Genomic DNA, 144,179 nt, shown 5'->3' on the forward strand with positions numbered 1-144,179 from the left:
CACCCCTCTGACCAGATGCTCTCGATAATAACTATCTATAATATAATATTAATATGCCATTTAGCAGACGCTTTTATCCAAAGCGACTTATAGTCATGTGTGCATACATTTTTACGTATGTGTGCATACATTCTGACATGTTTATCTGAATCTCAACATTCTTTCAAAAGGTTATTCTGCAACATAGACCACTTCCATTCTTTGAAAGTGCAGACAGAAAAACTAAAGTAATGTCATGAGTCTTTGACCACTGCATGTAGACCATCTAATTAGAAGTTGCAATTGAACATTAGGGGACCTGGGTGTGAGCTTGCGTGGGACATGCTCTGTATCTATGTTTCTAACTGTGTACAAACCGAGACCAAGGCTTCAGATTCTTGACATTTTACATTGTAGCTCAGGGCAAGTCTTTGATTATAAGAACTGCAGCAAATTCTATGATCAGAATATAAATATTTCATCACCAATCTGTCCATGAGCCAATTCCCTTTAATTAATTAACAAATTGCAGATCACAAGATATGGCATGGCCCATCCGTCAAGAAAATATACGGAAATCAATTCACCACAAGTACAGTTGATGTCAGAAGTTTACATACACTTAGGTTGGAGTCATTAAAACTCAGTTTTCAACCATTCCACAAATTTCTTGTTAACAAACTATGGTTTTGGCAAGTCGGTTAGGACATCTACTTTGTGCATGACAAGTAATTTTTCCAACAATTGTTTACAGACAGATTATTCCACTTTAATTCACTGTATCACAATTCCAGTGGGTCAGAAGTTTACAAACACTAAGTTGACTGTGCCTTTAAACAGCTTGGAAAATTCCAGAAAATGATGTCATGGCTTTAGAAGCTTCTGATAGGCTAATTGACATCATTTGAGTCAATTGGAGGTGTACCTGTGGATGTATTTCAAGGCCTACCTTCAAACTCAGTGCCTCTTTGCTTGACATCATGGGAAAATCAAAATAAATCAGCCAAGACCTCAGAAAATAAATTGTAGACCTCCACAAGTCTGGTTCATCCTTGGGAGCAATTTCCAAACGCCTGAAGGTACCACGTTCATCTGTACAAACAATAGTACGCAAGTATAAACACCATGGGACCACGCAGCTGTCATACCACTCTGGAAGGAGACGCGTTCTGTCTCCTAGAGATGAACATACTTTGGTGCGAAAAGTGCAAATCAATCCCAGAACAACAGCAAAGGACCTTGTGAAGATGCTGGAGGAAACAGGTACAAAAGTATCTATATCCACAGTAAAATGAGTCCTATATCGACATAACCTGAAAGGCCGCTCAGCAAGGAAGAAGCCACTGCTCCAAAACCGCCATAGAAAATCCAGACTACGGTTTGCATCTGCACATGGGGACAAAGATCTTACTTTTTGGAGAAATGTCCTCTGGTCTAATGAAACAAAAATAGAACTGTTTGGCCGTAATGACCATCGATATATTTGGAGGAAAGGGGGGGGGGGGGGGGGGGGGGGGCTTGCAAGCCAAAGAACACCATCCCAACTGTGAAGGACGGGGGTGGCAGCATCATGCTGTGGGGGTGCTTTGCTGCAGGAGGGACTGGTGCACTTCACAAAATAGATGGCATCATGAGGAATGAAAATTATGTGGATATATTGAAGCAACATCTCAAGACATCAGTCAGGAAGTTAAAGCTTGGTCGCAAATGGGTCTTCCAAATGGACAATGACCCCAAGCATACTTCCAAAGTTGTGGCAAAATGGCTTAAGGACAACAAAGTCAAGGTATTGGAGTAGCCATCACAAAGCCCTGACCAAATACCTATAGAAATTGTGTGGGCAGAACTGAAAAAGCGTGTGCGAGCAAGGAGGCCTGCATACCTGACTCAGTTATACCAGCTCTGTCAGGAGGAATGGGCCAAAATTCCCCCAACTTATTGTGGGAAGCTTGTGGAAGGCTACCCGAAACGTTTGACCCAAGTTAAACAATATATAGGCAATGCTACCAAATACTAATTCAAATCAAATCAAATGTTATTTGTCACATATACGTGTTTAGCAGATGTTATAGCGGGTGTAGCGAAATGTTTGTAACTTCTGACCCACTGGGAATGTGATGAATGAAATAAAAGCTGAAATAAATCATTCTCTCTACTATTATTCTGACATTTCACATTCTTGTGATAAAGTGATGACCTAAGACATGGAATATTTATTAGGATTAAATGTCAGGAATTGTGAAAAAAACAGAGTTTAAATGTATTTGGCTAAGGTGTATGTAAACTTCAGACTTCAACTGTACGTAATGGAAACATTTGCAAAGGGTAATTTCCGTTATGGTTCTCACTGGTGGTTCAAAACAAACGAGGAAGTAACGTCGTCCTAACATCTAACAAGTGGTGCGGAGGAGACACTTGCACACACAGAACATAGAGAGAGGCCATGGCTGAGGATAAACAGACCACTACTGTAGAAGACATGCATCAGTACGCCAGCGTGGGACAGGAAGTCCATCTGCCCGTGTGTCAATGTGGTCTATCCAAACAACTCCTCATCGGTGTGGTATGTACACCAGGTTTGTGTCTCATAGCCCTATCGAGGTGGTCACGGGAGATCCACAACAAAAACACAGAGAGCCGAGAGACTGTAAGTGGGATCCGACTGCTCTCTACACGTCCGTAACATCAGAGCTACTTCTGCACAGGAAGGACAGTTGGTAAGGGATACTTATGTATTTCCGTCTCTTCTAACCATCTCCTCATCCACTCTGGCGACAGGTCTAAAGCCTCGGAGGCCTGTGACATTAAGGTGCTCTCTGCTCTATTAGGATGGACTTAGAGATGACGTGTGTTCCCATAGCGTGGGCAGCTTCTGAGGTGGGATTTTTGAGCTTCAGGGAGATGGTCAGAATTCACACAGAATTCCCATTGTGACATCAATCTGACTGTGACACCCCAGAGGGTGGAGACCTTTCTTGACTTCACTCCTAAGCTCTCAGAAAAGGTCTGACTGGACAATTGTGCTTTCAGTCAAAGAAAAAACAATGACTGCCCTTCAGCAACATACCTATGATGGATTAGGTCCAGGTGCCAATGACATTAATGAGTTGTCGTAATCCCTCCGTGGTAATCACTGCAGTTGTTTACAGAGCATGGAAGAACCGTCCTCCTGCTGATGTTTCGTAAGGTGATGGGGAGGCGGTAAAACTAGACAGGTGGGCCAGTAACCAGAGAGTTGCCGGTTCAAAGCCCTTTCAGAGATGAGCTCTGTGGCGTTTCAGGGTGTTGGGTACTGTGTCATCAGAATAACACTTATGTTGTTATCTCAGTGTAACTGATACACACTGAGTGTACAAATCATTAAAGAACACCTGCTCTTTCATTGACAGAGACTGACCATGTGAATCCAGGTGAAAGCTATGATCCCTTATTGATGTCACTTGTTAAATCCACTTCAAATCAGTGTAGATGAAGGGGAGGAGACAGGTTAAAGAAGGATTGTTAAGTCTTGAGACAATTGAGACATGGATTGTGTATGTATGCCATTCAGAGGGTGAATGGGCAAGACAAAATATGTAAGTGCCTTTGAACAGGGTATGGTAGTAGGTGCCAGGTGCACCATTTTGTGTCAAGAACTGCAACACTGCAGGGTTTTCCACGCTTAACAGTTTCCGTGTGTGTCAAGAATGGTCCACCACCCAAAGGACATCCAGCCAACTTGACACAACTGTGGGAAGCATTGGAGTCAACATGGGGCCAGCATCCCTGTGGAACGCTTTCGACACCTTGTGGAGTCCATGCCCCGATGAATTGAGGCTGTTCTGAGCGCTGAAGGGAGTGGTGGTGGTGGTGGTGGGGGGGGGTTGGATGCCTGGTAATGTCTCCTCAATGGGTTTGGGTACGATGTCTGGTAGTGTCTCCTCAATGGGTTTGGGTAGGATGTCTGGTAGTGTCTCCTCAATGGGTTTGGGTAGGATGCCTGGTAATGTCTCCTCAATGGGTTTGGGTAGGATGCGTGGTAGTGTCTCCTCAATGGGTTTGGGTAGGATGCCTGGTAATGTCTCCTCAATGGGTTTGGGTAGGATGCCTGGTAATGTCTCCTCAATGGGTTTGGGTTGGATGCCTGGTAATGTCTCCTCAATGGGTTTGGGTAGGATGCCTGGTAATGTCTCCTCAATGGGTTTGGGTAGGATGCCTGGTAATGTCTCCTCAATGGGTTTGGGTAGGATGCCTGGTAATGTCTCCTCAATGGGTTTGGGTAGGATGCCTGGTAATGTCTCCTCAATGGGTTTGGGTAGGATGCCTGGTAATGTCTCCTCAATGGGTTTGGGTAGGATGCGTGGTAGTGTCTCCTCAATGGGTTTGGGTAGGATGCCTGGTAATGTCTCCTCAATGGGTTTGGGTAGGATGCCTGGTAATGTCTCCTCAATGGGTTTGGGTAGGATGCCTGGTAATGTCTCCTTCGGGAAAGAGGATGCAACGTTGTGATGGGCATCATCATTTAGCAGAAATAGCATATGGCAACGGTACTAAAGACATTGGTTGGTGATTAGTTTATTGTCCATTATAGAGAAAGGGGAAACCAATACCACTTACCTACAGTTGAAGTCGGAAGTTTACATACACCTTAGCTAAATACATTTAAACTCAGTTTTTCACAATTCCTGACATTTAATCCTAGTAAAAAAATCCCTGTCTTAGGTCAGTTAGGATCACCACTTTATTTTAAGAATGTCAAATGTCAGAATAACAGTAGAGAGAATGATTTATTTCAGCTTTTATTTCTTTCATCACATTCCCAGTGGGTCAGAAGTTTACATAAACTTAATTAGTATTTGGTAACATTGCCTTTAAATTGTTTAACTTGGGTCAAACGTTTCGGGTAGCCTTCCACAAGCTTCCCACAATAAGTTGGGGGAATTTTGGCCCATTCCTCCTGACAGAGCTGGTGTAGCTGAATCAGGTTTGTAGGCCTCCTTGCTCGCACACGCTTTTTCAGTTCTTCCCACACATTTTCTATAGGATTGAGGTCAGGGCTTTGTGATGGCTACTCCAATACCTTGACTTTGTTGTCCTTAAGCCATTTTGCCACAACTTTGGAAGTATGCTTGGGGTCATTGTCCATTTGCAAGACCCATTTACGACCAAGCTTAAACTTCCTGACTGATGTCTTGAGATGTTGCTTCAATATATCCACATAATTTTCCTTCCTCATGATGCCGTCTATTTTGTGAAGTGCACCAGTCCCTCCTGCAGCAATGCACCCCCACAGCATGATGCTGCCACCCCCGTGCTTCACGGTTGGGATGGTGTTATTCGGCTTGCAAGGCACCCCCTTTTTCCTCCAAACATAACGATGGTCATTATGGCCAAACAGTTCCATTTTTGTTTCATCAGACCAGAGGACATTTCTCCAAAAAGTAAGATCTTTGTCCCCATGTGCAGTTGCAAACCGTAGTCTGGCTTTTTATGGCGGTTTTGGAGCAGTGGCTTCTTCCTTGCTGAGCGGCCTTTCAGGTTATGTCGGTATAGGACTCATTTACTGTGGATATAGATACTTTTGTACCTGTTTCCTCCAGCATCTTCACAAGGTCCTTTGCTGTTGTTCTGGGATTGATTTGCACTTTTCACACCAAAGTACGTTCATCTCTAGGAGACAGAACGCGTCTCCTTCCTGAGCGGTATGACGGCTGCGTGGTCCAATGGTGTTTATAGTTGCGTACTATTGTTTGTACAGATGAACGTGGTACCTTCAGGCGTTTGGAAATTGCTCCCAAGGATGAACCAGACTTGTGGAGGTCTACAATATTTTTCTGAGGTCTTGGCTGATTTCTTTTGATTTTCCCATGATGTCAAGCAAAGAGGCACTGAGTTTAAAGGTAGGCCTTGAAATACATCCACAGGTACACCTCCAATTGACTCAAATTATGTCAATTAGCCTATCAGAAGCTTCTAAAGCCATGACAACATTTTCTGGAATTTTCCAAGCTGTTTAAAGGCACAGTCAATTTAGTGTATGTAAACTTCTGACCCACTGGAATTGTGATACAGTGAATTATAAGTGAAATAATCTGTCTGTAAACAATTGTTGGAAAGATTACTTGTGTCATGCACAAAGTAGATGTCCTAACCGACTTGCCAAAACTATAGTTTGTTAACAAGAAATGTGTGGAGTGGTTGAAAAACAAGTTTTAATGACTCCAACCTAAGTGAATGTAAACTTCCGACTTCAACTGTACATTTTATTGAACGTTTCCCAAGCCTCTCATATAGGGAGCATGAGCAGGAATACATTGTGTTTGCAGATGGCATGATATTGTTTGCAAGTCTATCATAATCAAAAACAACAGCAACCAAGTGGAAGTAGATAGCTCTTTACATCCCACTGCGGGAGGGTTGAGGGTGTGACACACCAGACAAGCTATAATTTACCTTCATTAATGAACATTACAATTCTACTCTAAGTACGGACCGACCGTCTCCAAAAAAAGTTATGACATTTTGAAAGCTGCTACACATGGTAATTTTCAACCCAGAGGCACCCAGGCACACTGTTGCATAGAGAGAAGGAGTAGGCGGGGACAGAACACGGATGACACGCACACGAGGGCTGTGACAAAATAATAAAGTGACAAAATGATTCCGTGTCGGACACACTTACCAGAGCAGAAAGCGTCTGGAGGGAAGGAAGACATCTTGAGTCATCTATCTTCCTTAAACACAGAAAGCCTCGAAAGGTGGAAAAATAAATGATGACAAATGGGCAGATACATTTAGTCAATACCTGACTTTCTGTTCTTCGCCCTAACTCAGTTTTTTTTTTTATTCCAACTTGCTCTGTTCGAGCTAATGCACTTTGGATTTAATCAAGGGTCTTGTCTTTGTCTTTGTGGGAGTCTTTATATATCGTTTTAGTCATTTATTTTAGTTAAAGCTCATTGGTGAATCCCACACTGTGACTAAAATGACAATGAGAACCTGATGGGCTCCACACTGCAGGCTCTGTCACCGAGACAAATCACCCAGGGCTCTTTTACATGTCTTGTGTCTCCATTACAGTCAAACGCATCTTCAAATGGCTGAGATAGGCCTCTCTACTGTCTGTTCAAGCAAACAATGCCGTCAATTATTTCACTGACTCATTTGAATACAAGAACACAAGGGCTTTTGTTTAATTTGGGTGTGTGTGTGTGAGAGAGAGAGAGAGAGAGAGAGAGAGAGAGAGAGAGAGATTGTTATAACAGGGTTAACTTAATGAGTAAACAAATATAAACAGGTTCTGTGGGTTTTCTGTCATCAGGATAATTCTGAAGATCGATTGAGCATCAGCTTCATTGTCTTTAACCCTTTATTGTCATGGTTCACCAGCATCAGAGCTGTTGAGAAAGTCAAGCAGGTTATCAAGACTATAATGTTAAGTCTTGGTTGTGTTCAGTAGGGCACCCTGTAGCAAAACGCTTTGCAACAGAAAACATCTGTGTTCTTATTGGACAAGGTCAGGTAGTACCTCCCGGCTTCACTTGGCTTCAAAAAGTTATTCCTAATGAACACTACTCTGGTGTGCCAAATAACCATATGTTCAGCCTATTGATAACCTAGTGGCATTCGAAGGCCATAGAACGTGAGAACCACAGAAGAAGACACAACCTAATGGAATAAACATAGATGAAGACAACCTAATGCAAGGAAGCCGATCACCATCTGATGATGACCCTGAGAAGATCCTTGTGGTCCTTCACTTCAAGAGATGCCACGTTTTCCCAGCATGCATGGGCTTCTCATAACACATTTGACAGGGGCTGGAGGTGTTGGTCACCGGGGGCGACATTCCGTAGCTTGTCAACATTTCTGCTCTTGCCAATACACTTGAACCCCATAGACTCAGGCCCGGAGTTAGCATTATTGATTTTTAACTACGTTTTTCCCCTCCACAATTATCTTCAACGCAAACTCAGACCATGAAAACAATTGAGAGAGAGAGAGAGCTCTGGAAGATGGAGAGACTGTGCTCATTAGAGAGAGGGGAAAGGGCCACATCGTTATACGACTGCTCCATCATAAAAAAGACAGCACCAGACACAGCTGTGCTGCTATTCATCTCAGGACAGCCAAGAGCTGGCACGCACATCTGGTGCCAGATACTTATAACAATTATTTATGATTCCCTGGCTGATTGAAAAAGCCCTCTGCCAGGCGGTAACTGATGGTGCCGCTAATGTCATTATGGGGAGATTATGATACCCGTGTGGAGCAGCAGATGGTGGCACTCACTGCCACGAGGAGGGGGGGGGGGGGGGGGGGGGGGGCTGGTAGAGGGCTCGGCTAGGGCACCATGGCAATGCCAGCCAGTCAAAAGATACTAGACTGGTGAGTGAGTGAGCGAGCGTCCGTGCATGTATATATATATATATACACTACATGACCAAAAGTATGTGGACACCTGCTCGTCGAACATCTCATTCCAAAATCATGGCCATTAATGTGGAGTTGGTCCCCCCCTTTGCCACTATAAACAGCCTCCACTCTTGTGGGAAGGCTTTCCACTAGATGTTGGAACATTGCTGCGGGGACTTGCTTCCATTCAGCCACAAGAGCATTAGTGAGGTTGGGCACTGGTGTTGGACGATTAGGCATTGCTCGCAGTCCTCGTTCCAATTCTTCCCAAAGGTGTTTGATGGCGTTGAGGTCAGGGCTCTGTGCAGGACAGTCAAGTTCTTCCACACCAATCTCGACAAACCATTTCTGTATGGACCTCGCTTTGTGCACGGGGGCATTGTCATGCTGAAACAGGAAAGAGTCTTCCCCAAACTGTTGCCACAAAGTTGGAAACACGGAATCGTCTATAATGTAATTGTATGCTGTAGCGTTAATATTTCCCTTCACTATAACTAAGGGGCCTAGCTCGAACCATGAAAAAACTGCCCCAGACCATTATTCCTCCTCCACCAAACTTTACAGTTGGCACTATGCATTCAGGCAGGTAGCGTTCTCCTGGCATCCGCCAAACCCATATTCGTCTGTCGGATTGCCAGATGGTGAAGTGTGATTCATCACTCCAGAGAACGCGTTTCCACTGCTCCAGAGTCCAATGGCGGCGGGCTTTATACCACTCCAGCCGACGCTTGGCATTGCACATGGTGATCTTAGGCTTGTGTGCGGCTGCTCGGCCATGGAAACCCATTTCATAAAGCTCCCGACGAACAGTTGTGCTGACGTTGCTTCCAGAGGCAGTTTGGAACTCGGTAGTGAGTGTTGCAACCAAGGACAGACGATTTTTACGTGCTACGTGCTTCAGCACTCGGCGGTCCCATTCTGTGAGCTTGTGTGGCCTACCACTTCGTGGCTGAGCCTGTGTTGCTCTCAGATGTTTCCACTTCACAATAACAGCACCTACAGTTGACTGGGGCAGCTCTAGCAGGGCAGAAATTTGTCGAACTGAAATGTTGGAAAGGTGGCATCCTATGACAGTGCCATGTTGAAAGTCACCGAGCTCTTCAGTAAGACCAGTACTGCCAGTGTTTGTCTATGGAGATTGCATGGCGTGTGCTCGATTTTATACACCTGTCAGCAACGGGTATGGATGAAATAGCCGAATCCACCAATTTGAAGGGGTTTCCACATACTTTTGTATATATAGTGTATGTGTATGTGTGTGTGTGTGTGTGTGTGTTTGCACCTTGGAGGTCAACGTGGACCAACAGATCTACCCGTCTCTTCCAGACAATGTTAGGGATGTTACGTCCATTCTGACACATGTTGTAAAGGTAGGGTGCTATCGTCATAATTTTATCCATCGTATACATTATTGTATACAGTATTGCCAATGATAAGGTCAAGGGTCCCCTCAATTCATTATTTTCATTTCTCCCAAGAGAAAATCAAAGTATGCTTACACATAGAGTAGTTAACAAAATGTGTCTTACATATCTAAAACGGCTAGCCACATTTAGCCCATGTTTAAAATCAAGAAATATGTAGTTAGTAAATGCAGCTAAATCATAGTTGTTGTTTAAATGAAAGTACAGTATTTTAACATGCTGATGAGTTTCTAGCTTCCCGTATCACAGGTCTGTATAAAAGCAGCACTGTTTTAGTTGGAGAGTGACTCTGAGATTGACCACAGCGTAGATTACACCAATCATGTTAGTGCCAAATGGGAGCCGAAGAATACACCTTCTGTTTATGAGATTATCAACAGCTAGTAAAGAGAGAGTAAAGGATGAGTGAAGGTTGCCTGGTATTCACACCTCTCTCCTACTCCCATGCACTCAAGCACACACACACACACACACACACACACACACACACACACACACCCATGCACTCAAGAACACACGTATGCACACAATCTCAATAAGGTAATAACATAATACAAGAATGTTCATAGTATAGGGAGAGAGGGGTGGAGTAAACACCATAGTATAGGGAGAGAGGGGTGGAGTAAACACCATAGTATAGGGAGAGAGGGGTGGAGTAAACACCATGGTATAGGGAGAGAGGGGTGGAGTAAACACCATGGTATAGGGAGAGAGGGGTGGAGTAAACACCATGGTATAGGGAGAGAGGGGTGGAGTAAACACCATAGTATAGGGAGAGAGGGGTGGAGTAAACACCATGGTATAGGGAGAGAGGGGTGGAGTAAACACCATAGTATAGAGAGAGGGGTGGAGTAAACACCATAGTATAGGGAGAGAGGGGTGGAGTAAACACCATAGTATAGGGAGAGAGGGGTGGAGTAAACACCATGGTATAGGGAAAGAGGGGTGGAGTAAACACCATGGTATAGGGAGAGAGGGGTGGAGTAAACACCATGGTATAGGGAGAGAGGGGTGGAGTAAACACCATAGTATAGGGAGAGAGGGGTGGAGTAAACACCATGGTATAGGGAGAGAGGGGTGGAGTAAACACCATAGTATAGGGAGAGAGGGGTGGAGTAAACACCATGGTATAGGGAGAGAGGGGTGGAGTAAACACCATAGTATAGGGAGAGAGGGGTGGAGTAAACACCATAGTATAGGGAGAGAGGGGTGGAGTAAACACCATGGTATAGGGAGAGAGGGGTGGAGTAAACACCATAGTATAGGGAGAGAGGGGTGGAGTAAACACCATGGTATAGGGAGAGAGGGGTGGAGTAAACACCATGGTATAGGGAGAGAGGGGTGGAGTAAACACCATAGTATAGGGAGAGAGGGGTGGAGTAAACACCATGGTATAGGGAGAGAGGGGTGGAGTAAACACCATGGTATAGGGAGAGAGGGGCGGAGTAAACACCATAGTATAGGGAGAGAGGGGTGGAGTAAACACCATGGTATAGGGAGAGAGGGGTGGAGTAAACACCATGGTATAGGGAGAGAGGGGTGGAGTAAACACCATAGTATAGGGAGAGAGGGGCGGAGTAAACACCATGGTATAGGGAGAGAGGGGTGGAGTAAACACCATAGTATAGGGAGAGAGGGGTGGAGTAAACACCATGGTATAGGGAGAGAGGGGTGGAGTAAACACCATGGTATAGGGAGAGAGGGGTGGAGTAAACACCATGGTATAGGGAGAGAGGGGTGGAGTAAACACCATAGTATAGGGAGAGAGGGGTGGAGTAAACACCATGGTATAGGGAGAGAGGGGTGGAGTAAACACCATAGTATAGGGAGAGAGGGGTGGAGTAAACACCATAGTATAGGGAGAGAGGGGTGGATTAAACACCATGGTATAGGGAGAGAGGGGTGGAGTAAACACCATAGTATAGGGAGAGAGGGGTGGAGTAAACACCATAGTATAGGGAGAGAGGGGTGGAGTAAACACCATAGTATAGGGAGAGAGGGGTGGAGTAAACACCATGGTATAGGGAGAGAGGGGTGGAGTAAACACCATAGTATAGGGAGAGAGGGGTGGAGTAAACACCATGGTATAGGGAGAGAGGGGTGGAGTAAACACCATGGTATAGGGAGAGAGGGGTGGAGTAAACACCATGGTATAGGGAGAGAGGGGTGGAGTAAACACCATGGTATAGGGAGAGAGGGGTGGAGTAAACACCATGGTATAGGGAGAGAGGGGTGGAGTAAACACCATAGTATAGGGAGAGAGGGGTGGAGTAAACACCATGGTATAGGGAGAGAGGGGTGGAGTAAACACCATGGTATAGGGAGAGAGGGGTGGAGTAAACACCATAGTATAGGGAGAGAGGGGTGGAGTAAACACCATGGTATAGGGAGAGAGGGGTGGAGTAAACACCATGGTATAGGGAGAGAGGGGTGGAGTAAACACCATGGTATAGGGAGAGAGGGGTGGAGTAAACACCATGGTATAGGGAGAGAGGGGTGGAGTAAACACCATGGTATAGGGAGAGAGGGGTGGAGTAAACACCATGGTATAGGGAGAGAGGGGTGGAGTAAACACCATAGTATAGGGAGAGAGGGGTGGAGTAAACACCATGGTATAGGGAGAGAGGGGTGGAGTAAACACCATGGTATAGGGAGAGAGGGGTGGAGTAAACACCATAGTATAGGGAGAGAGGGGTGGAGTAAACACCATGGTATAGGGAGAGAGGGGTGGAGTAAACACCATGGTATAGGGAGAGAGGGGTGGAGTAAACACCATGGTATAGGGAGAGAGGGGTGGAGTAACACCATGGTATAGGGAGAGAGGGGTGGAGTAAACACCATGGTATAGGGAGAGAGGGGTGGAGTAAACACCATGGTATAGGGAGAGAGGGGTGGAGTAAACACCATAGTATAGGGAGAGAGGGGTGGAGTAAACACCATGGTATAGGGAGAGAGGGGTGGAGTAAACACCATGGTATAGGGAGAGAGGGGTGGAGTAAACACCATGGTATAGGGAGAGTGGGGTGGAGTAAACACCATGGTATAGGGAGAGAGGGGTGGAGTAAACACCATAGTATAGGGAGAGAGGGGTGGAGTAAACACCATAGTATAGGGAGAGAGGGGTGGAGTAAACACCATAGTATAGGGAGAGAGGGGTGGAGTAAACACCATGGTATAGGGAGAGAGGGGTGGAGTAAACACCATAGTATAGGGAGAGAGGGGTGGAGTAAACACCATGGTATAGGGAGAGAGGGGTGGAGTAAACACCATAGTATAGGGAGAGAGGGGTGGAGTAAACACCATGGTATAGGGAGAGAGGGGTGGAGTAAACACCATGGTATAGGGAGAGAGGGGTGGAGTAAACACCATAGTATAGGGAGAGAGGGGTGGAGTAAACGCCATAGTATAGGGAGAGAGGGGTGGAGTAAACACCATGGTATAGGGAGAGAGGGGTGGAGTAAACACCATGGTATAGGGAGAGAGGGGTGGAGTAAACACCATAGTATAGGGAGAGAGGGGTGGAGTAAACACCATGGTATAGGGAGAGAGGGGTGGAGTAAACACCATAGTATAGGGAGAGAGGGGTGGAGTAAACACCATGGTATAGGGAGAGAGGGGTGGAGTAAACACCATGGTATAGGGAGAGAGGGGTGGAGTAAACACCATGGTATAGGGAGAGAGGGGTGGAGTAAACACCATAGTATAGGGAGAGAGGGGTGGAGTAAACACCATAGTATAGGGAGAGAGGGGTGGAGTAAACACCATAGTATAGGGAGAGAGGGGTGGAGTAAACACCATGGTATAGGGAGAGAGGGGTGGAGTAAACACCATAGTATAGGGAGAGAGGGGTGGAGTAAACACCATGGTATAGGGAGAGAGGGGTGGAGTAAACACCATGGTATAGGGAGAGAGGGGTGGAGTAAACACCATAGTATAGGGAGAGAGGGGTGGAGTAAACACCATGGTATAGGGAGAGAGGGGTGGAGTAAACACCATAGTATAGGGAGAGAGGGGTGGAGTAAACACCATGGTATAGGGAGAGAGGGGTGGAGTAAACACCATGGTATAGGGAGAGAGGGGTGGAGTAAACACCATGGTATAGGGAGAGAGGGGTGGAGTAAACACCATAGTATAGGGAGAGAGGGGTGGAGTAAACACCATGGTATAGGGAGAGAGGGGTGGAGTAAACACCATAGTATAGGGAGAGAGGGGTGGAGTAAACACCATGGTATAGGGAGAGAGGGGTGGAGTAAACACCATGGTATAGGGAGAGAGGGGTGGAGTAAACACCATAGTATAGGGAGAGAGGGGTGGAGTAAACACCATAGTATAGGGAGAGAGGGGTGGAGTAAACACCATAGTATAGGGAGAGAGGGGTGGAGTAAACACCATGGTATAGGGAGAGAGGGGTGGAGTAAACACCATGGTATAGGGAGAGAGGGGTGGAGTAAACACCATGGTATAGGGAGAGAGGGGTGGAGTAAACACCATGGTATAGGGAGAGAGGGGTGGAGTAAACACCATGGTATAGGGAGAGAGGGGTGGAGTAAACACCATGGTATAGGGAGAGAGGGGTGGAGTAAACACCATAGTATAGGGAGAGAGGGGTGGAGTAAACACCATGGTATAGGGAGAGAGGGGTGGAGTAAACACCATGGTATAGGGAGAGAGGGGTGGAGTAAACACCATAGTATAGGGAGAGAGGGGTGGAGTAAACACCATGGTATAGGGAGAGAGGGGTGGAGTAAACACCATGGTATAGGGAGAGAGGGGTGGAGTAACACCATGGTATAGGGAGAGAGGGGTGGAGTAAACACCATGGTATAGGGAGAGAGGGGTGGAGTAAACACCATGGTATAGGGAGAGAGGGGTGGAGTAAACACCATAGTATAGGGAGAGAGGGGTGGAGTAAACACCATGGTATAGGGAGAGAGGGGTGGAGTAAACACCATGGTATAGGGAGAGAGGGGTGGAGTAAACACCATGGTATAGGGAGAGAGGGGTGGAGTAAACACCATGGTATAGGGAGAGAGGGGTGGAGTAAACACCATAGTATAGGGAGAGAGGGGTGGAGTAAACACCATAGTATAGGGAGAGAGGGGTGGAGTAAACACCATAGTATAGGGAGAGAGGGGTGGAGTAAACACCATGGTATAGGGAGAGAGGGGTGGAGTAAACACCATGGTATAGGGAGAGAGGGGTGGAGTAAACACCATGGTATAGGGAGAGAGGGGTGGAGTAAACACCATAGTATAGGTAGAGAGGGGTGGAGTAAACACCATGGTATAGGGAGAGAGGGGTGGAGTAAACACCATGGTATAGGGAGAGAGGGGTGGAGTAAACACCATGGTATAGGGAGAGAGGGGTGGAGTAAACACCATAGTATAGGGAGAGAGGGGTGGAGTAAACGCCATAGTATAGGGAGAGAGGGGTGGAGTAAACACCATGGTATAGGGAGAGAGGGGTGGAGTAAACACCATGGTATAGGGAGAGAGGGGTGGAGTAAACACCATAGTATAGGGAGAGAGGGGTGGAGTAAACACAATAGTATAGGGAGAGAGGGGTGGAGTAAACACCATGGTATAGGGAGAGAGGGGTGGAGTAAACACCATAGTATAGGGAGAGATGGGTGGAGTAAACACCATGGTATAGGGAGAGAGGGGTGGAGTAAACACCATGGTATAGGGAGAGAGGGGTGGAGTAAACACCATAGTATAGGGAGAGAGGGGTGGAGTAAACACCATGGTATAGGGAGAGAGGGGTGGAGTAAACACCATAGTATAGGGAGAGAGGGGTGGAGTAAACACCATGGTATAGGGAGAGAGGGGTGGAGTAAACACCATGGTATAGGGAGAGAGGGGTGGAGTAAACACCATGGTATAGGGAGAGAGGGGTGGAGTAAACACCATATTATAGGGAGAGAGGGGTGGAGTAAACACCATGGTATAGGGAGAGAGGGGTGGAGTAAACACCATAGTATAGGGAGAGAGGTGTGGAGTAAACACCATGGTATAGGGAGAGAGGGGTGGAGTAAACACCATGGTATAGGGAGAGAGGGGTGGAGTAAACACCATAGTATAGGGAGAGAGGGGTGGAGTAAACACCATAGTATAGGGAGAGAGGGGTGGAGTAAACACCTTAGTATAGGGAGAGAGGGGTGGAGTAAACACCATAGTATAGGGAGAGAGGGGTGGAGTAAACACCATGGTATAGGGAGAGAGGGTGGAGTAAACACCATAGTATAGGGAGAGAGGGGTGGAGTAAACACCATGGTATAGGGAGAGAGGGGTGGAGTAAACACCATGGTATAGGGAGAGAGGGGTGGAGTAAACACCATGGTATAGGGAGAGAGGGGTGGAGTAAACACCATGGTATAGGGAGAGAGGGGTGGAGTAAACACCATGGTATAGGGAGAGAGGGGTGGAGTAAACACCATAGTATAGGGAGAGAGGGGTGGAGTAAACACCATAGTATAGGGAGAGAGGGGTGGAGTAAACACCATAGTATAGGGAGAGAGGGGTGGAGTAAACACCATGGTATAGGGAGAGAGGGGTGGAGTAAACACCATAGTATAGGGAGAGAGGGGTGGAGTAAACACCATGGTATAGGGAGAGAGGGGTGGAGTAAACACCATGGTATAGGGAGAGAGGGGTGGAGTAAACACCATAGTATAGGGAGAGAGGGGTGGAGTAAACACCATGGTATAGGGAGAGAGGGGTGGAGTAAACACCATAGTATAGGGAGAGAGGGGTGGAGTAAACACCATGGTATAGGGAGAGAGGGGTGGAGTAAACACCATGGTATAGGGAGAGAGGGGTGGAGTAAACACCATGGTATAGGGAGAGAGGGGTGGAGTAAACACCATAGTATAGGGAGAGAGGGGTGGAGTAAACACCATGGTATAGGGAGAGAGGGGTGGAGTAAACACCATAGTATAGGGAGAGAGGGGTGGAGTAAACACCATGGTATAGGGAGAGAGGGGTGGAGTAAACACCATGGTATAGGGAGAGAGGGGTGGAGTAAACACCATAGTATAGGGAGAGAGGGGTGGAGTAAACACCATGGTATAGGGAGAGAGGGGTGGAGTAAACACCATGGTATAGGGAGAGAGGGGTGGAGTAAACACCATAGTATAGGGAGAGAGGGGTGGAGTAAACACCATGGTATAGGGAGAGAGGGGTGGAGTAAACACCATGGTATAGGGAGAGAGGGGTGGAGTAACACCATGGTATAGGGAGAGAGGGGTGGAGTAAGCACCATGGTATAGGGAGAGAGGGGTGGAGTAAACACCATGGTATAGGGAGAGAGGGGTGGAGTAAACACCATAGTATAGGGAGAGAGGGGTGGAGTAAACACCATGGTATAGGGAGAGAGGGGTGGAGTAAACACCATGGTATAGGGAGAGAGGGGTGGAGTAAACACCATGGTATAGGGAGAGAGGGGTGGAGTAAACACCATGGTATAGGGAGAGAGGGGTGGAGTAAACACCATAGTATAGGGAGAGAGGGGTGGAGTAAACACCATAGTATAGGGAGAGAGGGGTGGAGTAAACACCATAGTATAGGGAGAGAGGGGTGGAGTAAACACCATGGTATAGGGAGAGAGGGGTGGAGTAAACACCATAGTATAGGGAGAGAGGGGTGGAGTAAACACCATGGTATAGGGAGAGAGGGGTGGAGTAAACACCATAGTATAGGTAGAGAGGGGTGGAGTAAACACCATGGTATAGGGAGAGAGGGGTGGAGTAAACACCATGGTATAGGGAGAGAGGGGTGGAGTAAACGCCATAGTATAGGGAGAGAGGGGTGGAGTAAACGCCATAGTATAGGGAGAGAGGGGTGGAGTAAACACCATGGTATAGGGAGAGAGGGGTGGAGTAAACACCATGGTATAGGGAGAGAGGGGTGGAGTAAACACCATAGTATAGGGAGAGAGGGGTGGAGTAAACACCATAGTATAGGGAGAGAGGGGTGGAGTAAACACCATGGTATAGGGAGAGAGGGGTGGAGTAAACACCATAGTATAGGGAGAGAGGGGTGGAGTAAACACCATGGTATAGGGAGAGAGGGGTGGAGTAAACACCATGGTATAGGGAGAGAGGGGTGGAGTAAACACCATAGTATAGGGAGAGAGGGGTGGAGTAAACACCATGGTATAGGGAGAGAGGGGTGGAGTAAACACCATAGTATAGGGAGAGAGGGGTGGAGTAAACACCATGGTATAGGGAGAGAGGGGTGGAGTAAACACCATGGTATAGGGAGAGAGGGGTGGAGTAAACACCATGGTATAGGGAGAGAGGGGTGGAGTAAACACCATATTATAGGGAGAGAGGGGTGGAGTAAACACCATGGTATAGGGAGAGAGGGGTGGAGTAAACACCATAGTATAGGGAGAGAGGGGTGGAGTAAACACCATGGTATAGGGAGAGAGGGGTGGAGTAAACACCATGGTATAGGGAGAGAGGGGTGGAGTAAACACCATAGTATAGGGAGAGAGGGGTGGAGTAAACACCATAGTATAGGGAGAGAGGGGTGGAGTAAACACCTTAGTATAGGGAGAGAGGGGTGGAGTAAACACCATAGTATAGGGAGAGAGGGGTGGAGTAAACACCATGGTATAGGGAGAGAGGGGTGGAGTAAACACCATAGTATAGGGAGAGAGGGGTGGAGTAAACACCATGGTATAGGGAGAGAGGGGTGGAGTAAACACCATGGTATAGGGAGAGAGGGGTGGAGTAAACACCATGGTATAGGGAGAGAGGGGTGGAGTAAACACCATGGTATAGGGAGAGAGGGGTGGAGTAAACGAATCAAATGCAATTTTGCAAAATAAGCCCCTATTGCTACTCCAAAAACATTCACCATCACCAAATCCACTCCTCATTTACATTCAAGCAATCACTTGAGTGACAGACATTGTAAATATCTTCCCCAATTCATTGCCCTCTAAGTAATGTCAGTGGTAGAAACACAGTTCAGGTTGAATATCAGAAGTGAAAAGTGTCAGTAGGGATATGGGGAAGTCGCACGACAGACGAAACCTCTCCGATGCATGAGGCAGGGAAATGGAAAGACATGGAGGATCGAGAGATAAATTGATTTAAGCCTGGGCTCAGTAAACGTGTCCTGTTGAGGGATTAGGTCTAAGTGACAAGATAATATGGGTACCCACATTCAGGGTTGTGACGGGTGTCATGATGTTTATTGTTTGGCCTACATTTCTGGATGGGGGATCATCCGTTGTGATTTGTGCATGTCAGTCTTACTCCATTTACTGGTGCATTGTTCTCATGACACTATCCTTCTCCCTCCATTAGTTTTATTTATCATTTTTCTATCAATCATCATAAAGGGTTTTACATTTATGAAGGGCAAGCAGTGTAGATGGATTGGGACATTTATGCATTGTATACTATAGTCTACCTATTCAACCATTTCCCCAGAGTATGAGGCATACTGTTAATAGTATCGTAACTATAACAACACCCAGCTAGCACATTTGGTTCTTTGGAAGTTGTGGGAAGGTACATTTTTGGTTTCCCATTGGTACTGGGAACGAAGCCATACGTTTCCTGATGGTTAAAATAGAAGAAGAAAAAAAACATTCTAAGAACGGAAGTGAACATTTAGCCTGTTCTGGGATTGTACATTTCTAGGTTGCAGGGAGGTTCTGAGAACGTTTTTCTATGGTTCCCTGAAAGTTTTCCTGGTAGGTTTTTAGTAACGTTCTGAGAAAGGAAATGATAGGTTATTTGAAGGTAATTAAAAAACTTTCTGAGAACATGTTTCAATAAGACTTTTTATAACACTGCTAGCTTAGTTTGGGTTAACTGTTTTGAACAATCGTGGAAAAAGTACCCAATTGTCATACTTGAGTAAAAGTAAAGATACCTTAATAGAAAATGATTAAAGTAAAAGTCACCCAGTAAAATACCACTTGAGTAAAAGTCTGAAAGTATTTGGTTTTAAATATATTTAAGTATCAAAAGTAAATGTAATTGCTCAGATATACTTACGCATAAAAAGTAAAAGTATAAATCATTTCAAGCAAACCAGACGGCACCATTTTCTTGTTTTTTATTTATTTACGGATAGCCAGGCGCACACTCCAACACTTAGACATCGTTTACAAATGAAGCATGTGTTTAGTGAGTCCCCCAGACCAGAGCCAATAGGGACGACCAGTGAATTTGTCCATTTTCCTGTCCTGCTAAGAATATAAAATGTAATGAGTACTTTTGGGTGTAAGAGAAAATGTTTTGGGAAAAAGTACATTCTTTTCATAAGGAATGTAGTGAAATAAAAGTAAAAGTTGTCAAAAATATAAATAGTAAAGTACAGATACCCCAAAAAACGACTTAAGTACTAACTTAAAGTATTTTTACTTAAGTACTTTACACCACTGGTTTTGAACTCCAAGCACAGGACACATGGAAATTAATGTGCTTAGGCCAGGTGTCACAAACTACCTATAGCTCGCCAAGCAATTCTGAAAGTACATGCAATTTTAAGAAAATCTTTCTTAAAAAAGCCGAACCTAAAACAACATCTACCAATTAATTTCCAGCAATATCGCCCGTCTGTCTGTCTGTCTGTCTGTCTGTTTGGTGCACGCATTTGTCTATCACTCTGTATGTAGCCAGTTGATGTGATAACCATCTTGTGGGTTGACAGAAACACTTTCCCTGAAAAACGTCTTAATTCAATGTTAACTGCAAAATAGGTTAACCTGGCAGAAGTATATTATGAGTAAGTACAGTACCAGTTTGCGATTACACTTGAAGAAACGTTCAAAGTTCTTGAAATGTTCCGGATTGACTGACCTTCATGTCTTAAAGTAATGATGGACTGTTGTTTCTCTTTGCTTATTTGAGCTGTTCTTGCCATAATATGGACTTGGTCTTTTACCAAATAGGGCTATCTTCTGTATACCACCCCTACCTTGTCACAACACAACTGATTGGCTCAAACGCATAAACAAATTAACTTTTAACAAGGCACACCTGTTAATTGAAATGCATTCCAGGTGACTACCTCATGAAGCTGGTTGAGAGAATGCCAAGAGTGTGCAAAGCTGTCATCAAGGCAAAGGGTGGCTACTTTGAAGAATCTCAAATATAAAATATATTTTGATTTGTTTAACACTTTTTTGGTTACTAAGTGACTCCATATGTGTTATTTCATATTTTTAATGTCTTCACTATTATTCTACAATGTATAAAATTGTAAAAATAAAGAAAAACCCTTGAATGAGTAGGTGTGTCAAACTTTTGACTGGGACTGTATATCATTTGTATAAATTATTTGTTATTTGCAAACTTTACCATGAAATGAGCAGCAGCGATACAGAACCATCGCTAGACCAGCACATTAGACAGCACAACATTCCTCTCTAGACCAGCACATTAGACAGCACAACATTCCTCTCTAGACCAGCACATTAGACAGCACAACATTCCTCTCTCGACCAGCACATTAGACAGCACAACATTCCTCTCTCGACCAGCACATTAGACAGCACAACATTCCTCTCTCGACCAGCACATTAGACAGCACAACATTCCTCTCTCGACCTGCACATTAGACAGCACAACATTCCTCTCTAGACCAGCACATTAGACAGCACAACATTCCTCTCTCGACCAGCACATTAGACAGCACAACATTCCTCTCTCGACCAGCACATTAGACAGCACAACATTCCTCTCTCGACCAGCACATTAGACAGCACAACATTCCTCTCTAGACCAGCACATTAGACAGCACAACATTCCTCTCTAGACCTGCACATTAGACAGCACAACATTCCTCTCTAGACCTGCACATTAGACAGTACAACATTCCTCTCTCGACCAGCACATTAGACGGCACAACATTCCTCTCTCGACCAGCACATTAGACAGCACAACATTCCTCTCTAGACCAGCACATTAGACAGCACAACATTCCTCTCTCGACCAGCACATTAGACAGCACAACATTCCTCTCTCGACCAGCACATTAGACAGCACAACATTCCTCTCTCGACTAGATGTGCAATTAAAGGGCCAGATGCGCAATTAAAGGGGAATTACACTCAAAAATCAAAATGTGTTCGTTTTCTACCAGACCTAAAACAAAAAAAAGGTATTCTGATGTGATTTGAGCATTGACATGGACTCAGAACAGCCAAACTAATAATGGAGAAGGAAATTAAAAGGAAAACAATGTGACTGTAGTTCTTCCATCATAAGAAAATAATTCATAGCGTCTCATTTATAGTACTTAGCTACATGCATTGTTGATATGTCCGTCACAAAACAAAACAAACATGATCAGAGAGAGGGGGTCATTACCATACCCCTTCTGCCATGGTACACTCCCTCATTCTCTCACTGCAATGTCCACAAATGGCAGCTATTAGACTCCGCTAGCTATAATCTCAGTCACCTGAATGCTCAGTAAATCAACTCGTTGGGGTTTAGCTAACATCACGGAAAGGATGCGTTTCTTGGCGCTGTAACTCCGAACAAGGGGAGAAAAGGAAAAGAAGATCTAAACCAAGATTGTTTAAAAAAAAAAAAACATAATTCTTGGCCTCACTGGGTAAGAAACCGATTAGTTAGCTTGCAAACTAGCTAGTTAGCTTAGCTTCCATCTGCTTTCCCCCTAAGCGAAGGTTGCATCTCGCCCTCTCTCGCTTCTCTCTCCGCGGTGGCCTCAAAACGAGACCGCGGCTTGTAGTACGACTACTAGCGCCTGCTGCTTCTGTGGTCATGAAAAGCTGCTTTTGTCTGAAAAGGAGGGACACTGTGCCGCGAGTAACAGTTAAGTCGACGAGATTTAACGAGATGATGACAAATTTGGAGTAATAGATATGGATTGTATTGTTGCTAATTTGCTTTGCATTATTAACCTGCTAACTAGCTATTGATGGTGCATGCAAACTACCGAGAATGCTTTGACCTTCTTTTGGAGCGAAGAGGGTAATGTTAGCTAGCTTTGTTTACTAACTTAATTGCCAGTTCTACTGTTACCATAATATGGCAAGCCGTTTTATTATTTAATCGACTTTAGTTACCTAGCTAAGCTAGAAATATGAATGAAACGTTAGCTAGCTAGCATGCCAGAGCACTGGCTGTGTTCGTTAGCTAAAGTTAGCAAAACATCGGCAAGAAGGGATGTGGCAATGTCAAGGACTCACATAATCGGCTAGTTAGCATTCTCTTACCAACGGTAAACCAAAGAGTAACTTCGCTACTAGCTAGCTAGCAGTGTATGTCTTTCCACAGCCGTATGTTTACTACATAGCTAACGAACTAACTAGTTAGTTGGAGGAGGACGCTAGCTAGGTTTGTAGGTAGGCTAGGTCCCAGTCAACAAAGCAGGCCACTCATTTAGCTACACAGTGCATTCAGTCATACAACATTTTTTTTTTTTTTTTTACATTTACATTTTAGTCATTTAGCAGACGCTCTTATCCAGAGCGACTTACAGTTAGTGCATACATTTTTCATACTGGCCCCCCGTGGGAATCGAACCCACAACCCTGGCGTTGCAAGCGCCATGCTCTACCAACTGAGCTACAGGAGGCTACATTCCTTTTATCAAAGGAAATGGTACTGGCTACACCCCACGGAGATCTTTACTCTCATGAACAATAAGCAAGGTTCTCTGCAATCTTGTTGACCAGTTGTGCATATGCCTATTTGTTGGGAAGAAGTTGTATATATAGATGAGCTATAATGCTATTCCTTTCTTTGCATGGCGTTCGGTCACTCAGAATATATTTTTTAAAGGCCTCAGATAAAATGCTAAACAGCCAAGAGACCCAGGCATTCACTCTGTGATGTAACGTTAGGCTACAGCTAAGTATAATTGCGGTTTAGTCTCAAACTCTCTATTTGGATCAGCCACCTACCTTTTTATACAGAAATGCACACTTCTTCCTATATAGGCCTATTGAATGTGATTCATCAGATTTTGTAAACAGTTTTATAAGCGTTACAATGCAATAGCCTAACCGGAGTCATTCAATTCGCAAAACGCCAGGATAGATGGTAAATCCGATTTTGGTCTGTTTTCTGTAGTCAGTGCTTGGTGCTCTGCCAATGCCAAGGCATACAGAAGGCCCATCTACATACTGTAGATAGTAGTAGGCTACTGTAACTTTCATACTATATTAATTTTGTTCTGGGATGTTGTTGCTGGATTCGTTCATCTTGAAAGGTTTGATCGTCTTTTATTGGGGTGTACGAGTTAACTTGTCCTACACAAGGTAGGCAAGGTTAAATGCTTGAGCTGCATCTCTGTGCAGAAAAGTAATTAAAAATCTGATGATGGACCTTGCTAATTTTAGCTGACACTTGTTCAGCAATTAATCGGATTTAGCCTCAGACCATGTTCTTACATGAAGAGGGAGGAAGTTAGCCTCAGACCATGTTCTTACATGAAGAGGGAGGAAGTTATGTGTCTGGTCTGTCATTGTGTGCTATTGCAAATGGGTGAATAAATATGTTGAGTTACAAATTGAGAGACCTGAAAGTACAGATTTTTAAACAAGGTAGCCACTACCTTCAGTTAAGACGTGTTGGTAGCCTATGCCTTTCCGTTTAGAATGCGAGACATTTTGGTTTGGCGTGGGGTACTTTTTCTTCGTGTTAATTTCAGTAAGATGAGAGAAGAGGAAGCTTAAGGAGGACCTGTGTATGGAGGAAGTGACCCATGATTTCACCTACCTGCTATGGGAGCATAACGTTTGGCTAGTTTCCTTTTACTACATTTGCCCATAACACTTAAATTGATGTTTGTTTTGAGTTTCTCTCCAGAAAAGGGGTCAAGGAGGCAAATTGTTGGGGAAGTCCTGCTGTGTTAGGCTATGTAGGCTGGACTACAACCCTCTCAACAGAAGGATGCAGGGACCATAGCCGTAGGCTGTTTTTTTTTCTTAATGTGAGGACCAGTGCTAGCTTAATGCAAGCTGACTACTTAACTTGCCACCTACTCTGTTTTAACTGTCTTTGCCCTCAAACTAATCAAGACTGGTTAATGACACATTCCAGGCTCTGTCTCTCTCTCTCTCTGTCTCTCTCTCTCTGTCTCTCTCTCTCTGTCTCTCTCTCTCTTTCTCTCTCTGTCTCTGTCTGTCTGTCTGTCTGTCTGTCTGTCTGTCTGTCTGTCTGTCTGTCTGTCTGTCTGTCTGTCTGTCTGTCTGTCTGTCTGTCTGTCTGTCTGTGTGTGTGTGTCTCTCTCTCTCTCTCTCTCTCTCTCTCTCTCTCTCTCTCTCTCTGTGTGAGTCAAGAGTGTGTTCACTCACTGTTCAGCTCATGCCACTGTAAGCAGAGATACAGTGCCTGGATGGTCTCTGCAATCTTGGCAACCGTGTTCCTCCCTGTCTCCTTGGCAATGGCTTTATTTTTTTATTTTTTTTTAACGAGGAATTCAGATAGGACTCTGCTCGGTGTGGACCCGCTTCGCCCCATTAGCGTGTAATGGGTGTGCATGTGCACTTCTTGGCTAGCCCAGAGACCCACCTAACCTCTGCTGTTGACAAATGCTGGATTCCTACAGGTTATACCAGGCACTATGCATTTGTTCTCGCTGTTTTTTAGGCACATGCTTGTGTGTACGATTTTAGGATGTCCTGGTTCTCCTGGTTCTGCGATGCCGCAGTGAATGAGTGAGTTAAAAACGGGTTGTACAGTATCCTAATGTCTCTGTGTCACTGTCAGGTGCCTGACGCCTAGTCACTTGTCAGGTCGCTCTGACTCTAGCCTGTCGCCATCAGCTGCGTCAACCCCAGTGACTCAGAAACCCAAGATAACTCGACAGTCGTTTGCAGTCTTGAGGTTAAACAGGTGTCTTTTGTGTGTCATCACTCTGTACTATCTCAGAGGTGGGGGGGAGGGGGGTTCTGTCTCCTCCTGAGCCTGTGGTATACATTTCACGTCGGCCTTTCCCTTTGCCTCAAACTGCTTCTGTTTACCTCACCGAGTTGACGCAGCCCCTTTTTATGTCAGTTGTTTTGGCAAGGGAGCTGGGTAGCCAAGGAGATACCAGGCGGGGAGGCCCCGGTTGCCTAGGTAGCCTCCAGAGTGTTGCCTGCTCTGTGCAAACCCCAGAGTTCAGCTCTCGTTAATATGCTGCTATGTCTTGATGTCCCCCAAGGCTCAATATTCAGAGGACAAAGGGGGTAAATCCAATGCAAAATGTAAATAAAGTACTAACCACTAGGCTAAGTTCTGGTTTGAAGGCTGCCAGGTGGGGATTTGACCAATTTTACTTTTTTTCTTAACGTTTAAACTTCAATTTTTTTTGTTGTTAAAACTATAGAACATTTAAAAAAATTCCAGGTGAAATCCAATTGCGTGGTATGACTGCTACGGGGGCAATTAAGTTCTACCACAGTCATACGGTAGGCTTAGGCATCTGGAATCTGCTTTGTGGCTGTCCGAACGGCAGGTGAAGTTTTGTCCTGAAGACAACCGTTAATTAATTCACATTGACTCTAGTGTTCCTTCCATTTGCTATGTGCATTAACAACTGACATTAAAAAATAAAACTAGCCAAGTGATCACAGTTCTTCTCCCTACATTCTCTTTTTCCTCCATAAAGTGTCTCACTCAATTTCTGACCGCTCCCTCTACAACCCCCAAGCTCCCATTAGGCCTACTGAAGTGATTGGATACACAAACAAAACTGGAGACGAGCTACAGTCCTGCCAAATCAAGACAGCTTTAACACCAATTCAAAATGGACTTGATAAAAGTAGGGAAATATGTGTTCCAACCACGAGCTGCAGTTGTGGAATATTTTAGCCCCCCCCCCCCCCCCAAAACCTAGACAGGTTCCAGACTGAAATATGCAGCCAAAATGTTTTGATGAAGGCAAATAGCGTTTTTATTCGTCTAGGGGCCTAGTTTCTTTCATGTTGAATAAAAGCCTGCCCACCAAGATTCAACTCACATATCAAACCCAGACCAAAAGAAACCACCAAATGTGGGTATCTACTGGTTAAAAGGGGAAGAATTTTCCCTTTCTAATGCTGTTAGTCTCAACTCCCATTATGAAGGTAATAACATCCTGTTGAAAAGGGAGTAAACGGTTCACAGTGATATTGATGAGTAAGACGAACTTGTTTCAGTAGCGCAAGTCGCGGCTCAAATGGCGCTCGCAGTCCTTCATTTAGCAAATTACCTCGCAACTTCACAAAGGCCATTGACAATGGCTACATATCAACTGCAATCATTTCTGTAATCAGCGCATTTTCCCCCAACTGTTAACGACGATGCACGCGGAGGACTTTATATCCGTGGCAAATAATTTGAAAGATGCATATCCCCTCTTACTAACGTTACAGCATTGTTGTGTTAGGTAGACCTATTTGTTGACATTTTTTCCCTTTACGAAGATGATCGGGACTTTGAAAAATAAATATTCATAGCACTGATGCGCCCAACTTAAAGTTATGAGAACCACATTAAATCTAGGAGAAACTGAAAATAAGATTTTAAAATAAATTGATTGAGATACAGCCTATATGAATTCTATCTAGGCTACTTTTGAAGGACATTTTGTGCCCCACAAACTGTCAATATATTAGTTTATTATAAAAGCTAAAATGTTGATACGAATATGTCATTGAAATGTGTCATTTGTGGAATATTAGGTTTCTACATTGTATAAAAGCAAATTTTTCCTATTGCAGTACATTGAAAATTGAACACAGTCTCTTTAAAAACGTCAGGTTTGTGATGACGACATGCAAGACATCTGTCATTCATTCATTGCTATGATCATTGATCTCCTGAAGAAGATATCCCTTTCTTTCTGTGCCCCCAAATGTTTGGATATACTGATAAAATTCCCAGGTTGTTAGCTAGCTAATGAGGTAACGTGACTGAACAAAGATTAAATAAATGGTTAACGATGTCGATGCACAAGTAGTTTTTAGAATGGCCCATGACATGGTTTAGGAATTGTGGCAGATCAGGGGGTTGGGTCAAGACGTTTACACAGATCAGACACGGACAGAGTATGATTAGCTCGGTTTCAAGGGTGTTTATTAATAAAATAATCAAAAGAAAAGGTTAGGTCTCCCCCATGAGACCCTCTCCAGGATACCATCTCCAACTACACGGAAGTTACCTTACTTCCCCCAGTCCTCTCTCTCATATGCTGCCCTTCTGGCAGCTTTATGGGCCTTGCACAGCTGGTGAGCAATCCGCCCTTAATTACTCATCAGCCCCAATTAGTCCTGTCCGGGGAGCCCGTCGAGACCTGGCACGTCCAGCAGATGGAGCCACCGCCTCGTGCTGTATACTCCATCTGTTACCAGGCCTCGACAAGTCTCCCCCTGGTGGCTGACCTGCTGTACGCCACAGAATGTAAAATGCTTTCCTGGTTATCCGCTACTGCTATAGGAAGATATGTGTGTTGCGCCGGTAATATGGGTCAGATCTGCTTACTGCTGGTGGGGTCGAAGCACTCTGTTCATCAGTCGCTGGAATGTGGACGGGGCTCCGTGGAGACCAAATGGGAGCACCCGGTACTGGTACAGACTGTCTGGTGTTGAGAACGCTGTCTTCTCCCGGGTGGAGGCTTCCAATGGTACCTGCCAATATCCTTTGGTCAGGTCAAGGGTGCTGATGTACCGGGCCTTTCCCAATCGGTCGATTAGCTCGTCCACCCTCGGCATGGGGTAGGCGTCGAATACGCTTATGTCGTTCACCCCCCGGAAATCATTACAGAAGCGGAGGCTACCGTCCGGTTTGGGCACCAACACGATGGGGCTGCACCATGCACTGTGGGACTCTTCAACAACCCCCATCCTCAGCATAGCCTCCCACTTCTTGTTTCATGGCCTTCCGTTGGGCCTCCGGAATTCGATACGGCCTCTTTCTTACAGTTTCCCCGGGCCGTATATGGATGTGGTGTTCAATGAGGGTCGTGCGGCCCGGCTTCTCTGATAACACCGCCGTGTTCCGATCAACAAGCTCCCGGAGCTCTTGCTTCTGGGCCGGGTCAAGGTCCTCACTGCTCGGGACCACCACTGGTACCGTTGGCGTCCTGGGTCCCGACCATAACACGGCCAAGGCTGTCCTCTCGTGCCACTTCTTCAATAGGTTCACGTGGTAAATCTGAGGTTTCCGTCTCCCCGGTTGCCATACGCGGTAGTTGACAGGTCCCAGTTTCTCGACCACCTCGTATGGTCCATGCCATGTTGCCAGGAACTTACTTTCGGCTGTGGGGATCAACACAAACAGCCTGTCTCCCACCTGGAATTCTCGGGGCTGGGCTCCCCGATTGTAGACCTGGGCTTGGGCACGTTGGGCCTTCTCCATATGTTCCCTCACGACTGGCCAAATGGATGTCATCCGCTCCCGCATCGTCCCCACGTGCTCTACCACGCTGCGTAAGGGGGTCGGTTGGGCTTCCCACACCTCCTTGGCGAGGTCCAGTAGGCCACATGGCCTCCTCCCTTAGAGGAGTTCAAACGGGGAAAAACCCAGTGGAGGATTGGGGTACTTCTCGGATTGAGAACATTAGGTGGGGTAGCAGCTGGTCCCAGTTCTTCCCGTCCTGCTCAATGACCTTCCGCAGCATCTGTTTGAGCGTTTTGTTAAAGCGCTCAACGAGGCCATCCGTCTGCGGGTGAAAAACGGAGTTCCGGATCTGCTTGATCTGCATGAGGGAACACAACTCTTTCATGAGGTGGGACATAAACTCTGTACCTTGGTCTGTCAGGATCTCGTTCGGGATGCCCACCCGGCTAAAGAGGTGGAACAGCTCCCGGGCGATTCCCTTGGATACCGCCGCCCGTAGGGGAATGTCCTCGGGATACCGGGTGGCATAGTCTACTATTACCAAGATGTACCTGTGTCCTCGTGCAGTCTTTACCAGGGGTCCCACTATGTCCATGGCGATGCGTTCAAAGGGCACCCCGATGATCGTGTGCTTTCGGGTGTGGGCTTTCGGGGCAGTGAGTTGACACTCCGGGCAGCTGCGACAGTAGTCTTCCACGGCCCTCCTCTTCCCGAGCCAGTGGAACCAGGCGGCAACCCGTTCCCGGGTCTTCTCCATTCCCAGGTGCGCCCCCAACAGGTGGGTGTGGGCCAGCTGAAGAACGGTTCCTACGTACCGTCGGGGCAGCAACAACACCTCTCGACGTTCCCTCTGTTGGCGCGACACCTGATACAAAAGGTTATTTGTATCGCTGGTCACTCACCCCCGGAAGTAGCTGTCCATCCACCGCTATCACTTGGGCTGCGGCAGCTTTCAAATTCGGATCCGCCCACTGGGCCGTCCAGAATTGTCCCCTCAGTTGGCCCCCGACGGGGGTCTCAACTGGCCCCTCGAAATTGAGGGGGAGGCTGGGCTCCTCCTCCAGTGGTTCCCCAGGGGGTTCGGGTTCTGGCTCCCACTCCGACTCCGGACCTGTAGAGTCAGGTTGGTTAACCGGTGGTGTCCTGACCGCACAGGCGAAGGGTCGTCCCCGCTCTCTTCTTCGGCCGGCTCGTATCTTTTTTTTCAACTCGTGCCCCCATAGGGCCGTGAACAGCGGACAATCCCGTCCCACTAGGATAGGTACCGGCAGCTCTGGTACTGCACCCACCGTCATCTGGCAGCTCACTTGTGGTGTCACGAGGTTGGTCCATACGGCGGGATTCCGCTTTGTGTCATCGTGACCACAGGAAATGGACATCTCCCTACCCCGTTCGGTCTCCTGGTTCAGCAGGCTCGTGGTTACGAGTGTAACCATGCTTCCGGAGTCTAATAGCGCTTCCGTGTCGTGTCCGTCAACCTTCACCGGGACCATGGGTGCAGTTGATTCATGGTGAGCCCAACAGGAGGTGACAGTTCACGGCATGACCCACCTGGCCTCCGGTGCTAGCTGATAGCATCGACTTCTCTCAAGCAGGGCAATTCCAGGCAATGTGCCCCCGGGCGCCACACTCAAAACACCTCCGTTGGTCCATCTACCTGGGGTCGTCGGTGGCGAGTCGGCCCTTCCCCAGCCGTCTCTCCACGGGTTTGCGGTCCCTTGGCCCTGCCGACTGTCTGTTCGGGGTACACCGCGGTGGGGTTGTCCTTCCGTCCCCTCGCACAGGTCGCCGACTCGTCCCGGCTCCCCCTCAGTAGGGCCTGAGTGTTCTGATTCGACTCCACTGCTTCCAGGAGGCCCTCCAAGGTCTTGGGCGCGCATAGGCTCGCTGCCCTCTTCATGTCGTGGGGTAGCGCCCGTACGAAGCGATCCAGGACCACTATGTTGAGGAGGGAGAGGGTGGATACGTCGGTTAGGAGCCATGCCCTGGTGACGCGCAGAAGGTCGCTCATCTGGGCTCGGGGGGATGCGTCGGGTACGAACCTCCAGTCGTGGAACCGATGAGCCCGATGGGCCAGGCTGTACCCGTAGCGGCTGAGTATCTCCCGTTTGAGTCCGTCGTAGTTAGCTGCCTGTTAGTCGTTCAGGTCCCAATACACCTTTTGGGCATTCCCAGAGAGGAACGGGGCCAGCAGACTTTGCCCACTTCGGCCTTGGCCATCCAGCGCTGTCCGTTCAAACGTACAGAGGTATGTTTCAATGTCATCGTCTTCCGTTAGCTTGATTAAAAACGGGTTGGGATGGGTTTCAGGAGACGCTCCTCCTTGCAGCTTCCTGACTTCCTCCACGAGGTGGACGTTTTGTAGTCGCTGTTCCTCCAGCGTTCGTTCCTGAACCGCCTGTTGTGCTTGTTGGGCCCGGACAAACTGAGCTATCAACTCGTCCATGCTGATGCTGTGTAAACGTCAACCCTGATCTGACCACGTTATCAAGATGCCCGTATTCTCCACCACTTGTGGCAGATCAGGGGGTTGGGTCAAGACGTTTACACAGATCAGACACGGACAGAGTATGATTAGCTCGGTTTCAAGGGTGTTTATTAATAAAATAATCAAAAGAAAAGGTTAGGTCTCCCCCATGAGACCCTCTCCAGGATACCGTCTCCAACTACACGGAAGTTACCTTACTTCCCCCAGTCCTCTCTCATATGCTGCCCTTCTCGCAGCTTTATGGGCCTTGCACAGCTGGTGAGCAATCCGCCCTTAATTACTCACCAGCTCCCAATCAGCCCCAATTAGTTCTGTCCGGGGAGCCCGTCGAGACCTGGCACGTCCAGCAGATGGAGCCACCGCCTCGTGCTGTATACTCCATCTGTTACCAGGCCTCGACAAGTCTCCCCCTGGTGGCTGACCTGCTGTACGCCACAGAATGTAAAATGCTTTCCTGGTTATCTGCTACTGCTATAGGAAGATATGTGTGTTGCGCCGGTAATATGGGTCAGATCTTTTGAGCTGGTTGGGCTAGAAGCAAGCCGTTTTTGCTGTAGTAATGGTGTGAACATGGCGCTAACAAATCTGCACTTGCTTGTTTATCTAGGGCGCTCGGAAACAACGACACAGCGAAGCCTTATGCCCCGTTTCCATTGTGACGTATTTCATTAAGTACGAAAAAAGTATTAAAATGTATGCACTCACTACTGTAAGTCACTCTGGATAAGAGCGTCTTCTAAATGACTAAAATGTAAATTACGCCGTACGTCATCTTCACGGAGTCTTGTCCCACTACTGAACGGACAAGTGTAGTGTAATGCAAGATGGAGGAGAGCCTGTCTCTCGTCAAAGATCACATTTATTTTGGAAGATTGCAAAATTACCTTTTCATTCACTACAGGATAAATATATTGTTTCAGGTGATAATAAAACATGTTTTGTTACTTTTTCCTCAACTTGTTTCTCTAATGTTATAGCAAGTCAAGCTAGCTTGCACTGCAGAGCAGCTAGCTAGCTAAAAGCTAGGCTAGGTTGAAGATACCATTGTGGCTAGCGACCTCCACCTAATAATTATAATAAAAAACAAACGTCATTACCATCACAATAAACTTAAACGGGAGGCAACAGTCAATATAATTGGCTTAACAGCCAATGTGTATTAGTTAACATTACTATTCAAATACAGTAGTACTCACTTATAGGAATAGGTAATTGTTAACAAGTTGCTAGCTATCCCATAAATCCATCACCGAAAACCACATTTTCTTCTTCTGTGGTTTGGTAATTACCTGTTCTTCAACGGACTCTGGCTGGACTGAAGATGAAGGAGAGAAAAATCTTAAGTATGCGGCGTCTCCATTGATATGCAGGACATCCGGCGCAACGTAACGGAGTGCTTATGGGTATCAGTGCTCCCAAAATAAAACTCCTGGTCGCCCAGGAACATATTTCGTCGCACTTTAGAGCCCTGCCTGTTAGTGGTAGTTGTGTGATAACTGCACTGTGTTTTCAATGTTGTGGAGAGATTCAACTTTTTAACGTTTAAATCATCACACCCAGACTGCCAGGTCAGGTCCTCCATTCCGTGTCCTGTCTGTGAAATCAGTGGAACCCATTTTTGCTGCGCTGTTCGAGACGACAGTGTTCTTTGCAATCTCTAATTCTGCTAAGCACTTCCAAAGCAATCTGATTCTGTTTGTTATTAAGGAGGCCAGGTTACCCTTTTTACCTCTGAGTAATTTGAATCCAGAGCAATCAGCTTTTCCTTAATACATGTCCATTGTTGTCTCTCCGTGTAGCCTGACATTTTCTTCTTGTTTTGTTAACTAGCATTTGATCAAGTTTGCTTTCAGGTAGACATCAGAGAAATCCTGCTCGTCTTGTCTATTAGGCAGTGGTAAATGGTCATAATCAGGCCACATCCTCTCTGGTGAAACTGAGCTCTCCTCTGGTCAAAACTAGTATCCTGTCCCCTCCCACTGCAACTGGGTGACCCACTGTGAGATGTTGTTCCAACATGTTCAGGTGCTGTTTGGCTCTAGTTGCTTAGTGTTTGTGCCCCGCCTGGAACAGTGGATGTATTGTTCTATTGGTGTTTCCGAGGTGCTGTCATGAAGCTTTTGTGTTTTGTTGTATGACGTCAGAGTAGGAATGAGGCTGTGGGATTCTGTGGTCTGCACAGAGGAAGGGCACAGTTTTAAGGGTCCCAGTGAGACTGTTGAGACCAAAGGTGAATATGATTGATTGGATCAAATTTCTCTTGCTTTGAAACCCGTCTTCTGCAGTCTGCTGAATTGAGGAGAAGCAGAGAGGATAGTGTGATCCAAATATTTTTGTAGTGTTTATCGTTTCAAAAATGCATTGAAAATATGAATTACTCATACAGTGCCTTCAGAAAGTATTCACACCCCTTGACTTTTTCTACATTTTGTTGTTTTACAGCCTGAATTTAAAATGGATTACATTTAGATTTTTTGTCACTGGCCTACACACAATACCCCATAACGTCAAAGTGGAATTATGTTTTTCGAAATTCTTACAAATTAATTACAAATTAAAAGCCTTTGATGTCTTGAGTCAATAAGTATTCAACCCCTTTTATGGCAAGCCTAAATAAATTAAGGAGGAAAAATTTGCTTACCAAGTGACATAATAAGTTGCATGGCAATAATAGTGATTAACATGATTTTTGATTGACTACCTCATCTCTGTACCCCACACATACAATTATCTGTAAGGTCCCTCAGTCGAGCAGTGAATTTCAAACACAGATTCACCGACAAAGACCAGGGAGGTTTTCCAATGCCTCGCAAAGAAGGGCACCTATTGGTAGATGGGTAAAAAATAAAAAAGCAGACATTGAATATCTCTTTGAGCATGGTGAAGTTAATTACACGTTGGATGGTGTATCAATACACCCAGTCACTACAAAGATACAGGTGTCCTTCCTAACTCAGTTGCCAGTGAGGAAGGAAACCGCTCCAGGAATTCACCATGAGGCCAATGGTGACTTTAAAACAGTTACTGAGTGTAATGGCTGTGATAGGAGAAAACTGAGGAGGAAGCTTGTAAAGAAGGAAGCTTGTACAGAATAAAAAATATTCCAAAACATGCATCCTTTTTGAAGGCACTGTATAATGAGTCCCTGCCTGGTCTAACAGTAGGCTAATTCCAATCCCCTTAATGTAAGATGGGATCATCATTCTATGAACCTGCTAGTTCAACACTCCAAAAGTAGGCCATTGTGGTTTAGTTTTATTAACAAGCTTGTGAAGTTAATACTTTTTTTGTCATTTCGAACTTGCCTCTTGGTAATTATTCTGGGGTTGATCCTCCTAATGGTATTGTATCTTATGAACTTTTTTTTTTCTTAAGAAAATTTCTCAACAATATCTTAAGATTTCATGATTTTCTTACTGTGACGAGCACTGAGTATACGAAGAGGCAGACGCAGGAATTAACAAGGTCAAGGTTTACTTAAACAATGACAAAGAGAAATAACAAAGAGAGAGTACACGACACGAAGCTAAACAATCACACACAACATCATCCAGAACAGTCCAAGGCTAAATAGGGGTGGTGATGAGATGATGAGGTGCAGGTGCGCTGGAGGTGATTAGGGTGCGTTGGGTTTCCATTCCGGTGTTGCCGAGGTGGTGCGCTCAGACCGGTGGCTCAGTAGACCGGCGAATCAGAGCGCCGGAGGGGAGCAGCAACGAGAGGAGACGTGACACTTAAAAACGTCTCAAATATCTTCTTACAAATCTTCTTAAGGTGTTTGTTGCTAGGCAACTGTTTTAGCTAGCTATCTAGTTAGCATATTTCTTACTGAGATTACTGTTCTAAAACATGTTCTTGCGTTTAAAATAATCAATACTGAAATGTTCAGTTGAATGTTCAATTGCTTTCATGAGCTTTTTCTCTCACTGCCCTGAGTTTAAGACAAGGGTTTAGAACAAATTCAAGAGCTTTATTTTCAAGAATCGAAACATTTATTTTCGTCTTTTTTTTTTTCCTTCCCTTTTTGCTTAAGGAGAAACACAAGAAACAACGCAATAACATTTCTAATAACCTTTTTGAGGAATAGCAACTTTGCTTAAGGAAAACATTTAAGTTAAGAATACATTTCTTCCTAGGGTTTTGTGAATCTGGGCCCAGGTCTCCAACTTCTAAAGTAGTTTGTGGTCTAAGTGTCTATTCTCATTGGCGAGAGTTGAGGAGAATTTCGAGAGATTCTCGAGAGGTATCGATGATTCTGGAGAGATATTACTGTAACGTAAACTTATTTCTCACGTCTCGACCGCTACCTCCTGAGGTCGCGCATGACACTTGCCCCCACTCTAAGCAGATCGGTGTAAACAGAATTGTCTCATTGAGCCCAACATTCATATAGTAAAAATACTAATAGACTAATGTTTTTAAAACAGCTGAAATGTATAGACATTTTCATTTATATTTGAGACTTGTTTTATTGAGTTTTCACCTGAAATGGCAGTTAACAGCCTGTTACATTCTGAAGTTGGCTGCTCTGAGCCACTGTACAGGCAAGAATCAAATCAAATCAAATTGTATTTGCCACATGCACCGAATACAACAGGTGTAAGTAGACCTTAGAGTGAAATGCTTACTTACAAGCCCTTAACCAACAATGCAGTTTTAAGAACAATAAGTGTTAATTAAAGAGCAGCGGTAAAATAAAATAACAGTAGGGAGGCTATATACAGGGGGTACAGAGTCAATGTGCGGGGGCACTGGTTAGTCGAGGTAATTGAGGTAATATGTACATGTGGGTAGAGTTAAAGTGACTATGCATAGATAATAAACAGAGTAGCAGCAGCGTAAAAGAGGAGGTGGGGTGGGGGGGGGGGACAATGCACATAGTCCGGGTAGCCATGTTTAGCTGTTCAGGAGTCTTATGGCTTGGGGGTAGAAGCTGTTAAGAAGCCTTTTGGACCTAGACTTGGTGCCCCGGTACCGCCTGCCGTGCCGTAGCAGAGAGAACAGTCCATGACTAGGGCGGCTGGAGTCTTTTTGACAATTTTTAGGGCATTCCTCTGACACCGCCTGGTATAGAGGTCCTGGATGGCAGGAAGCTTGGCCCCAGTGATGTACTGGGCTGTACGCAGTAGTAGCTCGCTGCCCACCTATGAGTAGCTCTCCAAACAATTCTGAAAGTACATGTATTTTTCACGTGTTCCACCGCAAACTTTCATTAACAAGTCTCACAAGTAGCTATCAGACACTTCAAGCTTCTCTACTATCAGGAATTGAGATATATGTATGTATGAATGTGTGTATATATATATATATATATATATATATATACTATTGAATTGACTGGTTGGAAATCCCCCTCATTGCTCACAGAGTGGTCTTTGCTCACCGCCACGGATCTCAACGTCCTTTCCCCCGCTCCGCAAAAAATCACTCTCCCCAAAACCTTCTCAATTAAATGTTAACTGCAAATTTAGGCTTACCTTTAGGCTTACCTTTAGGCTTACCTTTAGGCTTACCTGGCAGAATCATTATTATTTGTATCAATCGCGTGGCCTTTTTGTTTTGCAGAAGCAAAATCATCGCTAGACCAGCCCATTCCACTCTCGCAAAATGCGCAATTAAAGAGATATTGCACTCAAATCTAAATGTATTTATTTTTATTCAAAAATGGTATTCGGATGTGAGTTAACCATTGACATGGACTCAGAACATCACATGTTATTGTTTCTCTATGAATAATTGTAATTTTGAGAGTTAAAAAAAATCCCAAACCAGGAAGAATAAAACTGAATAAGTAATTCTGGAAAATACAAAGACCTGCCTATTTGAAAGCTAGGAAAATACATTTATGAGTAGCATGTGACATGTTTCATAATTTAAAAGTAGCCCTCATGCTAGAAAATGTTGGGGACACCTCCTCTAATCTTTTACCATAGCCAGCGTGTCTTGCTACCAGTCACTAGCACTGGGTCCATAACATAGATCTGTGCTTAACATAGATAACATAACATAACATAACATAGATCTGTGCTTAACTTTTACATTAAACCTGTTTCTCTTGCCCTTTTCAACCCAATCTAGCCTATCAGACATTTCTGGAGGCGCTGAAACCTAGCTGCGTTTCTTCCTTCCCCAGAACTCTCCGATGATGCCTGAGGTTCGGGACCTTTCAGATGCACTGCCGGAGTTGCCCATGGACCCCATCACTGGCGTGGGGGTGGTGGCCTCGCGAAACAGAGCGCCTACTGGCTACGATGTGGTGAGTACATCAAGGAGGGAGGAGGACTCAGGAAAGATGTGTTAAAAAAAGATCAAATCAGCCTGTTTGATGAAGGATTAGCCACACAAGCTATTTTTTGATGTTGGCATGTGATGTTCATCACACATTTATTGTGTTGATTCTTACACTGATGTAGGCTCATAGTTAGGGATGTAACAATTCACCGATACGCATCAGTCCCCAATTCAAATGTTTAAGATGCAAGTGCATCGGTCAGCGGACCCCAAACCAATGCAAATGCAGAATGCGTTGGTCAGAAAATAGATTCAAAGGTTACGAATCGCCACTAACAATCTTTGCTCATATTACATTCTTTCTGGCTTTTCGAAAATACCTCTTCTTTTGTGACAACTGATGCGTCCTCTCTCCTTCGGTGTCAAACTGCTAGGTTATTGTTGACTTTTAATATGTTAGGTTGTTATCTATGCGCTGTTGAATTAGTTAAAAGTAAGGTAACGGAGACAACTCTGATCTGGCTATACCTGCTGAACGGGGCTTACAATTGCCTGACGACTCAAACAGAATAATTCCGCTGCTGTATTGTTCGCTGGGCGTCGCGTAACGTTTGGCCGGAGCCAAAAGTCTGGGTAACCAGGCAAGGCCTACAGCAGTTTTGGTAGTTTAGCTTAAAACAATCAGTGTGTATATATAGTCATTTTTAGATATACAGGGTAAAGTTGATAATTTCATAACGAGGACACCACTGCATGGCCGACACGAGAGGAGAAGATCACTGTAAACATTTTGGATTTGAGACTGGGGGTGAAATCCAAAGGTGTGGCTTTGTCATAGTAACGTGTCAATAGTTATCGTTTACAAATTAGCTATCTCAAACACTTCATCTGCAAAAACGACTAGTTAACTAGTGGGTGATGGTGATTTCAGAACCCAATATATATGCCCCCCTTAAAAAACAGACTACATAAATTAACGGAAAGTGGTGCGTGCATATGTACAGTTGAAGTCGGAAGTTTACATACACCTTAGCCAAATACATTTAAACTCAGTTTTTCACAATTCCTGACATTTAATCCTTGTAAAAATTCCCTGTTTTAGGTCAGTTAGGATCACCACTTTATTTTAAGAATGTGAAATGTCAGAATAATTGTAGAGAGAGTGATTTATTTAAGCTTTTATTTATTTCATCACATTCCCAGTGGGTCAGAAGTTTACATACACTCAATTACAAGCATTTCGCTACACCCGCTATAACATCTGCTAAACACGTGTATGTGACAAATAAAATTTGATTTGATTTGAATTAGTATTTGGTAGCATTGCCTTTAAATTGTTTAACTTGGGTCAAACATTTCAGGTAGCCTTCCACAAGCTTCCCACAATAAGTTGGGTGAATTTTGGCCCATTCCTCCTGACAGAGCTGGTGTAACTGCTCGCACACGCCTTTTCAGTTCTGCCCACACATTTTCTATAGGATTGAGGTCAGGGCTTTGTGATGGCCACTCCAATACCTTGACTTTGTTGTCCTTAAGCCATTTTGCCACAACTTTTCAAGTATGCTTGGGGTCATTGTCCATTTGGAAGACCCATTTGCGACCAAGCTTTAACTTCCTGACTGATGTCTTGAGATTCTTGCTTCAATATATCCACATAATTGTCCTTCCTCATGATGCCATCTATTTTGTGAAGTGCACCAGTCCCCCCTGCAGCAAAGTACCCCCACAGCATGATGCTGCCACCCCCGTGCTTCACGGTTGGGATGGTGTTCTTCGGCTTGCAAGCCAACCCCTTTTTCCTCCAAACATAATGATAGTCATTATGGCCAAACAGTTCTATTTTTGTTTCATCAGACCAGAGGACATTTCTCCAAAAAGTACAATCTTTGTCCCCATGTGCAGTTGCAAACCGTAGTCTGGCTTTTTTATGGCGGTTTTGGAGCAGTGGCTGCTTCCTTGCTGAGCGGCCTTTCAGGTTATGTCGATATAGGACTAGTTTTACTGTGGATATAGATACTTTTGTACCTGTTTCCTCCAGCATCTTCACAAGGTCCTTTGCTGTTGTTCTGGGATTGATTTGGACTTTTCGCACCACAGTACGTTAATCTCTAAGAGACAGAACGCGTCTCCTTCCTGAGCGGTATGACGGATGCGTGGTCCCATGGTGTTTATACTAGCGTACTATTGTTTGTACAGATGAACGTGGTACCTTCAGGCGTTTGGAAATTGCTCCAAAGGATGAACCAGACTTGTGGAGGTCTACAAAAAAAAATCTGAGGTCTTGGCTGATTTCTTTTGATTTTCCCATGATGTCAAGCAAAGAGGCACTGAGTTTGAAGGTAGGCCTTGAAATACATCCACAGGTACACCTGCAATTGACTCAAATGTTGTCAATTAGCCTATCAGAAGCTTCTAAAGCCATAACATCATTATCTGGAATTTTCCAAGCTGTTTAAAGGCACAGTCAACTTAGTGTGTATAAACTTCTGACCCACTGGAATTGTGATACAGTGAATTATAAGTCAAATAATCTGTCTGTAAACAATTGTTGGAAAAATTACTTGTGTCATGCACAAAGTAGATGTCCTAACCGACTTGCCAAAACTATAGTTTAACAAGACATTTGTGGAGTGGTTGAAAAACTAGTTTTAATGACTCCAACCTAAGTGTATGTAAACTTCCGGCTTCAACTGTATTCACCCCCTTTGCTATGAAGCCCCTAAATAAGATCTGGTGCAACCAATTACCTTCAGAAGTCACATAATTAGTTAGATTGCACACAGGTGGACTTTATTTAAGTGTCACATGATCTGTCACATGATCTCAGTATATATACACCTGTTCTGAAAGGCCCCAGAGTCTGTAACACCACTAAGCAAGGGGCACCACCAAGCAAGCGGCACCATGAAGACCAAGGAGCTCTCCAAACAGGTCAGGGACAAAGTTGTGGAGAAGTACAGATCAGGGTTCGGTTATAAAAAAATATCAGGAACTTTGAACATCCCACAGAGCATCATTAAATCCATTATTAAAAAATGGAAAGAATATGGCACCACAACAAACCTGCCAAGAGAGGGCCGCCCACCAAAACTCACGGACCAGGCAAGTTGGGCATTAATCAGAGAGGCAACAAAGAGACCAAAGATAACCCTGAAGGAGCTGCAAAGCTCCACAGCGGCGATTGGAGTATCTGTCCATAGGACCACTTCAAGCCGTACACTCCACAGAGCTGGGCTTTACGGAAGAGTGGCCAGAAAAAAGCCATTGCTTTAAGAAATAAATAAGCAAACACGTTTGGTGTTCGCCAAAAGGCATGTGGGAGACTCCCCAAACATATGGAAGAAGGTACTCTGGTCAGATGAGACTAAAATTTTGCTTTTTGGCCATCAAGGAAAACGCTATGTCTGGTGCAAACCCAACACCTCTCATCACCCCGAGAACACCATCCCCACAGTGAAGCATGGTGGTGGCAGCATCACGCTGTGGGGATGTTTTTCATCGGCAGGGACTGGAAAACTGGTCAAAATTGAAGGAATGATGGATGGCGCTAAATACAGGGAAATTCTTGAGGGAAACCTGTCTCAGTCTTCCAGAGATTTGAGACTGGGAAGGAGGTTCACCTTCCAGCAGGACAATGACCCTAAGCATACTGCTAAAGCAACGCTTGAGTGGTTTAAGGGGAAACATTTAAATGTCTTGGAATGGCCTAGTCAAAGCCCAGACCTCAATCCAATTGAGAATCTGTGGTATGACTTACAGATTGCTGTACACCAGCGGAACCCATCCAACATGAAGGAGCTGGAGCAGTTTTGCCTTGAAGAATGGGCAAAAATCCCAGTGGCTAGATGTGCCAAGCTTATAAAGACATACCCCAAGAGACTTGCAGCTGTAATTGCTGCAAAAGGTGGCTCTACAAAGTCTTGACTTTGGGGGGGGGTGAATAGTTATGCACACTTAAGTGTTCTGTATTTTTGTCTTATTTCTAATTTGTTTCACAAGAAAAAATATTTTGCATCTTCAAAATGGTAGGCATGTTGTGTAAATCAAATGATACAAACCCCCCCCAAAAAATCCATTTTAATTCCAGGTTGTAAGGCAACAAAATAGGAAAAATGCCAAGGGGGGTGAATACTTTCGCAAGCCACTGTACATCATTTACACACAGAGAGAGAAGTCAGCTCAGACCGATCCAGCTCATCAGCAACACATGTTAGTGCATCGAATCGTTTCAAACTAAAATCTATGGTTCCTGTATCGTATCGGAGCTCATGTACAGTGAGGGGAAAAAAGTATTTGACCCCCTGCTGATTTTGTACATTTTCCCACTGACAAAGACATGATCAGTCTATAATTTTAATGGTAGGTTTATTTGAACAGTGAGAGACAGAATAACAACAAAACAATCCAGAAAAATGCATGTCAAAGATTTTATAAATTGATTTACATTTTAATGAGGGAAATAAGCATAATGTTTCCACCTCCATGTTCGACGGTGGGGATGGTGTTCTTGGGGTCATAGGCAGCATTCCTCCTCCTCCAAACACGGCGAGTTGAGTTGATGCCAAAGAGCTCGATTTTGGTCTCATCTGACCACAACACTTTCATCCAGTTCTCCTCTGAATCATTCAGATGTTCATTGGCAAACTTCAGACGGGCCTGTATATGTGCTTTCTTGAGCAGGGGGACCTTCCGGGCGCTGCAGGATTTCAGTCCTTCACGGCGTAGTGTGTTACCAATTGTTTTCTTGGTGACTATGGTCCCAGCTGCCTTGAGATCATTGACAAGATCCTCCTGTGTAGTTCTGGGCTGATTCCTCACCGTTCTCATGATCATTGCAACTCCACGAGGTGAGATCTTGCATGGAGCCCCAGGCCGAGGGAGATTGACAGTTATTTTGTGTTTCTTCCATTTGCGAATAATCACACCAACTGTTGTGACCTTCTCACCAAGCTGCTTGGCAATGGTCTTGTAGCCCATTCCAGCCTTGTGTAGGTCTACAATCTTGTCCCTGACATCCTTGGAGAGCTCTTTGGTCTTGGCCATGGTGGAGAGTTTGGAATCTGATTGATTGATTGCTTCTGTGGACAGGTGTCTTTTATACAGGTAACAAGCTGAGATTAGGAGCACTCCCTTTAAGAGTGTGCTCCTAATCTCAGCTCATTACCTGTATAAAAGACACCTGGGAGCCAGAAGTCTTTCTGATTGAGAGGGGGTCAAATACTTATTTCCCTCATTAAAATGCAAATCAATTTATAACATTTTTGACATGCTTTTTTCTGGATTTTTTTGTTGTTATTCTGTCTCTCACTGTTCAAATAAACCTACCATTAAAATTATAGACTGGTCGTTTCTTTGTCAGTGGGCAAACATACAAAATCAGCAGGGGATCAAATACTTTTTTCCCTCACTGTATGTAGATGCGTATTGAATAATCTGGAAAGGGAGAGATGCACATTCCTACCCCTAGTCCTAGTTGTACTTTTGAATGTGAAACAACATCCTGCAGTTTGAGTCTCCTTGAGCATTGCAGCCAGCAGCCTTGTGTTTATGATTCAGAAGGTGGCCATCTTGTTAGCCTGTTGAAGTTCTCTAGGCCTCCACACGGTAGTAGCCTCTCAGCTGTGCCTCATCCATTCTGCTGGCACCCAGAGCATCACTCATAGTGTGCCCAAGTTGAACTGGAGTGCAAGTTTACATGGACATACTACTACATGGTGCTATTTAATGAAGCTGCCAGTTGAGGACCTGTGAGGCGCCTGTTTCTCAAACTAGACACTAATGTATTTGTCCTCTTGCTCAGTTGTTCACCGGGGCCTCCCACTCCTCTTTCTATTCTGGTTAGAGCCAGTTTGCGCTGTTCTGTGAAGGGAGTAGTACACAGCGTTGTACGAGATCTTCAGTTTCTTGGCAATTTCTCGCATGGAATAGCCTTAATTTCTCAGAACAAGAATAGACTGACGAGTTTTAGAAGAAAGTTCTTTGTTTCTGGCCATTTTGAGCCTGTAATCGAACCCACAATTGCTGATGCTCCAGATACTCAACTAGTCTCAAGAAGGCCAGTTTTATTGCTTCTTTAATCAGCACAACAGTTTTCAGCTGTGCTAACATAATTGCAAAAGGGTTTTCTAATGATCACTTGGATTAGCAAAACACAACGTGCCATTGGAACACAGGACTGATGGTTGCTGATAATGGGCCTCTGTATGCCTATGTAGATATTCCATTAAAAATCAGCCGTTTCCAGCTACAATAGCCATTTACAACATTAACAATGTCTACACTGTATTTCTGATCAATTTGATGTTATTTTAATGGACCAAAAAATTGCATTTCTTTCAAAAACAAGGACATTTCTAAGTGACCCCAAACTTTCGAGCGGTAGTGTAAGTATTTTGATATTATTGTTTAAATATTGGAATGTATTTGGAAATACACTTGGAAATTATTGGCATGCATTTAAAAAATACTCAAATGCATAGAAAAGTGTATTTTCAAATTCAACACAGATTCAACCACAAAGAGCAGGGTTGTTTTCCAATTCTTCGCAAAGAAGGGCAACTATTGCTAGATCAAATAAATAAAAAACGCAGACATTGAACATTCCTTTGAGCATGGTGAAGTTGTTCATTACACTTTGGATGGTGTATCAATACACCCAGTCACTGCAAAGATACAGGTGTCCTTCCTAACTCAGTTGCCGGAGAGGAAGGAAACCGCTCAGGGATTTCACCATGAGGGCAATGGTGCCTTTAAACAATTAGAGTTTAATGGCTGTGATAGGAGAAAACTGAGGATGGATCACGACATTGTAGTTACTCCACAATACTAACCTAATTGACAAAGTGAAAAGAAGGAAGCCTGTACAGAATAAAAAATATTCCAAAACATTCATCCTGTTTGCAACAAGGCTCTAAAGTAATACTGCAAAGAATGTGGCAAAGTGGATTCACTTTTTGTCCTGAATACAACGTGTTATGTTTGGGGCAAATCCAACACATTACTGAGTACCACTATCTATTGTAGTGTATTAGGATTATGCCTTTGTTAAATGTTTTTCATGAAGAAATGGAATGTTGTTTATGTTAGTTCAAAAGTAGTCAGTTTTAGGGTGACGCCCCAGGGGAGACCGGTGATTGGACGAAAGAGGGAGCAACCCATTTTTGCCATTGTTTATAAGTATGAGCTAGACAAAGAGGCGGCAGAAGCATTCAGATTAATTTGGGACGGTGCTTCTCCAGACACCGCGGGTCTGTAACTTATGCTGTAAACTTGTGATATTAATAAAAGCTTATAATCAAGGTGCAGCCTAAGCGGACTCTTTGTTTGACAGCAATAGCCACCAACAGCCGACGGGACACGATACTATATTTTCAGGCATAGTGGTGGCTTCATCATGTTATGGGTATGTTTGTAATCGTTAAGGACGGGGGAATTTTTTCTGGATAAAAAAGAAACGGAATGGAGCTAAGCAAAGGCAAAATCCTAGAGGAAAACCTGGTTCAGTCTGCTTTCCACCAGACACTGGGAGATTAATTCACCTTTCAACGGGACAATAACCTAAAACACAAGGCCAAATATACACTGGAGTTGCTTACCAAGAAGACAGTGGCTCAGTTACAGTTTTGACTTAAATCTGCTTGAAAATCTTTGGCAAGACCTGAAAATGGCTGTCTAGCAATGATCAACAATCAATTTGACAGAGCATGAAGAATTTTGAAAATAATAATGGGCGAATGTTACACAATCAAGGTGTGGAAAGCTCTTAGAGACTGAAGAAGGTGCTTCTACAAAGTATTGACTGAGGGGTGTGAATACTTCTATAAATGAGATATTCCTGTAGTTCATTTTCAATGCATTTGCACAAAAAAAATAACATGTTTGTAACTTTGTCAGAGAATGCCAAGAGTGTGCAAAGCTGTCATCAAGGCAAAAGGTGGCTATTTGAAGAATCTCAAATATAGTCGTGGTCAAAAGTTTTGAGAATGACACAAGTATTGGTCTTCACAAAGTTTGCTGCTTCAGTGTTTTTAGATATTTTTGTCAGATGTTACTATGGTATACTGAAGTATAATTACAAGCATTCCATAAGTGTCAAAGGATTTTATTGACAATTACATTAAGTTTGTGCAAAGAGTCAATATTTGCAGTGTTGACCCTTCTTTTTCAAAACCTCTGCAATCCGCCCTGGCATGCTGTCAAATAACTTCTGGGCCACATCCTGATGGCAGCCCATTCTTGCATAATCAATGCTTGGAGTTTGTCAGAATTTGTGGGGTTTTGTTTGTCCACCCGCCTCTTGAGGATTGACCACAAGTTCTCAATGGGATTAAGGTCTGGGGAGTTTCCTGGCCATGGACCCAAAATTTCGATGTTTTGTTCCCCGAGCCACTTAGTTATCACTTTTGCCTTATGGCAAGGTGCTCCATGATGCTGGAAAAGGCATTGGTCGTCACCAAACTGTTCTTGGATGGCTGGGAGAAGTTGCTCTGGGAGGATGTGTTGGTACCATTCTGTGCTGTGTTCTTAGGCAAAATTGTGAGTGAGCCCACTCCCTTGGCTGAGAAGCAACCCCACACATGAATGGTCTCAGGATGCTTTACTGTTGGCATGACACAGGACTGATGGTAGCGCTCACCTTGTCTTCTCCGGACAAGCTTTTTTACGGATGCCCCAAACAATCGGAAAGGGGATTCATCAGAGAAAATGACTTTACCCCAGTCCTCAGCAGTCCAATCCCTGTACCTTTTGCAGTATATTAGTCTGTCCCTGATATTTTTCCTGGAGAGAAGTGGCTTCCTCGCTTCCCTTTTTGACACCAGGCCATCCTCCAAAAGTCTTCGCCTCACTGTGCGTGCAGATGCACTCACAGCTGCCTGCTGCCATTCCTGAGCAAGCTCTGCACTGGTGGTGCCCCGATTCCGCAGTTGAATCAACTTTAGGAGACGGTCCTGGCGCTTGCTGGACTTTCTTGGGCGCCCTGAAGCCTTCTTCACAACAATTGAACCTCTCTCCTTGAAGTTCTTGATGATCCGATAAATGGTTGATTTAGGTGCAATCTTACTAGCAGCAATATCCTTGCCTGTGAAGCCCTTTTGTGCAATGCAATGATGACGGCACGTGTTTCCTTGCAGGTAACCATGGTTAACAGAGGAAGAACAATGATTTCAAGCACCACCCTCCTTTTTAAAGCTTCCAGTCTGTTATTCTAACTCAATCAGCATGACAGAGTGATCTCCAGCCTTGTCCTCGTCAACACTCTCACTTGTGTTAACTAGAGAATCACTGACATGATGTCAGCTGGTCCTTTTGTGGCAGGGCTGAAATGCAGTGGAAATGTTTTTTTGGGATTAAGTTCATTTTCATGGCAAAGAGGGACTTTGCAATTAATTGCAATTCATCTGATCACTCTTCTTTAGGGCCTTTCAGAACAGGTGTATATATATACTGAGATCTTCTGACAGATCATGTGACACTTAGATTGCATACAGGTGGACTTAATTAGTTAAATAATGTGACTTCTGAAGGTACAGTGGGGAGAACAAGTATTTGATACACTGCCGATTTTGCAGGTTTTCCTACTTACAAAGCATGTAGAGGTCTGTAATTTTTATCATAGGTACACTTCAACTGTGAGAGACGGAATCTAAAACAAAAATCCAGAAAATCACATTGTATGATTTTTAAATAATGAATTTGCATTTTATTGCATGACATAAGTATTTGATCACCTACCAACCAGTAAGAATTCCGGCTCTCACAGACCTGTTAGTTTTTCTTTAAGAAGCCCTCCTGTTCTCCACTCATTACCTGTATTAACTGCACCTGTTTGAACTCGTTACCTGTATAAAAGACACCTGTCCACACACTCAATCAAACATACTCCAACCTCTCCACAATGGCCAAGACCAGAGAGCTGTGTAAGGACATCGGTGATACAATTATCCCCAAGGCTGGGATTGGCTACAGGACAATAGGCAAGCAGCTTGGTGAGAAGGCAACAACTGTTGGCGCAATTATTAGAAAATTGAAGAAGTTCAAGATGACGGTCAATCATCCTCGGTCTGGGGCTCCATGCAAGATCTCACCTCATGGGGCATCAATGATCATGAGGAAGGTGAGGGATCAGCCCAGAACTACACGGCAGGACCTGGTCAATGACCTGAAGAGAGCTGGGACCACAGTCTCAAAGAAAACCATTAGTAACACACTACGCCATCATGGATTAAAATCCTGCAGCGCACGCAAGGTCCCCCTGCTCAAGCCAGCGCATGTCCAGGCCCGTCTGAAGTTTGCCAATGACCATCTGGATGATCCAGAGGAGGAATGGGAGAAGATCATGTGGTCTGATGAGACAAAAATATAGCTTTTTGGTCTAAACTCCACTCGCCGTGTTTGGAGGAAGAAGAAGGATGAGTACAACCCCAAGAACACCATCCCAACCGTGAAGCATGGAGTTAGAAACATCATTCTTTGGGGATGCTTTTCTGCAAAGGGGACAGGACGACTGCACCGTATTCATGGGAGGATGGATGGGGCCATGTATTGCGAGATCTTGGCCAACAACCTCCTTCCCTCAGTAAGAGCATTGAAGATGGGTCTTGGCTGGGTCTTCCAGCATGACAATGACCCGAAACACACAGCCAGGGCAACTAAGGAGTGGCTCCGTAAGAAGCATATCAAGGTCCTGGAGTGGCCAGTCTCCAGACCTGAACCCAATAGAAAATCTTTAGAGGGAGCTGTCTTGTATTACCTGTCTGTATTGCCCAGCGACAGCCCCGAAACCTGAAGGATCTGGAGAAGGTCTGTATGGAGGAGTGGGCCAAAATCCCTGCTGCAGTGTGTGCAAACCTGGTCAAGACCTACAGGAAACGTATGATCTCTGTAATTGCAAACAAAGGTTTCTGTACCAAATATTAAGTTCTGCTTTTCTGATGTATCAAATACTTATGTCATGCAATAAAATGCAAATTAATTACTTAAAAACAAGTTATTTTTTTCACTTCACCAATTTGGACTATTTTGTGTATGTCCATTACATTAAATCCAAATAAAAATCAATTTAAATTACAGGTTGTAATGCAACAAAATAGGAAAGACGCCAAGGGGGATGAATACTTTTGCAAGGCACTGTACAGTAGCCTAGCTATTGAGGGACTGAGAAACCTGGAGAAGAGTACACTTTGAATAAATGTGTTATCCCGAAATATTCCTCAATTGTCAGTTCTGATCCATTCTTAGAATTTTGTGAATGTTGTCTTGTTTCGTTTGGCCTACTGGCTCTCCACACCCAGGCAGAGATCTAACAAAGATCCAAGTCACCCAGGCAAAGATCTAACAAAGATCCAAGTCACCCAGGCAGAGATCTAACAAAGATCCAAGTCACCCAGGCAGAGATCTAACAAAGATCCAAGTCACCCAGGCAGAGATCTAACAAAGATCCAAGTCACCCAGGCAGAGATCTAACAAAGATCCAAGTCACCCAGGCAGAGATCTAACAAAGATCCAAGTCACCCAGGCAGAGATCTAACAAAGATCCAAGTCACCCAGGCAGAGATCTAACAAAGATCCAAGTCACCCAGGCAGAGATCTAACAAAGATCCAAGTCACCCAGGCAGAGATCTAACAAAGATCCAAGTCACCCAGGCAGAGATCTATCAAAGATCCAAGTCACCCAGGCAGAGATCTAACAAAGATCCAAGTCACCCAGGCAGAGATCTAACAAAGATCAAAGTCACCCAGGCAGAGATCTAACAAAGATCCAGGTCTCGTAGGCCGGCCTTTGGCGCTAGCGCTTTTAGTGTGGACTCTTCACTTAGATAGTCCAACCGTGTTGAATTTTTATTGATTTTCCTCCTGCGTCCTCCAACTTCCTTCCACCGCTCTTCTTTGAAAGCAGCTGGATGAATTGACATACAGCTAGGCTATTGCAATCCAGTCATAGTTACGAACGCCTCATGTCTACAATGGGATTTGCACAGTCTCTACTTCACTCGTAGTGTTTTGGGGGCTACGACTCTGCAGACACCACACTCTGACACACTAGTGGAGTTGTTCAGGGTTGGATTTGACCTCTGAATGCCCACCATTTTATCTGGAGTTATATTATCAGGACTACAGGAATTCATTATTTCTGGATTGGCGCGTTTGCCCCCAGCAACCTTACTTTTTAGCAGCACAGGGTATTTGTTCAAGGGGAAAAACACGCCATACTTGTTCAGCATGTTCCTTCAGGCGTGCTCATTCCAAACTGCTCCATGACCCCTGAACAGAGGCTACATATAATAATAATATGCCATTTAGCAGACGCTTTTATCCAAAGCGACTTACAGTAATGCCTGCATAAATTTTTGTGTATGGGTGTTCCCGGGGATTGAACCCACTACCCTGGCGTTACAAGCGCCGTGCTCTACCAACTGAGCTACAGAGGACCACATACAGCACAGCAAAGAGACCCGGCTTAGCATATCAACTTTCCCCCCCAAATATGCACACACACACACACAGGGTGGCATCCCTCCAGACTAGTGCCCAGTCCGTGTCAGGATGGTGTACCCGCACTTCTCTTTGTCACGAGTACCCCTCATCCTTAACCCTACACTGGATCTCTCCCATGGGCCCTCAACAGGATGCGGTGTGCACTGACCCTGGAAAAGAGGCTGAGATGGTGTCTTGTACGTTAGAGGCACTTTCTCTATCCACACACTACCTTCAAACCCCAGGCACTTTCTCTATCCACACACTACCTTCAAACCCCAGGCACTTTCTCTATCCTCACACTACCTTCAAACCCCAGGCACTTTCTCTATCCTCACACTGCCCCAGCTCAAACCCCAGGCACTTTCTCTATCCACACACTACCTTCAAACCCCAGGCACTTTCTCTATCCTATAATAATAAATAATAATAATATGCCATTTAGCAGACGCTTTTATCCAAAGCGACTTACAGTCATGTGTGCATACATTTTTACGTATGGGTGGTCCCGGGGATCGAACCCACTACCCTGGCGTTACAAGCGCCATGCTCTACCAATGCTCTACCAATTGAGCTTTTCTTTAGAAAACAAGGACAACAAGGACATCCTCACACTACCTTCAAACCCCAGGCACTTCCTCTATCCACACACTACCTTCAAACCCCAGGCACTTCCTCTATCCACACACTACCTTCAAACCCCAGGCACTTCCTCTATCCTCACACTACCTTCAAACCCCAGGCACTTTCTCTATCCACACACTACCTTCAAACCCCAGGCACTTCCTCTATCCACACACTACCTTCAAACCCCAGGCACTTCCTCTATCCACACACTACCTTCAAACCCCAGGCACTTCCTCTATCCTCACACTACCTTCAAACCCCAGGCACTTCCTCTATCCTCACACTGCCCCAGCTCAAACCTCAGGCACTTCCTCTATCCACACACTACCTTCAAACCCCAGGCACTTTCTCTATCCACACACTACCTTCAAACCCCAGGCACTTTCTCTATCCTCACACTACCTTCAAACCCCAGGCACTTTCTCTATCCTCACACTGCCCCAGCTCAAACCTCAGGCACTTCCTCTATCCACACACTACCTTCAAACCCCAGGCACTTCCTCTATCCACACACTACCTTCAAACCCCAGGCACTTCCTCTATCCACACACTGCCCCAGCTCAAACCCCAGGCACTTCCTCTATCCACACACTACCTTCAAACCCCCAGGCACTTCCTCTATCCACACACTACCTTCAAACCCCAGGCACTTCCTCTATCCTCACACTACCCCAGCTCAAACCCCAGGCACTTTCTCTATCCTCACACTGCCCTAGCTCAAACCCCAGGCACTTTCTCTATCCACACACTACCTTCAAACCCCAGGCACTTTCTCTATCCTCACACTGCCCCAGCTCAAACCCCAGGCACTTTCTCTATCCTCACACTGCCCTAGCTCAAACCCCAGGCACTTCCTCTATCCACACACTACCTTCAAACCCCAGGCACTTTCTCTATCCACACACTACCTTCAAACCCCAGGCACGTTCTCTATCCTCACACTACCTTCAAACCCCAGGCACTTCCTCTATCCACACACTACCTTCAAACCCCAGGCACTTCCTCTATCCTCACACTACCTTCAAACCCCAGGCACTTCCTCTATCCACACACTACCTTCAAACCCCAGGCACTTCCTCTATCCACACACTACCTTCAAACCCCAGGCACTTTCTCTATCCACACACTACCTTCAAACCCCAGGCACTTTCTCTATCCACACACTACCTTCAAACCCCAGGCACTTTCTCTATCCTCACACTACCTTCAAACCCCAGGCACTTCCTCTATCCACACACTACCCCAGCTCAAACCCCAGGCACTTCCTCTATCCACACACTACCCCAGCTCAAACCTCAGGCACTTCCTCTATCCACACACTACCTTCAAACCCCAGGCACTTTCTCTATTTCTCATTCCTTGCCAGCTGGGGTTGGTAGTTCTCCATCAAAACTCATTTTTGGAAGAGGAGTTTCCACATAAGGAACAGTCAAGGCTGAGAACAAACCCTCTCTGTGGTAGAGGAAATATCATTGTAGAGGCATGCTGACCTCTGGTCTGACAGGGAATTGACATTTTTCACTGGTATCGAAGTATATACACTTCCGTCTTAACTCTAATCATGCATCATTGGGATGGTAGTGGCTTCCAAACCGGCCCCCTGTGGACCACATCATTTCTGTTGCCATGGAGAAGCCCAAGACTGTGTTGCTTTGTGTGAGGGCAGCTTAACTTGCAGTTTATTTCTCTATCAAGTTCACGGGCACTGATGGATTGGCCGGGTACAGGCATTCTAAGGAGTACTTTCCAGGCTATGGGTTAAATGGAGAAGATTACTTGCATGACTAGTAGTGTAGCACCCCCGATATCCCACAGGTTCAAATATCCTCAGAGTTACTGAGTGGTGGATCCCTCAATACCATTTGCATAATCATTTTTTTTTATGTTTAATGTCACTGTTTTTAGTAGTGTGTTCACTTCATTTCAAGCGTTATGTTTTGACAACAGGTGTCTTTTTCAGTCTGAAGTGGAAAACTGCTATTGTCTGTCCCCAAGCTTGACCCAACCTCATGTCAATCAGCCAGTAAAATCATTTTATTTGCCAGTATCAACAGATTCATCACCATCTCCCTCAATGTTAATTGGCACACACACACACACACACACACACACACACACACATTCACTAGCGATGCCCCTCTGAATCTATATCCCTCTCAACCAACAGGTTTCCCAAACAACAGATGGCCTTGACGCTGACTTGTGGAAAGACGGCCTGTTCAAATCCAAGGTGACGCGCTACCTCTGTTTCACCAGGGTGTTCTCTAAAGAAAACGTAAGTGATCAAAATCAGTGTACCTGAATGATCCCACACTGCAACTCTTAATACCCACTGTGATGAAAGTATGGCTCGGAACCAAGGTTTATCTACTGCTGTAGGGAGGAGGAACCTGTTTCTCAACACAACAATACAATAAGCCTCTCTAGTCAGAAACTCAAACAGCATGCATGACTCACTCTCTGTGATGGGAAAGAGACCGAAATATCTCATTTGAAGCACCAGCTTGTTTTCTCTGCAGCTTTTTTGTTGCATATTTTATGTTACCTGACAGAAACATATTTTGCAATGAGTCACCAGTTTCTTCGCTTAGGTTAATAAGCCAAAACAAATTAAGGATTCGATTTATATAGCACTTTACCAGGTGCAATAATATATGCCAAGCAGCTTTTATCCAAAGCGACGTACATTTTGTAAAAAAAATTTAGTCATTTAGCAGACGCTCTTATCCAGAGCAACTTACAGTTAGTGAGTGCATACATTTTCATACTGGCCCCCCGTGGGAACCATGCGTGCATACATTTTACGTATGGGTGGCCCCGGGTATTGAACCCACAACCCCGGCATTGCGAGCGCCATGCTCTACCAACTGATCCATACAGGACCACTATGGTTGGAAACTTGCCTAATAGTAATTAGGTAATAACAAAATAATAATACAAATAAATAAATATCAGGGCCTCCTGAGTGGCACAGCGGTCTAAGGCACTGCATCGCAGAGCTTGAGGCGTCACTACAGACCCGGGTTCGTTCCCAGGCTGTGTCACAACCGGCCGTGACCGGGATTCCCATAGGGCACCGAACAATTGGCACAGCGTCGTCCGGGTTAGGGGAGGGTTTGGCCGGGGGGGGCTTTACTTGGCTCATCGCGCTCTAGCGACTCCTTGTGGCGGGCCGGGCACCTGCAGGCTGCCTTCGGTCGTCAGTTGAACGGTGTTTACTCCGACACATTGGTGCGACTGGCTTCCCGGTTAAGCTGGTGGGTGTTAAGGAGCGCGGTTTGGCGGGTCATGTTTCAGAGGACGCATGACTCGACCTTTGCCTCTCCCGAGCCCGTTGGGGACTTGCAGCGATGAGACAAGATTGCAATTGGATATCACGAAATTGTGGAGAAAAAGGGGGTAAAAAATGAATGAATAAATATATATCAGAATCAACTAGTCTTGAATACAGTTTGTCTTCTTAAAATTGTATAGCCAACGTATATCCACTGTCAGAGAGTAGAATAACACAGTACATACAGTTTGGGTAATAGGCTAACTAACTTCACCTCAGGTGGACTAACAAAGGCGATAGCTACATCAGTGAAAATCTACCCGGGTGGATCCTGGAACTGCGACACCGATGACCTTATTTAGGCCTAGACCCTGTCGGTAGAGAAAGTTTTGACCATGAGCCTCTTTTGCACAGCTCCATGGAGAACATTGGACAGAGGTCCTTAGGCGTAGGAGTGTTCTCTGACAAGCGTTCTCACAAAGGCTTTCCCAAACAAACATCTCCGAGTTATAAAATATTTTCTCCGTAGCCCCAGGAATGTTATTCTGAAATGATTCCAGTGCTCCATTTTGATATTTTCCCTTGCTCTGGATGTTTAAACAACTCCCCTGTTGTTTTGCACAGGCTCTATAGCGCCGTTACCAAATCAGGAATTCTCTTCTCATACTGGTGTTATTTTGTTGCACTTAACAGTATAATCGTTTTGAGATGGTGGCTGCTTTGTGAGATCTGTTTTAAGTAAGTCTAGTTTGAACAATTGCTATACGAACTTGGCCTGTAGAGTTTCTGTGAAAATAATAGGTCTGTAACATACGACTCGGTCTGATAACTTGACAAGCTGAGATGGGGCCAGTTGATACACATCCTGGCCAAGGTAGAAACCAATGCACTGATGATATTCATCCTTGACAGAAACACAATTGAAGTCCGAAACAAATAGCCACGTAGCAAACATTTACTCCCGCCCCCCAACCCCCCTCCCATGTCTGTCCATCAAGCTCAGACTAACTTCGGTTTAGTTTCCTTCCATTTTGAGGTGTGATCGGATGTGACCGTTCCATCAACGGAAGCTATTTTGTCTGCCAATCAATACGGCCCGCAGCGTAATTATCGGTGACAAAAACAGATACTGTGAAATTAGTCCGCAAAGTGTGCGACAGAACCACAGGAGTTAGTGATTTATCACCCTCCGTGGAGGTAGGGACACATCCTCTCTGTCAGGGAAGAACTCCCTTTTTTCCACTGCTAACACTTTTTGCACATGCACAAACATTCTGCCGGGTTCCGCCATTGTCAAGGCTTTGGAATGAACTGTTGACTGATCATTAGCTAACGTGGATGTGGTTTGTCCCTCTGGTTCTCTCTCTCGCTCTCTCTCTCGCTCTCTCTCTCTTGCTTTCTCTGTCTCTTGCTTTCTCTGTCTCTGTCTGCAGAGTCATTTAGGAAATGTGCTGGTGGACATGAAGCTCATCGACATCAAGGACACTCTGCCCGTAGGTTTTATTCCCATCCAGGAGACTGTGGACACACGTAAGCACTGACCTTCTCCTCTCATATCCTAATTCTCTCCTTCTTTCCCCCCGGGTCTATTTTAAACCTCTCTGATTAACCATAAAGGTCAGAGTTCGTTAAGCTTAGTTAGTGCTACATGACAGAATGTGATTTTTAAAAAAGTTTTATTTGCCTGCAAATGTGAAAGGCATATCAGATGTTTTTATGAGTCAGGCTTTGTGGACTCTGGGAGATAGGATGCTGGTCACCCTCACACGGTTAGTTTATCATTTATAGACCGTAACATGATCAGAGGCCTTTTACAGTGCACTGACTCTCTTTGTCTCTCTCTTTCCCTTTTGTCTCTCTCTCTCTCTCTCTCTCTCTCTCTCTCTCTCTCTCTCTCTCTCTCTCTCTCTCTCTCTCTCTCTCTCTCTCTCTCTCTCTCTCTCTCTCTCTCTCTCTCTCTCTCTTTCCCCTTTTCTCTGTATTGTCCCTTCTCTCTGTCTGTCACCCTCCTGCTTCCTCTTTATCTGTCTATCTGTCTCTTTTTTGTCTGTCTGTCTGTCTGCTGGCCACACACAGAGGAGCAGGCCTTCCGGAAGAGGAGGCTGTGTATCAAGTTCATCCCACGGGACTCCACAGAGGCAGCCATCTGTGACATCAGAATCCTGGGCAGGTCCAAGCAGGCCCCACCGCAGTACACCTTCATAGGGTTAGCAGCTGTGATGTTATTAACATGCCCTGCCTTCAGCTATCATAGAGCCAGATGATGTAGAGCTAGGGTTTTTCCTGAATAAGCCAGCCACCAGGTAAATGGGTTTAGTTTACTTGTAAAATGGGAGGGAAATTGGGTTTTCACACAATTTTGAGTTCCCTCAACGGGTTATGAATTGAGGTGAACAGGCACCATTTTGAGTGGTCAGAATGTTGTACTACTAGTCAGCCTATGTTTTCCAGGTGGTGTTGGCTGTATGCAGGAAATGGATGATGATGCTAAAAGAGGCTGTGGTTGTTTTCCAGAGAGCTCAACAACATGGGGATCTGGTATCGCATGGGGAAGGTCCCGCGTGCCCAGGAATCTTCGCCGACCCCAGCCACCAATAACATCCAGAACATCAACTCGACGGCTAACACCACCCCAACCCCAGCAGCCCCCCTGCCCAAGTATGCTACATTTACCATATTATCTTATTCAAGACCTCTTGTGTGTCTGTGCCTGTGTGTGTGTTCCACTTCCCCATAATGCAGAGTTGGTTCTATTTCAAGTCTGCAGCCAAGTAAGTTATAGAACAGGGACGTTGTGTTGAAACAGCATTTACTCAAGAGAATGGAAATATGAACTGTCTATAGCCTGCAACTAAAGAGGAAAGAAAAGGGAACTGTGGCTATATACTTCTGCAAGAGAAGGAGATTAACTCTCATCTGCAGCTGGAATAGTGAGCTTTCCTCACATCCGAGGTGTACACAGAAGATATTGTCCGGACTGCCATCAGGACTTGTCTCTGTGGTTTTCTCTAACAATGGTTAACCACTAGAGTTTAGCTCCTCTCTGAGGGTGGTTTAGTGTCGACGTCAAACCCTCAAAGAGAAAAAGGGCCAACGTTGTTAGCAGTGCTGAAATGTCTGAACAAGGTCCTAATGGTTTAGATGGAAGCTGTTATTGTAACAAAGCTCTGACATTTTAATGAAAACAATGTATACTTGTAATCCTAAAACACTTTTTTTGTTATGCCTTCCACTAAAGTTAATCATGAAAATGGCCCTTAATAGTTTACTACAAGTTTTTGCTTGTTGACAACGATGGCTTTGCACTTTGTTGTCGTGTGTTTTGTGAGTATTATTATACCAATAAAGTTTTACTATCAATTTGATATCAACACCATAGTTTGGCAGTGAGATTTAAACACTGTAACAAAAATGTATGCACGCATGACTGTAAGTCGCTTTGGATAAAAGCGTCTGCTAAATGGCATATTATTATTATTATTATTATTATTATTATTATTATTATTATTATTATTATTATTATTATTATTATTATAATACTAGGTGATGCTATATAAAGGGACGTTCTGCTAAATCCCCCTCAGGAAAAGCATTACGCCATGATCCCACGGTCAGTGCTATCCGGGACCCTTGGACGACCCTAACCTTAACCATAACTCTTATGTAACCTTAACCACAGGAGCGCATGGGGACCATTGGGATTCCTCTCACACTGTTGCTCTCAGACAATGTTCCACTGGACTGGCAACGCTACCCAAGCCAGGCTAGTGTGTAACTCCACTGGACTGGCAGCGCTACCCAAGCCAGGCTAGTGTGTAACTCCACTGGACTGGCAACGCTACCCAAGCCAGGCTAGTGTGTAACTCCACTGGACTGGCAACGCTACCCAAGCCAGGCTAGTGTTTAACTCCACTGGACTGGCAACGCTACCCAAGCCAGGCTAGTGTTTAACTCCACTGGACTGGCAACGCTACCCAAGCCAGGCTAGTGTTTAACTCCACTGGACTGGCAACGCTACCCAAGCCAGGCTAGTGTGTAACTCCACTGGACTGGCAACGCTACCCAAGCCAGGCTAGTGTGTAACTCCACTGGACTGGCAGCGCTACCCAAGCCAGGCTAGTGTGTAACTCCACTGGACTGGCAGCGCTACCCAAGCCAGGCTAGTGTGTAACTCCACTGGACTGGCAGCGCTACCCAAGCCAGGCTAGTGTGTAACTCCACTGGACTGGCAACGCTACCCAAGCCAGGCTAGTGTGTAACTCCACTGGACTGGCAACGCTACCCAAGCCAGGCTAGTGTGTAACTCCACTGGACTGGCAACGCTACCCAAGCCAGGCTAGTGTGTAACTCCACTGGACTGGCAACGCTACCCAAGCCAGGCTAGTGTTTAACTCCACTGGACTGGCAACGCTACCCAAGCCAGGCTAGTGTGTAACTCCACTGGACTGGCAACGCTACCCAAGCCAGGCTAGTGTGTAACTCCACTGGTCTGGATGGATGCTCTGCTGTGCGGTAGTGTTAGCGTAGCCTCCTACTGCTGCCAACAACAGCGTTGTGTTTTTTTTGGGGGGGGCTGGATTCAGTATTGTCAGGATCGTCATCCTAAGCGACAAAGTTGGTGGCATATAAGCTGTTGGTGGCATTTATAAACTAGGTAGTTAGAGCCCTGAATGCTGATTGCGGGTATGACGCAAAACTACTTGTTTACTGTTCTAATTATGTTGGTAACCAGTTTATAATACCAATAAGGTACCTCAGGGGTTTGTGTATGTGGCCAATATACCACGGCTAAGGGCTGTATCCAGGCACTCCGTGTTGCATAAGAACAGCCCTTAGCCATGATGTATTGGTGAAATACCACACCTCTGGCGTTATTTCTTAAGTATACTTTCCCTGTGAAAGAGAAATTAAATGCATTTTTGTGCAATGTGTTTCGGCAATTTGAAAGAGACAGGGAGCTGCTTCCTCTCCCAGAGGCAGTTCCCCTTTTCTTTCAGCCCTCTTCTCTCGTTCGTTCTGAACCAGTTCAAACTCCAAACAAAAGTAACAGTTTATATCATTCCTTTCTATTCCTTTTTAAACCTCTGAAATTTTTTTTTTTTTTTTTTTACATTTAGCTCGACATTAAATTGCTTCACCAATCATGCAGTGTGGATAGAGCAGCTTGCTATGGAGCGGGCAAGCTATAGCTCAGCGAGTTGTGTAAGTGCGTGATGGAAAGACAAGTGTCAGGTGCTAGATACAACTGAAATGTTACAGGTGGGGGGAGAGCAAGAGAGGGTGGAGGAGCGTTGGGCATCTTGTGATGACATGCATTACACGAATTACGCTCACAGAATTATACCTACGGAGGTGCGGCTTCTATGGAGGAACTTTGAATGTCTTTTGAACTTCAGAGTTGGCTTAACGTTGGACCAGAGAAGCTAGCTAGTCAACAAGCTTGTGTGTGCAGAGCGTCACCAGAATTAAAAACACGTCTTACCTTTTTTTGTAGTTAGCTATTAAATCCAATGTGATCTAAAGTATCCCTAACTAGCATTGAAAAAGTTAATCCATTCTTCTTTAATTAAAATTCTCCCTCCCTATCTTCTGAATCACGCTTGTAACGTCAGTAGGCTACAGCTATGTTTCGGAGCGGGAGTGGCAGGTAGCCTACTCGTGCACACACACTGGCAGAGATTTTCAGCTGGCAGGCAGATGACAGAAGGAGGGCTTTGCATTGGCGCTTTGTTGAATTTTTTGTGGGACAAAAGAAAAAGCCCAGAATGTAAAAGAACGTTATTCACCGGTTCCCATGCTTTTAAAAATAACATTTCTGTTAAGGAACAGTATAGATCACTTTCGTTCCTGGTTCTGATTCTGTTCCTTGAGGAATGTATTTATTTTCTGGGTTTCGGTTCTGTTCCCTAAACCGGTTCCAACCCCTGCTGCTCTCACTGTCCCCGCCCTCCACAGCTTTCTATGAGACATGGCACTTTTTAGCTATTCAATTTGTTTTTGATGAATATGCTTTCATTTTGTGACATTTTGTAAGTGAATTTCATCACTTTTTCACAAGTCTTACTTTGTATGGATTGTCCATGGTTTACAGCGTTCTCATATTGCCCTTTCATACACAGAGATGCCACTAATTGACCTACTTATTTTTACCTGCTTGTTGGTATATTAAAGACCTAGTCATGATTCCTGCATTTTCACTGACCCTGTAACCAAAATACAGGGATCGAGTCTGTGTGAATGGTTCTCTGCTTTTTTGAAAAGCAGGTCAATTCATCAAAGACTTCCATTGTTCAACACCTCCCTCATTTGAAATAGAAACAGCCCCCATTGTTTAATAACAACCCCCACCCCTCCCAATTTGCCAGTTACCCACTGATATGTATAAAAGGGGTAAACCTGCAAGAAAGTGGTATATAAGGGGCTGTTTGAAACGGGGTCATATAAACATTGCCATATATACAGGTAAAAGTCAGTAAATTAGAATATTTTGAAAAACTTGATTTATTTCAGTAATTGCATTCAAAAGGTGTAACTTGTACATTATATTTATTCATTGCACACAGACTGATGCATTCAAATGTTTATTTCATTTAATTTTGATGATTTGAAGTGGCAACAAATGAAAATCCAAAATTCCGTGTGTCACAAAATTAGAATATTACTTAAGGCTAATACAAAAAAGGGATTTTTTAGAAATGTTGGCCAACTGAAAAGTATGAAAATGAAAAATATGAGCATGTACAATACTCAATACTTGGTTGGAGCTCCTTTTGCCTCAATTACTGCATTAATGCGGCGTGGCATGGAGTCGATGAGTTTCTGGCACTGCTCAGGTGTTATGAGAGCCCAGGTTGCTCTGATAGTGGCCTTCAACTCTTCTGCGTTGTTGGGTCTGGCATTCTGCATCTTCCTTTTCACAATACCCCACAGATTTTCTATGGGGCTAAGGTCAGGGGAGTTGGCTGGCCAATTTAGAACAGAAATACCATGGTCCGTAAACCAGGCACGGGTAGATTTTGCGCTGTGTGCAGGCGCCAAGTCCTGTTGGAACCTGAAATCTCCATCTCCATAGAGCAGGTCAGCAGCAGGAAGCATGAAGTGCTCTAAAACTTGCTGGTAGACGGCTGCGTTGACCCTTGATCTCAGGAAACAGAGTGGACCGACACCAGCAGATGACATGGCACCCCAAACCATCACTGATGGTGGAAACTTTACACTAGACTTCAGGCAACGTGGATCCTGTGCCTCTCCTGTCTTCCTCCAGACTCTGGGACCTCGATTTCCAAAGGAAATGCAAAATTTGCTTTCGTCAGAAAACATGACTTTAGACCACTCAGCAGCAGTCCAGCTCTTTTTTTCCTTAGCCCAGGTGAGACGCTTTTCGCGCTGTTTCTTGGTCAACAGTGGCTTGACACGAGGTATGCGGCAGTTGAAACCCATGTCTTTCAAGCGTCTCTTGGTGGTGGATCTTGAAGCCCTGACTCCAGCAGCTGTCCACTCCTTGTGAATCTCCCCCACATTTTTGAATGGGTTTTTTTTCACAATCTTGACTAGGGCGCGGTGATCCCTATCGCTTGTACACTTTTTCTGACCACAGTTTTTCCTTCCCTTTGCCTCTCTATTAATGTGTTTGGACACAGAGCTCTGAGAACAGCCAGCCTCTTCTGCAATAACCTTTTGTGTCTTTCCCTCCTTGTGCAATGTGTCGATGGTCGCCTTTTGGACAGCTGTCAAATCTGAAGTCTTCCCCATGTTTGTGTAGGCTTCAGAACTGGACTGAGAGACCATTTAAAGCCCTTTGCAGGTGTTTTGAGTTAATCAGCTGATTATTTTGTGGCACCAGGTGTCTTCAAAATGTAACCCTTACACAATATTCTAATTTTGTGACACACGGAATTTTGGATTTTCATTTGTTGCCACTTCAAATCATCAAAATTAAATGAAATAAACATTTGAATGCATCAGTCTGTGTGCAATGAATAAATATAATGTACAAGTTACACCTTTTGAATGCAATTACTGAAATAAATCAAGTTTTTCAAAATATTCTAATTTACTGACTTTTACCTGTGTATATATATACACTCAGCAAAAAAAGAAACGTCCTCTCACTGTCAACTGTGTTTATTTTCAGCAAACTTAACATGTGTAAATATTTGTATGAACATAACAAGATTCAACAACTGAGACATAAACTGAACAAGTTCCACAGACATGTGACTAACAGAAATTGAATAATGTGTCCCTGGAAAAAAAAAGGGGGGGGGGTCAAAATCAAAAGTAACAAGTCAGTATCTGGTGTGGCCACCAGCTGCATTAAGTACTGCAGTCTAAAGCCTTGGAGCTTCTCTTCTCTGAGCTGTGGCTGATTTCTGAGTTTAATAAATGCAGTTTTCCATTTGAGAGAAGTTTGTAGAGGAAAGTTTGACAGCAACAGAAGGACCATGGGTGCATGTAGTGTAGCATCTTAGCCACCAGGGAAGTAGGCCGGTTCTTCTTGCAGTGCCTGTGAAGTGGCTCTGCAGCAGGGTTCTCGAACCCTGTTCCTGGGGAGCTACCGTAACGTCCAGGGCCCGGTTTCCAAAAGGCATCTTAAGGCTAAGTTCATTGTAAGAACCTTTTGCTGTTTACCAAAACCACCGTTACTAAAGTTGCACTTGAAAACACTTATTTACCAACTGCCTCAGACCACTCGAACAACTAAGTGCGTCGTTAGATGCGTTGTTTACCTACATTTTAAAAATTTTAAATTTTAGTCATTTTAGCAGACGCTCTTATCCAGAGCGACTTTCCCCGTGGGAAACGAACCCACAACCCTGGCGTTGCAAGCGCCCATGCATGCTCTACCAACTGAGCTACAGAGGACTGACACAGTGATCGGTGGTCACTTTATACACAGAAGATCTCCGCTAAACATAGAATCAATATGTTTATCTGGCTCTGTGACCACCGATGAAGTTGACTACAAATATAAAGTTGCCTTTTGCAATTGTTACAAACAAGTGAAGGAGGAAACAAGGCTATTTATTAAAGATAAATAGCCTACAGTATAGACCTATATAATTCAATAATATTTAAATCAGTTTCTTGTTCATTCAATTGAGTTGTATTTTGCTAATTGTAGGCTACTGTCTGTCATTTTTCCCTCAATTAATGTGTAACAACTTGTGCGATTTTAGTGCATCATTATAGGCTACGGCATTAGAATAAACTGCCTCAATATTTGCAGCCGTAGGTGATAATCTCTTTCTAGGAGCTGATCCAATGTCAGTATTGTGGAATAATTATAATGTCAAGGTAAGATTTGAATGGCAAAATCTGATCCGAGAGCAGTTCTCTCTGTGTTTAGGGAAACACATGTTACATCTTCAGCCACTGTAGGAAAGATGCATCGTAAAAAAAAAAAAACTACATTCCATCGCTATCGGGAAACCGGGCCCTGTAGGTTTTCGCTCCAACCCTAATCTAGCACACCTGATTCTAACAATTAACCGGTTGATAAGCTGAATCAGGTTAGTTACAACTGAGGTTGGAGCAAAAACCTACAGGAGGGTAGCTCTCCAGGAACAGGGTTGGAGTTAACCTACAGGAGGGTAGCTCTCCAGGAACAGGGTTGGAGACCCCTGCTCTACAGTATTCAAAAGCTTATCACTTGAATCAAAAGCGGATCTCCTGTTCTTGTTTCTGATTGACTCTAGACGCAACTCCTGAGTACGTTGTCGTTCTGGCCGAGAGAGTAGACCTCACAAAATCAGCTGATTTACTGTATTCATTTCTGGATGTTTGATGGTTGTTTGGTCAAGTGCGGCCGAAGGCAGGCATACGCAGAAAGAGCACCCAAACAATATCTGTCAGGTCAATCTGTGTTTGAAATATCACACTGCCATCGGAATCCTATCACATACATAATTCCCCTCCACTTCCTCAGTCAACCTTTAGAGATGAGATGGAGAGGTGGTCTTCATTAAAGCTGTCCGTGGCCTAGATTGACGTCAACCTTTTTTTATTTTTTTATCCCCGCTGTCCTGTCTGAGAGGAGCGTGGCCACACGCTGATGGAATTGATGAGGTTATAAGGTCGACCCCGTCATGGCAGAATAAGCCCGAGAACCAGACGTCTGTTTTGTAAATAGCACTGACTGTTGTGGGGCGTCGAGGAAGTCGCGCGTCTTCGTTTTGGTGTCAATCGCTTCGAGCTGATTTTTATCTGTAAGATCTCCGACATCAAAGTAATTTCAATATTCTTCTAGATTTCATAGTAAAAACTTTCAATTTAGGACAGTTTAAAAAAAAGTTTAAACTAAATTGATGAAAGCTTTATTGGAGATTGAGAAGTTTCTTGTGGGCCATTCCCCTGGCTAGATTAAAATAGGTTTTATTTCCTGATGTGGAAGATTGTAGCTTGTACAAGATAATGAAGCATGGTACATGTAACATTCTGTATTTTTTTTTATGACACATTGATTACTAAACATGGCTTTTTATTCTGTTTGTCCCCCACAGACATATATCCATGACACTCCCCGCCAGCTTCAAAAGGCAAACCACTACCAGACCAGACTATGAACACCAGAACTCCAGCCTGTACGCCATATCAGGTGAGCCACTGTCTACGTTTTTTTTTCTCCCATGTCCCAATAGCAAAATCTTTGGGAATATGCATATATTCAATGTTTGTTTTTGTTTTTCCTTCTCAGTCAATGCATAATATTCAGTGAAATGTAGTGTTATCCCTCAGTTTACTCTGAAGTCACGGTGGTCCTCTGTAGCTCAGCTGGTAGAGCACGGCGCTTGTAACGCCAAGGTAGTGGGTTCAATCCCCGGGACCACACGTACACAAAAAAAAGGTATGCAGGCATGACTGTAAGTCGCTTTGGATAAAAGCGTCTGCTAAATGGCTTATTATTATTATTATTATGGTAGCTGGCCTCAAGGAGACTAGGGGATTTGGATGTAGTGAGACGGATAAGTTACGGATGCAAAGAGAGACATCATCTGGTGAGCCAGAGAGATGGACCCTCTGTTACTGGGGGGACTCAATTTCTCCACACTCAATGAACTATGCATTACCACTCCCAGTACAATCTAATAGGGGTTTACATGTACTCTATCATTGGCACAGCACTCTTATCAAAAAGATAAATAAACTAACGCTTGAGTTGACCCAACACTGATACAGGAAATCTTCCTGGAGTTGAGAGAGAAAGAAACCCTTTAGGCAAAAAAAAAAAAGCGGGACATTTATGGTTTACCCAAACGTTTTCTCCTTCTGTTCTCTCAACTCTGGGTGACCACTGCACAGTTGGGGAAAGGCGGCGAAAACCAACATGACCGCCCCCCAACTCATCAACAACTGCAGTAGACATCGGTTTGCTTCGACGGATCGCTTTCATTACTCCCACGTTGTTTGAACGGCTGCGATGTCAGTCGGGAGAGAAGTCTAGTAACCAATTAAAGACGAGACAAAACCGTCAGTCGGGTGCCGGTGACGGTCCCCTTTTGATATCCTTTTTGAAACAAATATCAGATATCAGCCATTTTAAGGAGCTGCACCTGCCTTTTTTTAATTTGCCCCTAATAATTGTAGCCCCGAGAACTCAGCCGAGCTTTCCAATTAAAACCTACGCTGGCTCCTTGACGGCGGTCGCAATAATAACACCCCAGCAGCATTAGAGAGGCTGAAACTGACAGGTGAGTCCCCCGGATGAATTAAACATGAGGTGGGTGGCGGCGGTGAGAAGAGGAAAAGCCTCAGACAGAAGTTGGCTTTGGAGGGGAGGAGGGGAGGGTATTCTAGGCTTGTAACATGCTCAATGTAATTTACATATTAATCTCTTGCCGTTCAGCCTTATCGAGCGCTCGGCCCACTCTTGGTGAAGTCTCCGAAGCTAAAATAGCAGTGACAGGCGAGGGTGTGCTTCATTTTCCCCAGGATTTATGACTTGTGTAATTTAGGATATTTTATTAATACGCTCAGACGATTGATCCCCCCCGTCGCTCTGTGTGTGGAATAATCTTAATGGTTCCAGATGGCGCCTGGCTCACTGATTATGGAAAATGACTTCTTCTCTTTCTCCTCTTTGAGTTATATATATTTTTTCTTCTCTTCCGTTTTTTTTTATTGAGTTTCATTCTATCGACCCCCAAGTTTGAGTTCACTATTACACAGTGAAAAGGATCACCATTTTGATAGTTAAGGTTTTCAGTCAAATCCATCCGGATATTTGGGAGCATAGAATGGAGAAATAGAAACAAATTACATACCAAATGTATACATTTTAGCAGCACCGTGGGCTCTACGCTTCTTATCCCAACACATCCCCAACTCTTGGTCTCAAATCCCCAACTCTTGGTCTCAAATCCACATATCTTGGTCTCAAATCCCCAACTCTTGGTCTCAAATCCCCAACTCTTGGTCTCAAATCCCCAACTCTTGGTCTCAAATCCCCAACTCTTGGTCTCAAATCCCCAACTCTTGGTCTCAAATCCCCAACTCTTGGTCTCAAATCCCCAACTCTTGGTCTCAAATCCACATATCTTGGTCTCAAATCCACATATCTTGGTCTCAAATCCACATATCTTGGTCTCAAATCCCCAACTCTTGGTCTCAAATCCCCAACTCTTGGTCTCAAATCCCCAACTCTTGGTCTCAAATCCCCAACTCTTGGTCTCAAATCCACATATCTTGGTCTCAAATCCACCTCTTGGTCTCAAATCCCCAACTCTTGGTCTCAAATCCCCAACTCTTGGTCTCAAATCCACCTCTTGGTTTTACACTTTATTAGTCAAAGAGCACAAGTAGTCAACAAGCTACATGACACAACCCAGATGTACCACTACAGGTCACCTTCAGTTCAGTAGATGTACCACTACAGGTCACCTTCAGTTCAGTAGATGTACCACTACAGGTCACCTTCAGTTCAGTAGATGTACCACTACAGGTCACCTTCAGTTCAGTAGATGTACCACTACAGGTCACCTTCAGTTCAGTAGATGTACCACTACAGGTCACCTTCAGTTCAGTAGATGTACCACTACAGGTCACCTTCAGTTCAGTATCTCCCATAACCCCCTGTCTGGGGTTGCAAAATTCAAGTAACTTTCCAAAAATTCTGGTTTACCAGAAATCCTGGTTGGGTTGGAGAATTCCTGTATTTCTTGATTATTCTCTCGTAATTTCAGTAATCTTCCAACCCGAATTTCTGGAAAACCGTGGAATTTTGGGAAAGTTATCGGAATTTTGAAACCCTACCCCTGTCGCAACACACGGCCTGAGGAGACAGTGACACACTGTCCATCCACCCCAAACTATGAAGGAGTGTTGTCCTGCTCTATATCCCCGGCTAATTACAACCAGATGAAATTATGCCCTCCACATCCAAGCCATTAAATACATTTTTATAAAAGATTCATCATCCCAATGTCCCTTAAAGATCCTCTAATGGCTCCGCGGGTTATTTAAGTAAGTTATTAATGAGCTTCTAATGCTCTGCTTGAAGGAAGTGTCCTTCCCTTGTCTCCTCTCCTTCGTTGATCTGGGGGGGGGGGGGGGTGTTCTATGCCCTACAGAGTTTTTAAGGTTTGTTAGGAAGGACGAGGCACTAGACAAGGAGGTCGAAGGACATGGCCAAATCAGTTTTTTTTTGTTTGGATGAGGATTATTTACATTTTGTATGATATTGGAGGAGTAACATGATACGAATCAACAATTGACCTGCGCCAGCTTTTCACGCGTCAACAGGTTTAAAAGGGATTGTTGAAAGCATTTGCGCTCTTTCATTGGAGGATGCTCTCCCTCTCTTCACCCCATCCTCACCTCCAACCCCTGGCCTGCACCCATGTCATCTGTACAGGATTTTAAAATAAAGATTTCAATTTCGGAAGTGTGACAAATGCAATCGTTTACATAGTTCATGGTTGGAAGGCCTGTCATTTGAATGTGGTAAAGGCTGCAGACCACATTTGGGAGGTTGTAATTACCACTTTATTCCAGCATCTGGACGTCTTGAATTTAACACACACCCTGTTTGTACTAATTCAGCTGAACCAAAAGCCATACACTGGGGTCAAACTGAAACTGGGGTCAAACTGACAATGGGGTCAAACTGACACGGTCAGTGCTATCCGGGATTCCTTTTGGACGTCCTTAACCCATAACCATTATCCAACCCTTAACCATTTTAAATCTATACTTAAATGGGGTGGGAACGTCCCAGCGATCCCGGATAGCACGAACCAAACTGACACTGGGGTAAAACTGACACTTTATCAAAGAAAACTATGCAGGCCGAGGTTTTTTGTTATTGAACGATCATCGTGGTCCCACGTGATAGCTAAGCCCTCATGCCTCAAGACCAGGAATTTGACCTTGTAGCAAAATGGCTATTTCTATTGAATCTAGTGTATAATAAAAATGTATTGGAACTTGAGGTTAATTAGCAATAAGGCAACAGACCCAGTGGCCTCGACGGAACGATGGAACCTTCTGACAGAGGGTTTTAGGTATTTTATAATACATAATTTAGCGGGTGCTTATAGTTGTCGTTCTTGCGTATCCCAACTTCCCCCCTGATACACCCGCAGGGAGTGAGGTCACAGCCAGGGTCACCATTATACAGCGCCGCCTTGTCGGCTCCGGGATTCAAACCAGAAACCTTTCGGTTACTGGCCCAACGCGCTAACCTCGAGGCCAGCCATTTGGTATCTGTGGTGTAATGAGTCTTCTGTGTCTCTTTCAGCAATGGATGGAGTGCCTTTCATGATCTCTGAGAAGTTTGCCTGCGCTTCCGATGATGTGAGTCCGTCTTTCGGTTGGTTCACTCACAAAATGAAATCTTTGACTGTTGAGCACCATTTTGTTTTTAATAAAATGCAACGGGCAATATTCTTGCCTCCTGATGTAGATATAAGCTTGATTTAGAAACTGGTCGATGAAGAGTAGACGGAGAGAAGGATGTGTAAACCTCACATACATTCAACATGCTCACTCAGCCTGTCATCTTCACGTCCTGTCGGCCATCTGTATTTTCAGCTGCAGCAGGTGGATCTGATGGGCATCACGATCAAGTCCCTGACAGAGATTGAGAAAGAGGTGAGTGCACAGTCTCGCCCAAGGCTAACGCATACTAGCCTGGTTCCAGACCTGTTTGTGCCGTCTTGGTGCTGTGGTCGTTGTCATGCAAGACTCCACAAACCGAGCCTGGGACCAGGCTAAACCCATACCACCATGTCCAAGACATACGACATCATCGACTGCCTTCAAAACGGGTTCCAGCATTTAATTTTTTTATTTTTTATTTTTTTTATTTAACCTTTATTTAACCAGGTAAACCAGTTGAGAACAAGTTCTCATTTACAACTGCGACCTGGCCAAGATAAAGCAAAGCAGTGCGATAAAAACAACAACACAGAGTTACATATGGGGTAAAACAAAACAAAGTCAAAAATACAACAGAAATACATATATATACAGTGTGTGCAAATGTAGCAAGTTATGGAGGTAAGGCAATAATAATAGAGCCCGTGTGTGTTCACACTTCTGGCCTTGTGTTGATTATGTAAAGGGTCTTTTACACACAGAGTTAGAGGGGCCTTTCCAGCAGAGATGAGCCCTCTCTGAATTAAACCACACCCAAGCCCCTCTCTCCCAGAGCACTGAGCATTGCCATGGGGGTGTCTATGTCCCTCTTAAAAGAGTTGCACCCTACCTAGTGTGCGAGGGCTCAGGGTAAGTCGTAGTGGCTAATCCATAGCATCAGCGGAATGGAGGGAACCCAGAGAAAATGAGTTAAATAAGTGTGGAGAGGAGGTACATAGCCTATTTTGTTAGTGCTTTGTGAAGGCAGCATTTTCAGTTACAGTTGCAATGTTGTGTGAAGAAGTGACTACTGTATTTCTCCATCTGTCCACTAGAGGCCTGTATTGGCCCTTTTTCGCCCTCTACTCTGAGAAGTTTGTCTGTTGAAGGGTTGTATATTAATGGACTGATGCTGATGCTATTCGATATGCAGTAATTAAGGGGAGACATTTTGAGGGAATTAAAATGCATGTTCCAGTGATGAGAATGGATCCTGTAATCATATACAGTAGCCAATAATATTTTTGGGACGGGCGCTACATGGTTTTCTCCCCTCATCGCTTCAGATGGTGTCGGTTCCAGCCATTAAGCAAGGCTCCCATTTCCCCAATGACTAGAGGAACTTGCGAACATAGTAATTGGTTCTAGCCACGCATATCTAATTTGTGTCTCTTTTAAGTGTTGATTAGCCTGCAATTTGCGCTGACGTCTTCATCCTGTGGTGGAGTGGCAACAGGAGAGATGAGGGAGATGATGGATGAGGGAGATGATGGATGAGGGAGAGATGGAAAGAAGATGAGGGAGATGATGGAAAGAGGATGAGGGAGATGATGGAAAGAGGATGAGGGAGATGATGGAAAGAGGATGAGGGAGATGATGGAAAGAGGATGAGGGAGAGATGGAAAGAGGATGAGGGAGATGATGGAAAGAGGATGAGGGAGATGATGGAAAGAGGATGAGGGAGATGATGGAAAGAGGATGAGGGAGAGATGGAAAGAGGATGAGGGAGATGATGGAAAGAGGATGAGGGAGAGATGGAAAGAGGATGAGGGAGAGATTGAAAGAGGATGAGGGAGATGATGGAAAGAGGATGAGGGAGATGATGGAAAGAGGATGAGGGAGATGATGGAAAGAGGATGAGGGAGATGATGGAAAGAGGATGAGGGAGATGATGGAAAGAGGATGAAGAGAGATGGAAAGAGGATGAGGGAGATGATGGAAAGAGGATGAGGGAGATGATGGAAAGAGGATGAGGGAGAGATGGAAAGATGGAAAGATGGAAAGAGGATGAGGGAGATGATGGAAAGAGGATGAGGGAGATATGGAAAGAGGATGAGGGACATATGGAAAGAGGATGAGGGAGATGATGGAAAGAGGATGAGGGAGATGATGGAAAGAGGATGAGGGAGAGATGGAAAGAGGATGAGGAAAATGATGGATTGCAGGGATGAAGGAGAGATGGACAAGGGATTAGGAAGATGGTGGATTGAAGGGATGAGGGAGAGATGGATTGCAGGGATGAGGGAGATGATGGAAAGAGGATGAGGGAGAGATGGAAAAAGGATGAGGAGATGATGGAAATAGGATGGGAGAGATGATGGAAAGAGGATGATGGAGATGATGGAAATAGGATGAGGGAGAGATGGAAAGAGGATGAGGGAGAGATGGAAAGAGGATGAGGGAGATGATGGAAAGAGGATGAGGGAGATGATGGAAAGAGGATGAGGGAGATGATGGAAAGAAGATGAGGGAGAGATGGAAAGAGGATGAGAGAGATGAGGGAGAGATTGAAAGAGGATGAGGGAGATGATGGAAAGAGGATGAGGGAGATGATGGAAAGAGGATGAGGGAGATGATGGAAAGAGGATGAGGGAGATGATGGAAAGAGGATGAGGGAGAGATGGAAAGAGGATGAGGGAGAGATGGAAAGAGGATGAGGGAGAGATGGAAAGAGGATGAGGGAGATGATGGAAAGAGGATGAGGGAGAGATGGAAAGAGGATGAGGGAGAGATGGAAAGATGGAAAGAGGATGAGGGAGAGATGGAAAGAGGATGAGGGAGATGATGGAAAGAGGATGAGGGAGATGATGGAAAGAGGGTGAGGGAGATGATGGAAAGAGGATGAGGGAGATGATGGAAAGAGGATGAGGAGAGATGGAAAGAGGATGAGGGAGATGATGGAAAGAGGATGAGGGAGAGATGGAAAGAGGATGAGGGAGATGATGGAAAGAGGATGAGGGAGATGATGGAAAGAGGATGAGGGAGATGATGGAAAGAGGATGAGGGAGAGATGGAAAGAGGATGAGGGAGAGATGGAAAGAGGATGAGGGAGAGATGGAAAGAGGATGAGGGAGAGATGGAAAGAGGATGAGGGAGATGATGGAAAGAGGATGAGGGAGATATGGAAAGAGGATGAGGGAGATATGGAAAGAGGATGAGGGAGATGATGGAAAGAGGATGAGGTAGATGATTGAAAGAGGATGAGGGAGAGATGGAAAGAGGATGAGGGAGAGATGGAAAGAGGATGAGGGAGAGATGGAAAGAGGATGAGGGAGAGATGGAAAGAGGATGAGGGAGAGGTGGAAAGAGGATCAGGGAGAGATGGAAAGAGGATGAGGGAGAGATGGAAAGAGGATGAGGGAGAGATGGAAAGAGGATAAGGGAGATGAGGGAGATGATGGAAAGAGGATGAGGGAGAGATGGAAAGAGGATGAGGGAGAGATGGAAAGAGAAACAGACATACAAAAAACGAATGTCTTAAAACCTGGAATGTCGACGACGCTGAATGTCGTAGTACACAGTGACAACAGCAGGGGTCTAGGCTGGTGGTTTTAGCCAGTTGTCATGACAACAAATGAACATGGCAGAGAAATAATATTTGCTAAACCACGTACCGATCGGGCCAGGTTAGCCTCATTTGTGACAATAGATCGGAATAGGTTAACCTTAGTTGAGACAATAATCCTTGTTTAAGTAAGGTAAAAAAAAATTAAAAAAAAGCCCAAAAAGCGCCAAAATACAAGATGCTTCATTGAATCTTGCTCATCTGGCAGGTCTGCTATTGTACCATACAATGTGTTGTATGTGTGTCGGTTCTCTGCAATCGCTTTTCAAGCCATGAATGGGTGCGGTGTGAATACTGTAACGTCTGCTTGTTTTACGGTAATCCTGTGGAATGGAGGAGATCCCTCAACTAGTAGTCACACAGAATCACCTAGTGCCCTGGTTTCTTACCACACAACAAATCAACTGAAATCATTTCATTGAAAACTTTGATTGTAATCTCTTTGTTGACTTTTTTTGTTCCGTTTGTTGTAATAGATTATCAGGTATTACAACAAACTGTTGGCAGTCCTCTGAACCCAACACACTATTGTTCTCTCTTGATTCAGCATTTTAATAAGCGGTTGTTTTGGATTTAAATGAGTTTGATTTGATTCCAGACCTCAAACCTATATCAGAGCCAGTGGGGAAACTACATTTTACTTTTGTGGTGGATATAATTTGTTTTGGCTTGTGCTGGGTTTAGCCACAAGGGGGAATACTTTGACCAGAAATCATGTCAGAGACTGGTAACTGGGTAAGAGACAGATGGGTGGCCCTAACTCTTTTCAAAGGTGTGTTAAACAAATGCACTAAAGATGCCTTATTATTTATGTATTTAATGTAGGCCTAATAATAGTTAATGGGGCCCCGTGTAGCTCAGTTGGTAGAGCATGGCGCTTGCAACGCCAGGGTTGTGGGTTCGATTCCCACGGGGGGCCAGAATGGGGGGGGGAAATGTATGCACTCACTTAACTGTAAGCCGCTCTGGATAAGAGCGTCTGCTAAATGACTAAAAATGTTTTTTTAAATGTTATCTTTCTTCCCCTCTCCCACATTTCCATCTCTCTCCATCTACCTCTCTTCTCTCAGTACGAGTATAGTTTCCGCACGGAGCACAGCGCAGCAGCGAGGCTGCCCCCCAGTCCCACACGGACCTCCATGGGCTCTGAGGCCTGAGCCTCCCCCCAGCCCCACACAGATCTGAGCCTCCCACTCCCCCTTCCCCCTCCTCCCCTACGGAGAGACCTGAGCCCCCCCCCCCCCCCTCCCGGAGAGACCTGAGGAGAGACTCAGACACTACTACTGAGAACCAGCCCACACAAACCAAGCCAGGGAGAGATAGAGATAGAGAGGAAACTAGGTCTCCCTCTCTCCCTTCGGCCTGCTTCCCTCCACTCCTCCCTGCTTCCCTTCACACCTCCCTGCTTCCCTCCACTCCTCCCTGCCTCCCTCCACTCCTCCCTGCCTCCCTCCACACCTCCCTGCCTCTCTCCACTCCTCCATGCCTCCCTCCACTCCGCCCTGCTTGCCTCCCTCCCTCCACACCTCCACTCCTCCCTGCCTCCCTCCACACCTCCCTGCCTCCCTCCACTCCTCCCTGCCTCCCTCCACTCCTCCCTGCCTCCCTCCACTCTTCCATCCACTCCTCCACTCTTCCATCCACTCCTCCCTGCCTCCCTCCACTCCTCCCTGCCTCCCTCCACTCCTCCCTGCCTCCCTCCACTCCTCCCTGCCTCCCTCCACTCCTCCCTGCCTCCCTCCACTCCTCCCTGCCTCCCTCCACTCTTCCATCCACTCCTCCCTGCCTCCCTCCACTCTTCCATCCACTCCTCCACTCTTCCATCCACTCCTCCCTGCCTCCCTCCACTCTTCCATCCACTCCTCCATGCCTCCCTCCACTCTTCCATCCACTCCTCCCTGCCTCCCTCCACTCTTCCATCCACTCCTCCATGCCTCCCTCCACTCCTCCACTCTTCCATCCACTCCTCCATGCCTCCCTCCACTCCTCCACTCTTCCATCCACTCTCTCATGCTGCCCTCCACTCCTCCCAAACAAAACAATACTGTCATTGAGACAGCTGGAGATGGTCCTTTTTATTTAGCTTGGTCCACTGTCCAAATGGATGGTGCTTTTTATTTAGCTTGGTCCACTGTCCAAATGGATGGTGCTTTTATTTTGAAAAAGAACAAATTAGAACAAACTCCTTTGGTCGCCCCGTTGTTTCTTTTTTGTTTTGAAAGTTCAGTACTGCTTATTGGAAGAAGACCCAGTACAAGACAAAGGGAAGGAAGGAACCACTACATGATAAAGGGACCCGTTGACGCATTAAGGTTTTCACAGACATGTGGTAGAGACGAGCTCCAGTGTGCATTCGGGATGGGAAAGACTTGGGGTCAAAACAACCTTATGGTGGTCTGATTTGGTGGTAAAGGGGGAAGAGTGCCAGGCCTGCCCATTCACCCCATGAACCATCGTGACAGAGGAACCAGTTTAGTCTAGAAAGGCCTTTTTAAAGTTCTGTACCTACTGAGGCACCCACAGAGACTTGTGCTTGTTGGAACAAACGGTGATCTAAAATACCCTATTGGATACAAGCAGTGCACAACCCACTGGTCTGGACTTTGTTCCATTGGTCGTCTGTGGATATTTCTGCATCAACGAGCAGTTTCCCCCCTCCACCTTCTCCCTGTACACTAGATGCAAGCCCAGGGACAGGAGAAGTCAGCTTACATTGTGTTACTGTAAAATAAATGTCCCCAACAATATTGATTTGGACAGTTCACAAACTGCTTTGCAGCGTTGAGAATGTTCTGTTCTCATCATTCTATGTGAGTGTTATTTAGTCATTTCAGTGTTCTTACTCTTTTCCTCAGCTATTCTGTCGAGTTTCAACCACTCCATCAATGTTCTTTCTGGTCTGAGACACTCCTTGGATTAAAAGCAGAACCACTAGTAATGGACTGTTACCGTGGGTGATGTCTTGCCATTGCCCACTGGGAAGATAGCTGGACAACACACCACTATGTATTTTTTTTTTTTTTTTCAAAGCCAGATGTTTGCATCTGTTACCAGTTTCACTGTGGCTTACTCAGTCTTTTGTCATAGTTGTAGTATTTTTTTATCTTTAAAGCTGTATTTTCTATTTCTCGCAGAATGAGTTTGACAGAAACCTACTGCTTTGTTTATAAGGAGCCAGTTACCAATAAGAGTCAGGTTACAATGGGCAGCATTGTGATAGTATTCATTTGCCACTTTCATTTTCTTAATGAACAAAATAGATTTTTAATGTTTTAATTACATGTATAATATTTGCTTTGAACTAAATGTGATGTTCTTGTATCAAGAAGAACACACTTGATAATTTGGGCTCAAGTAACAATGTATTTTGTTTCAGTGTTTCACGCATAAGCTTATATGTGGTCTTCTAAACAGTAAATGCTTTTTTTTGTATTGTCATAAAAAACGAATTGTTGTAATTTAATAAAATGTTCCTGATGTTTTGCCTGTCCACTGGCATATAGGGGGGGTGCTATAACTAATAACACCCTCACCTCCTCAGAACACCGACACTATTCCCTTTAAACCTCTGGGTTGTGTTCACCATATATCAAAATGTTTTGCAACAGGAAACTGAAAGCTGTGTTCAGTTTTAGTACCTTCGGTTTGAAAACGTTTTCTCTCTGTTGAACACGACCCAGCTCACACACTCCAAACTTTCAGGAGACGCGCATCTTCTGCGATTCGTTTTTTCGACACTTTAGTCTGGTACCCAGAGTTTTTTGTTGTTGTTGTTGTTGTTGTCTTATTGCCTCAACTGTGTTACAACAAACTGTGATCAAACCACTAATTGATATTACTTTTAGTTTATTTGCTGTCGCTTGTCATTCTTGCTGTTAGGTCTTTTACCCACACATGCTTGATATTAATGGTATTAATATTGAGAACGTTTTTAGGTTGTTGTTTTTTTGTACCACAGTATTGTCTTAAATGGCATCCAGGGTTGCACCTTTTCAACATAAGCTTTTTAAACACTGCCTTGAAAATGTCAACTCTGGTGAACCTTTCTAGCATTCCTGGTACTGATTATATTCTATCACTGTCGTTTTAAGCAGTAAAAGTCTCAACAGCATTTGTTGAGCTTTTAGGAATTCAATTTCATACATCTTTCTATGCTTGGCAGATATTGTTTCCTTAGAACATCTCTTGGGAACAATTAGGAAGGAATTAGTTAATCAGCTCTTTATTTTCTGTTTGTCTTAATTCCTAATTTAAGCTAAGAAGTATTCTGATCCTTTTCTCACCCAAAATAATTGACCATTACATATCAGTGTTGTATTTTTTTCCGAAAATTGAAATGGTCAATTCAATGTCAAATGTGACATAAAAAAAAAAAAGAGATCCATTTTCTTATTGCACTGCCTATATATTGGAATCATGATAGTAGCTTAGTTAGTTCAACTAGACCAAATGTCCATACAAAACATATGCTTGCAACACTTCCATGCCCATGTTACTGCTTGCTACAACCTGTTTTGTTCTGCCTGCGTCATGGTAAACTAACCTACATCTGTACTCCTACATCCGAACAGTGGTGTGTAAATATCTTCAGATGGTCATGATAAAAATTACATTGTTGTTAACTAATATGATTTGTCTGTGTATTAACATTTTAATAATACTGTTTATTTCAGAGAGGTCAGGTTTTCAGTCCTGCATTGTTTTCAATATGGACTCCTTTTAAACCAACCATGGATTACTTCCAACCATGAGATATACTGTCCAACAAGCTGTAGCTCAGCTGTGATTTGTAGATTTTTTTTATTGTTGTTTTGATTGCAACTTCTCTCCTGGATGGAGTTTGGGTTATCCTACTTTGAATGAGGCTCATCCCACCAGTAAACAAAACTTATTTGACGACGGGAAGCTAACACCATCATATTATCAGTTAAATCCTCAAATTATTAAAAACTAACAATCAACCGACCCAAACAACAGCTCCGTGCTACCGGAGTTAGAGCCTATACAACTGATGTTTCGTTTTTCTTCCGAGAACTCTTAATTTGTAAATGCTTGTAAATTAATTATGGCTCTGAGGATCCTGTGGTTGATAACTGATGTTTAAAGGTCGATTTTGGGCAAAAACGCAAAAAATAACGTATTTAAACTGTATAACTGATCAATGCACCATTACACCAGGTCATTTAATGCTTAAACAAATGGATGAATAAGATATTTGGATACAGAAGTGGCATTTCCTACCGATCTCTACAGCTTCCGTCCAAAAACAAATCCTGTGAAATGACGTCAACACATACTGGAGGAGTTATTGACTAGCTACAAGTGGCTAGCTTAGCTAACGAACTAGCTACGTTTGTCGCGGAGCGCATGACCAGAATGACACATCGACGAACCACCAAAGGCACACACTAGAAAATTGAGAAATAGGCGGAGTTGGACCGTTTTTCATGCCCAAAGTCAGCCTTTAAAGACAAAACCTTGTCTCCCAGGTTCAAAGCCTACTCTGTTATGGTGTCAGACAGTTCAAATCAATATGGGTCCATTAGTGTGGCTGTCATTTTGTATTTATTATCGTGTGTCATTGAGTGTGTTTGCACGTGTTTTTTGTTTGTGTGACACGGAGCACCAACCAAACTACTGGTGACTAATCCACAGGAGCAATGTTTATTTCCCGTTTCTCAGAAGCGTTCTAAATTGGATTCATTTCAACCCACTGCCTCTTCAATACTTCTTCGTTCTATAAATGTTATTTTAGTTTTTTTTGGTGGTCAGGTTCGCTCCCTCAATCATTAGTTATCCGGCAGTGTGCAAACATGCGGGTTCTCTCATCTCAGTGCCACCCCAGTCGTTTTAATGACGACTAGTAAAACAACAGAGAGAGACTTCTTAACTAGCTACTTCAAAACCCACAAGTTACTTTCCTCTCAAGATGTGTAGGCAACAGAAATCTGGCACGCACATCCCACTGTCACCAAATTGTACCTGTAACGGAAGCGTTCGGGGAAGCAATCTGTCCTTTCCTTGGATATTGGCTACTTTTGATCCCATTTTTTTAATTAGATACTTAACATCTTATTAAGAAATTGAATCCGAAACGCTGAGTGCCTGTCATGATGCCATGTACCTGTCAAGACTGCTTTCTTACCTCTGCTGTCTTTGACTTCTGATTTCTCTCCATTTAGTTTTTGTCACCCAAATAGAATCTTCTTTCATCTTATCCGATGTGGGTTGATGCAGAGTCCCATGGAAATGACGTTGAAGTGTGTCTGTTTTAGACTTTGCATGTTGCTAGTATGCCATCGTACTGGGTAGTCTCTACTGGTTTAAGGCTAATGGTACCATGGATTACGTTTGTCAATTGCTTAACATTTACAATGCAGTGGTTTACATGGTATAGGACAATGCCATGATTACCAATATACAAAACCATAGTTATCCATCTATGTTCTAAGTTAATGTTCACAGTTGACTAGTGGGGTTTTTGTGTCTGATCAAGTTTTGACTTCGGAATGCAAACCATCGTCCACACCTGTCAAATTAGTGCATCTCTTCAAAAATGATAACTGTAATTTAAAAAGGAAAAAAAAAAAAAAAAAAGTAGTCATTGTATCATTTGTATTCATTTATTTAACATTGTCGTCTTTAATATTGACAGTAGGGACAAAGTGGTGTGCTTGTTTGTCTGGATTTAACCCATTTTGAATAAAACTTTATTAAAATGGTGGCTGATTTGTCTCTGATTTTAAAACAGGACATATGTTGACTAAATTTAACAATAAGATTACAATGATATCCAGTGCTGTGACTGTTGTTATTCAGCCGACCAGGTGCAACCCACCCCCAGCACACATTATGTATGCAGCCTGAGAGGTAAGTTTTTTCTGTAACGCTTCATGGGGTGTTGTGGTCTTTTGTACACTTCTATAGAGAAAGGTATTGGAATAAAGACTTCACTTCAATTCAACTACATCGGATTACACCTTGCACCAAATTGTACATTGTGGCACTTGTTTAATAAAAAAAAAAAACATGGTTTAAACTATAATTTTGATATCATGGTTGGTCAGTCATTGCATCAGTCCTTGCATCCAGTGCTCTCTATGAATTTGAGTGGTTACTTTTCTCCGGCCCTGTTCCTTTAGCTTTTTACCAAAACAGTGGCGGTTTGACCGCTTTGTTATTGTTTGAACTGCAGCTTTAATATGCCGTCTGAAAGTCGTCTCAATGTCTTCAAACTGAACATGGAGCGGCGGATATCAAAACTATCTACGAAGTACAATGGCATCTCACTTTTACCCTTGTTCCCTACTACTTAACCAGAAGGGTCCCGTCTAGGTAAAGAAATATCTCCCTTTCATCCTCGAGGTTTCTGCTGGTCCCCATGTGAGTCTGATTAGGACGATTGGGTTGTGATGGAGCAAGGTGTGAGCTGATCCCTCCCTCTGATGGGCAGATGTTGAGGAGAGATGACCAGCCAGGCTCCGGCGTTGCCTTCCCTTGGGAATGGCATTTAAGTGGTCGGAGCAGGAAGACAAATGGATTCCTTTCTGGTGAGATCAAAGGAGCGGCCATCGCGCAGACTCCAGGGGAACCTTCCTCCCTAACTAACTACCCCCGAGGAGGGTTGTTGTTTGATGGTTGGGGGGCGATGGAAAGAGTCAGGTTTTGGGGAAGCTTGTTTTATGGCTTGTTTTTTGCTCTCTAAGGACCAGGTTGTTGCTAAGTGCTGCTCCCTCAGGACCAGGTTGTTGCTAAGTGCTGCTCCCTCAGGACCAAGTTGTTGCTAAGTGCTGCTCCCTCAGGACCAGCTTGTTGCTAAGTGCTGCTCCCTCAGGACCAGGTTGTTGCTAAGTGCTGCTCCCTCAGGACCATTTTGTTCCTAAGTGCTGCTCCCTCAGGACCACGTTGTTGCTAAGTGCTGCTCCCTCAGGACCAGGTTGTTGCTAAGTGCTGCTCCCTCAGGACCAGGTTGTTGCTAAGTGCTGCTCCCTCAGGACCAAGTTGTTGCTAAGTGCTGCTCCCTCAGGACCAGGTTGTTGCTAAGTGCTGCTCCCTCAGGACCAGGTTGTTGCTAAGTGCTGCTCCCTCAGGACCATTTTGTTGCTAAGTGCTGCTCCCTCAGGACCAGCTTGTTGCTAAGTGCTGCTCCCTCAGGACCAGGTTGTTGCTAAGTGCTGCTCCCTCAGGACCAAGTTGTTGCTAAGTGCTGCTCCCTCAGGACCAAGTTGTTGCTAAGTGCTGCTCCCTCAGGACCAAGTTGTTGCTAAGTGCTGCTCCCTCAGGACCAAGTTGTTGCTAAGTGCTGCTCCCTCAGGACCAGGTTGTTGCCGGGTGCTGCTCCCTCAGGACCAGGTTGTTGCCGGGTGCTGCTCCCTCAGGACCACGTTGTTGCTAAGTATTGCTCCCTCAGGGCCAGATTGTTGCCGAGTGCTGCTCCGGGCCAGGTTGTTGCTCAGAAAATGAGCGGGATCCATGATGAAGTGGCATTTTGTCTGAAACGACGGTTGAGGGCCAGCAAGTGGAGTTCTTTCCTCTGAGCCACTGTCATGGGAGATGTAATACTTTCTCAGTCAAAAGTTTAATAAGTTGAACTTTTGACTGACAAAGTTGGACTAGTTGCATAAGTAATGATGGAGAAAACATCAACAGCATATAAAAAAAGTTATTGTATGAATGTTTTAAACTTTCAGGCCGGTATTCTGCGTCTCTCTCATTGACATCAATGATTAATTGATGAACCCCCTGAGAGGTTATTGAGTCATGATACCTGAGATCATTCGAGGCAATGCCATTCTTAGTTTTGGGGGGGGGTTTAGAGCGGGACTGTCCGTACATTTGCAAGAAAAGAGTGGACAGGATATGGCCAATCGAAAAGACAGGTGCGCTAACACTGCACACCCTTGGAGGTGCTATGCTTTTTTGACATTTACAGCCCTCTTTCTCCTTTCATCAGAGCCAGATGTACTCAGTAAAGGTCTGAGCATCCACAAGCAGGAATAACCTGCAACTCCCCAAGGGAAACCAGGGCCGCTAACATGGAGAAGCTAACGGTTCAAGGGGGACAGGAGCCAACAGCCCTGTTATTAATGAAAAAGTCAGCGTTGCACAAAGTAAACAGCAATATCTGGCCAGCTAAGAGGCTAAACTTCTCTACTGTTTTTTTTGCTATCACGCTGCAGCAGCATGAAGGACATCCGTGCAGATGTTTTTTGCGATAATGTTTTGCATCGTGCTGTATACCGCAGATGATATATGCAGTTCATCCTATCAATGAGTCTCATTTCAAACTTAAAGGGATAGTTGGTGAAAAATGCCTTCGGAAAGTACTCAGACCCCTGGACTTTTTTACCTTCGGAAAGTATTCAGACCCCTTGACTTTTTCCACATTTTGTTACGTTACAGCCTTATTCTAAAATTGATCAACATTTTTCCTCAGCAATCTACACACAATACCCCATAATGACAAAGCGAAAACAGGTTTTTAGGAATGTTTGCAAATATAAAAAAAAACAGAAATAGCTTATTTACATAAGTATTCAGACCCTTTGCTATGAGACTTGAAATTGAGCTCAGGAGCATCCTGTTTCCATTGATCATCCTTGATGTTCTACAACTTGATTGGAGTCCACCTGTGGTAAATTCAATTGATTGGACATGATTTGGAAAGGCCCACACCTGTCTACAGTTGACAGTGACAGTTGACCACAGTTGACAGTGCATGTCAGAGCAAAAACCAGGCCATGAGGTCGAAGAAATTGTCCGTAGAGCTCCGAGACAGGATTGTGTTGAGGCAAAGATCTAGGGAAGGGTACCAAAACATTTCTGCAGCATTGAAGACACCAAGAACACAGTGGACTCCATTATTCTTAAATGGAAGAAGTTTGGAACCACCAAGACACTTCCTAGAGCTGTGTTTCGGAGGACGCACGGCTCTCGACCTTCACCTCTCCCGAGTCCGTACGGGAGTTGCAGCGATGGGACAAGACTGTAACTACCAATTGGATACCACGAAATTGGGGAGAAAAAATTGTTTTTTAAAAATCTAATAAAAATTCATACATTCAAATAAAATATAAATAAAATACAAAGAGTGAGCGTCGGGTTCTTGGTCACCTACCTGACCAAGGCCCTTCTCCCCCGATTGCTCAGTTTGAACCCTCCCCTAACCTGGACAACGCTGGGCCAATTGTGCGCCGCAACAACAGGGTCTCCTGGTCAAGGCCGGCTGCAACAGAGCCTGGACTCGAACCAGGATCTCTAGTGGCACAGCTAGCACTGCGATGCAGTGTCTTAGACCACTGCACCACTCGGGAGGCCCCGATGGTCACGCTAACAGAGCTCTAGAGTTCCTCTGTGGAGATGGGAGAACCTTCCAGAAAGACAACCATCTCTGCAGCACTCCACCAATCAGGCCTTTATGGTAGAGTGGCTAGACGAAAGCCACTTCTCAGTAAAAGGCACATTCACATAGAAACAAGATTCTCTGGTCTAATGAAACCAAGATTGAAATCTTTAGCCTGAATGCCAAGCGTCACGTCTGGAGGAAACCTGGCACCATCCCTACGGTAAAGCATGGTGGTGGCAGCATAATGCTGTGGGGAGGTTTTTCAGCGGCAGGGACTGGGAGACTAGTCAAGATCGAGGCAAAGATGAATGGAGCAAAGTACAGAGAGCTCCTTGATGAAAACCTGCTCCAGAGCACTCAGGACCTCGGACTGAGGTGACGGTTCACCTTCCAATAGGACAATGACCCTAAGCACACAGCCAAGACAATGCAGGAGTGGTTTCGGGACAAGTCTCTGAATGTCCTTGAGTGGCCCAGCCAGGGCCCGGACTTGAACCCGATCAAACATCTCTGGAGAGACCTGAAAATAGCTGTGCAGCAACACTCCCCATCCAACCTGACAGAGCTTGAGAGGATCTGCAGAGTAGAATGGGAGAAACTCCCCAAATACAGGTGTGCTAAGCTTGTAGCGTCATACCCAAGAAGACTCGATGCTGTGATCGCTGCCAAAGGTGCTTCAACAAAGTACTGAGTAAAGGGTCTGAATACTTATGTAAATGTATTATTTACATTTTTTATTTTGAAATTAGCAAATTTTTTGCTTTGTCATTATGGGATATTGTGTGTAGATTGATACAATTTAATCAATTTTAGAATATGGCTGTAACGTAACAAAATGTGGAAAAAGTCAAGGGGTCTGAATACTTTCCGAAGGCACTGTAGGTACCATGACTTGCATGGGATTTGTGCCACAACTGTTAAAATGTTAGCATTTGGAAACAATGCCAGGAAAACTGAACCAAAGCATGGATTTCTGTCATACCTTGTCCATAGACTGCTTACACAGTAAGGAAACCAATATGTGGTCCTCTGTAGCTCAGCTGGTAGAGCACGGCGCTTGTAAAGCAAAGGTAGTGAGTTCGATCCCCGGGACCACCCATACACAAAAATGTATGCACGCATGACTGTAAGTCGCTTTGGATAAAAGCGTCTGCTAAATGGCATATTATTATTATTATTATTATTATATTATTATTATTATTATATTATTATGTCATTTTGTCATGTGTGTGAACTATCCCTCTAAACTAAAATGTAGTAAGACGTGTTAGGGCCACATACAGTGAGGGAAAAAAGTATTTGATCCCCTGCTGATTTTGTACGTTTGCCCACTGACAAAGAAATTATCAGTCTATAATTTTAATGGTAGGTTTATTTGAACAGTGAGAGACAGAATAACAACAAAAAAATCCTGAAAAACGCATGTCAAAAATGTTATAAATTGATTTGCATTTTCATGAGGGAAATAAGTATTTGACCCCCTCTCAATCAGAAAGATGTCTGGCTCCCAGGTGTCTTTTATACAGGTAACGAGCTGAGATTAGGAGCACACTCTTAAAGGGAGTTCTCCTAATCTCAGCTTGTTGCCTGTATAAAAGACACCTGCCCACAGAAGCAATCAATCAATCAGATTCCAAACTCTCCACCATGGCCAAGACCAAAGAGCTCCCCACGGATGTCAGGGACAAGATTGTAGACCTACACAAGGCTGGAATTGTCTACAAGACCATCGCCAAGCAGCTTGGTGAGAAGGTGACAACAGTTGGTGCGATTATTCGCAAATAACTGTCAATCTCCCTCGGCCTGGGGCTCCATGCAAGATCTCACCTCGTGGAGTAGCAATGATCATGAGAACGGTGAGGAATCAGCCCATAACTACACGGGAGGATCTTCTCAATGATCTCAAGGCAGCTGGGACCATAGTCACCAAGAAAACATTTGGTAACACACTACGCCGTGAAGGACTGAAATCCTGCAGCGCCCGCAAGGTTCCCCTGCTCAAGAAAGCACATATACAGGCCCGTCTGAAGTTTGCCAATGAACATCTGAATGATTCAGAGGAGAACTGGGTGAAAGTGTTGTGGTCAGATGAGACCAAAATCAAGCTCTTTGGCATCAACTCAACTCGCCGTGTTTGGAGGAGGAGGAATGCTGCCTATGACCCCAAGAACACCATCCCCACCGTCAAACATGGAGGTGGAAACATTATGCTTTGGGGGTGTTTTTCTGCTAAGGGGACAGGACAACTTCACCACATCAAAGGGACGATGGACGGGGCCATGTACCATCAAATCTTGGGTGAGAACCTCCTTCCCTCAGCCAGGGAATTGAAAATGGGTCGTGGATGGGTATTCCAGCATGACAATGACCCAAAACACACGGCCAAGGCAACAAAGGAGTGGCTCAAGAAGAAGCACATTAAGGTCCTGGAGTGGCCTAGCCAGTCTCCAGACCTTAATCCCATAGAAAATCTGTGGAGGGAGCTGAAGGTTCGAGTTGCCAAACGTCAGCCTCTAAACCTTAATGACTTGGAGAAGATCTGCAAAGAGGAGTGGGACAAAATCCCTCCTGAGATGTGTGCAAACCTGGTGGCCAACTACAAGAAACGTCTGACCTCTGTGATTGCCAACAAGGGTTTTGCCACCAAGTACTAAGTCATGTTTTGCAGAGGGGTCAAATACTTATTTCCCTCATTAAAATGCAAATCAATTTATAACATTTTTGACATGTGTTTTTCTGGATTTTTTTGTTGTTATTCTGTCTCTCACTGTTCAAATAAACATACCATTAAAATTATAGACTGATCATGTCTTTGTCAGTGGGCAAATGTACAAAATCAGCAGGGGATCAAATACTTTTTTCCCTCACTGTACAAGGATAGGTAGGAATAAAACGGACTGAAAAATAAATTCACTGTATGTGATAGAAATATTGTAATTACAGTAATAGGCCTACAATAGTCCTCAGAGGGGTGGTGGGTTAGTTTGTTGTAAAAAATGGGAAACTACATTTTCCACAAAGAAAAGAGAAATGCTTGTATGCTGCCATTTCATTTCCATGGCAAGGTGTGAGGGGTCTGTGACCTCTGAGTGAGTGAGTGACTCTCTCTGTATTGTATTGTATGTATGTATGTATGTATGTATGTATGTATGTATGTATGTATGTATGTATGTATGTATGTATGTATGTATGTATGTATGTATGTATGTATGTATGTCTGTCTGTCTGTCTGTCTGTCTGTCTGTCTGTCTGTCTGTCTGTCTGTCTGTCTGTCTGTCTGTCTGTCTGTCTGTCTGTCTGTCTGTCTGTCTGTCTGTCTGTCTGTCTGTCTGTCTGTCTGTCTGTCTGTCTGTCTGTCTGTCTGTCTGTCTGTCTGTCTGTCTGTCTGTCTGTCTGTCTGTCTGTCTGTCTGTCTGTCTGTCTGTCTGTCTGTCTGTCTGTCTGTCTGTCTGTCTGTCTGTCTGTCTGTCTGTCTGTCTGTCTGTCTGTCTGTCTGTCTGTCTGTCTGTCTGTCTGTCTGTCTGTCTGTCTGTCTGTCTGTCTGTCTGTCTGTCTGTCTGTCTGTCTGTCTGTCTGTCTGTGTGTGTGTGTGTGTGTGTGTGTGTGTGTGTGTGTGTGTGTGTGTGTGTGATGAGTAAGACAGAAGAGATGGATTGTTAGGATGTTCTATTATCAGTAATTACTCTAAGATTAATGCAATGGTCATCTCAGTCTCCGGACTTGAACCCCATTTGAAAACCTGTGGTTTGAATTGAAGAGGGCAGTCCATAAGTGTATCAAGGATCTGGAAAAAGGATCTGTATGGACTGCTTATTAAACGGGTGACAATAATTTTGACCCTTATCTTTTTTAGATTTGTTTTATTACTTGTTAAACAAAATCTCTTTCTCTGCGCAATTGTATTAGTAAATACTTTTTGGAGCATACAATATAGCAGTGTATGTATTATTATTTTTTGTTCATTATCAAGTGTCAATATTTATGGCCCTGGCTGTACTCACCTGCATGATGCATGTCAAAATGTTCACCATACATCTTACCACAGTAGCAAGGTTAGGAGTGCATTCTGCAGGGATAGAGGGAATGGCTTTGTTTTTTAGTCTATCAAAGCATTGTAATGAGGTTTACTTGTAAACGTATTTTTCTTGTAGGCTAGCGAGTTATCTAATTTATTTAGTGAACTAGTCATCTAATTAAAACCCTTTCTCAATCGTACAATCAGGCCTGTAAGTAATTGTGATTCCTCGTTACCACTGTCATACCGTCGTCATGGAAAGAAAGTGGTGAATTGCTGTCACAAGTTTACAATGAGCTCCAAAGACGTCAGAGTTCAATTAGCTTGCATCTTTTATGGTTGGTGGACTCTTTTTGAAGCTGGCATTTTTCTATTCGTTCCAGAACACAGCAAATCCCCATAGTTTTTCATAAAGAGCAGTCAGTTTAATGTGGAGGGGTTGTCTCCACACAAACCAAGAAACAAAAGGGACAGATATAAGAACTAAACACATGCATGCACCAGCGAAAAGCTAGGGGGGTAAAGGTTATGGAGTTCTAGGGGGTTAAAGGTTATGGAGTTCTAGGGGGGTAAAGGTTATGGAGTTCTAGGGGGGGTAAAGGTTATGGAGTTCTAGGGGGGTAAAGGTTATGGAGTTCTAGGGGGGTAAAGGTTATGGAGTTCTAGGGGGGTAAAGGTTATGGAGTTCTAGGGGGGTAAAGGTTATGGAGTTCTAGGGGGGTAAAGGCTATGGAGTTCTAGGGGGGTAAAGGTTATGGAGTTCTAGGGGGGTAAAGGTTATGGAGTTCTAGGGGGGTAAAGGTTATGGAGTTCTAGGGGGGTAAAGGTTATGGAGTTCTAGGGGGGTAAAGGTTATGGAGTTCTAGGGGGGGTAAAGGTTATGGAGTTCTAGGGGGTTAAAGGTTATGGAGTTCTAGGGGGTTAAAGGTTATGGAGTTCTAGGGGGGTAAAGGTTATGGAGTTCTAGGGGGGGTAAAGGTTATGGAGTTCTAGGGGGGTAAAGGTTATGGAGTTCTAGGGGGGTAAAGGTTATGGAGTTCTAGGGGGGTAAAGGTTATGGAGTTCTAGGGGGGTAAAGGTTATGGAGTTCTAGGGGGGGTAAATGTTGTGGAGTTCTAGGGGGGGTAAAGGTTATGGAGTTCTAGGGGGGTAAATGTTGTGGAGTTCTAGGGGGGGTAAAGGTTATGGAGTTCTAGGGGGGTAAAGGTTATGGAGTTCTAGTCAGCGCCTAATGTTATGGACAGTTACCACTCTTAGTGGTAAAATGAATACATGCAATTGCTCGCTAGATTGCATAATTTATGGGCATATTCAATAGTTTCTCTGTTATTCTGTGAGGTCACTCTCTGATGTGTGTAATTTTAAAGGCCATAACCTTATTCGTCTTGAGGTATGCGTTTGATCGTACTTTTCTCAATGATTATTTTACAATTTTTACAATACAGTGTTTCGTCTGAGGTATATATTTCGTTTTGATATCCTTTTAATAATGTATTGCTTGTTGTGAAATGTCTTGCCTAGAGGCATACAGATGTTGGCTTTGTATCTACATGAAAGGTACGATGATTTGATAATTAACAGAGGATAGTGACAAATGACAGCATAGATTAAGCTAATTAACACTTACAATGCAAGTACAGAGGTAAAAAAAAAAAGTTTTGGGTCATTTAGCAGACACTCTTATCCAGAGCGACTTACAGGAGCAATTAGGGTTAAGAGCCTTGCTCAAGGACACATCGGCAGATTTTTCACCTAGTCGGCTCGGGGATTAGAACCAGCGACTTTTCAGTTACTGGCACAACGCTCTTAACCACTAAGCTACCTGCCGCCCACGAGAGCATTGCCATAGCTCAGACAAGTCAGAAAACCATCAAAGCTGAATTTTCTATCTGGATAGTCCACCCAAATTACAAAATGTCATACAAGGCCAGAATATAGAGTTTGCTTACGTAGCCACTGCTTGTGCTATAGGCATCTGCTAACTTGACTGCCATTTTCCAACTGAAAAAACAAGTTAATACCTGATATTAGCATTTTTCAATTTCATGCCCAATTCATCCCAAAGTTGTCTCTGAAAGGGATGTTTCAATAACTTTGTACTTTGCTCCGTTCATCTTTCCCTCGATCCTGACTAGTCTCCCAATCCCTGCCACTGAAAAACATCCCCACAGGATTATGCTGCCACCACCATGCTTCACCGTAGGGATGGTGCCAGGTTTCCTCCAGACGTGACGCTTGGCATTCAGGCCAAAGAGTTCAATCTTGGTTTCATCAGACCAGAGAATCTTGTTTCTCATGGTCTGAGAGTCATCTGGCCCCTCTACCATAAAGGCCTGATTTGGTGGAGTGCTGCAGAGATGGTTGTCCTGGAAGGTTCTCCCATCTCCACAGAGGAACTCTGGAGCTCTGTCAGAATCACCATCGGGTTCTTGGTCATCTCCCTGACCAAGGCTCTTCTCCCCCGATTGCTAAGTTTGGCCGGGCGGCCAGCTCTAGGAAGAGTCTTGGTGGTTCCAAACGTATTCAATTTAAGAATGATGGAGGCCACTGTGTTCTTGGTGTCTTCAATGCTGCAGAAATGTTTTGGTACCCTTCCCTAGATCTTTGCCTCAACACAATCCTGTCTCGGAGCTCTACGGACAATTTCTTCGACCTCATGGCTTGGTTTTTTTCTCTGACATGCACTGTCAACTGTGGGACCTTATATACAGTGGGGGAAAAAAGTATTTAGTCAGCCACCAATTGTGCAAGTTCTCCCACTTAAAAAGATGAGAGAGGCCTGTAATTTTCATCATAGGTACACGTCAACTATGACAGACAAAATGAGAAATAAAATTCCAGAAAATCACATAGTAGGATTTTTAATGAATTTATTTGCAAATTATGGTGGAAAATAAGTATTTGGTCAATAACAAAAGTTTCTCAATACTTTGTTATATACCCTTTGTTGGCAATGACACAGGTCAAACGTTTTCTGTAAGGTTTTCACACACTGTTGCTGGTATTTTGGCCCATTCCTCCATGCAGATCTCCTCTAGAGCAGTGATGTTTTGGGGCTGTCGCTGGGCAACACGGACTTTCAACTCCCTCCAAAGATTTTCTATGGGGTTGAGATCTGGAGACTGGCTAGGCCACTCCAGGACCTTGAAATGCTTCTTACGAAGCCACTCCTTCGTTGCCCGGGCGGTGTGTTTGGGATCATTGTCATGCTGAAAGACCCAGCCACGTTTCATCTTCAATGCCCTTGCTGATGGAAGGAGGTTTTCACTCCAAATCTCACGATACATGGCCCCATTCATTCTTTCCTTTACACGGATCCGTCGTCCTGGTCCCTTTGCAGAAAAACAGCCCCAAAGCATGATGTTTCCACCCCCATGCTTCACAGTAGGTATGGTGCAACTCAGCATTCTTTGTCCTCCAATCACGACGAGTTGAGTTTTTACCTAAAAGTTCTATTTTGGTTTCATCTGACCATATGACATTCTCCCAATCCTCTTCTGGATCATCCAAATGCACTCTAGCAAACTTCAGACGGGCCTGGACATGTACTGGCTTAAGCAGGGGGACACGTCTGGCACTGCAGGATTTGAGTCCCTGGCGGCGTAGTGTGTTACTGATGGTAGGCTTTGTTACTTTGGTCCCAGCTCTCTGCAGGTCATTCACTAGGTCCCCCCGTGTGGTTCTGGGATTTTTGCTCACCATTCTTGTGATCCTTTTGACCCCACGGGGTGAGAACTTGCGTGGAGCCCCAGATCGAGGGAGATTATCAGTGGTCTTGTATGTCTTCCATTTCCTAATAATTGCTCCCACAGTTGATTTCTTCAAACCAAGCTGCTTACCTATTGCAGATTCAGTCTTCCCAGCCTGGTGCAGGTCTACAATTTTGTTTCTGGTGTCCTTTGACAGCTCTTTTGTCTTGGCCATAGTGGAGTTTGGAGTGTGACTGTTTGAGGTTGTGGACAGGTGTCTTTTATACTGATAACAAGTTCAAACAGGTGCCATTAATACAGGTAACGAGTGGAGGACAGAGGAGCCTCTTAAAGAAGAAGTTACAGGTCTGTGAGAGCCAGAAATCTTGCTTGTTTGTAGGTGACCAAATACTTATTTTCCACCATCATTTGCAAATAAATTCATAAAAAATCCTACAATGTGATTTTCTGGAGAAAAAAAATCTCAATTTGTCTGTCATATTTGACGTGTACCTATGATGAAAATTACAGGCCTCTCTCATCTTTTTAAGTGGGAGAACTTGCACAATTGGTGGCTGACTAAATACTTTTTTCCCCCACTGTAGACAGGTGTGTGCCTTTCCAAATCATGCCCAATCAATTGAATTTACCACAGGTGGACTCCAATCAAGTTGTAGAAACATGTCAAGGATGATCAATGGAAACAGGATGCACCTGATCTCAATTTTAGAGTCTTATAGCAAAAGGGTTGAATACTTATGTAAATAAGGTATTTCTGTTGTTTTACATAAATTAGCAAACATTTCTAAAAACCTGTTTTCACTTTGTCATTATGGGGTATTGTGTGTAAATTGATGAGGAACATTTTTTATTTAATCCATTTTAGAATAAGGCTGTAACGTAACAAAATCTGGAAAAATTCAAGGGGTCTGAATACTTTCCGAAGGCACTGTACAAAGATTAGTCCTCTATCTAGCTAGCTCTATGGTACTGAACTATGTCCCTGTCAATAGAGGACAAACAAGGTAGGAGGAAAAATATTACATTTTGTAATTTGAGTAGATTATCCCTTTAATGACATATAGATAGACTTTCACTGAGGGTATGGATCTTGTATTATTTTAATTAATTTACAAATGCACATATCCCATGCACCAACATCAGTGATCAGTTAGTCTGTTCTTTGTCATATATATATTTTTAAAAAAACATTTATAACTGCAATCTGTTGTACATTCAATCAAATTACCCTGAATGCTTTTTGTTGAAAACCACCAAAACCATTTTAAGACTGTGGCGGGATGATTTTCCATGCTAGTTTAAAGGGTTCTGATGTCCCATCCTCCATTTGGTACAGTAAAGCCAATCACAATAAACTAGCTTGGAGTCCTCTCTCTCTCTCAGTGGATTCATGCTTTACAACCGCTTTGATGACACACAACTGATAAAAACGTAATTGATGGTGATCCGCATGTGGGCCATATCCTAATAAAATCCCCACATCATAGCTGCACCGTACCTAAACACAGTATTGCATGTGAGCAGAACACAGAACACAGAACACAGAACACAGAACACAGAACACATGCCGGAGGCGGCAATATGTCTCTCCTTTGCTCCTGTTTTACAGGGAATCTGTTGTCAGATTAGTCGCTCCCAGCTAATTGTATGACTTCCAAAAACTATTGACTAGGCATCTGTGAAAACCTCTATGACATTTGTCTCTTAAAGAGTGACAATTGAAAAAAACTACTTATCTGGTTGAAAACGGCCTATGTGGCATTGATATGAGTCAAACATTTATTCTAGTGTCAAAATGTACTACAAAGTGTAAATAAGAATTTTGGTCATAAAGTCAGTCTTGTCCAAAGCAGAGATTTGTGAGATAATTAGGAAAAAAGGGTACGTAGCAGTTTTCCTTGGGGTTGGGTTTATTTCAAACCTGCCCACAGCTGGAAGCACCCAAGTAATCATAAATTCGGAGTGCAGTTGCACGCCACCCGATCCTAGTTAGGGACCATCAGTAAATTACATAATGTACCTGGGACAATATTTTCACATTTCAGTAGCTCCAAATTTCAATGACTTTTTATTTTATTTTTATTTCACCTTTATTTAACCAGGTAAGCCAGTTGAGAACAGGTTCTCATTTACAACTGCGACCTGGCCAAGATAAAGCAAAGCAGTGCAATAAAAACAACACAGAGTTACATATGGGGTAAAAAACATAAAGTCAAAAATACTACAGAAAATATATATACAGTGTGTGCAAATGTAGCAAGTTATGGAGGTAAGGCAATAAATAGGCTATAGTGCAAAATAATTACAATAGTATTAACACTGGAATGCTAGATGTGCAAGAGATTATGTGCAAATAGAGATACTGGGGTGCAAAAGAGCAAAATAAATAACAATATGGGGATGAGGTAGTTGGGTGGGCTAATTACAGATGGGCTGTGTACAGGTGCAGTGATCGGTAAGGTGCTCTGACAACTGATGCTTAAAGTTATTGAGGGAGATAAGAGTCTCCAGCTTCAGAGATTTTTGCAATTCGTTCCAGTCATTGGCAGCAGAGAACTGGAAGGAATGGCGGCCAAAGGAGGTGTTGGCTTTGGGAATGACCAGTGAGATATACCTGCTGGAGCGCAGACTACGGGTGGGTGCTGCTATGGTGACCAATGAGCTAAGATAAGGCGGGGATTTGCCTAGCAGTGATTTATAGATGGCCTGGAGCCAGTGGGTTTGACGACGAACATGTAGTGAGGACCAGCCAACAAGAGCGTACAGGTCACAGTGGTGGGTAGTGTATGGGGCTTTGGAGACAAAACGGATGGCACTGTGATAGACTACATCCAATTTGCTGAGTAGAGTGTTGGAGGCTATTTTGTAAATGACATCGCCGAAGTCAAGGATCGGTAGGATAGTCAGTTTTACGAGGGCATGTTTGGCAGCATGAGTGAAGGAGGCTTTGTTGCGAAATAGGAAGCCGATTCTAGATTTAACTTTGGATTGGAGATTCTTTATGTGAGTCTGGAAGTTGAGTTTACAGTCTAACCAGACACCTAGGTATTTGTAGTTGTCCACATACTCTAGGTCAGACCCGTCGAGAGTGGTGATTCTAGTCGGGTGGGCGGGTGCCAGCAGCGTTCGATTGAAAAGCATGCATTTAGTTTTACTAGTGTTTAAGAGCAGTTGGAGGCTACTGAAGGATTGTTGTATGGCATTGAAGCTTGTTTGGAGGTTTGTTAACACAGTGTCCAATGAAGGGCCAGATGTATACAAAATGGTGTCGTCTGCGTAGAGGTGGATCTGAGAGTCACCAGCAGCAAGAGCGACATCATTGATATACACGGAGAAAAGTGTCGGCCCAAGAATTGAACCCTGTGGCACCCCCATAGAGACTGCCATAGGTCCAGACAACAGGCCCTCCGATTTGACACACTGAACTCTATCTGAGAAGTAGTTGGTGAACCAGGCGAGGCAGTCATTTGAGAAACCAAGGCTATTTAGTCTGCCAATAAGAATGCGGTGGTTGACAGGGTCGAAAGCCTTGGCCAGGTCGATGAAGACGGCTGCACAGTACTGTCTATTATCAATCGCGGTTATAATATCGTTTAGGACCTTGAGCGTGGCTGAAGTGCACCCATGACCAGCTCGGAAACCGGATTGCATAGCGGAGAAGGTACGGTGGTATTCGAAATGGTCGGTGATCTGTTTGTTAACTTGGCTTTCAAATACTTTCGAAAGGCAGGGCAGGATGGATATAGGTCTGTAGCAGTTTGGATCTAGAGTGTCACCCCCTTTGAAGAGGGGGATGACCGCGGCAGCTTTCCAATCTCTGGGGATCTCAGACGTTATGAAAGAGAGGTTGAACAGACTAGTAATAGGGGTTGCGACAATTTCGGCGGCTAGTTTTAGAAAGAAAGGGTCCAGATTGTCTAGCCCAGCTGATTTGTAGGGGTCCAGATTTTGCAGCGCTTTCAAAACATCAGCTGTCTGAATTTGTGTGAAGGAGAAGCGGGGGGGGCATGGGCAAGTTGCAGCAGAGGGTGCAGAGTTGGTGGCCGGGGTAGTGGTAGCCAGATGGAAAGCATGGCCAGCTGTAGCAAAATGCTTGTTGAAATTCTCGATTATTGTAGATTTATCGGTGGTGATAGTGTTTCCTAGCCTCAGTGCAGTGGGCAGCTGGGAGGAAGTGCTCTTATTCTCCATGGACTTTACAGTGTCCCAAAACTTTTTGGAGTTAGTGCTACAGGATGCAAATTTCTGTTTGAAAAAGTTAGCCTTTGCTTTCCTGACTGCTTGTGGATATTGGTTCCTAACTTCCCTGAAAAGTTGCATATCGCGGGGGCTATTTGATGCTAATGCTGTACGCCACAGGATGTTTTTGTGCTTGTCAAGGGCAGTCAAGTCTGAGGAGAACCAGGGGCTATATCGGTTCTTAGTTCTGTATTTTTTGAATGGGGCATGTTTATTTAAGATTGAGAGGAAATTACTTTTAAGGAACAACCAGGCATCCTCTACTGACGGAATGAGATCTATATCCATCCAGGATACCTGGGCCAGGTCAATTAGGAAGGCCTGCTCGCTAAAGTGTTTTAGGGAGCGTTTGACAGTGATGAGGGGTGGTCGTTTGACCGCGGACCCGTTACGGACGCAGGCAATAAGGTAGTGATCGCTGAGATCCTGGTTGAAGACAGCTGAGGTGTATTTAGAGGGTATGTTAGTCAGGATGATATCTATGAGGGTACCCATGTTTACGGATTTAGGGTTGTACCTGGTAGGTTCGTTGATAATTTGCGTGAGGTTGAGGGCATCTAGCTTGGATTGTAGGATGGCTGGGGTATTAAGCATATCCCAATTTAGGTCACCAAGCAGTACAAACTCTGAGGATAAATGGGGGGCAATCAATTCACATATGGTGTCCAGGGCACAGCTGGGGGCTGAGGGGGGTCTGTAGCAAGCGGCAACAGTGAGAGACTTATTTCTGGAAAGGTGGATTTTTAGAAGTAGAAGCTCAAACTGTTTGGGCACAGACCTGGATAGTATGATAGAGCTCTGCAGGCTATCTCTACAGTAGATTGCAACTCCACCCCCTTTGGCAGTTCTATCTAGACGGAAAATGTTATAGTTGGGGATGGAAATTTCAGAATTTTTGGTGGCCTTCCTGAGCCAGGATTCAGACACTGCTAGAACATCAGGGTTGGCAGAGTGTGCTAACGCAGTGAATAACTCAAACTTAGGAAGTAGACTTCTGATATTTATGTGCAAGAAACCAAGACTTTTGCGATTACAGAAGTCAGCAAATGATAGCGCCTGGGGAGTAGGAGTGATACTGAGGGCTGCAGGGCCTGGGTTAGCCTCTACATCACCAGAGGAACAGAGGAGGACTAGAATAAGGATACGGCTAAAGGCTTTAAGAACTGGTCTTCTAGTGCGTTGGGTACATAGAATAAAGGGGGCAGATTTCCGGGTGTTATAGAAAAGATTCAGGGCATTATGTACAGACAAGGATATGGAAGGATATGAGTAAAGTGGAGGTAAACCTAAGCGTTGGGTAACAATGAAAGAGATAGCATCGCTGGAGGCATCAATTGAGTCGGTCTCCGCGTGTATAGGGGGTGGGACAAATGAGCTATCTAAGGCAGGTTTAGCTAGGCTGGGGGGTCTACAGTGAAATAGTACAATTAGAAATAACCGAAACAACAATAAACTAACCATGTTTGGGCTGAGGCTAAACATAAACAGGATGTAGTACCGTAAAAAGGAACAGTCCAGCAGACATCAGCTGTATAGCTGAGTTATCATAAGGTCCGGTGGTAAAGCACTAGCGAGTAAGAGGCCACGGCTAGCGTGTGCTAGCGGGCCGGGGCTAGCAGATGGAATCTTCGTGGTTAACGTCGTAACCACATCAGACGATTTCGTCGGCAGACCAGTCGTGTAGGATCGGCGGGGCTCCGTGTCAACACTAGGTGGTCCCGTCCGGTTGACAGAGAGGTAGATAGCCGGGAGATGGGCCTAGCTCAGGATGATTAGCCAGACCACAGCGTCCATTTTGTTGTAGCTAACTGGTAGCGATGAATCCGGAGTTAAAGGTCCAGTGATTCAGTGATTCCGGCGGAAAAACTGATATGTTCTGGGTCGATAACGCGCTGTGCAGACTGGCCGAATATCCGGTGATTAATGTCCAGTGATTAAAATTAATCCCGCAGAAAAAAATCCAATGTTCTGGGTGAAATACCGCTAGCTGTGGCTAATAGCAAGTAGCTAGTTAGCTGGCTAGCTAGTTTCAACTGGAGATTCTAGATTCTAGATAAAGGTAAGTCAATAATAGAATCCGTTCCACATTGAGTGAGGCGGGTTGCAGGAAAGTATATTTTGTAGAAGGATGAAAAGTCTGATAGGGAAATATGTATGAAAAATACAGAAAAAATAGGGTATTTACAGGCTATTTACAGACACACGACAAAAACAGAACTGCACTACTACGCCATCTTGGAAAAAAGTCCAGATTTAACCACAAATCAACCATAAAGTGTAGAAATCCATACAAATATTTAAAGCATTTAATGAGAACTAAAAATGTGTGTAACATGAAATTATTGTCCCGTTTTAAATTGTGTAATATATTGAGGGTCCCTAACTAGCCTCACAGATAGGCTATCCAAAGTCAAACCAACTTTGCCATGGCCGCACACAGGCCAGCTGAAGCTAATTGGCGAAAGAAGTTGGCTAGCTTGCCTAGTCTAGGCGAAGACCAGACGCCAGACCAGATTAAACTGTAGGCCTATCAAGTTATCTAGAAGGGTGAGTGACTGTAACTGTGTACTGTTTTGGCAGAGAGAATGTACAAACGCTTCCCACGTGCGAACACAAACACAACAGACACCACATTAAGCCACGCCTCCATAGATATGTCTTTACACAATGGTCCTCGCTATTCGGGATCCTTGGGACGTCCCTAGCCCATTGAAGTTGACATTTTAAAAATGGTTAAGGTTTATACTATGGGCACCGATTGATAACGAGCAGCTATAGTTCCGGTGCCTGGGTTTTTCTTCACTTGTTTTTCGTCACTGGTCATCTGGACAAATCAAGATTTCGCAGGTGTTAGTATCTTTCGAATTTCGGAAGGGGAGGGGACATTTGGCCCATACACTTGCCCGTAACCATGTTCCTAGCTCGTAACTTTCAAATAGACAGGGTGGAGCTCCTCGTTGTACAATCTCTTCATCTCTTAACATGTATGGACCCAGAACATAAGCGAGCATCTAGCCAATTACACAAGACGTTAGTTCTGGGTTAGCAAGTGACATTGAAAGCCATTTAGGGTGTGTATGGAGGTAAATTATAGGCAATATATCCTGGTACAGGGGAGCTCTTGAACTTGACTCAGGCTAACCTCCAATCACGTGCCTCTAAGCCTCATTAAAGTGGATTCCTTTTCAAAGAGAAAGCATTCCTCTCTAAAGTGAACCAGCCAATGAAGCCCCCAGCAGTAACCAAAAGGCTCATTAAAATGGAGTGGGCTATGGACAGCTAGCATGTGCATTCACATTAGTCTCTCACCTGCATTTCAGTCAGGCTTGCGATATTTTTTATTTCACTGTGGCTAAACAAAAGTGAGAGTCTTGTACATCTGTTTTCATAGTTCATAGTTGATCAACAGCTTTCCATCTTCAAGGACAATTATTTCCAATTATTTTGTGATGGGATTGGGACCCTTGTAATGATTGTTGTTCAGTTGCAGAATACGAATAAGTTTTGATGAGAGAGAGTACTACTAATATGACATCCTGAGAAGTTAAAGCTAGATGTTAATTTTGACCAACATCTTCTGTTTTACGTGCTTGTTTTCATCCACAGTGAAAGCTGTCACACTATACAGTACATTTGCTTTTCTTGAGGATTGGTTAAGGTTGTTCAAGCCTTTACATTAGGTTTTACATGGTTCGACTTGCAACACAAAATGAATGACATGTTGGGTTTTTTTTATCTCCTCTCCTCAGTCTTCGGTGTGACGCTTGAGTCATGTCTCATCAAATAGCAAAACATTTTTACCTGCCATTCAAGTTATTTCTTCTGTTTAGACATTTGAGTATTGCTCTGTATGTAACACTGCAACGTTTCAGATTGAAGTGTAAAGCCTACAAATTCACTCATTATAGTTAAATGTCATATAGTTGGATTGAATCCAGATGTTATGTATGTTATTGTTTAGCATACTTTGAAACAGGCTTAGGCTATAGTCCATGAAAAATAAGTTGTGCAAGGACAAAAGGTTTAATTATTAATTGTCAACATTGATCTAATACATGTATAATGTTATCCTCCATAACATATTTCGGCTGATTTATTTGTACATTAAAACGAACGTTCATTGTAGACTTCTCACAATTCCACAGCACATAAAAGGTTTTATTTACAACCCCCTTAGCTATTATTTCCCGTTTAGTATTAAGAAAACGTTAAGGTAGAAGCCCTACTGTTAAACTTGACTATCTCGTTTTGCGCCCAAGGTTTACAACTCCCAGAGGACAAACAGTAAACACGTTATTTGTCTGCATTGCCTATTGAGAAGAGCCATAAATGTGGTATAGGGACTTGCATACGAGATAATTACTGCAGTTTAAGCAACTAATAGGTGCCCAATAAAGTGAAGTTGTGTACTCAAGGTGTTGATTTAGAGGTCCCTCACATGATCCTATTTTGTGTGTGTGTGTGCGTGCGTGCGTGCGCGTGCGCGCCAATTACATTATAACGTCACTTACCGTTTTTATTTAATATGCAATTGCTTTTCTTAATAATATACTGCGATTGGTTCATACGTTTTTTGGACTATTCAATTAATAAAATGTACCCATTGATTGTTGAAGAAACGTATAATGTGTCAAGAAACGCCTCATGAGCTTAGTTCAACTGTGTACCCCATCAGAACCCAACATATACGTTTGTTCTGTGTACAGATGTAAGTTTGTCAACAATGTAATTGTAAACAAACACTGTATAGCCTCAAAACATGTTTAAAACTATGTTGATATCATGGATGGTTATTCTTTGCATCCATAGCTCTGTCTATGAATTGGATTTGAGAGTGGTTACATTTCTCAACCCCATTCCTCGGCTTTAACAAAAAGTGGTGAGGTGCCCACTTTGTTATTGTTTGAAACGCAGATTGCCCCTTTAAGGTAGAATTACGATTCACAGTGAATTGTTGCTTTGTTTCTCTTTATCACAGGATATCTAGAAAATGTCAAACTTGTAATACTGTAAATGTGTGCATGCACAAACTATAAAGCACAGACCTAATGTTGGAATAGATTAAAAGAAAGGGAAAGGGGGGTACTTAGTCAGTTGTGCAACTGAATGCATTCAACTGAAATGTGTCTTCCGCATTTAACCCAACCCCTATGAATCAGAGAGGTGCGGAGGGGCTGCCTTAATCGACTCCGAAGCTACTTAAAAGTGCAATATTAGATATTCAAGGTAATTGTATGCCTACTTTGAGCGAAAATATTGGGTTTATCTAGTTAGTCTACTGAAAATATAGCCTACAGAATAATTATGTCCGAAGAATTATGTCTAAAATATCTTTAGGCTTTGTTTTCACACCACATTACTAGCACATTTTTTATAAAAATCGATTCATTGCTATTGGTCCTAATCACTTGAACATTATGATAATATAGCTTTGTTAAACAAAAAAACTTTTTTGTAATACAAACTTTTTAATTATTATTTTAGTATTGGAGCGGGTAGATTTGACACAAGACTTAGAAAACCGAACATTCGCTCTTTGCAAACTAAAAGGCTAAATTATAGTATCGTAGGCTATTATAAACCTGAAATGTGGTGATTATTTTTATTTATTATTAATAATACCAAAGATATAGGCAATGCCTCTCGAGAATCAGGTAGGCTAAACTGAATTTCACATGTCCAAATTCCAGATGTAACAGAATTTGGCTTAAACTCAACATGAATCAACTGTTGCAAGTAGACTATATCAAAATGTAGTTTGACTACAGTTTTGAAGTTGACTTAGCCCTTTATATTTATGAACCATAGCAAGGCCAACATTTAAACTGTAAAGCGTGCCGGTTTATAAGGCAATAGGCCTGTTATTATCCGATCATAAAAATGTTTCGTTTATAATGTCAATATGAGAAAATCTCAAGTATTTACACCAAAGGCATGCGTCAAATGTTCAAGCCTGCTCGAGATTTAATCGGAAAAGATGGAATCATGCAATCCTTTCTAGCTATTTTACCTCTCCTGGTTGTAGCTGTTTTTACGAACGTAGGCCTAAAGGTATTGCATATAGCCAAAATTGTGGGTAATGTTATTTATCATTGGTCTTTAAATCGTAAAAATACATAATTTACTTCATTGCACATAATGGCTATTCTTTACAAAATAAAGTATATTTCAACATTATCCTAAATCCGAAATATAATTATTATACTCTACGTTAAACTTTCCAAAAACGAAAAACACCTGTGAAGGCTTCATCACAAACGAACTTCATCGAAGCAATATGGATCCAAATATAGGATTAAAAAGCAGAACATTTTTGTTTGATCCTATCTTGTTGGCTATCACTGGATTTTGCAGTCATCCAACTTGATGGGAAAACTTGTCAGAACTCCAAAAAAAATGATCAAATTATGCTTACCAACACCATCCTTGCTGCTCCTTCTGACACAAGAAGGAAACGTGAAAGTAGGTTCATGCAGGTGTAGGTCGTCTGTTCACATTATTATCCAGCCCCATTATCCAGCCCCATTATCCAGCCCCATTGTCAGTAATATGAAGTGCAAGGAGCACGTGCCACACACCTGTTCAGATTCGCGGGCATTCTGTGAAGCGGACGCATGCATTGCTTAAGAGGCGTTGGGGGGGTTTCACCTGGTGAAAGTGAAATGTAACCTACGAAATTATAATATGTTTTGTTTTCAATTCATGTATAAGGCTACATACTTGATAATAAATTATATTATTTATATTATAAAGTGACTGGACGAGCCTTATGTGTTTTCCATGCCAAGAGTGTTTTGGGTACATTGCTTATTCACATTAGCCCACTGCCTGCTAACCATTAACATGTGATAGATTTAATTGCGTTTCGAAGTATTTTATGGCCGTGGTGCAAGCATTGCTTTTATGAAACACTTCGAAAGCCAATGACATAGTCTCTAACTTCTAACCCAACATTACACTAGGCCTATAGATGGTTAGAAAATGTGAACTCATATAGGCCTAGGCTTATTGGCATAAAAAGACAGACTATGGTAATCATTTCACGTTAGAAGTAGGCCTAGTTTCTAGTTTAGCTGGGCTATCACGTTCAATGACAGTCGTTTTCAACTAAAGAGATCGATATAGCCAAATTCATTCAACGGTTCACCTCAGTTTCGTCATCCTTTTCAATAAGAATGTCAACCAAGCTATTCGATAGAGTATTTGAAGCCATCCATACATTACAACCATTTTTAATCACGAAAATATTTTGCATGCTGTCACTATAGGCTACTGCAGTGACTGAAAATGTAGCTTATTCAACCGCACTGGTGCACTTCTGATCGTAAACACTAGGGGTCAGAATACTCCAAAATATCAAAGCACTGGGGCTTTATAGAAGTCTGAGAACGGTGACAGGGGCAGCACTGGGGCTTTTCAGAAGTCTCAAAGATCATGACGTTTTGACTGCAATCGACTGCAAGTTTCTACAGTTGCTCTTCACCGACTTCATCCTGCAGCCATCGCCTGCATTGTGGGAGGCTCTAAATCAACCAATCATTATAGTGTTTTTGTTTGACCCACCCACATGAACATGACCAAAGAAGTGACTGAAACAGGAACTAACTTTGCACCATTCATGTCGGCTATACATTGGATATGTACAAAATGCATGTGATATTTGAGGCTCTCTCGCCATTTTGCACTGAGCCTTGCTGTTGGAAATCCACATTAGTGTGCTTTCACAGATGCACCTCCCCTAACTTCCAATAGTAGCCTATCCAGCTTCAGCCCCACAGCATAAGGCTAGCCTGTGGCTAAAACCAACACAATCGCTCTCTACTGGCCGTGGTTAACCGCTACCACATACTGTACATGCAACTCCTCCTTTTCTTTCCTAGATTCCTTTCCCCGCTCCCTTTCCTCTATTCCTCCCTCCCTTTTCTTTCCTCCTTTCATAGATTCCGTTCCTCCTTTCCTAGCTTTCTTTCCCTCTTCCTTTCCTTTTCTCTACTACCACTGGTTAATCCCTACCACATGCATGTCAACTCCTCCTTTTCTATCCTAGAATCCTTTCCTCCTTTCCTCACTGCCTTTCCTTTCCTCCTTTCCTAGATCCCTTTATTTTCTTCCTTTCCTAATTTCCTAGCTTCCTATCCTTCCCTAGCTCCTTCCCTATCTCCTTTCCTCCTCTACTAGTCCCTTTCCTAGTTTCTTTCCCTGGGATTAACCACAGCCATTAGAGAGGAAAGGGAGCAAGGAGCTAGGCAAGGAGATATGGAGGTAGGAAAGGAAATGGAGGTATGAAAGGAAATGGAGGTAGGAAATGAGGGAAGGAAAAGGGAGTTAGGAAGTGAGGAAAGAAGGAAAGGAAGATAGGAAAGGGAGTAAGGAAAGGAATCTAGGATGGAAAAGGAATTCACGTGTGTGGTAGGGATTAACCACAGCCAGTAGATGGCGACCGTATTGGTTTTAGTGACAGGCTAGTTTTAGTCACAGGCTATGCTGCGGGGCTGCAGCCGGATGCATCTCACAACTTCAGTCCTTTACTTTATTTGCAGTTGGTTGCTTCAGCCTTAACACTCAAACAAGCCCATATTCTTTACATATTTATTGAGATATTGTGCATGCGCACATGCCATCCTCTTCTCCCTACCCTGTTCTCTCTTACAGGCTAAGCTGTTTGTCCTTTTAGTTTAGGATGCATTTATTCGTATAAAATTAGATTTTCTGATGTTCACTGGAGAGTAGGCAGGCCCATGTTTTCATAACACTGATGCAAGGAGTTAAAGCTACACTTGTTTAGGCTACTCGTTACAAAAGTAATAGGTATTTAATAATTATAATAGGCTAATAATAAGCATAACAATAATAATAATAATACAATGTTATTGTTTCAAAAGTTTTTAGAAAACGTATTTGTCTTCGATATTCTAAGTTTTTGTATTGTTTTGAGGAGTATCTGACTCTGAATCTGAACTCTATCAATCGGAACACAGGCCTCTGGACTATATCATGGGACCTCATGAAGAATGCTGCAATCAGTTCAACTAATAAGCCATAATAATAATAATAATAATAATAATAATAATAATAATAATAATAATAATAATAATAATAATAATAATAAAAAGCCAACAATAGAAAGTCGATTTTTAAAATATGTGATCCTGTCAAGGGACTGTACCCTGGACCGGATACTGTAAGTGTCAGTATAGTAGAGGCCTAATTATCTCCAGCAGAGTTTCTATCCCGATTACACGCTAGACTAGGCTACACTGAGATCTTAACTGTGGAGTGCATGGGGAAGTAGTCCATTTAGCTCAGTGGATCAAAACAAGACCGTAAACCATATTGTCAGTGACCTGTCTGTTCTGTCAGCTCCGTCTTGAATGCCACACTCGTTTCGGTGTGGTCGCTCAAAACATTATTTTTGAAATAGATTTTCTTAGGAAAACAAAGGAGGGGAGGGGATGATGAACCTAATAACTCGCTAGCCCGAGGTACACTGCCCTCGAGGCCGAGACGGGGCAGCTGTAGCCTGATTTATAGCCTCACTTGTCCACTGAGCCACATTCTATTCTCATATATCTCAGAGAATTGTGGGGACACAGATTTTCACGGGAAACATAAAGGCCTATTAGCCTTAATAGTAGACTCTAAGCCTACAATGTTGAATGTAAAACGCTAAGCTATGTTGGAATGGCCATTTATTTTAGGGGGTTGACAATGCAGAATTTTCTTTCACGCTAATTGTCAAATAAATTGATGGTTCGTAACCCAGGCTTCATCTGTACTGTATTTTTATCCCTGCATATATAGTTGGTTTGTTGTTATTATTATTGTTATTATTGTTATTATTATTATTATTATACCCTACAATTTTTGCAACCTCTTGTTGTTGTTTTTGCTGATGAGGAATATACATTATTATTTCGGGGGAAAAATATGTATTATTTTAGCCCTACGTGATTTGTGGGGATTGTGCAATGGCATTGTTTATGCACGTGCAAAGGGCGACAGACGTCAGACCCTTCAGGTAGCCAATAATACGATCAAAACAGGAATAGATACAGTATATAGGCCTTATAAACGTGTATGTAGTCTGGACTAAATAATTAGACCTCCTAAACTACATTCATTGTTTCGCTCTTGACAAATGCAAAAAGTAGCCTAAAAACAGACCTAAGGCAATAAATACCCTTTTATGGAAAAATCACAAAATTAACATAAATCATTATTTAGTCTCGGTTGATTGATTCGTGTTGAGCTGATGCCAATATTATAGCCACCAAATTATCTGTCCGTGGCTTTATTCCTACAAAACGCTTTTCAATCCATTGGCGCACAGGTTGATATAATGAATTCATACAATAAAATATAGGCCTACGAAATAGCCTATACAATCCCTCTTCTAATGTCATAGATAGCCTATAGATTTATATCTGTGAAATGAATTTGTGTGCTTTTTAAGGACAAAGGACACAACTTATGAATATTACATTTTTAGAGCCGATATGATTCAGTGGAATAAAGAAGTGATGAACGGAAAGCATTTCATTTCATTAATCTCCCGTTTTATCTGTGGGTTTATTAATCATGTAGATATGCCATTTTCATATAGCGCGAGAGGGGCCCCCACCGCTACCTACTACCACTTATGAGGGCTCTCCTCCGCGGGTGACTTCCAATTGGTGCAGGCCTTTGTTGTTATCGCGACTAATCGCCAGGTGCGTCGGTTGTGCGAAGTCGGAGGACTTGATGCTTTGCAATAGATAATGCAAGTGTGGCAAAATGATGGCTTGCATAAAATAATAATGACGAATTAATTGTAGGATTTCGTAAAGTATTGACAACACATCATCCTCTGAATGTGGGATATAGACTAACTGCACTTATAGCATAGTAATGAAGTGGTAATAATAATAACAATAATAATAGTAATAATAATAATAATAATAATAATAATAATAATAATAATAGTAATAGTAATAATAAACGAAATTGCTTTAAAATGTATTATCGATATTCCTATAGCATTTCCAAATGGGTCACAGCTGGATAATACCCTTACAGCATCAAAATCTGTTGAATAAAAGCAGACTCAACTTATTCATAATTCCTATAGGCCTACACTCTTAGAAAAAAAGAGTTCCTAAAGGGTTCTTCGGCTGTCCCCATAGGATAACCCGTTTTGGTTCCAGGTAGAACCCCTTTTTGGTTCCAGGTAGAACCCTTTTGGAACCAAAATGGTTCTACCTGAACAAAAAAGTGTTATTCAAAGGGTTCTCCCATGGGGACAGCTGAAGAACCCTTTTAGGTTCCAGATAGCACCTATAAATGATGGCATTGAAGTGCATGTTTGTTCTGGTCCTATACTTAGCCTAAATACTTTGCTTGAAATCACCACAGACACGTAGCCTTGTATTCCGTTTAACTTCAAGGGTTCTCTGATTCTCTTTTGGAGGCGGAACGATTCAGTTCCATGGCACTGAACACACAAACAGTGCGCACCAATAGCATCCCGCAGCAGCAGAATAGTGCAGCTACTGCGAGGGCAAGGGGAGGGCTTCTCTCCAGTTGCCTCAATCTCGGCTTCGCCCTCTTCAAGAGACTATACACTCGGCATGGCACATTAACTTTAGTGCTGACTTTGGAACGAACCCGTCTACTCCACGTCTCTGGATTTACAGCACTTGCTTATTACTTTAATTCCTCGGCAATATTGTTCTTTGGGAGTCAGAGAATTCACCAGAAACTCAACGCTTTGCATCGACGCTAATATTTCCATCCCGCACAATATAGCGACACGCTAAATCAGCCTAAATTGAGCAGGTGACAACCTAAAACCGTTCTTGACAAATATGTTCCTTCGCTATGTCACGATTTAGGCTGTAACTTCAAAAGTTTTCCCTTGAACAAACACCAATAGGCTATTTATCACCGCGCAGTAAAAGTAAAAATCCCAAATCGTGTCTATTAACAACTCTTTCCCTCTGGTTTTTCCTCTGCAAAGAAGTTCAGTGTGCAACAAGGAGGGGTTTGGGGTGGAATAGACCACACTGTCTGTGACCATACATTGTTATGGAAATTGCAACAGGTCTCGAATCATTGGAGAGACGCTTCTCGGCAAGGAATCATTCCGCCTGTTCAAAGATGCTGGACGGTATTAAAATCGAAGATCATTTTAGAACGGGAGCGGCCACTTTGGGCGTGATGATCGGTGAGTTTACGGATGGCTCATATTATCTTTTAATATTCAAAGGTGAAGATATGTACTATTTGGGGGATTTAATGGTTTCATTCTCCTTTTAGTCTCATATGCCATCCTGTGACGGCAAGGCCTTCCTGAACACAACACTTGGCAGGCACCTGTAGCAATAAGCTACAAATAGACACAAGATAGAAATTCAGTTTTCATATGGCCTATTCAAATGATGTATGCTAACCCAACAGTAACTTGAACCTAGCTATTCTCCTGACATCGACGTTAGTGGCAGGTTTAACCGTTGCTTATGCATTATATTTGTGAGTCATTTAGTAAGACACGCCTACTAATATTGTTTTTTCTCCCTACCATTCCAACTTTTTTAGTGAGTAGAAAATCCTCATTATGTCTTTGAATCCGAAAGATACAGAAATTCACATTTTCGTTTATCACCCAGGTGCTGAATGCCATCATCAGGCCGTCTGCGAGGGATGTCAGCGGCCTATTTCCGACCGATTTCTGATGCGGGTCAACGAATCGTCGTGGCACGAGGAGTGTTTGCAGTGCGCGGTGTGTCAACAGCCGCTTACCACAACTTGCTACTTCAGAGATAGGAAACTCTACTGCAAAATTGACTACCAACAGTAAGCACATATATCTTTCTATTTTCATTGGTAATTTGACCATGGTCGACAATCGAGTAGGCTATAACACCAAACTCGTTTACCTTTAGCGCGACGCATTGGCAGAACTCTTTCTCTTCGCATTTTTGTATCAAATATATAGCGGAGCTTTTTATCTTGTACTATCTCTTACACATTTCTTTATCTTGTACTATCTCTTACACATTTCTGTGTTCCATAGCTATGTAGCTCTGTTTAGTTTTTTATCATAGAGCTTGGCAATTGTGCTATGTTTGGGCCTACATACCTACTTCATAATTCTTCGAAATTGCCGTTGGAAACGAACCTAGGTCTAGGCCTATTTGCCAGAGAAGTTATCGATAATGTTAACGATTTAAAACACATTTGTGTGTAATTTTAACAATAAAATATACATAATTTAGGCTATTCAGTTAATTATACATTTTGTTTCATATTGAAGTCATGCGTTATTATTTGAAGGTCTTCTAAATACATTTTGAAATGTCTTCCTAATTGGTTTTAGCCACTGGCAAATATCACATAAATATTTTAGATTTTGTGGTATTGCCATTGAAGTCAAAATCTCAAGGTAAATATTTTGCTCAGTGTGTGTAGAAATGATGGTGAAATAAAATTGTGGTCATGAAATCTAATCAGACAGACTGACGTTTTGAAATGCAGCCAGAGCTGTTTTGACGTGGGGGTTCTATGACTATAAACTATGTCAAACTATATGGGGGAAAAAATAGTCAGATATAAGATCAATAACCTATATTCACTGCATCAATTATACAAAAAATCGTATGTTTTAGATTTTTATATAAGATGATCTTTGCAATATAACATTTCTATATGGTCCGTGCTATCCGGGATCCTTGGGACGTCCCTACCCAATTGAAGTCGACATTTATAATGGTTATGGAAGGGGTTAGGTTTAGGGTAGGGGTTAGGTTTAGGGTAGGGACGTCCCAAGGATAGAACTGACCATTTCTATACCCGTTGTTGAGAAATTCTCTTTTGTATTTTTCATAACGAATTCTGTGATTATTAAACCACCATAATAGGGATATTACTTTTGATCTGTCATTGTCAATAATATTTTATCGAGCTGACAATGACTTTTATTATTACAGACAAAAAACGTGTTATAATACAAATGATAATAATAATAAGTATTAGGCTATAACTATTATAAATGTAATTACTATTTTATAATAATTATGACCTCTTGCTATTACCAGGCTATAACCTTTGTGCAGTTATAGCCTGGTTTTATCATTTTGTAGGTAACATTATGTTGGGTGTCAGTGTTGAAGTAGTGGTGCTGGTGCCATTGTCTGTACTGTGTCAAACTTTGGGGATTTAACATTTAGTTGTATGTTACATGGTCTAGTTGCATGGTCTCAATAGTTACGAGGTAACAGAATGGTAGAAATTATGAAAACGAAAAAACAAATCAGAAAAAAAATAGGACCTAATAATGTGTTAATAGTGTTTGTGTGTAGTGATTGTGTGTGTGTGTGTGTGTGTGTGTGCCTTGCTCTAATCGCCATGGGAAAACACACAGCTATGATATTAGCAGATATACATCATGACATTAGCAGATATACATCATGATGTTAGCGCATATAAATCACGTGTAGTTCTGAGCGGCAGCCTCTTGTGTGGCTGTAATCAGTATATGTGGGGGCCGTGTGTGGACAGTTTGGGCAGTGTGTAGACCGTGGGGTTGTGTTCTTGTTCTCATCTCACTGCACCGTTGCTCTTCATGCCTGTCAGTAAGTTTTAAGGGCTCTTTGTCCGAGGGCTTTTAAACATTGCTACTTCAATCACTGCGACATTATCGCTCCCTGCTAGAAGTCTGGCAAGGAACAATGGGCGACATCCATTGGCTGCGTCTGTCTGCCATTCAGCGGCCTTCCCCCGACATGATGGCAAGCAGTTTGTGGGAACAATGGGAATTTTCATAGCTTCTGCTCGGAATTCCTTCACCTGAGAAACGCACAAATCCAAGGGCTTTGGTGCATGCATGGTTTTCTACCTTAGGTCAAGAGTGGTGTACTAATGTTACTAGAAGCTGTTGATAGTGTTTTGATGATGTAAGTCATGGAGATATGTGAGGGAGGTATTTTAAATGCTTTAGTGGGAAGCTTGCCAGGAATATGAGTGCGCAAATCAGGTGGTCATGATATTTATTTAGATCTATTATTTTTTTATCCACGTGATTTTTTTTTTAATGACCTGCTGTCATATTATTGTGTCATATTTGAGGTTTTGGTAGGCTTTTCTCCTAGAATTTTGTCATTCCATTCCCACATTTGTTCCTATGAGGATGTTGTTGATCGGCTGAAAGATAATGCCTTGAGTCCACCTTCAGCCGTTGTTGCTACTGTGAATATTTGTAGTTTCATTCTGGGGTAATGCGAACAGACCGCTTAGGCCTCAATCAGTCAAAAGTAAATCTGATTTTTCAAAAGTTCATATTTGGGCTTGGTGCCCAAACCATAATGAAACGCTTCAGAGGCCTCTCTTCAAAGTCAAAATCCTCTTTATTGGCAAAAAGTTAACCGACTATCTTTTCTAGCCCTGTAAGTCTCGATTTAGGATTTAAGGTGATTCACACGTTTAATGGAAACCAGTATACTAATAGGCCGACATTGAAAACATGATATTTGAATGTTTCCATTAGTTTTCTACTGGGACTATTTTCTAGAGAAGTAGTTTGAATTGATTACATGTCACCAAAATGTGACATTAAAAAAATTATGTAATCATACAATAAATAATTACAGGATTTTAAACTTAACTTCCAAAACATTCAGATTGCTTATAACAAGAGCTAGAATTTAGAAATATTAATCAGAATAGCTTTATGTTATGCCAATTGTTGCCTTTAAGTTTATTTTTTTCTCCACATGTTGATGCTGAATAAAAAAATAAAAAAATAAAATTGTTTATGTGGGTATTGAAACAAAAACAAATGGGATGATGGATTGTAATAACATTATAGTATGCATTTTGTGTTGTTTTATCCAGTATTTTCCTTTTGTGGTAGTCTAGAGCAGCTAAAAGCAGTGCCCGTCACTGGTCAGGCATGCTAGCTGTGCTCCTGGGGGCCAGTCCGAGAGTGAGCAGGATGCCTCTGCATGTTTAACCCTTTGTTTGGCCTTTCCACTTCAAGACACGCCCCTTTAACGCTCACACGGCCTTGTCCTAGTACACGCAGCATCTCCCAAACACACGACAAGGAAATACACTTATCAATTCTCTCGCCTACAAAAAAAATAGTATTTACTCGCAATGACATAAAAGTATCCACTTAGAGATCTCATTCACACTCATTCTGACTTTTATGGCACTCATTTAAGACACATTAGTCAGACCTAAGGCAAAGCTGGCGTCCCTGACAAGTCGTTGCAGAGAAGGCAGCGGACAACCCACGGTGCACTGTAATGATCTGTAGGCTACTGTAAATCCTAATATTCCCATCCCTCCCCAGCAGACTAAAATTGTTTCTGTGAAAGTTCCCAGAACATTTGTTAGGTCGCGGCAAATGTTCTCATAACACAAAAACTGCCCAGTCGTGGTGATGATTATAGAATGTTTGCATAAAACATTCGCCTGATGTTGCAAGAAGGTTCCTAGAACACATTTAAACTGTTCTTTAAAGGTGCCCAGAATGTTTTATTAGGTTGTGGGAACAGTCTGGTGAGAACATTGTGTGAACATCACAAAATATATGTTCCCAAAACAAACTGTCCAGTTGTGCGGATTATTCTACAATGTTTATTTTAGGGTGCAAAAAACATTCACCTGATGTTACAAGAACATTCCCAGGACACATTTAATCTGTTCTATAAAGGTTCCCAGAATGTTTCATTAGGTTTTGGGAACAGTCTGGTGGGAACATTGTGGGGACATAACAAAACATCTAATGTTACAAGAACATTCCCAGAAGCTCTCTTACATCTTCTTCTTTCAGCATATAGCCATGGCCAATCAGGAATTCGATCCTTCCTTTTTAACCTTCTTAGACGTAACTAACTCAGGGAAATACACGGTTATTCACCATCATTTCACCCATCCTCTTTATATACTGTATACTTCTGGACCCATTTTTACAAGGTATCCAAGACTATGAGTGCTGATCTAGGATCATTTTTGCTTTTCAGATCATAAAAAATAAGCCAGGGGGCCCATATCATGCGTCTCAAAATCTAAATTATATCGGGGGCTTTTTAAAAGTCGAACAGTCCATTTTTACACAATGTTTTATTTTTTTGTGAGTCTAAATTCTGCATTTCTGACTGGATTTATAAATCTAGATGAAATAAAGACTTCCTCTCTTTCAGTACAGTATATCTGAGCTTCAATTTCATCTAGTTAAAGAATATGTGGGATTGAACCTGCAGTCAGATCATTAACCCTCTGCGCCAACAGCGGATAGCTGTGGCCTTATGGGTTTTCAGTCGAATATGTTCAATCAGGACACAGAACACAATTTCTGAGTTATTATAAATAAATAAATAGGTCATTTAGCAGACGCTCTTATCCAGAGCGACTTACAGGAGCAATTAGGGTTAAGTGCCTTGCTCAAGGGCACATCGACAGATTTTTCACCTAGTCGGCTCGGGGATTAGAACCAGCGACCTTTCGGTTACTGGCACAACGCTCTTAACCACTAAGCTACCTGCCGCCCTGTACTTGTAACACTATTTTATTATTTTCTTTCTTCATCGCGTGTTGAAAGTCTTAAGAAATGTGATGTTAGTTGGATACGGCTTCCTTTAAATAGCTTGTATTCTTGCGTATTCGTATGCTTTTTAAATACAGATTCAGGACCTTCAAACTAAATAAGAAAACAATTTGATATTTTTCTTAATTTCAAAATGGCAGCAATATGAAGAGGATGGGAACATTTTAATAACTCAGAAATTGTGTTCTGTGTCCTGATTGACCATATTCGACTGAAAACCCACAAGGCCAAAGCTATCCCCTGGTGGCACAGAGGGTTAATGAGGACTGTACAATACAGGTGTCCTGGGAAACCGAACTTAAACAATGTATGAATGCCACCACAACTGAGCATGTTTTGGGAACCTATCTCTTGTAATGTACCCACACTGTTCCCACAACTTAATTACATGTTCTTGGAACCTTTAAAGAAGTCATAAAGGCTTTTCTGTTAACATTCTTGCAACATCAAAGGAATGTTCCAAATATGCCAATTGTCATGTCCCCATAATATTACCACAACCTAATCAAACATTCTGGGAACCTTTAAAGAATAGATGAAATGTGTTCTGGGAACATTCTTGTAACATCAGGTGAATGTTTTCTGTACCCAAAAGAAACATTGTAGAATCATCCGCACAACTGGACAGTTTTTGTGTTTTGGGAACATATCTTTTGTGATTTCCCCACAATGTTCCCACCAGACTGTTTCCATAACCTAAAGAAACATTCTGGGAACCTTTTAAAGAACAAATTAAATGTCTTATAGGAACGTTCTTGCATCATCAGGTGAATGTTTTACACAAACATTCTATAATATTCACCATGAATGGACAGTTTTTGTGTTATGAGAACATTTGCCGCGACCTAACGAATGTTCTGGGAACTTTCACAGAACCTATTTTGGGTTGCTGGAAAAACATTACTGGTACATTGTGTTATTACATTACCTGGAAACCTAATGAGAACTTTTTGGGAATGTTCTGTGGTGGTTGTTACAGATGTTGTGCACAATATTTGTGTGAATGTTAAAGGAACATTCCAAGGATATTTCTTAATTGTTTGTTGAAAAATATAAATATTTTATCAAAAACGTTTTCTGAATTGGGATGTTATCATCCTAATGTTAAATAAAACCCTAAATAGAACTTAATGGGAATTTTAGCTAGGTTTGCTGTGTCGACACCTCCATCCGCTCTGTAAATGGTTTTAATTCACGTGGCTTTTTGTTTTTCGAACATTTTGCTTCATGCTTTTTTGTGTGTTCATTTTGAGCCGCCAAATGATTTCTGACTAATGCCACTATGCTATCTCTCGACCGCACTGTAAGCTTCTGAATATCTTTACACGTTGTGTCAAATGGAACATTCTGTAGCTGTGTAAATGGTAGAGCAGCTTTCTACTCACAGTTGGGTCTACTCGTTAAACTAGTTGTGCAGCTGTTGCAGTGCTAGGCTAATTGCAGTGCTGTTATGTGTCAAATATATTTATTTTCTGGACTTTATACTTGGATAATGTTTGTCAACAGGCTACTTTTGAAAATATGTTTGGTAACGTTATTTCACCTCTGGACATAATGTTTTCTGTGACATTTCTGGGAAGTTGCACCTGGCAACAGAATGATTTGCATGGATTACATGCAACAGCATGGATTGAAACTTTGATGCAATACCTGCATCTTATTCAATATAATAATAATAATAATAATAATAAATAATAATATATGACATTTAGCAAACAATTGTATTTGTGCATACATTTGACATATGGGTGGCCCCAGCGGCAATCAAATCCATGGCCTTTGGCGTTGCAAGCGCCATGCCCTACCTACCTAAGCCTCACAGGACCACATATTTCATTGTATCTTCTGAGAAAAGGGCAGTAAATGTTTATAGTTTTATATGAGCATGAGATGAGACGGTGTGCTGGATTTGGGGGAGAGTAGACAGTGATGTCATTTCAACATAGAATAACACAGAGCTGCTCCAAACCTCACCAAGGCTAACATGTGGGCTCCAGCCAATTGGGGTTTAAGGATGTCTCCCTGGCAACCAGGCGACTATGCAGTGGGCTTTGCGTGACATTTGGAATTCCGTGTGTGTGACTTTGAGAGTCATTTATTTGTTTTCAGAACAAAGGGGGAAACCAGAATAATCCTCTGGAAAATACTTTCAATATCAGTGTTTCTGGTCACCATCTTTCCAGAAGACAAAAGCAGATCCTTCGTTGAGAATACTAGTTGTGGTGCATCTCAATGATTCTCAATGGCTTCATTAATTGTTGTCAATGTTGGATAACATCCCACTATAGAGTTCCAACCTCCATGTACAGCGCCTTCAGAAAGTTTTCACACCCCTTGACCTTTTCCACATTTTTGTTGTTAGGAAGTGGCATTAAAATGGATTGAATTGTCATTTTGTTGTCAATGATCTACACAAAATACTATGTAATGTCAAAGTGGAAGAAAAACTCTATAGCATTTGTAAAATAAATTATGAAAAATAAAACACAAATATATTTTGATTAGATAAGTATTCAACCCCCTCAACACTCAACACATGTTAGAATCGCCTTTGGCAGTGATTACAGCTGTGAGTCTTTCTGGGTAAGTCTCTAAGAGCTTTGCACACCTGGATTGTACAATATTTGCACAGTATTATACAAAATTATTCAAGCTCTATCAAGTTGGTTGTTGATCATTGCTAGACAGCCATTTTCAAGTCTTGCCATAGATTTTCAAGATGATTTAAGTCAAAACTGCAACTAGGCCACTCGGGAACATTCAATGCAATCTTGGTAAGCAACTCCAGTGTATATTTGGCCTTGTGTTTTAGGTTATTTTCCTGCTGAAAGGTGAATTTGTCTCCCAGTTTCTGTTGGAAAGCAGACTGAACCAGGTTTAACCTCTAGGATTTTGCCTGTGCTTAGCTCAATTCTGTTTATTTTTATCATAAAATAAACTCACTAGTCCCTTGCCGATGACAAGCATACCCATAACATGATGCAGCCACCACCATCTTTTAAAATATGAAGTGGTCCCCATCAGTGATGTGTTGTATTGGATTTGCCCCAAACATAATGCTTTGTATTCAGGACATAAAGTTAATTGCTTTGCCACATTTTTTGCAGTTTTACTTTAGTGCCTTATTGCAAACAGAATGCATGTTTTTGAATATTTTTATTCTGTACAGGCTTCCTTCTTTTCACACTGTAATTTAGATTAGTATTTTAGAGTAACTACAATGTTGTTGATCCATCTTCAGTTCTCTCTTATCACAGCCATTAAATTCTGTAACCGTTTTAAAGTCACCATTGGCCTCATGGTGAAATCCCTGAGCGGTTTCCTTCCTCTCAGGTAACTGAGTTAGGAAGGACGCCTGTATCTTTGTAGTGACTGGGTGTATTCATACATCAACCACAGTGTAATTAATAACTTCACCATGATCAAAGGAATGTTCAATGTCTGCTTTTTTATTTTTTTACCCATCTACCAATCGGTGCCCTTCTTTGCGAGGCATTGGAAAACCTCCCTGATCTTTGTGGTTGAATCTGTGTTTCAAATTCACTGCTTGACTTGAACACAACGGATTTAATTCACTGCTTGACCTTACAGATAAGTATATGTGTGTGGTACAGAGGTGAGTTAGTCATTCAAAATCATTTTAAACACAATATTTGCACACAGTGAGTCCATGCAACTTATTATGTGACTTGTTAAGCAACGTTTTACTCCTGAACTTATTTAGGCTTGCCATAACAAAGAGGTTGAATACTTCTTGACTCAAGACATTTTGGATTTTCATTTTTAATGAATTTGTAAAATTTTCAAAAAACATATTTCCACTTTGACGTTATGGGTATTGTGTGTAGGCCAGTGGCAACAAATCTCAATTTAATAAATTTTAAATTCAGGCTGTAACACAACAAAATGTGGAAAAAGCCAAGTGGTGTGAATACTTTCTGAAGGCACTGCATTTTCTGGCTGTGGGGGATCCTGACATGGAAAAACTGTAGCTCCGGACGATTGTAACCCTGGCGATGGAATTCTAGGGGCACTTTCTCCGTTGGGACAGGGCTTGAACCGAATGGATTGAAATACAAGTCTCTCTTCTAGCTGTGTTTATATATCTTCTGCTCAGAAAATATTTCTCAGTTTACAGAGACAACAGAGCAACCATCCTTCTTGAACAGTAAATACAAAATGTAATTAAGAATGAGCTATGGGCTTGAGAGGAAGAGTTATGATTATTATTTGCAGTTTTCTCTGAATGAAATGCCAAATTCATCACTCAATTCAATTCATGCAGATTTGACGGGGCACGTTCGGTTTTAGTAAACCCTCAGCATGTCTTGAGTGGTTGATGCTGAAAAGAGCAAGCAAACACAGTTGTTCAGTCATATACACACACATCCCTTGTGGGTGATGATGATCTTTGTTGTGCTGATGGGGACCTTTTTTTTGTTCGGTGGCCATTAGCGAATCCTTCTTTTTAAATGTTGTTTTTTAATTAACTAGAGCTCAGGACCCCTGTTTATAAACGCTGACTTTAAGATTTTTTGACCTGACTGCATGTTTTTAAGACTACACTATCTTCGATCCCCCCTACGTCTTATCCACCCACAGGGAGAGAAACAATATTTATATATCTACTGTATAAGAGCCTGGTAGGGTTTTACTATTGCCCATCAACCCATATAGGCTCTTTCTTAGGGACTGTTGAGTTCTATGGTTATGTGGAGCTTTTCAGGGATGTTCTCTCTACGTGAAGAGATTAGAGCATCCCCTGTTCTTTTTGGCCAGTTGTCCTGGATTATTAGCAAACACAGAAAGCCCTGAGGTATTTGCACATGTCAGTCTATGGGAGGTTATTTCAGAAAGAGCAAGTGGAGAGCTTTTAGCTGTTAAGTCAAAGAATTACACAGAGTGATTTGAAGAAAAAGTTATTGTTTTATGGTTTTAATGTATATATATATATATATATATATATATATATATATATATATATATTCAGAAGAAAATAGCCCAAGTTAGCAGCTTGTACAATATTGACACGATATTGCTTCAGCTTGCCTGGCCTCTGGCTCAGCAGTGTGTTTGGCGTTGCCTTAGCTTGGGCGTGCTCAGTAAGGAAGTATCTAGTTTCATATCAACACATCCTTCCCAGTCCTACCATCCAAGTATGGTGATGCATTTATCTATCATCCCATAGTACGCATACCTTTCCCTCTGCTGGTTTTATTGATCTGTTTTTCTGCTTCTGCACCGAACGACTCGGTTGTTTTGGACGCCATATTGTTGGTGACAAGATGATCCTCATTTTCCTGATTCAGTTAACAGGATTCATGCATTTTTTTTATTTTAAAGTGCACAAAGTAACATTTTTGTTGACAAATGTTTGTCTGGTCTCCAATTTTTAAGGTCACTCCAAAATTATTAGTAAGTGTCATCCAAAATACTGCGATAGATGTTTACCGAATTTGGCAGTAATGCCTGAGAATCCGCTCGAGAATCCGTTTTTTTTTAACGTTATTCCAGTACGGAACTATTCATAATGACCTTTTGCGCTTTTCTCAAAGTTGTCTGTCACGGAGCACTTAACGAAAGGTTCAGGCCTGAATCCCTGGAAGTCATTTGACGCTTGAAACAACACAGCCTCTTCCTCCCTAAAGGCCTGACAACCTCAATGTGACTGTTTATGTGTTAATAATATAGTTTGAATAGCCCATTCCTGACCCTGTCAGCAAGAGCGATCCATCTCTCGACCCGAGAAAAGGAGTGCCGTGTCATTGAGCAGCTTTGTCACAGATACAAGATGGAGGCATCCACGTAATATTGAGCCAATTATTTTACTGACCCTTATTTTACCAGGTAAGTTGACTGAGAACATATTCTCTTTTACAGCAACGACCTGGCGAAGAGTTACAGGGTGGAGGAGAGGGCATGGATGAACCAACTGAAAGCCGGGGATGATTAGGTGGCCATATTGGGAATTTAGCCAGGACACCAGGGGTTAATTAACACCCCTACTCTTACGATACGTGCCATGGGTTCTTTAGTGACCACAGAGTCAATCATTTTACATTTTACATTTTAGTCATTTAGCAGACGTTCTTATCCAGAGCGACTTACAGGAGCAATTAGGGTTAAGTGCCTTGACTCAAGGGCACAAAGACAGATTCTTCACCTAGTCGGCTCGGGGATTAGAACCAGCGGTTACTGGCACGACGCTCTTAACCACTAAGCTACCTGCCGTCCCCAAATCAACAAGTACATGACGCTCAGCTGGAATGAACAAGATATTCATGAGTTCACTGTCCATTCTTTTCTTCAATTTCACAATCTTGACTGGGAAGTGTGATGTCTTCTGTAGAAACATTGAGCAGGAAAGCAACCCCCGATGACAATGCAAATCTCCTACCTCTGTAAGTCACTCTTACTCACAGGAAAATATGAGTACTATGGCTTGGACCCTCATATCATTCAGCCAACGTGGCGTTCCTGTGAGATCTTCCTGTTCTCTCGGGACGGCCCTTTCGAACACGCATGTGGAATGGAGTCAGGGAGCTAACCTCCTCACTTCCTGTGCGTTATCATCCCCCCCCCCCCCATAGTGGAATGCTTCTCCAAATACAGCGTCCCACCTCTTCTTCCACCGGGGTGTGAGGAGTAGCTGCCACCACTGTGGCAAGTGCTGCCGTGCCGGTGCTGTGTACCCAGAGCCCCGCTCTCGCACCCAGACGCCACATTCTACCAGCGCGTGGGGACATGGGCGCAACCTGACAGAGCACTTTTCCTCCCCCCGCAAGAGTATTTTAAGGAGAGTGATTGCTCCTTGCCCAGAGCCACGTAACTACAAGGTATCTACCGTGCAAAAAACACGAGTGGCATCGCGCATTTGTAAAACGATTCACGATTAATGACAATCCACGATCACCATACAAGCAGAGTGAAGCCACACGTTAACCCATAAGAGATGTGAAAGAGACTGAGTAACATGTTTAACCCCATAAGAGATGTGAAAGAGACTGGTATGAGCTATCACTGATAGCCCCTAACCCCCTGCCCCCCCAACCTTCCTACTTTTTCATATACCCCCTCTTCATCTTCTAATGAGATTAGGTTACAGACCCCATGTTTCCGTAGCGGTTGACTGACACTGATCTGTAATTTTATCCCTAACTGTGACACTAAGCTCCCCTCCACTTTGTCCTCAACGGAGGGCCAACGGAAGACCAGCCTCCTAATCCCCCTATTGTGTCAAGCACGGAGGAAAATGGTGGAAAGAACAGTTCAGAATGGGATGGGGCTCTATAATTACCCCCCCACCCCCCCAACCAACCAAACCCTCCTTGGCCAAATAAGCATGAGAACGATATCCCCCCCCCCCCCCTCCGTGCACTTCAACACCCAGCTCTGCCAAGAGTACTGATTTGGCAAAATTCCCTGAAGTATCTTTTCATCGTTCGGTGTCAAGGCCTTTTTCACATTTCCAGTTTTTTAAAAGTCAGTGGTTGCCCCCCAGTTCTGTCTGTTTTCTTTTCAGTTAGACTCTTTTGTGTCCTGCCTTCATTAATATTGCTTTTAAATTCTAGCCTATATGGCTCTCTTTCTCTCTTCAGGTTGATATAGATATGGTGTACTTGAGTTTACTCTCACTCTCTGTATCATTGTATTTGATGATTTCCTCTATGTTGTATTAATACCATATCTTTGCAGGATTAGTTTTCCGTGTTGAGCATAGTATGGAATGGACACGAGGCATGTTCATAAGCAAAGATACTTTTTTAGAAAAATGTATGCCAACCTCCTCCTCCACGGTTCATTGAAGACCGACAGCGAGAAAGACCATGAATTCAAATGATTTAAGGTAAAAAAATTAATAAATAACGCTGGCGTTGAAGTGGAAGAGGATTTGGATGGTGGTCAACGCTCTGCCGTCACCACATTTGGCAAATATCATGAGAAACACAAAGGCCTTGCCCCCCCACCTGTCGCTTACAGGAATGCCACAGGAAAAGCTCCCCTCGCCGGTTTTCCTTTGAGCCCAGTGCCTTGAAATGGACTGGGAGGTGTAGCTTCAAGATGACATGACGAAATCCTGCCCCTTTTTTCTCTATGGAGCCTCTGCCGTCTGCGTTCCTTCTCCGTATACGGTCCCATACTCTCGTTTACGGTCCTGGGCATCGTACATTCCTCTGTGTGCTCACCCTGGTTGGTAATGTTTCCACCCATGGGAGGGATTTTATGGGGGAGTTTATTTACTTATCCAAGTGTTTTTGGAAGTCTGTTAGGGCAAAAGATCAGATGCGCTGAAAACAAATCTCATTAATCTAAAAGTCCCATCAGGTAGCCTGATTTCAGATGTGTCAAGTAAAACGGGATAATGAGGGAAATCGTTCATTCTTGCAAAGCATGTAAATTGTTTTAAACAAACTATTATATTGAATCTGACTATCCACAATAATTGTATTATTGCGTGCATGTAACCGTACTCAATGACTTCCTCTCAGTCAGACGTAATGTGGAGGTTGCAGACAGTCTATGGGCCCCCCCCCCCCCCCCCCCCCCAGACTCCTCCGCGTTGAGCTTAAATTCTTCATAATGTCAATTTAGGAGCAAACGTATTGAGAAAATATGTAGTTGCAAAATCTCTTATCATACGTCATTATAGCACTTCAGATTCAAATAAAGAGAGGTTAAGGAGTCTTAAGGAGGAATTTTTATTGTGAAATCCTTTAGCCTTTTTAGAAAATCATCAGCGCAGCCGCAGACTTTACATGACTAGAGATGATATACGGCCTCTGACGCCTTTAACTGTATATACCAGTATATCTTTACGGTCTTAAATGTGTAGATTTCTGCACAAAGCGTCTCATTGCGACCTCAGACACTCCACTTTATCTCCCTACTGTCTGGGAACGTGTTCCTCCCTGTTACATAAGACGATAAAGCCTGTCAGTGAAACTGTGGAGCCTCTTTAAATGTTTCGCTATCTGCCCCTCTGTCCAAGCCAACCATAATTCATTAGTAAACGAGAAGGCATGCGGGGTGTCACATTGTAAAAAATTAACAGCTTTGTTTTATTAGAAACCAGAAGATCTAGAGTGTTCTCCATCTATCAAAGGGAAGGACTAGTACTAGAGAGTAAATCCAGGACCCGGGCACAGCAGGCTGTCGGGAACTCTAAATATGCTCCATCCCTCTCGGAGTGCGAAGCAGGGGGATAAAACGCTCAGTAAACCCAAAGAAACAACACTGGGACCAGCAAGAGCTGCTTAAAACCCTCCCTGTTTGGGTATTGCAGAGCTCCTTAAAACCCTCTCTGTTTGGGTATTGCAGAGCTCCTTAAAACCCTCTCTGTTTGGGTATTGCGGCTGATCGCCGACCACTCTCATGGCAAGAAAAACAACCCTCAGTGAACATTTAGCAGATAGGGTTTCATCGCCTCCCGAGCCTCTTCAGTCAACCCTTGCCCCGACACCGCTCCTCCTCCCCTCTCGCCCCATGCTCCTCTATCTAAAGTGATTTGTGCTACAGGTCATCTGACCCAATGGAGCTTGAAAAAGAGGCAGAGTTTTTATTGAGCAGATCTAAATAAATAGAGCTGCATAAGGAGGGAGGGGCTTGGTGTCCATGGTTCATATAGGGAGGGAGGGGCTTGGTTTCTATGGCTCGTATAGGGAGGGGCTTGGTGTCTGGTTCGTATAGGGAGGGAGGGGCTTGGTGTCTATGGTTTGTATAGGGAGGGAGGGGCTTGGTGTCTATGGCTCGTATAGGGAGGGGCTTGGTTTCTATGGTTCGTATGAGTTCTGTAGGACTAAGTGCTGCTCCAGCGATGACAGCTGTTGTTAGGCTGTGTAACAAGCCTGGCCTCTTCTTAGTCCACAGACAAAATGTGTTTTCCCTGAATGCTCACAGGAGGAATATGCAACCTGACAGTTGTGAATAGTGTATTAGGGTGTATCTTCCATGTTATGTATAGAGGTTAATTAAGGATACATGTGTAAAAGGTTTTTCAAGACTTTAAAGGAATGGCTTTAGCAATGAAAAATGCTGTTTATGGAATCCTGTTTGCCATTTTGTTGACTTAGGTATCTAATATGAATCTTCACTTTCTTAGTATCTTTGCATCTTAAATACTAACTTGTCGTGCACTTTGCCTCTTACTGCATAAGAACAAAAATTATTAGCCCAGGTTCAGTGCTCTGAATGATTTAGATGCAGATAACATATTGCTCTTCCTTGGCACGCTTCTAAGTCTCTCCCCAGTGACCTCAAAACACCTTACTTGGCATGAAAAGGAGATCAGCCAGTAGTAGGTTAGGAGGCTGGAAGTGGAGCACATCTCTGTCCACGCATCCTTTATAAATAGCAACCTAGCCTTGCTCTGTTAGATTCGGAGGTTGTACGTGGAAACTGATATGTACAGGAGAAAAAGCCAGTTGATGGAGACGTGCGTGTTTTCATCACACCCCTCCCTTTTCGAAGGAACCCTCTGTGGTCGACCCCCCCCCGGGGGGGCGGGTCCACGTGGGCTTGGAGGGTTGGGCGGTTTCAGACGCATGCCGAACATTCTAAATGGATGATGTGAATGTGGTGCCAACGTGGGCGGCTGCTGGCTCCCATGCCCTGGCTCCAGCAGGTGGACACGGATCCTGGCGTTTAAGTAGGATCAAAGTATTAAAGCCTATGCACCCTTTATTCACTCCTACAATAACTTCCACTCGCTTATGCTTTTTAATAAAAAAAACAAATGTAATGTCTTTCCTGCCACTCTTGGCTCAGTCTTCATTCGTTTCGAGCGTCAATCTTATTGCATGAAATTTCATTTTTCGAATTGAAGGGCTCCTGTTTAGGTAGCATTCAGCCCTTACTGTTTATGTAGAATTCAGCCCTTCTTACTGTATTTAGACCCTATCTCTGGCGGTACGTACTGGTCAACTCCCCCTGTGCTGGTCAACGCCCCATGAGCGGGTGACTTCGGACTCCCAGCATGCAAACGGAGCCTTGCTTGCGGCCCCACCGGTGGATGGCAGTCTGTCTCAGTGGGTTGTCTCTTGCCCCAGCAGTAGGTAGTGCTCAGGGTAAAGCGATACCCCCCCCCCCCCCCCCCCCCCCCCCCCCCCACACACACACACACACACACACTCCACAAACAACCACCCGCAGGCTGGGCCCCAGAAACCCGAGCTGCCGTTTAGCGTTCTCATCCCAGCAGGAGTGGCACTGCTGCTTTGACACGGCCCATCGGGGGAGCTGGCGAGGGGGCAGAGGTGCGCTCAGGCCTTCCGCTGGGCTCGGCGCCTGGGATGTCTCGAAACACAGAGCCTCTCCATGCCTGAACACATGGAATCTCCTACTCTGCGCTATGTCCACTTGGCTGATCTGGACACTGTGTAAAGGTTCCTTCCTGGTTGACCTGAGGCCCCGCTGCCACTGCTCGATATGGTGTGAAGTATCACCAGCTTGGTGCTGAAATCGTTATTGTGAACTGACTGATCTCCACATAACTACGGTATTGGAAGGGTTGGCTCTGACAGAAAAACTGCAGCCTGTTTTTTGGGCCCTCTCTTTTGCTGCATTGTTGCCTTTTATTAGCCATTATTTCAATGATCTTTAACGCTTGTCAGGTACCTATAAAACTTTACAGTACTCTTCTTCGGGGGGGGGCAAGTATCTCTTTACACTCCATAAGCATGATAATGGCCTGACATTGCATCTGAACTTTGCTCTGGAAGACGGATAATTCAATTTCCTCTTGTTATTGTTTTTTTGCTTACCCAGTATCCCATTGCTTCCTTGTGTGGTGTCTCCCCAAATATTTTCCCTTGACTCTGTTGTGATTTACAGTGTCTCTCTCTGTAGTTGGATATTGTTTGCAGTCATGTAAGACTTGAGGGATGGCCTTTGCTTTACTTTGACTTCACCGTTGATCTGTAAATCATTAAGACAGCAAAAACATATGATTGCATGTACAGTAGGATGATGGCGCCTGTTTGAGTTTATTGATTGTTGCTCACAGATAAAACTGAAGAAATTTGGAATTTACATCATTAAAAAAATAGCTAAAAAAAACCTCACTTAAAATACATAGTACATTTTGAGAGATTTAAACATCAAACTCATTCCTTTTTTTCATTTGAGGCAAAATCACTTGACAGCTCAGTTGTTTTCCTCCACCTCTGCTGTATGGTTAGAAATGAGTCCTGTGTATTCACTATGAGCAGCTCCACACCCCTCAGGTTGGAATGGCATGTTTGTGTTAGTGAAGGTGCTGTCAGCCTGGACCGGGCGGCCGGGAGGGTTTTCGAGAGCAGGCGCGACCACGACACCCTCTCTCCTCACCGCATTGCCACCGCACCCGTGGCTGACACAGCCGTGCAGGAAAAAAGGGTGTCCATCACCCTCCCATACACACACTCCCATACACACCCACCAATACACGCCAGGTCGACTTAACAGGTCGTCTTAACAGGTCGTCTTAACAGGTCGTCTTAACAGGTCGACTTAACAGGTCATCTTAACAGGTCGACTTAACAGAGTCATCCAATCAATACTTTTTTTTTGATGACAGGATCTCTATGTAAAACAGATACAAACATTTTCCCCAAGACCTGATTTTTAACAGATGTTATAATAACAAAATGTAATAATAAAAATAGTAATGTAATAATATGTCAAAATGTAAAACCACATTTGGTCAGTGAGCCTAAAGGCGTCCGCATGCTTCCCAGCCGGAAACAATTAGATAGAGTTCGTGCATATATTTTGTGACGTTTTTTGTTCGTTTTGGACTTCGGTGAGGGTGTTTCTGGCTGTCCGGGCACACAATCTTTTTTCTGTAGGCAAGCCGAAGTTCGGAGCCGAGGTCTATGCCACTTCGTCAGTGATTGGTCAACAGTAGGTGTTTCTTCAATAAAGGCTTTGTTGTCATTCAACGAGAGACGACTCATTTTCATGCAATATTTTTCATTGAATACTGCGCCAAACATCTGAGTCGCGCAATTTTACATCTAACTAAGATCTCTTTGGCAAAAAACATCAAAATTAATGACAGATTTCTTGAGCTATTTTAGATTAATTCTGACTATTTTGAGGGAGCTACAGTGTCTCAAAAAGGATAAACAGTACTATTGCTGCTTTTTTCTCGTTTTTCAGGCAAAGGTATTTTAAGGGAGTGTGCCAGCCGAACTGAAGCACTAAATAGTTCTACAACCACCTCTGCTGAAAATGCATGGTGGGGGTTTTAAACCCTGATGAACAAATGTTTCATTTGTTTACACGCTGTTAGCAATGTCTAATCAGACGCTAAGCTAATTATGAAAATCAGAGTCGAGAGTGATGATCATTAGCATGTGTTATAGAGGTGCAGAAATATGATGAATTCTTCTGACTCAGTGACTGTCATTTCCCCCCCATGACGCATCCCCAGCTTCCCGTATGTACTGTCAGGCGACGTAGCGTTAACCCTATTATTTGGTTGATTTATTTCTCATGTTGTGTCCTCCCTCTGTGACTCTACTGAGCCTGTTATTACTGCCCCCCGTCACCCGTGCTAACACGTCTCCACTCATTTTCAATAATTCTCTGTTTATCATTTTATTTTGTTTGGCGAGACCGTTTGTTTTTACGTCATTGACAGGCAGGCAGAGCCCAACAAATAGAGCTGTTTTGTCGCGTGGACCTCGTAACCGTCAGATTTATGACGCATCCCAAGGGTGGGAAACCATGTTACTGAGAAAACAGTTTGTTGTATTGTTGTTTTAATTATTTCTATTGCTGTAGACAACTGGAAGGAAAATAAGAAACAGATCCTATGGGGTTTGAGAACAAAAGAGAAACTTCACCGTTGATCTATGTATTTCTCTCGTTGGTCCGTCATGTCCTTTTTCTCCATGTCCAAGCCTTGATCAGACCACAGCTCGGTTTGAGTTTTTAGGATCAGATTTGACGTGTCTCGCTTCTAACAGCAAACAGTATGTTTTTCAGTTGTAAGCTGTACATTTGGCATAAGGCTGTGTGGTTCTACAGTTGAATTACTGATTAAAAATCAGAGTAACAATTGTATTTGCAGAAGCTCGTCTTACTCGGACACCGTTCTCTTCCAACAAATAGTTGAGAGTGGTTTCTAATTGTTTTGGCTTTAAACTTCGTTCTTGTTGCTGTTTCACAATTGTCCCACCAATTCCTTGTTTTAACCGTTTCCACGGATGGAGAAGGCTTGACTGTGCATTGGATCCATCAGTGTTGTGTTGACTCTGTGATTTGCTCAAGTGTGTGTCTAGAGAACCATGCAAATCAAATCACTTATGGGTCCTTCTCCAACAATGCAGAGAGAAAGATAGAAAAATAATAGAAGGATAATAACACAACAAATCCACAATTAGTAAAGATAACTTGGCTATATACACGGGGTACCAGTACAGAGTCTATGATAACTTGGCTATATACACGGGGTACCAGTACAGAGTCTATTATAACTTGGCTATATACACAGGGTACCAGTACAGAGTCGATGATAACTTGGCTATATACACAGGGTACCAGTACAGAGTCTATGATAACTTGGCTATATACACGGGGTACCAGTACAGAGTCTATGATAACATGGCTATATACACAGGGTACCAGTACAGAGTCGATGATAACTTGGCTATATACACAGGGTACCAGTACAGAGTCGATGATAACTTGGCTATATACACAGGGTACCAGTACCGAGTGTATGATAACTTGGCTATATACACGGGGTACCAGTACAGAGTCTATGACAACCTGGCTATATACACGGGGTACCAGTACAGAGTCTATGATAACTTGGCTATATACACAGGGTACCAGTACAGAGTCTATGATAACTTGGCTATATACACGGGGTACCAGTACAGAGTCTATGATAACTTGGCTATATACACAGGGTACCAGTACAGAGTCTATGATAACTTGGCTATATACACAGGGTACCAGTACCGAGTCTATGATAACTTGGCTATATACACGGGGTACCAGTACAGAGTCTATGATAACTTGGCTATATACACGGGGTACCAGTACAGAGTCTATGATAACTTGGCTATATACACGGGGTACCAGTACAGAGTCTATGATAACTTGGCTATATACACGGGGTACCAGTACAGAGTCTATGATAACTTGGCTATATACACATGGTACCAGTACCGAGTCTATGATAACTTGGCTATATACACAGGGTACCAGTACCGAGTCTATGATAACTTGGCTATATACACGGGGTACCAGTACAGAGTCTATGATAACTTGGCTATATACACAGGGTACCAGTACCGAGTCTATGATAACTTGGCTATATACACGGGGTACCAGTACAGAGTCTATGATAACTTGGCTATATACACATGGTACCAGTACCGAGTCTATGATAACTTGACTATAAACACAGGGTACCAGTACAGAGTCGATGATAACTTGGCTATATACACAGGGTACCAGTACCGAGTCTATGATAACTTGGCTATATACACGGGGTACCAGTACAGAGTCTATGATAACTTGGCTATATACACGGGGTACCAGTACAGAGTCTATGATAACTTGGCTATATACACGGGGTACCAGTACCGAGTCTATGATAACTTGGCTATATACACAGGGTACCAGTACCGAGTCTATGATAACTTGGCTATATACACAGGGTACCAGTACCGAGTCTATGATAACTTGGCTATATACACAGGGTACCAGTACCGAGTCTATGATAACTTGACTATATACACAGGATACCAGTACCGAGTCTATGATAACTTGGCTATATACACAAGGATAGAATCACCTCCCCTACCTGATAGAATCACCTCCCCTACCTGATATTATCACCTCCCCTACCTGATAGAATCACCTCCCCTACCTGATAGAATCACCTCCCCTAACTGATAGAATCACCTCCCCTACCTGATAGAATCACCTCCCCTACCTAAAAGAATCACCTCCCCTAACTGATAGAATCACCTCCCCTACCTGATAGAATCACCTCCCCTACCTGATAGAATCACCTCCCCTACCTGATAGAATCACCTCCCCTATCTGATAGAATCACCTCCCATATCTGATAGAATCACCTCCCCTACCTGATATTATCACCTCCCCTACCTGATAGAATCACCTCCCCTACCTGATAGAATCACCTCCCCTAACTGATAGAATCACCTCCCCTACCTGATAGAATCACCTCCCCTACCTGATAGAATCACCTCCCCTACCTGATAGAATCACCTCCCCTACCTGATAGAATCACCTCCCCTACCTGATAGAATCACCTCCCCTACCTGATAGAATCACCTCCCCTAACTGATAGAATCACCTCCCCTACCTGATAGAATAACCTCCCCTACCTGATAGAATCACCTCCCCTACCTGATAGAATCACCTCCCCTATCTGATAGAATCACCTCCCCTACCTGATAGAATCACCTCCCCTACCTGATAGAATCACCCCCCCTACCTGATAGAATCACCTCCCCTAACTGATAGAATCACCTCCCCTACCTGATAGAATCACCTCCCCTAACTGATAGAATAACCTACCCTACCTGATAGAATAACCTCCCCTACCTGATAGAATAACCTCCCCTACCTGATAGAATCACCTCCCCTACCTGATAGAATCACCTCCCCTACCTGATAGAACATCCTCCCCTACCTGATAGAATATCCTCCCCTACCTGATAGAATCACCTCCCCTACCTGATAGAATCACCTCCCCTAACTGATAGAATCACCTCCCCTAACTGATAGAATCACCTCCCCTAACTGATAGAATATCCTCCCCTACCTGATATTATCACCGCCGTTACCTGATAGAATCACCTCCCCTACCTGATAGAATATCCTCCCCTACCTGATATTATCACCTCCCCTACCTGATATAATAACTTCCCCTACCTGATAGAATCAACTCCCCTACCTGATAGAATCACCTCCCCTTCCTGATAGAATCACCTCCCCTACCTGATAGAATAACCTCCCCTACCTGATAGAATCACCTCCCCTACCTGATAGAATCACCTCCCCTAACTGATATAATCACATCCCCTACCTGATAGAATCACCTCCCCTACCTGATAGAATCACCTCCCCTACCTGATATTATCACCTCCCCTACCTGATAGAATCACCTCCCTTACCTGATAGAATATCCTTCCCTACCTGATAGAATATCCTCCCCTAGCTGATAGAATCACCTCCTCTACCTGATCAAATCACCTCCCCTACCTGATAGAATCACCTCCCCTACCTGATATAATCACCTCCCCTACCTGATAGAATCACCTCTGCTACCTGATAGAATCACCTCCCCTACCTGATATTATCATCTCCCCTACCTGATATTATCACCTCCCCTACCTGATAGAATCACCTCCCCTACCTGATAGAATCACCTCCCCTACCTGATAGAATCACCTCCCCTACCTGATAGAATCACCTCCTCTACCTGATAGAATCACCTCCCCTACCTGATATTATCATCTCCCCTAACTGATATTATCACCTCCCCTACCTGATAGAATCACCTCCCCTACATGATAGAATCACCTCCCCTACCTGATAGAATCACCTCCCCTACCTGATAGAATCACCTCCCCTACCTGATATTATCATCTCCCCTAACTGATATTATCACCTCCCCTACCTGATAGAATCACCTCCCCTACCTGATATGATCACCTCTCCTACCTGATAGAATCACCTCCCCTACCTGAGAGAATCACCTCCCCTACCTGATAGAATCACCTCCCCTACCTGATAGAATCACCTCCCCTACCTGATAGAATCACCTCCCCTACCTGATATTATCACCTCCCCTACCTGATAGAATCACCTCCCCTACCTGATAAAATATCCTTCCCTACCTGATAAAACATCCTCCCCTAACTGATAGAATCACCTCCCCTACCTGATAAAATCACCTCCCCTAACTGATAAAATCACCTCCCCTACCTGATAGAATCACCTCCCCTACCTGATAGAATCACCTCCCCTACCTGATAGAATCACCTCCCCTACCTGATAGAATCACCTCTGCTACCTGATAGAATCACCTCCCCTACCTAATAGAATAACCTCCCCTACCTGATAGAATCACCTCCCCTACCTGATAGAATCACCTCCCCTACCTGATAGAATCACCTCCCCTACCTGATATTATCACCTCCCCTACCTGATAGAATCACCTCCCCTACCTGATAGAATCACCTCCCCTACCTGATAGAACATCCTCTCCTAACTGATAGAATCACCTCCCCTACCTGATAAAATCACCTCCCCTAACTGATAAAATCACCTCCCCTACCTGATATTATCACCTCCCCTACCTGATAGAATCACCTCCCCTACCTGATAGAATCACCTCCCCTACCTGATAGAATCACCTCCCCTACCTGATATTATCATATCCCCTACCTGATATTATCACCTCTCCTACCTGATAGAATCACCTCCCCTACCTGATAGAATCACCTCCCTACCTGAGAGAATCATCTCCCCTAACTGATAGAATCACCTCCCCTACCTGATAGAATCACCTCCCCTAGCTGATAGAATCACCTCCCCTACCTGATAGAATCACCTCCCCTAACTGATCAAATCACCTCCCCTACCTGATAGAATCACCTCCCCTACCTGATAGAATCACCTCCCCTACCTGATAGAATCACCTCTGCTACCTGATAGAATCACCTCCCCTACCTGATAGAATCACCTCCCCTACCTGATAGAATCACCTCCCCTACCTGATATTATCATCTCCCCTAACTGATATTATCACCTCCCCTAACTGATAGAATCACCTCCCCTACCTGATAAAATCACCTCCCCTAACTGATAAAATCACCTCCCCTACCTGATAGAATCACCTCCCCTACCTGATAGAATCACCTCCCCTACCTGATAGAATCACCTCCCCTACCTGATAGAATCACCTCTGCTACCTGATAGAATCACCTCCCCTACCTAATAGAATAACCTCCCCTACCTGATAGAATCACCTCCCCTACCTGATAGAATCACCTCCCCTACCTGATATAATCACCTCCCCTAACTGATAGAATCACCTCCCCTACCTGATATTATCACTGCCGTTACCTGATAGAATCACCTCCCCTACCTGATAGAATCACCTCCTCTACCTGATAGAATCACCTCCCCTACCTGATATTATCACCTCCCCTACCTGATAGAATCACCTCCCCTACCTGATAGAATATCCTTCCCTACCTGATAGAACATCCTCCCCTAACTGATAGAATCACCTCCCCTACCTGATAAAATCACCTCCCCTAACTGATAAAATCACCTCCCCTACCTGATATTATCACCTCCCCTACCTGATAGAATCACCTCCCCTACCTGATAGAATCACCTCCCCTACCTGATAGAATCACCTCCCCTACCTGATATTATCATATCCCCTACCTGATATTATCACCTCTCCTACCTGATAGAATCACCTCCCCTACCTGATAGAATCACCTCCCTACCTGAGAGAATCACCTCCCCTAACTGATAGAATCACCTCCCCTATCTGATAGAATCACCTCCCCTACCTGATAGAATCACCCCCCCTACCTGATAGAATCACCTCCCCTAACTGATAGAATCACCTCCCCTACCTGATAGAATAACCTCCCCTAACTGATAGAATCACCTCCCCTAACTGATAGAATCACCTCCCCTAACTGATAGAATCACCTCCCCTACCTGATAGAATAACCTCCCCTAACTGATAGAATCACCTCCCCTACCTGATAGAATCACCTCCCCTAACTGATAGAATCACCTCCCCTAACTGATAGAATCACCTCCCCTAACTGATAGAATATCCTCCCCTACCTGATATTATCACCGCCGTTACCTGATAGAATCACCTCCCCTACCTGATAGAATATCCTCCCCTACCTGATATTATCACCTCCCCTACCTGATATAATAACTTCCCCTACCTGATAGAATCAACTCCCCTACCTGATAGAATCACCTCCCCTTCCTGATAGAATCACCTCCCCTACCTGATAGAATAACCTCCCCTACCTGATAGAATCACCTCCCCTACCTGATAGAATCACCTCCCCTAACTGATATAATCACATCCCCTACCTGATAGAATCACCTCCCCTACCTGATAGAATCACCTCCCCTACCTGATATTATCACCTCCCCTACCTGATAGAATCACCTCCCCTACCTGATAGAATATCCTTCCCTACCTGATAGAATATCCTCCCCTAGCTGATAGAATCACCTCCCCTACCTGATAGAATCACCTCCCCTAACTGATCAAATCACCTCCCCTACCTGATAGAATCACCTCCCCTACCTGATAGAATCACCTCCCCTACCTGATAGAATCACCTCTGCTACCTGATAGAATCACCTCCCCTACCTGATATTATCATCTCCCCTACCTGATATTATCACCTCCCCTACCTGATAGAATCACCTCCCCTACCTGATAGAATCACCTCCCCTACCTGATAGAATCACCTCCCCTAACTGATAGAATCACCTCCCCTACCTGATAGAATCACCTCCCCTACCTGATATTATCATCTCCCCTAACTGATATTATCACCTCCCCTACCTGATAGAATCACCTCCCCTACATGATAGAATCACCTCCCCTACCTGATAGAATCACCTCCCCTACCTGATATTATCATCTCCCCTAACTGATATTATCACCTCCCCTACCTGATAGAATCACCTCCCCTACCTGATATTATCACCTCTCCTACCTGATAGAATCACCTCCCCTACCTGAGAGAATCACCTCCCCTACCTGATAGAATCACCTCCCCTACCTGATAGAATCACCTCCCCTACCTGATAGAATCACCTCCCCTACCTGATATTATCACCTCCCCTACCTGATAGAATCACCTCCCCTACCTGATAAAATATCCTTCCCTACCTGATAGAACATCCTCCCCTAACTGATAGAATCACCTCCCCTACCTGATAAAATCACCTCCCCTAACTGATAAAATCACCTCCCCTACCTGATAGAATCACCTCCCCTACCTGATAGAATCACCTCCCCTACCTGATAGAATCACCTCCCCTACCTGATAGAATCACCTCTGCTACCTGATAGAATCACCTCCCCTACCTAATAGAATAACCTCCCCTACCTGATAGAATCACCTCCCCTACCTGATAGAATCACCTCCCCTACCTGATAGAATCACCTCCCCTACCTGATAGAATCACCTCCCCTACCTGATATTATCATATCCCCTACCTGATATTATCACCTCTCCTACCTGATAGAATCACCTCCCCTACCTGATAGAATCACCTCCCTACCTGAGAGAATCACCTCCCCTAACTGATAGAATCACCTCCCCTACCTGATAGAATCACATCCCCTAGCTGATAGAATCACCTCCCCTACCTGATAGAATCACCTCCCCTACCTGATAGAATCACCTCCCCTACCTGATATTATCATATCCCCTACCTGATATTATCATATCCCCTACCTGATAGAATCACCTCCCCTACCTGATAGAATCACCTCCCCTACCTGATATTATCATCTCCCCTAACTGATATTATCACCTCCCCTAACTGATAGAATCACCTCCCCTACCTGATAAAATCACCTCCCCTAACTGATAAAATCACCTCCCCTACCTGATAGAATCACCTCCCCTACCTGATAGAATCACCTCCCCTACCTGATAGAATCACCTCCCCTACCTGATAGAATCACCTCTGCTACCTGATAGAATCACCTCCCCTACCTAATAGAATAACCTCCCCTACCTGATAGAATCACCTCCCCTACCTGATAGAATCACCTCCCCTACCTGATATAATCACCTCCCCTAACTGATAGAATCACCTCCCCTACCTGATATTATCACTGCCGTTACCTGATAGAATCACCTCCCCTACCTGATAGAATCACCTCCCCTACCTGATAGAATCACCTCCCCTACCTGATATTATCACCTCCCCTACCTGATAGAATCACCTCCCCTACCTGATAGAATATCCTTCCCTACCTGATAGAACATCCTCCCCTAACTGATAGAATCACCTCCCCTACCTGATAAAATCACCTCCCCTAACTGATAAAATCACCTCCCCTACCTGATATTATCACCTCCCCTACCTGATAGAATCACCTCCCCTACCTGATAGAATCACCTCCCCTACCTGATATTATCATATCCCCTACCTGATATTATCACCTCTCCTACCTGATAGAATCACCTCCCCTACCTGATAGAATCACCTCCCTACCTGAGAGAATCACCTCCCCTAACTGATAGAATCACCTCCCCTACCTGATAGAATCACCTCCCCTATCTGATAGAATCACCTCCCCTACCTGATATAATCACCTCCCCTACCTGATATAATCACCTCCCCTAACTGATAGAATCACCTCCCCTACCTGATATAATCACCTCCCCTACCTGATATAATCACCTCCCCTAACTGATAGAATCACCTCCCCTAACTGATAGAATCACCTCCCCTACCTGATATTATCACCGCCGTTACCTGATAGAATCACCTCCCCTACCTGATATCATCACCTCCCCTACCTGATATAATAACTTCCCCTACCTGATAGAATCATCTCCCCTACCTGATATTATCACCTCCCCTACCTGATAGAATCAACTCCCCTACCTGATAGAATCACCTCCCCTACCTGATAGAATCAACTCCCCTACCTGATAGAATCACCTCCCCTACCTGATAGAATCACCTCCCCTAACTTATAGAATCACCTCCCCTACCTGATATTATCACCGCCCCTAACTGATAGAATCACCTCCCCTAACTGATAGAATCACCTCCCTTACCTAATAGAATCACCTCCCTTACCTGATAGAATCACCTCCCCTAACTGATAGAATCACCTCCCCTAACTGATAGAATCACCTCCCTTTCCTAATAGAATCACCTCCCTTACCTGATAGAATCACCTCCCCTAACTGATAGAATCACCTCCATTAACTGATAGAATCACCTCCCCTACCTGATAGAATCACCTCCCCTACCTGATAGAATCACCTCCCCTAACTGATAGAATCACCTCCCCTACCTGATAGAATCACCTCCCCTACCTGATTGAATCACTGCACCTACCTGATAGAATCACCGTCCCTACCTGATATTATCACCGCCCTTACCTGATAGAATCACCTCCCTTACCTGATATTATCACCTCCCCTACCTGATATTATCACCTCCCCTACCTGATAGAATCACCTCCCCTACCTGATAGAATATCCTCCCCTACTTGATAGAATCACCGCCCCTACCTGACAGAATCACCTCCCATACCTGATAGAATCAACTCCCCTAACTGATAGAATCACCTCCCCTACCTGATAGAATCACCTCCCCTACCTGATAGAATCACCGCCCCTACCTGATATTATCACCGCCCTTAGAATCAACTCCCCTAACTGATAGAATCACCTCCCCTACCTGATAGAATCACCTCCCCTACCTGATATAATCACCTACAATACCTGATAGAATCACCTCCCCTACCTGATAGAATCACCTCCCCTAACTGATAGAATCACCTCCCCTACCTGATATAATCAACTCCCCTACCTGATAGAATCACCTCCCCTAACTGATAGAATCACCTCCCTACCTGATATAATCAACTCCCCTACATGATAGAATCACCTCCCCTAACTGATAGAATCACCTCCCCTACTGGATAGAATCACCTCCCCTACCTGATAGAATCACCTCCCCTACTGGATAGAATCACCTCCCTTACCTGATATTATCACCTCCCCTACCTGATATTATCACCTCCCCTACCTGATAGAATCACCTCCTCTACCTGATAGAATATCCTCCCCTACCTGATAGAATATCCTCCCCTACCTGATAGAATCACCGCCTCTACCTGACAGAATCACCTCCCATACCTGATAGAATCACCTCCCCTACCTGATAGAATCACCTCCCCTACCTGATATTATCACCGCCCTTAGAATCAACTCCCCTAACTGATAGAATCACCTCCCCTACCTGATAGAATCACCTCCCCTACCTGATATAATCACCTACACTACCTGATAGAATCACCTCCCCTACCTGATAGAATCACCTCCCCTACCTGATAGAATCACCTCCCCTACCTGATATAATCACCTACACTACCTGATAGAATCACCTCCCCTACCTGATAGAATCACCTCCCCTAACTGATAGAATCACCTCCCCTAACTGATTGAATAACCTCCCCTAACTGATAGAATCACCTCCCCTAACTGATATTATCACCTCCCCTACCTGATATAATCACCTCCCCTACCTGATAGAATCACCTCCCCTAACTGATAGAATCACCTACCCTACCTGATAGAATCACCTCCCCTACCTGATAGAATCACCTCCCCTACCTGATAGAATCACCTCCCCTACCTGATAGAATCACCTCCCCTAACTGATAGAATCACCTCCCCTAACTGATATTATCACCTCCCCTAACTGATAGAATCACCTCCCCTTTCTGATAGAATCACCTCCCCTACCTGATAGAATCACCTCCCCTACCTGATATTATCACCTCCCCTACCTGATATTATCACCGCCCTTACCTGATATAATCACTTCCCCTACCTGATAGAATCTCCTCCCCTACCTGATATTATCACCTCCCCTACCTGATAGAATCACCTCCCCTACCTGATAGAATCACCTCCCCTACCTGATAGAATCACCTCCCCTACCTGATAGAATCACCTCTGCTACCTGATAGAATCACGTCCCCTACCTGATAGAATCACCTCCCCTACCTGATAGAATCACCTCCCCTACCTGATATTATCATCTCCCCTAACTGATATTATCACCTCCCCTAACTGATAGAATCACCTCCCCTACCTGATAAAATCACCTCCCCTAACTGATAAAATCACCTCCCCTACCTGATAGAATCACCTCCCCTACCTGATAGAATCACCTCCCCTACCTGATAGAATCACCTCCCCTACCTGATAGAATCACCTCTGCTACCTGATAGAATCACCTCCCCTACCTAATAGAATAACCTCCCCTACCTGATAGAATCACCTCCCCTACCTGATAGAATCACCTCCCCTACCTGATATAATCACCTCCCCTAACTGATAGAATCACCTCCCCTACCTGATATTATCACTGCCGTTACCTGATAGAATCACCTCCCCTACCTGATAGAATCACCTCCCCTACCTGATAGAATCACCTCCCCTACCTGATATTATCACCTCCCCTACCTGATAGAATCACCTCCCCTACCTGATAGAATATCCTTCCCTACCTGATAGAACATCCTCCCCTAACTGATAGAATCACCTCCCCTACCTGATAAAATCACCTCCCCTAACTGATAAAATCACCTCCCCTACCTGATATTATCACCTCCCCTACCTGATAGAATCACCTCCCCTACCTGATAGAATCACCTCCCCTACCTGATATTATCATATCCCCTACCTGATATTATCACCTCTCCTACCTGATAGAATCACCTCCCCTACCTGATAGAATCACCTCCCTACCTGAGAGAATCACCTCCCCTAACTGATAGAATCACCTCCCCTACCTGATAGAATCACCTCCCCTATCTGATAGAATCACCTCCCCTACCTGATATAATCACCTCCCCTACCTGATATAATCACCTCCCCTAACTGATAGAATCACCTCCCCTACCTGATATAATCACCTCCCCTACCTGATATAATCACCTCCCCTAACTGATAGAATCACCTCCCCTAACTGATAGAATCACCTCCCCTACCTGATATTATCACCGCCGTTACCTGATAGAATCACCTCCCCTACCTGATATCATCACCTCCCCTACCTGATATAATAACTTCCCCTACCTGATAGAATCATCTCCCCTACCTGATATTATCACCTCCCCTACCTGATAGAATCAACTCCCCTACCTGATAGAATCACCTCCCCTACCTGATAGAATCAACTCCCCTACCTGATAGAATCACCTCCCCTACCTGATAGAATCACCTCCCCTAACTTATAGAATCACCTCCCCTACCTGATATTATCACCGCCCCTAACTGATAGAATCACCTCCCCTAACTGATAGAATCACCTCCCTTACCTAATAGAATCACCTCCCTTACCTGATAGAATCACCTCCCCTAACTGATAGAATCACCTCCCCTAACTGATAGAATCACCTCCCTTTCCTAATAGAATCACCTCCCTTACCTGATAGAATCACCTCCCCTAACTGATAGAATCACCTCCATTAACTGATAGAATCACCTCCCCTACCTGATAGAATCACCTCCCCTACCTGATAGAATCACCTCCCCTAACTGATAGAATCACCTCCCCTACCTGATAGAATCACCTCCCCTACCTGATTGAATCACTGCACCTACCTGATAGAATCACCGTCCCTACCTGATATTATCACCGCCCTTACCTGATAGAATCACCTCCCTTACCTGATATTATCACCTCCCCTACCTGATATTATCACCTCCCCTACCTGATAGAATCACCTCCCCTACCTGATAGAATATCCTCCCCTACTTGATAGAATCACCGCCCCTACCTGACAGAATCACCTCCCATACCTGATAGAATCAACTCCCCTAACTGATAGAATCACCTCCCCTACCTGATAGAATCACCTCCCCTACCTGATAGAATCACCGCCCCTACCTGATATTATCACCGCCCTTAGAATCAACTCCCCTAACTGATAGAATCACCTCCCCTACCTGATAGAATCACCTCCCCTACCTGATATAATCACCTACACTACCTGATAGAATCACCTCCCCTACCTGATAGAATCACCTCCCCTAACTGATAGAATCACCTCCCCTACCTGATATAATCAACTCCCCTACCTGATAGAATCACCTCCCCTAACTGATAGAATCACCTCCCTACCTGATATAATCAACTCCCCTACATGATAGAATCACCTCCCCTAACTGATAGAATCACCTCCCCTACTGGATAGAATCACCTCCCCTACCTGATAGAATCACCTCCCCTACTGGATAGAATCACCTCCCTTACCTGATATTATCACCTCCCCTACCTGATATTATCACCTCCCCTACCTGATAGAATCACCTCCTCTACCTGATAGAATATCCTCCCCTACCTGATAGAATATCCTCCCCTACCTGATAGAATCACCGCCTCTACCTGACAGAATCACCTCCCATACCTGATAGAATCACCTCCCCTACCTGATAGAATCACCTCCCCTACCTGATATTATCACCGCCCTTAGAATCAACTCCCCTAACTGATAGAATCACCTCCCCTACCTGATAGAATCACCTCCCCTACCTGATATAATCACCTACACTACCTGATAGAATCACCTCCCCTACCTGATAGAATCACCTCCCCTACCTGATAGAATCACCTCCCCTACCTGATATAATCACCTACACTACCTGATAGAATCACCTCCCCTACCTGATAGAATCACCTCCCCTAACTGATAGAATCACCTCCCCTAACTGATTGAATAACCTCCCCTAACTGATAGAATCACCTCCCCTAACTGATATTATCACCTCCCCTACCTGATATAATCACCTCCCCTACCTGATAGAATCACCTCCCCTAACTGATAGAATCACCTACCCTACCTGATAGAATCACCTCCCCTACCTGATAGAATCACCTCCCCTACCTGATAGAATCACCTCCCCTACCTGATAGAATCACCTCCCCTAACTGATAGAATCACCTCCCCTAACTGATATTATCACCTCCCCTAACTGATAGAATCACCTCCCCTTTCTGATAGAATCACCTCCCCTACCTGATAGAATCACCTCCCCTACCTGATATTATCACCTCCCCTACCTGATATTATCACCGCCCTTACCTGATATAATCACTTCCCCTACCTGATAGAATCTCCTCCCCTACCTGATAGAATCACCTCCCCTACCTGATATTATCACCTCCCCTACCTGATAGAATCACCTCCCCTACCTGATAGAATCACCTCCTCTACCTGATAGAATCACCTCTCCTACCTGATAGAATCACCTCCGCTACCTGATATAATCACCTCCCCTACCTGATAGAATCACCTCCCCTACCTGTTAGAATCACCTCCTCTAACTGATAGAATCACTGCCCTTACCTGATAGAATAACCTCCCCTACCTGATAGAATCACCTCCCCTACCTGATAGAATCACTGCCCCTACCTGATAGAATCACTGCCCTTAGAATAACCTCCCCTACCTGATAGAATCCCCGCCCCTACCTGATATTATCACCGCCCTTAGAATAACCTCCCCTAACTGATAGAATCACCTCCCCTACCTGATAGAATCACCGTCCCTACCTGATATTATCACCGCCCTTACCTGATAGAATCACCTCCCTTACCTATTATTATCACCTCCCCTACCTGATATTATCACCTCCCCTACCTGATAGAATCACCTCCCCTACCTGATAGAATATCCTCCCCTACCTGATAGAATCACCTCCCCTACCTGACAGAATCACCTCCCATACCTGATAGAATCACCTCCCCTACCTGATAGAATCACCTCCCCTACCTGATATTATCACCTCCCCTACCTGATATTATCACCGCCCTTAGAATCAACTCCCCTAACTGATAGAATCACCTCCCCTACCTGATAGAATCACCTCCCCTACCTGATAGAATCACCGCCCCTACCTGATATTATCACCGCCCTTAGAATCAACTCCCCTAACTGATAGAATCACCTCCCATACCTGATAGAATCACCTCCCCTACCTGATAGAATCACCGCCCCTACCTGATATTATCACTGCCCTTAGAATCAACTCCCCTAACTGATAGAATCACCTCCCCTACCTGATAGAATCACCTCCCCTACCTGATATAATCACCTACACTACCTGATAGAATCACCTCCCCTACCTGATAGAATCACCTCCCTTACCTGATATTATCACCTCCCCTACCTGATATTATCACCTCCCCTACCTGATAGAATCACCTCCTCTACCTGATAGAATATCCTCCCCTACCTGATAGAATATCCTCCCCTACCTGATAGAATCACCGCCTCTACCTGACAGAATCACCTCCCATACCTGATATTATCACCTCCCCTACCTGATATTATCACCTCCCCTACCTGATAGAATCACCTCCTCTACCTGATAGAATATCCTCCCCTACCTGATAGAATATCCTCCCCTACCTGATAGAATCACCGCCTCTACCTGACAGAATCACCTCCCATACCTGATAGAATCACCTCCCCTACCTGATAGAATCACCTCCCCTACCTGATATTATCACCGCCCTTAGAATCAACTCCCCTAACTGATAGAATCACCTCCCCTACCTGATAGAATCACCTCCCCTACCTGATATAATCACCTACACTACCTGATAGAATCACCTCCCCTACCTGATAGAATCACCTCCCCTACCTGATAGAATCACCTCCCCTACCTGATAGAATCACCTCCCCTACCTGATAGAATCACCTCCCCTAACTGATAGAATCACCTCCCCTAACTGATATTATCACCTCCCCTAACTTATAGAATCACCTCCCCTTTCTGATAGAATCACCTCCCCTACCTGATATTATCACCTCCCCTACCTGATATTATCACCGCCCTTACCTGATATAATCACTTCCCCTACCTGATAGAATCTCCTCCCCTACCTGATAGAATCACCTCCCCTACCTGATATTATCACCTCCCCTACCTGATAGAATCACCTCCCCTACCTGATAGAATCACCTCCTCTACCTGATAGAATCACCTCCCCTACCTGATAGAATCACCTCCGCTACCTGATAGAATCACCTCCCCTACCTGATAGAATCACTGCCCTTAGAATAACCTCCCCTACTTGATAGAATCCCCGCCCCTACCTGATATTATCACCGCCCTTAGAATAACCTCCCCTAACTGATAGAATCACCTCCCCTACCTGATAGAATCACCTCCCCTACCTGTTAGAATCACCTCCTCTAACTGATAGAATCACTGCCCTTACCTGATAGAATAACCTCCCCTACCTGATAGAATCACCTCCCCTACCTGATAGAATCACTGCCCCTACCTGATAGAATCACTGCCCTTAGAATAACCTCCCCTACCTGATAGAATCCCCGCCCCTACCTGATAGAATCACCTCCCCTACCTGATAGAATCACCTCCCCTACCTGATAGAATATCCTCCCCTACCTGATAGAATCACCTCCCCTACCTGATAGAATCACCTCCCCTACCTGATAGAATATCCTCCCCTACCTGATAGAATCACCTCCCCTACCTGATAGAATCACCTCCCCTACCTGATAGAATCACCTCCCCTACCTGAAATAATCACCTCCCCTACCTGACAGAATCACCGCCCCTACCTGATATTATCACCTCCCCTACCTGATAGAATCACCTCCCCTACCTGATAGAATCACCTCCCCTAACTGATAGATTCACCTCCCCTAACTGATAGAATCACCTCCCCTAACTGATAGAATCACCTCCCCTACCTGATAGAATCACCTCCCCTAACTGATAGAATCACCTCCCCTACCTGATAGAATCACCTCCCCTACCTGATAGAATCACCTCCCCTACCTGATAGAATCACCTCCCCTACCTGATAGAATCACCTCCCCTACCTGATAGAATCACCTCCCCTAACTGATAGAATCACCTCCCCTAACTGATATTATCACCTCCCCTAACTGATAGAATCACCTCCCCTACCTGATAGAATCACCTCCCCTACCTGATATTATCACCTCCCCTACCTGATATTATCACCGCCCTTACCTGATATAATCACTTCCCCTACCTGATAGAATCTCCTCCCCTACCTGATAGAATCACCTCCCCTACCTGATATTATCACCTCCCCTACCTGATATTATCACCTCCCCTACCTGATAGAATCATCTCTGCTACCTGATAGAATCACCTCCCCTACCTGATAGAATCACCTCCCCTACCTGATAGAATCACTGCCCTTAGAATAACCTCCCCTACTTGATAGAATCCCCGCCCCTACCTGATATTATCACCGCCCTTAGAATAACCTCCCCTAACTGATAGAATCACCTCCCCTACCTGATAGAATCACCTCCCCTACCTGTTAGAATCACCTCCTCTAACTGATAGAATCACTGCCCTTACCTGATAGAATAACCTCCCCTACCTGATAGAATCACCTCCCCTACCTGATAGAATCACTGCCCCTACCTGATAGAATCACTGCCCTTAGAATAACCGCCCCTACCTGATAGAATCACCTCCCCTACCTGATAGAATCACCTCCATTAACTGATAGAATCACCTCCCCTACCTGAGAGAATCACCTCCCCTAACTGATAGAATCACCTCCCCTACCTGATAGAATCACCTCCCCTAACTGATAGAATCACCTCCCCTACCTGATAGAATCACCTCCCCTACCTGATAGAATCACCTCCCCTACCTGATAGAATCACCTCCCCTACCTGATAGAATCACCTCCCCTACCTGATAGAATCACCTCCCTTACCTGATAGAATCACCTCCCCAACCTGATAGAATCACCTGTCCTACCTGATAGAATAATCTCCCCTACCTGATAGAATAATCTCCCCTACCTGATATTATCACTTCCCCTACCTGATAGAATCACCTC

General features: G+C 43.8%; 2 protein-coding genes across 2 annotated transcripts in view; both read left to right on the forward strand.

Annotated features, from left to right (window-relative positions):
• Positions 1-22,188: 22,188 nt before the first annotated feature.
• On the forward strand, positions 22,189-73,795 carry mvb12ba (multivesicular body subunit 12Ba). The gene is made up of 10 exons (XM_084159033.1): positions 22,189-22,381; positions 37,722-37,844; positions 53,088-53,195; positions 55,628-55,724; positions 56,271-56,400; positions 56,709-56,852; positions 64,697-64,791; positions 68,932-68,987; positions 69,225-69,284; positions 73,686-73,795. Exons 2-10 carry the CDS (start codon positions 37,731-37,733, stop codon positions 73,770-73,772), a joined length of 891 nt encoding a protein of 296 aa, XP_084015159.1. The 5' UTR covers positions 22,189-22,381; positions 37,722-37,730; the 3' UTR covers positions 73,773-73,795.
• A 33,192-nt stretch (positions 73,796-106,987) lies between these two features.
• LOC311127268 (LIM/homeobox protein LMX-1.2-like) overlaps positions 106,988-144,179 on the forward strand; it is a gene marked incomplete at both ends in the record, with an annotated part of 68,243 nt that continues 31,051 nt past the window's right edge. Inside the window, 2 exons of the mRNA XM_084159071.1 lie at positions 106,988-107,126; positions 107,569-107,755. Of these exons, the coding sequence (XP_084015197.1) occupies positions 106,988-107,126; positions 107,569-107,755 (326 nt within the window). The remainder of the gene's footprint in view (positions 107,127-107,568; positions 107,756-144,179) is intronic.

Source organism: Coregonus lavaretus, assembly GCF_964263955.1.
Source record: "Coregonus lavaretus genome assembly, chromosome: 4".
Classification (NCBI taxonomy): Eukaryota; Metazoa; Chordata; class Actinopteri; order Salmoniformes; family Salmonidae; genus Coregonus; species Coregonus lavaretus.

What these genes read in the sequence shown, in the direction of transcription:
- mvb12ba (XM_084159033.1), top strand. Translation starts at nt 37,731, where the DNA reads ATGATGCCTGAGGTTCGGGACCTTTCAGATGCACTGCCGGAGTTGCCC. An exon ending in CCGCAGTACACCTTCATAGG is followed by an intron (nt 56,401 to 56,708) that starts GTTAGCAGCTGT and finishes GTTGTTTTCCAG; the next exon opens with AGAGCTCAACAACATGGGGA. An exon ending in CAGCCTGTACGCCATATCAG is followed by an intron (nt 64,792 to 68,931) that starts GTGAGCCACTGT and finishes TGTCTCTTTCAG; the next exon opens with CAATGGATGGAGTGCCTTTC.